The 116872-nt window shown below is 35.2% G+C and overlaps 1 pseudogene; it reads left to right on the forward strand.

Moving 5' to 3' along the window:
* Positions 1-32212: 32212 nt before the first annotated feature.
* On the forward strand, positions 32213-76971 carry LOC131926131 (histone deacetylase 1-like; annotated as a pseudogene).
* Positions 76972-116872: the final 39901 nt, after the last annotated feature.

Genomic DNA, 116872 nt, shown 5'->3' on the forward strand with positions numbered 1-116872 from the left:
GCCTCTCTGGATCTGTGGATTATAACATGATTATCTTTTACTTTATGGCTAATATGCATTTATAACTTCTTAAATACCATGTTTGTCTATCTAGGTTTTCTCTCTCAGGTTATTTTTTTCTAGTTCTATCCATTTGCCTGCAAATTTCATAATGTTATTTTTCTTAAGTGCTGAGTAATAATCTGTTCTGTAAATGTATCACATTTTTTTTATCCATTCTTCTGTTGAGGAACATCTAGGGTGTTTCCAGTTTCTGGTTATTAGGAATAAAACTTCAATGCACATGGATGAGCAAATGTCCTTGTGGTAGGATGGAGCATCATTTGGGTATATGCCCAAGAATGGTTTATCTGGGTCTTGAGGTAGATCAATTTCCAATTTTCTGAGAAACCATTATATTGATTTCCAAAGTGACTGTCCAAGTTTGCAATCCCACCAGCAGTAGAAGAGTGTTCTCTTTGCTCCACATCCTCACCAGCATGAAAAGTCACTAGTACTTTTGATCTTAGCCATTTTGACAGGTACAAAATGGAATCTCAGGGTCCTTTTGATATGCATTTCCCTGAAGGCTTAGAATATTGAACATTTCTTCAAGTGCTTCTCAGCCTATTGAGATTCCTGTTGTTGAGAATTCTGTTTAGATTGTTAGTCCTTTTTGTTTGTTTGTTTGTTTGTTTTGTTTTGAGACAGGGTTTCTCTGTGCACATTTGGTGCCTGTCCTTGATCTCTTTCTGTAGACCAGGCTGGCCTAGAACTCACAGAGATCCTTCTGGCTCTGCTTCCCAAGTGCTGGGATTAAAGGCTTGCACCACTGCCACCTGGCGTTAGCCCATTTTTTTAAAACTGGATTGTTTGGGTTTTTTTTTTTTTTTTGACATCTCGTTTCTTGACTTCTTTATATATTTTGGAAATTAGTCTTCTGTCAAATGTAAAGTTGGTGAAGATTTTTATCCATCCCACAGGCTTCTATTTCATCCTGTTGATGGTACCTTTTAACTTACAAAAGCTTTTCACTTTTATAAGGTCCTATTTATTAATTATTGATCTTAGTGCCTATGCTATTGGTGCTCTGCTCAAGCAGTTATTTTCCTGAAGGACTTTCACTTAATTGGTTAGGCTTACCATACAATATTTTATAATATTTCTGGCTATTGTGAAGGATGTTTTTTCCCTGATTTCTTTCTCAGGCCTCTTGTCTTTTGTACACAGGAAGCCTACTGACTTTTTAAGTTAATTTTGTAGGCAGCCACTTCACTAAAGGTGTTTATCATCTGTAGGAATTTCCTGGTAGAAATTTGGTGTCTGTCACATGTGTATACTATCATATCATCTACAAATAAAAATACGCTGACGTCTTCCTTTCCAATATGCATCCATTGATCTCCTGCTGCCTTTTGCTTCAGTTAGAGTGTTAAGCACTGTATTGAATAGATATGGAGAGAGAGGACAACCTTGTCTTGTTCCAGTTTTTAGTGGAATCACTTTGAGTTTTTCTCCATTTAATTTGATGTTGGCTATCAACTTGCTATAATTGCTTTTATTATGGGTAGGTATGTCTTTTGTATTCTTGATCTCTGGAAATCCTTTATCATGAAGGAGTATAAAATTTATCTCAAAGGAGTTTTCAGAATACAGTGAGATGATCATGTGTTTTTTTTTTTCTTTCAGTTTGTCTATATGGTAGATTACATTGACAGATTTTCAGATGTTCAACCAGCCCTGTAGCTATGGGTGTGAAGCCCACTTGATCTTGGTGGATGATCTTTTTGATGTGTTCTTGGATTCAGTTTGCAGGTGTTTTATTGTATATTTTTACACCAATGTTCATGACCATATGAAAAGACCTTCAAGTCTTTGAAGAAAGAAATTGGAGAAGATATCAAAATATGCAAGGATCTCTCATTCTTATAGATCTGTAGAATTAACATAGCAAAAATGAACATCTTAAAATTGCAATCTGCAGATTCCTTGAAATCCCTATGAAAATTCCAACAATATTCTTTCCAGTCAATTCCCTTCTGACTGGTCAGCCCAGAGCCAAGTCTGAGCCACCAAATCATACAACTCCCTGATAGGCTGACAGTGTACCACAAAGGAATGTCCAGCCTCTTCTCTCCCATATAACATTGTGATTGGGTAGGACTCAGGAACTGTCTTTTTGTGATTTTCCTCTTTAAAACTGGCTTCTACTAAGCCAGGCAGTGGTGGTGCACATCTTTAATCCCAGCACTTGGGAGGCAGAGCCAGGTGGATCTCTGTGAGTTGGAGGCCAGCCTGGACTACCAAGTGAGTTCCAGGAAAGGCTCAAAGCTACACAGAGAAACCCTGTCTCTAAAACAAACAAACAAACAAACAAACAAACAAACAAACAAACTGGCTTCTGCCTCTCCCTCAGAGACATGGTTTGGAGCCCAAAACCTAATGCCTCCCTTGTATAATATTTTTGTAAATACATTTTTTGGCTTGAGCCCTGTCTTTTGTAGTGGTTATTCCCAGATTCTTGAACCCTAACATACTTATGTTATATATGTATATTATAAACCTACAATGCTATAATGAAGGTAATAAATCTTATAAAACAATGAAAATAAATTTGAAGTTGATAAAAGCTAAGTATGTGAGAAGGATATAGAATAGTATCATTCTTTTTTTTGGATATATGAACACTTATTATAAAATTTGTCATTATGCTCTTAATAGTGTGTGCTGCTCTAAGGAGCTATAATGAGTTATCTTCATTCCTGTAGCATACAGAACATAATTATCTGGTAACACCTTGTTTCTGCCCAAGTGATATGTTACATACATTGTTTTCCTTTGTGAGGAATGCCATTTAGGAGCATTATTTCTCTTATTATACAAGATTTTTCTGCCCACAAGACTTTAAAAAAGACTTGGCTCTTTGATTTGATCAACTCATGCCTTTGTATTAATAGAGATAATTATTTATGAAAATTAGGAATACTCTATAGTGGGTAGGAGAAGTATTAATTGATCTTCATTTGTACTCTCAGTTGAATTAGATCAGATTATCAATTTTAATTGGTAGAAGCATCATCCTTATTTCCTTTCTTTTTTAAATTAATTAAATTTATTCATTTACTTTACATTCTGACCACAGTTTCTCATCCCTCCTCTCCTCCCATTACCTCTCCTAACTCCAGTTCTCCCCCCACCCAGTCTACTCCTCCTCTGTTTCTGTTCAGAAAGGGGGAGGCCTCCTGTGGGTGTCAACACAGCATGGCATATCATGTTGAGATAGGACTAAGCTCCTCCCCTCATATTAAGGCTTGGTAAGGCAACACAGTATGAGGAACAAAGCATTAGGGACAGACTAATGCTCCCAATGCTAGGAGTCCCACAAGTAGACTAACATAGCTATACAACTGTCACACATTTGTAGAGGGTCTGGTCCCACGTGGGTTCCTTAGCTGTCAGTCCAGTGTCTGTGAGTTCCTATGAGTCCAGGATTATTGTCTCTGTGGCTTCCCTTGTGGTGACCTTGACCCCCCTGGCTTGAACAATCCTTCCTCCCTCTCGTCAACAGGGTTCATTGAGCTCGACCCAGTGCTTGGTGTGGTGATATTGTGTTCCCCAAAATATTGTGCACCCTAATAAATTTATCTGGGGTCAGAGAACAGAACAGCCACTAGACGGACATAGAGGCCAGAAAATGGTGACGCTCATACCTTTAATCCTAGCCTTCTAGAGGCAGAGATCCATCCAGATCTCTGTGAGTTTAAAGCCACACTGGAAACAGCCAGGTATGGTGACTCACACCTTTAATCCCATGAAGTGAGCCTTTAATTCCAAGAAGTGATGGCAGAAAGCAGAAAGGTATATAAGGTGCAAGGACGAGGAACTAGAGCTGGTTAAGCTTTCAGGCTTTTTAGAAACAGTTCAGCTGAGATGCATTTGGATGAGGACTCAGAGGCTTCCAGTCTGAGGAAATAGGATCAGCTGAGGAACTGGCAAGGTGAGGTGGCTGTGGCTTGTTCTGTTTCTCTGATCTTCCAGTGTTCACCCCAATAACTGGCACCTGGTTTGATTTTATTAAGACCTTTTAAGATTCTTGCTACATCTGGCGCCCAACATTTGTGGTACAAATTCATGAAAAAGCCACTTGCCTGTGGCCTTGTGGGCCCCAGGTCTGATCTGAGCTACCTTCAGCTGGTTGTGGTAGAGCACGCTGGTAGGATTTACTGAAGGAGACAGAGGCAGGAGGATCCCGAGTTTGAGGCCAGTCTAGGAGGCTTGCTAAGGAGAAGCTTCAGCCAAGCCACAAATGGTGGTAGTGGGACCATGGTGGTATGGGCTGCTGCTCCAAGTTGCTGGCTGCTTCTCATCATGTTGGTTACTGCAGTGATGCTGCTACCTGGGACAAAGGGCTTACTGCTGCTTGTTCAGAGAACACTTGCCAGAACCATCGTGTTACAAGAAAGCATCAGCAAAAATCAGTTTGGAAAAGTTTGGCAAGACAAATGGTGGGGAGAAATTGCTGTGAAGATTTTCTCTTCTAGGGAAGAACATTCATGGTGGTTCCAAGAGACAGGCATTTATCAGACTGTGATTGCTCCAAACCACAGAGGAGGAAAAAAAAATCTGCAGGGAACCATGGCCACGCCTAACAGCAACTTTGAAATCTTCAAAAGGATGAAGGGACCCCACAATGATGATTCAACATGGACTATGGTAAAGCCATTAAGCTGATTAACACCTCAGAAAGATTAACTTTGGACTACAAATTGTTCAGGACAATTTCAAGATGGCTAGCTGAGATGATCCGGATTCATAGACTACTCGAACAAGGACTTGAGACAAGCCCTGCACTTTCCCATTATTCAGAGACTGAACAAATGATACAGGACTTGACAATTAACCCAAAAATTTTCTTTTCAGGATTCCCTAAAGATGCCTTCACCCCCAGAAAGCAAGAAGTAATTTTAAGAAAATGATGCCCACATTCCCAAGAGGTGGGATGGGAGGTTTTTGGTTGTTTAATGAGTTATGGATATTGTCATTGTTTATGGTGATTGGTTACAAGTTATTAATTGTTCATTGTCAGGAAAAAAGCTGAACAAGGAGATTAGATTCAGGGTTTTTGTTTCAAAAAAAGAAATAGAAAAGAAAAGAAAAAAGAGACTATAGATATGAGGTAGATCATTGAATCTACTCTGAGAAAAAAAGATAAAGAAATAATAGGATAAATAGGTAGATCATTGGATCTACTCTAAAAAGAAAAAAAAGATATAAAAATGGCAAAAGGTAAATTATTGAATCTATTATGAAAAGAAAAATAAGATAATATGGATATGATAAGATATAAAAGTCAATTATTGAATCTACTTTTGAAAAGGAACTACTTGTTTTAAATAGGATAAGTAATGAAATTTTTTCTGAGTTTATCAAATGTTACTGGACTGGACATTGTTAATATATATAATGGAGTTTTTTGTCTGAATCTGTCAAATGTTAATGGACTAGACATTGTTAATGTAATTCTTGACTATATATATTATATATACTTATTGGATACAGTTTTTCTTGTATTAGTTATAAGCTTTTTTAATTTTAGACAAAAAAAGGGGAAATGTGGTGATAAAATGTTCCCCAAAATATTGTGCACCCTAATTAACTTATCGGGGGTCAGAGAACAGAACAGCCACAATATTAAACATAGAGGTTAGGCAGTGGTAGCACACACTTTTAATCCTAGCATTCCAGAGGCAGAGATCTGCCTGGATCTCTGTGAGTTTAAAGCCACACTAGAAACATCCAGGCATGGTGACACAAGCCTTAATCCCAGGAAGTGATGGCAGAAAGCAGAAAGGTATATAAGGTGTGAAAAACAGGAACTGGAGCTGGTTAAGCTTTTAGGCTTTTAGTAGCAGTTCACCTGAGGTTCATTCTGCATGAAGACACAGAGGCTTCCAGTCTGAGGAAACAGGATCAGCTGAGGAATTGGCAAGGCGAGGTGGCTGTGTCTTGTTCTGCTTTTCTGATCTTCCAGCATTCACCCCAATACCTGGCTCCAGGTTTATTTTATTAACAAGACCTTCTAACAATTCGTGCTACAGCTTGGCTGTGGATCTCTGCATCTACTTCCATCAGTAACTGGATCAAGGCTCTCTGATGACAATTAGGGTACTCACCAATCTGATTACAAGAGATTGCCAGTTCAGAATACCTCTCCATTACTGATAGAAGTCTTAGCTGGGGTTGTCCTTACAGATTCATGGGAGTTTCCCTTGCACCAGGTTTCTATCTGACCTGGAAATGTTCCCCAATCAAGATATCACTTTCATTACTCTGTCCTGCCAATAGTATCATTCTCCTGTCCATATCATTGATTTTGAAATATGAACATATTCATACAAAACAAGTAATTTTAATAAATCTAAATAAAATTAAGTAACCTAGGTTAATATTATATGCATTAATTATATTTTATATATAATTTATTGCTTTAAATCATAGTATTGAATTACAAATTAGTAATATAATTACATTAAAAAACTTAAAATACATACTGATTGATATGAGTGTCTATGATATGTTAAATACAAGATTTTGAGTTGGAACATTCAGATAAATTAGCTGTGTCATTGATATTATGAAGAGATTTCAGGTGCTTGTAACAGAAAACGTCAAGACAAAGCAGAAAGACAGACACTGAGATTTTACTTCAGAATGCTTACATTTCCTGAAGAGGCCTCTGATCTTTCACAGCTTCCACCTTCCAGCTGTGGAGTGAATGCAAAGATGCTCATCTCAAGGATGTCACAGGTTTGAATGCAATAATGTACGAGGACTGGGTTTGTCAACTTAACATTGCTCTGTATCAGTTTTTGTTTAATGTTATTAAGAAAAGCATATGCTTGAGTGCCAGTAAAAAAATATTATATTATTTTTGTCTTAAAATTTTCACATTCAAAATATTACTTGAGTTACAAAGGCTAGGTAGTAATTCTTCATATTTCTTTGGCAAAACACGGTTTTCTTCTGCCACATGTATTTACATAATGAATAAAAACTGACAGTGTGTTCATTTTCCCATTACATGGAAAATACCTGTGCTTGGCAATGTGTTTCCTTCACTATCATATCCCAGTGACTTGCAAAGAAAACTACAAAACAATCTTTAAAGAGTAAATCAAATATAACTTTATAGAGTCCAAGGTAGACTTAGTGGGAAAGAATGAACTAGTCATTTTGCACTAAAGAGATCCATAATATAGGCTGAATTTACATGCTTACTACATATACTTTGTTTTTGGAATAAAGTTCATTTTGAAAATGTAGAAAAACATTATTTCAAAATATTATAAGTGACAAGATTGTTTTAGGAAACAGAAAAAATACTGCAATTACTTTACCACTTAATGTGTGATTAGATAATCTAAATTTATAAAACCTATAAATTAAAGTGTCCTGATGACATATAATGCTACTCACCTACTTTAAAGTTTATAAATACTATTTTTTACTTGAGCATACTCTTCTTGTTTAACATGTTATTAGTCACCTCTATTGTTTTTTTCATGACACTAGAGACAACTTTCATGTGTTAAGGTGATTTTTTTATGTATGTGATTTTAAATCTAACCAGTTTTTTGCTCTTCAAAGTCATGAAACCAAATGACCAGCTCACATACACAATAAATTCTTATTGAAATTAATTTACCAACAAACAACAGCTTCTTTCATGCTCATTTGAACACCAGATTTCTTCAATAAAGAGTATTCTCCACAGGTGAAGTTACTAGAATTTGATACACAGAAAAATATCTTAGTTTTCATAAAAACATCCTTTTGGAAAAAGATTTACTTGTTGTTTTTGTTTGTTTTTTTTAATTTTGTTTTGTTTAATATGAATGTGTGTGAATCCTCGTGAGAGAATGCCATTTGTGTGTGGGTACAACAGAGACCAAATGGAGTTATCAGTTCCCCTGGAGCTGGAGTCACAAAAGGTCGTGATGCACCTAACTTGGGAGCTGCAAAACCAGTTTGAATCTTCTTTTTAAAACAGCAAGTTCTTCTAACCACTGGGACATTGCTCTACCCCTGATATTACATCTTCTAACTGTACAATCACATAATGAACATTTTGGGAAAAAAAAATCCAACTTTCAAGTAAATATTGCAATGTCAAAGTTAGTTTTGTTTATCAATTCATCCCAGTTTTGTCATGTTGCCGAAAAATATAAGTATATTTTTTTGTCATTCCATATTTTTTTTAAATTTTAGTCTATGTACAAATGATTTTGCTTCATGTATGACTGTACACCAATTGTGTGCCTGATGCCCATGGAGGCCAGGGCAGCATGTCAGATCCTCTGAAACTGTAATTACTGATGGCTGTGAATCACCCTGTGGGTGTTAGAAATGGCATCCTGGACTTCTAGAAGAGCACCAGATGTTCTTAACTACTGAATTTGCAGTTATGAAAATAATATCAAGGGTCTTCTTTTGTGCTCAGTTTTAACAATTATTTAGCATTCTATTTATTCTCCCCATTTTGGTGAATTCTGTCTCTCTTTTTGCATTGACTGTAATGACTAAACATTTCATGAAATTAGCCTTCCAATCACTTTGAATCTAAGGTAAGATTCAAATGTATATAATGATTGTAACTTTCACTTTATGGTCATAATGTATTCTACCATACCAGTTATATAATTCTGAAACCATTCACCAATCATCTTACATCACCAGATTTGTACTTGATGGAAAAGAATCAGGCACAAAGAACAGAACTTGGAAAGATACACACATGTTTAGAAAACCACTGGAAAATATCCTATATGAGTGCACAGTAAGAAGCTTCATTAAAGTGTCATAGCATGGTGACCTTGTGAGGAAAAAAGATTCTGCCACAGCCTGTGAAAGAAAGAATTCATGAAATGCATAGTAAGCTTTACAGAGCACAGTTTTCTGTCACTATATGTAGAAAAATATTCACATAGAAATAGAAGAGTCAAAAGTTCCTACTGAGTTGATGAATAGGAAGTTAGAAGGTAGATAGCATAGAGGAAATGAGGTGTGAACTAGTCATTGCCATTACTAGGGTTCTCCAGTGCAAATCCTTACTATAAGCCCATTTTACAAATCCAACAACATTGTTATTGCCTCTCCTCCAAGCTAAGTAAGAATGCAGTATTACAAAACAAAATCCACTCTTGAACTCCCACGACAAAATAGTTAGAAGGAAAATTAATCACAAGAAAAGAAAATAATTTATTATTAAACAGTTTTAGCATAATTTTATTTGTATTGATTATAGAAGTTAAAATATAACAATGTTAAAAAATTTAAGTGAAGCATTATACAAATTTATGATGCCTTATATGAAGTTATATTATTCATATCTTACGTGTTGCTAAAACCAAGGCATAAGCATATTTATTATATTAACCACTTTTCATTTCTTTGAGATGGATATTAAAAAAACTTCTCTTGATATTTTGATGCATTGATGACAGCCATTTCAAGTATAACAAAGTCACATAACTTTAGTCCTCTACCTTACAGCAATTTTATATTCATTGGCAAATTTTCATCACCACAATTTCCCCCTTCACATCTCTAGCCTCGAATCACGAATCACTGTCATTGTACTTTCACATTGTATGAGATTTTCTTTTTCTTATATATATATATATATATATATATATATATATATATATATATATATCTCATAAACTACATCTCATCTCAACCACAGTTTTTCCTCCCCTATCCTCCCCTTAAGCCACTCCCCCTCCTTTCCCTTCAGAAATGGCCATGGCTCCCAGGGATTTCAAACAAACATTGCATATCAAGTTGCAATAATACTAGGTACATCCCCTCATATTAAGGCTGCACAAGGCAACCCAGTAGGAGGGAAAGGGTCCTAAGAGCATGCAAAGGGGTCAGAGGCAATCTCCACTCCCACTGTTCATAGTCCTACAAGAAGACTAAACTACATAACCATAACATATATGCAGAGCACCTAGGTTAGCCCCAAGCTCTCTGATTGTTGGTTAAGTCTCTGTGAACCTCCATGAGCCCAAGTTTGCTAATTCTGTAGTTTTTCTTGTGTCCTTGATCCCTTTGGCTCCTTCCTCCCCCTCTTCTGCAGGATTCCTCTATCTCTGCTTAGTATTTGGCTGTAGGTCTCTGCATCTGTTTCCATCAGGTTTGGGATAAAGCTTCTCTGATGACGATTATTCAAGGCCCCTGTTTATGAGTAGAGCAGAATACAATTAGGAATCATTTCATTGACTTTTTTGTTCATTTTTGGTTTTGTTTCTGTTTTTGCTGGTCATGTTTGGTTCTATCATAGGTCTCTGGCCTACCCCACTTGTGGGTCCTGGCAGTATCCCTCCAGGCAGTATCAGGGGTGGGCATCCCTGTAGCCTGGGTCTTAAGCCATTCCTACAATTTTTCACCACCTTTTCCCCAGCACATCTTGCAGGCAATACAAATTGTAGATCAAAGGTTTTGTAGCTGTGTTGATGTCCCAAATCCTACAATGGAAGTCTTGCTGGTTACAGGAAATGGGCTCCTTATCCCCTATTGGTAGGAGTTTTAGCTAAGGTAACCCTAATAGATCCCTAGGAGTTTCCATTGCACTGGGTTTCTAGTTCATACCAAAACATCCTCCAATTACAGGTGTCTCTCAAAATACTCTCCCCTTCACCCCCGCACTTGATCCCTCCTGTCCCTAGTCTGCCCATGATATTCTGTTCTATTTCCTCTTCCCAGGGAGATTCATGCCTCCCCCTTAAGCCTTCCTTGTTACTTAGCTTCTCTGGGTCTGTGGATTGCAACATGATGATCCTTTACTTTACAGCTTATACCCACTTATAAATGATGACATACCATGTTTACTTCTCTGAGTCTGGGTTGCCTCAGTCAGGTTGATTTGTTCTAGTTCCATCCATTTGCCAGCAAATTTCATGTTGCTGTTGTTGTAAACATGTAAGTAATAATCCATGGTGTAAATGTACCATATTTTGTTTGTCCATTCTTGTGTTGAGAGACATCTAGGTTATTTCTAGTTTCCGGCTATTACAAATAAAGCTTCTATGAACATACTTAAGCAAGTGTCCTTTTATAGGATGGAGCATCCTTTGGGTATAGTCTCAGGAGTAGTATAGCTGTGTCTTGAGGTAGATCAATTCCAAATTTTCTGGGAAACTACCACATTGATTTCCAAAGTGGCTGTACAAGTTTGCAGTCCCACCAACAGTGGATGAGTGTTTCCCTTGCTCCACATACTTGACAGTATAAAGCTGTCACATGTATTTTTGATCTTCGCCATTTTGACAGGTTTAAGATGGAATCTCAGAGTCATTTTGATTTTCTTTTTCCTGATGGCTAAGGATGTTGAACATTTCTTTAATTGCTTCTCAATAATAAAACCAATGCACAATTATCAGTAAATTAAATTTTAGAAATTGCTAAAAATGAATAAACAACAACAATAACAAAATTGATTATAATGCCCAAGTTTTTTGTCATGACTGAAATTCATAGGCACATGGCAAGGGATTGTTGACCATCTGTCTCAACACATTAGCAAAACGTTTGACCAAAATATTAGCAATGGAAATAAAAGTTATTCATCAAAAAGCTCATGAATCAGAATCAAATTTGAGTTAATTGATGAGCATAGTTTATTTATAGAGAGAAAGTTGGTACTTCATGATCAAATACAATTTAAACTTTTTTCTATTGATATTGACAAGGAGATTCATAGGTTCCTTGACCATACAACTTAATTGAAGATCCTTTACAGTACAACATGATGCAAAGTAAAGCAATTATTTCTAGGTAAACTGAATAATAATAATAATCCATGAGTGAAGATGTTTATGTGTGCTAGAAGATCCAAATGAAATCTGCAGAATATCTAAAGCATATGAAGTCATTCAAATTATGGGTTTTTTGTTATCAACATTATTCATCTACACAATGTGATTGTTTTGAAGTCTTCCATCAAATATTAGAAACTAGCATAAGCTTTGCTATGCCATATGTCTGTCTTTCAAAAATTTGCAAATCATAAGCCTCAGCACAGCAATATCATGATTCAGGATACCTTTTAAAAATCAGATACATGTAGGCAGCATAACAACATACTTCTACACATAAGTACATTGTGGAGAGGTCCACAAAATTCACTGAAAGGAGCAAAGATCACAGTATAAGATCACAGGACCAAAGAGAACTGATTCAGGAATACAAGTAGCCAAATGCATGACAAAATTTCTCCAAAGAAATTTTGATATTTCCAATATTTAGTTTAGAATTCATCGCTCATGTCGAAAATTATAAACCTAAAGATAATCCTGAAGAATGGCTCCAGCTTTGTTTGAAGCAGAATTGGTAAAATGGTTCCATCCAGATCCTTTTATCATAACTGATCTATAAGTTTAATAAAATGCTGTAGTGGGAAAGTTTTGTGCTAAAAGAAAAGAATAACTTCAAAGAAATATAATGGCATCAGTACATCAATATATACATTGGTACTTATCATAATTGCAGGGTATAGGTATCGGACTTGGCTTATATATCAGAATTACCACCCACATACACTTGAGATATTCATAGAAAGTTATTTCTTTGAAAAACTACTCGGTATCTCCCTCAGCAGAGTGCTAGAGAATTCCCCAGAAATCCACAAAGATACCTCCTGGTATGTACTGGTAATGGTCAAGAGAGTGCCTGAGCTGATCTGCTCTGATGATCCGATAGTTGAAACACCCTGGCTGTCATGACAGAACTCTCATCTACTGTCTGTCTGATGGAAGCAGATGCAGAGATCCACCGCCAAGCTCCGAGTGGAGCTCCGGGAGCCTAATTGGCAAGAGAGAGGAGGGATTGTATGAGCGAAAGATATTGAGACCATGATTGGAAAAAGCACAGGGACAAAACCAAACTAGTGGAAACGCATGAACTGTGAACCAATAGCTGAGGAACCCCCATGAAACTGGACTGGGCCCTCTAGATAAGTGGGACAGTTGATTAACTTGAACTGTTTGGGAGACCCTCAGGCAGTGGAGTCAGGACCTGTCCTTGGTGCATGGGCTGGCTTTTTGGAGCCTGGGGCCTATGCTGGGACACTTTGCTCAGCCTTGGTGTAGGGAGGAGGGGACTGGACCTGCCTGGGCTGAGTCTACCAGGCTGGGCTGACACCTCAGTGGAGACCTTGCCTTGGAGGAGGTGGAAATGGGGCATGGATTGGGGGGAGGGCTGGGGTCTGGGGGTGGGAGGAGGGAGGACAGGGGAATCCGTGCCTGATATGTGAAGTTAAGTTAATTATAAAATAAAAATGTATATATAAAATAAGAAAAAGTACTCAGAATGTTTTCTATTTGAAATAAACACATTACATCTTATTTCCAAATATTTGGTAAATTGATAAAATGGAGCTTAGAAAATATTAACAATTTTTTTCAGTGTCTTCACTATTGAAGGAGATTTAATCCTGGTTTATTTATCAAATAAGGGTGGAAAACATTTTTGCCTCTCACTGTACGCTGTAGTACTGAACAACTGAGTTTCATAGAAACTGGTATTAGCAGTCTTCAAAGGTTGAAAGTGAATCACTTTGAACACTTTTACCAATGTTAATATAAGTTATCTACAAATTATTTCAATGGAGTATTGCTGATATCAAATATATATGAATTATTCAAGTACTATTTCAATTATTTTAGATAATCAAAGATAATATTTCAAAAATAATTTTTATTCATTCATCTGTACTAAATATGGTAGAATCTTCACAGTTTCTAAATAAATTGACCAAATTAGAAATTAATGAAAGTGACAGATGTCAAGAAATTTGTATAAAGAAATTCACAAGTAAATTCTAATTAGAAAGATCAGTTTGTAGGTAGCAATAACTACCTACAAGTTAGTAACATACTGAAAATTGGAAGTACTGAGATTTCTTCTCCTACAGTACTGAGAAATTTTACATCTATATGTTGGATATGTATAAACATAGACATAATAAGCTGAAAATTTTGAAGATTGTGCATTTTAGTTTCTTCTCAAAAACAAACTCTTCCTTTACCAATTACAGTCAAGTAAATATTTAGCCTCGTTATGTATATAATGAGCATAGGTTTACAAATAAGTTAATAATTTAGCATAGTGAACCTAATATTTATGATCTTGAATAAGGAAGAACAATATGAAAAAAATAAACAATGATTTTTTTCTGGAGTAATCATGATTTCTGTGGCAAATACCTGACCTTTGTTTTCATTTGTGGATAGATGGACTAGTAAAATATTATATGCATGTTTATGTGGGTTTGTGTGAATGTGTTATTTTCTATTTTATGTTTTGGATTAATTATTAATTATTTGATGCTTGTCTGGAAGACTAAGTGGCTAATTGGCTATAGAAGGAAAATGGAATGTAAACAGAGTTGATGGTCAAAAATGTTCTTAGCTCTCTCTTTATCTGTGTGTGTGTGTGTGTGTGTGTGTGTGTGTGTGTGTGTGTGTATGTGTGTGTCTGTGGGTGTTGGACAAAAAGGATTCTTATATAATTGCCTATTCTTCTACCTATGTAAGAAAAACAGGCCACAGATAACCTGTTGGTAAAGTAATCCTTACTGAAGTAAAATTGTTTTGAATTCATTGCACAGAATTCATAACTTAGTAATTAGTCAATTAATATTTTGGGATTTCCAGATGAGAAAAGCTGATGATGTAGCAATAGATCAGTTCTATAAGACTGAACCTTTTATTGTATGGTCAATGAAGTCGTCATTATGAATAGCCCAGGTTATTTTAAACTGTCAGAAACACACCATCTGGGACAAAAACCAACATGCCTGCCTTACTGTTTTCAATGTGGAGCAGTGGGAAGGTGATCAGAGATCTGGTAATCCATTGTTTCTGCTCTTCCAACCTTGCACACCTCACATTTGTTCTAGGTAGTAGATTTTAGATTGGGAAACAAGGCTCATTAACTGTTAAATGCTTCACGATGTAAAATTTCAGTGTTCATTTCTTATGATAAAACTTAATAAAGGATGGAAATTAACACACCATTAATCAGTTCTGTCCACTATGCCTGAAATTTAAATAGGAACTGGAGAAATTTTCTCACACATCAGAGACTATGGAGTCTAATTTAATATTATTTTCTTTTTAAAATTTCTAATAATAAATATATATAATATAAATATAATATTAAAATTCAAATATATTATTTTTATGAAATGCTATTTATATAAATTTGTTCTTATATTTATTATTACTTTTCTTGTTTTAATTTATTCTATGAATTACTGGAAATGTAATAAGAAATATTGCATATAAACATCATTGATAAACAGTTGAAAATGAAGGAAGAATGAAGAATAGGGTATCAAAATATAGTAAATATTAACATTATTGAAAGTAAGTCATAAACAAAGATGAACTGAAGGATTATGCATAAAAATACTGACATACCCTGGAAGTCTCATAATATGACTTTTGCTTTTTAAGATTCCAATTAGATATTTTAAGCTACCTGAAATTCAAGGTAAAGAGATTTATAGGATTTCTTTCACTTTCTCTTCTAAATACATTAGGTAACTCCTGAAGTGTTAAGCAATTCTATACCCAGAGTATGGATTGGGGATGAGGATAGGTGTGTTGAAACAATAAACAAATATCTACGGAACACTATTCTCAGGAATTTCAAGTAAATTTATACAGTATTATGTTCTACTACTGTAAACACAATCTATATCATCATTACTGGCTCTTACCAATGATTATGCTAAATTGATTTGAAAATAATACTATTTCCTAAATCACCATATGGTAACTATACATTAAATGCTGAAGTAATTATGAACTTGTATTGTTAGAAACAAACTAGTTTTGTATAATGTAATTTATATGAAAATAATTATGTGAAGGTTCTTGAATAATTAACCTTGATCATACACCATAAAATGAAAAAGGTCACTGTAAATATAATTGGTGCGTCAGTATTGCAGTATCTGGACCTGTTTACTAGTACAAAACCTCTCCACATGGTCTGTATTCTGTTTACTAAATAAAATTGAGATGCTTCCTGTCAAAGAGGTTTCAAACAACTTCAAGACTGCCACATGACAGTACATATGCACATTTGGAGGCCTTTTTGGATTTGCAGGCAAAGCAAGACTCATTCAATTTCTTTATATCATTGAAAAAATAGTTTATTTGTATAGGTGGCTTGTCTGCATGTATGTGTTAGTATTGCAAGCCTGATGCCTGCAGAGCTCAGAAGAGAACATCAGATTTCATGGAACTGGAATTGCAGACAACCGTGAGCCATCTCAGTAACAGAACTTTCAGCCTTCTTGCATGAGTGACACATTCAGTGAAATGTCAAAACTGATACTCATAATGTAGGAAGGAAGCTGATAATCTGTAGTTGAGAAAAGCAATTTTTATTAAATATCATCTCACATGATCACATTTAAAATCACTTGATTAAGTAAAAAATTTGACAAGTCAGAATTGCTAAGCATCTTTCTTTTCATTCATTATAACTGAAATTAAGAAGACATTTTTGACTTGCTTGCACATATCTCTGTTATCTATATTTCTACCATATTATGTCTTTTATGCATTATTCACCATACTCAAGCAAACAGTTCAGTACCATAGTGCCACACACACTATATCCTCACTCTGATATTTTATCCTCTTTGGCTGTATTCATGCATTTTCTCTTCTACAAAATTTCCCAAAACGTTATCCTAATAACACATCACTAACAAATAATTCTTTTCTCCCAAATATAAAAGCATTATATGTTATCTATACTAATATATCTACACTATGTTAGTTATTTAATTTTATTTTGTTTTATAACCAATTATATGTCAAAAGTCTTTAACTTTTAACTGATAAACTTGGCACCATCTCATAAATACAGAGTTGGTTTAACATAGATAGGTTAATAAATAAAATAAAGACAAAAATCACATGATGTTTAGAATAGATGCAAAAAGCCTTTGGCAAAATTCAACATGATTTCATGATAAAACTCCTAGAGAGCCTAGGACTGAAATGAACATATGTCAACAAAATAAATGTATATTATGCATAATATATATATTATATATATACATTATATGTATATATATACATATAATGTATAGTATATATTATACATTAGAAACAGCTAACGTTATCTTAAATGCAAAATAACTCAGTGCAATCTCATTTTATTCAGGAATGAGAAAGGCCTAGAGGCACTACCCTGAGCAATACAAGAAGAGAAGGAAATAAAAGGGACACAAAGAGGACAAGAAGAAGTCAAATTATAATTATTTGCGTATGATACAGTATTATATATACAAAATCCAAAAATGCCATGTGAAAGTGTCAAGGAACAATCAACAACTTTAGGAAAGTCTCAGTATACAAAATAACTTACAAAAATCAGCAGTTTTTCTCTAAACCCAATAACAAATACACTAAGAAAGAGTCCATGAATGTCCTCACACTTACTATAGTATTAAAGACAAATAACTTGGGAGACACTTAACCTAGGAGGTGAAAGACCTCTACAACAAAAGCTTTAAATCACTGAAGAAAGATCGAGAAAGACTCTGTGGAAAGACAACTCATGGTCATGGATGCGTAGGGCTAATATTCTGAGAATAATCTTCCTACCATAGATAATTTACAGATTAAATAAAATCACAATGAATTTACCAACAACATTCTTTACAGAAATAGAAAAAAAATCCTAAAATTCATACAGATGGAGAAAAGACACAAAATATCAAAAGCAATTCTGACCAAAAAAAAATTAATCATACTGGAATGTTTGCTATTATAGATAATGTAGTGATATATTAATAAAAACAAAATATATAACAATCTTAACAATGAAAGATGATAACAAAAATATTCTAGCAATTAAAAACATTTAAACTAAATCTTAAAATCCTGTGCTCAGAAAAATATCTATGTATGTGTTCTCATAACAGGAGAACTCCTAAGGTACTCTATTTGTCATAAGATGGGAGCTAAATGGCCATAGAAAATATAATGGTAAAGAAAATTTCATTACAAAAGCAATACACTGTATGATAAACTTTAAGTAAAGATACTTGCATTTATAACTTCAATCTATACTTAATTTTTTAAGTAAAATACCTGCTAGGAAGCTAATGTCAAACCTCCTGTATCTCCAACCATTTTTCCATGTGTAAGTTCAGCAGACATGCAAACAATACCCGTTCTTGCAAAGGCAAGGATTTTTTTGAGACAGGGTTTCTTTGTGTAGCTTTGCCCCTTTCCTGGAACTCACTCTGTGGCCCAGGTTGGCCTCACACTCACAGAGATTCGCCTGGCTCTGCCTCCTGAGTGCTGGGATTAAAGGCATGTGCCACCACTGCCCGGCTAATACCCATTATTTTTTTGAAGCTAGTCTCTTCCAAAGTAGAAGGCGTTGGAAGGCTTATCCAGGTTAACTGGTATTACTCCCACTACACAGATTTACAATTACAAACATATTTGTATAGAAAAACAATTCTGTGTCATGAGTAATAATATTTATACCATTATGATGATAAATTTAAGGTAAAAGCTAAATGAAAATTCAGATATTCTATACCTTGTAGGACAAAGGAAGTGATTTACAACTATCAGCATATGGTTAGAGTTGGGTATATTCAGGTTCAGCGCTTGGACACAGGGGAAGGGAGCGGTTAAGAAAATCCATATTACTCCTGAAGTCTGCTGTGTGGTCATTTTTGCTATGTTAATTCTGCATGATTAAGAATTTTTTGCTCGCCGGGCGGTGGTGGCGCACGCCTTTAATCCCAGCACTCGGGAGGCAGAGCCAGGCGGATCTCTGTGAGTTCGAGGCCAGCCTGGACTACCAAGTGAGTTCCAGTAAAGGCGCAAAGCTACACAGAGAAACCCTGTCTCGAAAAACCAAAAAAAAAAAAAAAAGAATTTTTGCTCACTGTGGATTCATATCATATGTCAAATATCTAACAAGTGTGATTTTGTTCCCCAAAAAACAATAGGGCCAGCTAAATTTCTAAATAAATTTGCATGAGATTATCTTTGAGGAAATTAATAAACTATTAGAATTAATACTTTGTCCATGATGATTAACTTAGTAAATAGTGAATTAGATTAAAATAAAATGCAAAGATATATTTAGATATACACGTATTACTTTTTTTTACCAATATATCTTATATATTGTATATACACACACTATACGCGCGCGCGCGCGCGCGCACACACACACACACACACACACACATAGTGTGTGTGCAGTTTTACTGATAGTTTTAGTTTAAAAATAATTTCAGTTTTTTTCCTAAAGGGGATTTTGAATCTCATTTTTAAATCAGAAAATTTTCTCATATCCTGGTTAGAATATGAAATTTCCCCTCACAGGTGTAAATGTTTGAATACTTGTTATCCAGCTTGTGGTGTGGTTTAAAATGTTGTGGCTCCTTTAAGAGGTAGAGCCTCACTGGAGGAAGTCAGCCATTTAGGGTGGGCCTTGAAACATTACAGATCATTCCTTTTCCTTGTTTCCCTCTCTGCTTCCTGCCTATGGATGCAGTGTGAGAAGCTGGTCTCCTGTGCTTTCCTTATGATTTTCCCAACAACTGCCATGTCTTCTGACATGGTGGACTTTATCTTGTGAAAACATAAGCCAAAATGAATCTTTTTCTCACAACAGCAAAAAAAGAAATCCACATGCTTTATAATAGTATTAATGGAAGTAGATGAAAATATATTTATTAGGTTAAAACAAGGAATTCATTTTATAGATATTAAAAAAGTCTTTATAGTCTGTGCAAAATATGTACACAGACTTATACTGCATATGCATTTTTCTTTAAGTTTTATCTATACAAATCAAAATATTTGATTTTAGCCAGGCAGTGGTGGCTCACGGCTCTAATCCCAGCACTCAGGAAGCAGAGCCAGGCAGATCTCTGTGAGTTCGAGGTCAGCCTGTTCTACAAAGCGAGTTCCAGGAAAGGCTCCAAAGCTACACCGAGAAACCCTGTCTTTAAGAAAAAAGTATTTGATTTTAAAAGTTCAGAATATTTTAAATTTATGTTTTATATTTTTTGAAATTGTAACTACAATGTTTCTCTGTTCCTCTTTTTCCTTCCAAACTGATTATTCAATATACCCCTCCATGTTTTCATGGCCTCTTTTCTTATCAGTTGTTGAAAGAAAGAAAGAAAGGAAGAAAGAAAGGAAGAAAGAAAGAAAGAAAGAAAGAAAGAAAGAAAGAAAGAAAGAAAGAAATGCATCACTTTGATACTGGTGATTAAGTTAAGCTTATTTTCATAAATGCTCATTTTAAAATCTAAAATTACTTTTGCAACAGCCACAAGTTACTCAAATTTATCTCTATTTTTTGCTTCATTTAGACCTGAGCATTAATCGTTCTTCCAAATCATATTGAGCCTTCCAGTACTTTTTTATCATCATTTTCTTTTTTTTCCTTTTTATATTTTTATATCTATTTTTTCTTTATTAAGAAATTTTCTACTGACTCTAAATACCACCCACAGATCCCTCTTCCTCCCTCCTCCCATCTCCCAGCCCTCCCTCCCAAGCCACCCCGCATCTCCCACAGTCCCCAAATCAAGTACTTTTATCCTCTACAAATATCCACTCTTCTTACAGCCTCAATTTTACCATTTTAAATCATCATTAAGTATAAAATATGTAAGCAATATATTCTCGTGGCAAGCAAATTTAATCATAAATATTTTTAAATGAAACTACCATTATGACAGCAGAATTAGCAGCAGACATATAATATAGTAGTAAATAATACCAACCTCAAAATTAAATTTTGTGTATTTTTTTCTGAAAAGCCTGAAGATTATGTAATATATACTTTTCCCATCCAAATTTCACAAGATTTCCAGACTGAAACATCTCTGTTATGACTACAATGGTGGTAGGTCCACAGATAAAAATAACTCTCAATTAATCAGTTAATAGTATGATTAACATATTATACTATTGAGTTAATGAAGCTTTTAGATATTTTAATAAGGGGATTTCTAATTTAATTAATCCTTTTCTGAAAACACAATGCCTCATAAGTTCTGCACAGAAAGACTTTCATCATGAAAGATCTCTTCCTGGACAACTCATAGAATATAAAGTGAGGTAAGGATCACTCTCAATGTCTTTTTAATAAAAGCGTCCTTGAAGAATGTATGAGACTGAGAAGAAAATCATGAAATGTCTTGATTTTCTGATGACAAGAATTGAAAATATAACAATAAGAATTCTCAGAGTGAATATATCTCTTTTGCAAATAAGCAGTGAAAATATAATATGCTTTCTTTTTGATCAATGAGATTTTACCATAAGCTTTCTGATTTTATACTATAATCTCTCTGGATGTTTTCTTATTCTAACACAAAAACCTGTCATTTCTCAAAATGTGCTGTGCATATTTGAGCATATGTGTGGGTCTCTGTGTCACAGTATGGCCATGGAGGTCAGAGGACAATTTTATGGAACTTGCTATCTATGTCCACATTCATTTTGGATATCAGAATTAAATTCAGAGTATATATGCATGTATGTATGTATGTATGTATGTACATATATATATATATATACTTTATATACCAATATGAATAATGTACAAACTATAAATTTGTTATACATGTATCTTTAGACATAACGTAAGAATGATTATATCTATCTATATCTATATATAAACTTCATTTTAAAGTGTTAAGCACTTGTTTCAACAAACAGGATTTATTTGCTGTTGATGTATTCATTTTGGGACAAAGCTAACAAGTTCCTACTGCGTAGACATTAGGTAGACACTTCTTGGAGAGATGACATTTTACTCCCGCGGATGTCCTTTTCTGCAACCTTCATGCTTAGTCATCTGGAATTTTGTGCCTCTACCTGCACTCTCTCTCCAGACCTCTTGCTACTTCCAGGTAATTGCCTTCTGTCACACAGAGCACTCCCAGCCTCCTGACTTTGTGCCACATGGTGTTCTAGGTTGGCTCCCAATGTTTAGCAGCTGAGGAGATGTGCCCCCGAAATGAATTCTTTTAAATATAATTGTGAAGAACAGTTTCTGTGTTTCAGTATGAATGACAGTTGCCCTCCTCCTGCTGATTTTTCTTGAATATGTTTTGCTTCCTTACGTTTACTCAATTTCATTTTGCTGTGGTGGAAGTCGACTGTGACCCTGGGGGTGATTTTGAGCATAGGAAACCTCAAAGCCTTTCCCTACAATGACACACTTCCTTCAACAAGGCCAGACTACCTAATAGTGTGACTCCCTATGAGATTACGGGGGCCAATTACATTCAAATTACTACAGTCACTATTTCAAAATGAATAAAGCAGGGATGGAGAAATGAAGATATTATAATTTAAGTAAATTTAAAAAATAAAGCACAAAGGTAAGATATTTCAATCAGTCTCCGATGTTTCCTGTTTATTTTTGTTTTGGTAAAGGATCTATACATCACTTAAAGCAGGCACTACACTCTGGATGATATAATGTTACTCAGGAAACACAAATATGTGCCCCTCAATGATGTCTCTGGTGAATATGTACAAAGTACAAAACTGTTCAATAATATAGTCATATTCAATTTGATGGGAACATTCAACTGCAAGTGTGAGCATTCTCTTTACTACTTTATTAAGAGACATTTAATAATATTCATTTTAGTAAAAAGCAAACTTCTCAGCTCTAGGGTGAATATGGAGAAGATTGAAAAATTAAATCTCAAGAAGCATAGGGATGATATGGCCAGGAAACAATATCCCAGAGATTGTACAGTTCAAATGTAAAATAATGAAAACAGACAAGAGTCATCAAAAGGCACATCAGAGCTCATAACACAGTTCAGTTTTTGAAAGTTGCATATATACATTTGAACTTTATAAGTGAAATTTGTGTTTTTTAAACAAAGAAGCATGTTTTGCAAACTTTTGTGCAGGGATAGTTGAATGTTTGGGGAACATTAACTGTATCCAATAAAACAAAAACAAACAAAATAAGAAAACAACAGTACATTCTATTTTAAAATATATTGGTATCCTCTCAGAGCTGGGAACCCATTTGTTGCATAACCTGTGCAGCCCCTGTACATGCTGCCAGTCTCTGTGAATTCATGTGTGAATGGGTCCCGCTGGATTTAGAAGATCTTGTTTCCTTAGTTTCCTCCATCTTTCTCTTCCAATCTTTCTGCCTTCCCTTCCAAAGGGTTCCCTGGTGTGTGTGTGTGTGTGTGTGTGTGTGTGTGTGTGTGTGTGTGTGTGTGTCTTGGGGGGAGAATCTAATGGAGACATTACATTTAGGAGTAAATGCTCCAAGGTCTCTCCCTCTAAACATTGTCCAGCTGGGGGAGTCTGTTTTTGCTCCTTTTTACTGCAGGAAGAAGTGGACACATGCCTCATCCCTGAATGCTAGCTAATGAAAAACTAATTCCCTCCAACAGAATCTCACTCTGGATACAAACTACTCTTAAGGCCAGACCCCATGTCCAAAAGTAATTTGCCAAGACAAAACAAACTCAATGGCATCTTTAGAAGTTTTTTTGTTACACAATGTTTGTCAGGGTATTATTTTTAAAACCGTACAGATCCTTTGTGTATACACAGCTTCTGGTTTTGTCATTTTTCTGAGAGTTCTGTATGCATGAATATTAATCAATTAACCCAGTATTCTGAACCAGTGATCTGTTTTAGTAGTACTTTACTGACTCAGTATTCATGACAACTTGGGTTTGCATCACAGCATTGCAAACTAAAATATTACTTCTTTTCCTAAAAGTAAAACATTAAAGATAATCAAAGTGTAAAAGTTGATAAAGTACACATCTTAAAAGACAGTAGCAGCTATGAACTTTGCACTCAGCCAGAAATAATTTTAAAAATAATGACCTGATATCAAAATGATATTTGCATTAAAATAAATTTGAATATTTATGCTTAAGTTAAAATTAGATTTATACACATGCATTATGAACAACTGGAAAAAGGTCTCGTACTAGATGGTGTCGAAAAAGTAAGATATCCAAATTCAATATCCAAGGTATTGAAAATAGACTTTTTTACAATGAAAATTTACAAATAAAAACTCATTAAAGATTTAATTGTGTTACTGGTATTTTCAGAAATGACCACAAAAGAGGGAACAAAGTAAAAGTAAGTGACTATTGCATAATATGGTAAGCAGATAGCAATCATACACTCTGAGGAAGTTATGTATTAGAGAAAGGACCAGAGGTTTTTTTTACAACAAAATGCTAAATCTTTGAAAAACTAAATGTGTTTATCTTGAGTTAAACACAACACTTTTATACTTGTATGGGACTTTATAAAACACTCCCTTTTACTCATAGAATTGTTTGTTGTTGTTAATTCTAAAACACTAGTTTCTTCACAGCTGTTCCCTGTGATCTTTGAAAAGATCCATGATGTTATGCTTTCAGTATTGAATGATTGGACATAATAAGTATGTAGCAAGCAAATGAATAAATAGTAATGGAGATAAGTAACAGACAGAAAGTACAATTCAAAATATTACGTGCTCAAAACATCTAGCATAAATGTGTTGACCAGTCTAATTGAGAGATCAAAAGAAAGTAGTATCATCAAAACAAGGTCCTACAAACAGCTGGAAGAAATTCACTAAGCCCTGTTGAGGCAACCCGCTGAGTTCCAGATCTAGAGTCTTGGACAGAGCAAAATATACTCTTGTGTAAGGTTTCCAAGTAAAAGAACAAATAGCAGACAAATAACACCATCAAACTGGGCACCTGCAAGCAGTCAGCAGAAACTGACTGGGGAAACAGATGCAGTCTGTTGGGGTTTCCAGCAGAGGGATTATTGTATGCAGAGAACTCTCTGTCCTCTCCAGAGTAGATCTTTCAAATTCCTTTTCCACTGCAGGCATTTTTACATCATTAAACAGTAATATCCTCATTGGAAATAGTTTACCACTAGCTATTCTGAGTGACACACTGTGTTTAGTACTACTATCTGCTTGCTATGTTTTGTTCAGAGTTAGGAGACCAGTCATCTTTAGGACATGGACTTGTAGAGGAGACAGAAGATGGCCTCCTTGCTATCAGCATTGGCTTGCAACAAGCATAAACAGCTCATGGAGTTTACCAAAATAATTTACACAATGATGCAAACAGTGAGCAAATCAAAAGTCAACTTGTCAAGGAAGAAAAGACAGTAGATAAACGTGATTCAAAAGTAATATTCAAGGTATGAGAAATTCATTACTTACTGACCAAAGAGAAACAAGGAGTTTTCACATTAAAACAAGATTATATAGGCATTTTGACTATGAAACCTACAAATTACAATGAATAGAAAGATGTTCAACATTTCTAATCATCAATTAGACAAAAATGAAAAGCACAGTAAGATAACACCTCCTCTTTGCCATGTTGGCCATTGAAAAACCAGAGATAATGAGGACTGTCATTGATATGGAGAAAGGGCCTTACATTGAGGTCCTTGATCTTTTTGGAGCTGAATTTTGCATAGTTGAGATATAATATAATTTTATTCATTCTTCTGCATGCAACAATCCTGTTTGTGCAGAATAACTTAAAAATCTATGATATAATGCTTACAGGATTTTTTTTAATTGTTCAAGATTATTTGGCTAACTTGGATGATTTGTATTCCTGTATGAAATTTAAGATTTAAAAAAATATTATTATTATTTTTAATTTCTCTGAAACACTGCATTGGAATTGGATGCTGATTACATTGAATCTGTAGATTGCTTTTGGTATGATGACTGTATCCACAATATTAATTTAACTAATCTGTTGGAATATTGTTAAAGGAATAATGTATGATGAACAATGCCTTGTGTATCTGTATGAGATGATACTGGAAAAAAGGCAGAGGACGTTTTACCCTAGGTGAATTTTGTTCCCTGGATTGTTCTTGGATGTGATTTAGTGCCTTCTGTAGCAAATATTTACATTAAATTTATAAGATATGTTTGTTCTTATTAGACGTCAGAACATAGCTATAGGACCTTATCTGGCGAAAGGATATGCTGAATGCTGTCCACAGTGTACCCTGAATCTAGATATGGCCTTCGGCCTTGCTTTCATTCTTTCCCAGATATAATCTATATTACATGACAGGCTTTGGTGTTTAAATTGGTCTATCCTGATAAAGTTCTGGGAAAAGACAGCTTTCTTAATATTTAGTATTTGCTTACTGGTGTTCATTTGCGTGTTTTTCTTATCACGTTTTCTGGACTCAAACAACCTTCTTGGATCATTGCTTTCTTTGTTACATTTGTGTACACTGAAACTGAAGTAAAGTTGTCTACAGCATTAAACTGTAGTCCACCCTATTCTTTAAGGTGTTCAAATCCCAGTTCTCACAGACAGGTCTGCATAGGTTGGTAACTGTCCATCAGAAGTTTAGGCCTTTCCATTTTATTCATTTTTCCTTTAAAAAAAATGAGTCTTAATGTTTTCATTATAGAAGTCTTCTACATCCTTTGTCATATGTATTCCAAAATATTTTTCTCATACTATTGTAATGGTTTCCATTATTAGTTTTTCAGGATACCTGTTGTTTGTATAAAAGGCTGTTAACTGTTTATGCTAATTCTTTTTCAGCTACTCAGCTGGATATAAAAGTATTTATCAGCTGTATAAATTTCCAGGGGAATCTTTATGATACTTTATGTATAGAATCACAGCATTTACAAACGAGGATACTTTTTTCCTTTCCTAGTCTTATCCCTTGTATAGAGCCTTCCCTTGTCTTCTGGCTCAGTTGTGTGAATTCCTTCCAACTTTGAACCCAGAAAATAATTAGAAAAGCGAAGGAACACAAGAGTAACAATTTTGCTCTTAGGTAAAACAATCACCAACAGAAGTGATTACTGTTTGTCCTATGATGTAAAAATACCTACAGTGGGAATGAGAAGCCGAAAGTTAAGCCCTGAGAATCTCAGATATAGATAGTTTGACAGAGAACTCCAGTTCACTGCTTCATTTTCCTAAGTTCCAACTCCCATTTCCAGATGTGATGCATGCCCAATTTTATGATCCTGTACTTGGAAGCTTCATGGGAAATTGGGATTAGAAACTGCTTTACCTGGGACTCTTTCTTCTAGGGCCTAGGGTGACTTTCTCAATGGGGCTTTCAAGGTGGATTTTGTGGTGAACATAGTATGAGACAGATTTGACAATATCTTTTCTACCTACCATCTGTCCATCGATCTGTTTGCTACTATTTGAATATTATTCTTCAATTTTGCTTTCAATAGATTTAACTTACTCATTCAAAACCAAACTATGACTATCATACATCATTCACTGGATGGTACAGAAAAATTGGTAACTCAGGGTAGTGAAATCTCAATCATACTCCACTACCAGGAACACAAGTAATTTTGTTTCCTGGAGAAGAAGTACCAAGAGTACTTAATTTCAATTAAGGATTGTTGGATGATCAGAGAAGGGAAAACATTGTAATCTACAAATAGCTTTGTTTATCTTCCCTGAATGAGGAAGTTAATTGTAAGTCTAGAAATATCTGTACCCAAAACCAGTTTGCTGAAAGAAATTTATCTTCATTTGTACTGAAAGGAAAGATTCATGCAAAATAAAATTTAATCATAGTTCCATCAAATTAAAACAAAACATTTCAGGAAAAAAAATTGACAGTTGTCACATCTCTGTGTTATGCTTGTAAAACATATTGGTTCTGTCTACAAAATTCTCATAGTTTAATATTCTATCACCCTTTCCACTTATCTGTCAGTACAAAATAAGGAAACTTGATTAAGCCAAAACAGTAAGGTGGACAGCTCAAAAAACTGTTTAATCATATAAATTATTATGTTACTTTAAAAAATCTCTATGTGAATAAAATATTCAAGATCTTTAAAAAGTATTTGTAAATTATTTGTGAAGGTAGAGAAAACAATAAGAATGAGTCTGCTTGATTATAAAACAAAGATCAGGAACAACATATTCTGTCTAGTACAGAGATGCACTGTGAACTACTGAAATGTGGCTAATTTTTACACTGGAGCTTTGGGGTAAAACTTTAGAGCTTAGTAGCACTTTATGTCAGAGTTAATTGGTGGTTTAAGACAGATGCAGTTTTAAAATAATCAAATATATTTCCATCACAAGAATCATAAAGAATGGGGCTTAAAACTAGACTTTCTGGCATAAAAGACAGGGCTAAAGGTTCATTAAAATATAGAACTTAGGAGAATTTTAGATAAAACATTACCAGTACACATTCACTTACAGTGCTCTTTTTTATGCTTTATAATTTATCTACAACAGGAGATAGTGTAATATGTGTTCACTAATGTGAATGAGAGAAGCACTTGATCTTTTTTTTTTCCTCTGTAATTTGATGCTCAAAATGACAAGAGAATTCAAAAACTGGGAACAGATTCCCAGATGTTAGAGCCAAGGATCAAAGAAAGTTGAGTTTCAGGAAAAGTTGAGTTTCATAGTATGGGCTGATCCAGGATGGTATCTAAAAAGAGTAGCCTAGGATGTAAAGAGAAGGAATGATAGAATTATGCATCTGTGGTGCTGCATCCACTTCAGACCTGACCTGAGAGGAGAGGGAAGGAAAACTGTGGGCAGAATGTATTGTATGGGAGACAAATATATTTTCAATAAAAAACCAACAAACAAAGTTACTAACAAACAAACAAACAAAGGGGTAACAGTCCCTTCTTCACCTTTTGTGAATCAAATTAAAATTATTTTTCCTACTTTAAAGCCATCTTAGTTTATAAAACCCCGTAGTTGAAGATTTTCTGTGTCCCACCCTGCCCATGGTAGGGACAAATCAATCTCTCTCACAATTCTCTAGCCACTTATAAAATAATCACTCAGAGACTTATGTTAATTACAAACTGTATGGCCAATGGCTTAAGTTTCTTGCCAGATAGCTCTATCATTTTAAATTAACCCACTTCTATTAATATATGTTTTGCCACATGGCTGTGGCATTACCAGTCTGCTGGCATGTTACTCCTTGAGCGGTGGGTTGGCATCTCTCCTGCCTCTGCCTTTCTTCTTTCTGTCTCTCAGATTTCCTGGCAGACTATAACCTGATTCTCCATAGGCCAAAGCAGGTTCTTTATTAACCAATCATAGCAACACAGATTCACAACATACAGAAAGACCACCCTACACCAAAAGTCCTATTGTTTGGTTAAAACTTGGCATGCAGTAGTTTGTTGGGAAACCTTACAGAGTGATGCTACTGGTGTAAGAGAAATGAGGATCAGGAATACTCAGGGGTGGACAAGCAATTTGGTTGGCCATGGTGCCAAGGCCAACCACATAGTGTGATGGGAGATAGAATGGCCTCTTAAATTGTCACAAACTGAACATAGGCAGCTGGCCATCAAATTCCTACAATCTTAAGTGTTTGATTCCTAGGTGAGAATGTAACTTGTGGATAGGTATATTCCTTATGCCAAAGTAGTTCTAGACGACAACTGAAAGTGCAATGCATCTATCACCAAATTTTCCAAAAGTCAGGCCAACTATTTGCCTCATAAAAGGACTGTGCAAAAAAGTAAAGGTTCTGCTCTAGGAAATGTGCAGGCTAGAACTAGATAATTTTGGAAGCCATTCTCACCCAAAGCATCACATCCCACTTTAACATCAAATAATTTTGTATAAGAAGAATGAAATAAATGGAACTACTATGCACAATTTTAAGTGAAATATTTCTTTAACATTGACAATCCCAAAGCTAGCAATTGCAGATATTTTTTCACATAACTCTCCATGCATCCATATTTTCTTAATTACAAATGTCTGTTTTAAAATTATTTAATCTACCTATTTTACTTGTAATCTGAGGTTGACTAATTTTGCTAAAATATAGGACATATTTTACAAGATTAAAAAACTAAATATCCATAGGGAAGATATCAAGAAACAAATTTTAAATGTGAGAAAGACAGGTGATGCATGCCTGTTACCATGGCAACTGGGTAAGAAGACTTTATTCCTGGGCTCTGCACCACATCAAGAAAAATTTCATTTTAAACCAACCATTCTGTGGCAGCAGCACCCACAGAGCCTATCATTTGAATTTAAGAAATCAGAAAAATGATTTTTTCCCTTCTCGGCCAAATTCCTACTTGATTATCCGAAAAAGAAATAAAGTGGTTCTTATGAATGATTTATTTTGAAAAGTCAGTGCAATATAAATGGGATAATCTTTGGAAAACTGAGAGACCCTGGGCAGTAGTAATCCTTTGAAGCAGAAAGGGAGCGGTAAGTAAACCTTTCTTTCTGGTATCCATTAGGGGCTGAGAAACTAATGACTGGACTAAAGATGGAAACTACATTTTAGACCAGAAGTACTTTGAAGCCAAGTGAAATGAAGCTCCTGATGTTATAGAATTGGATTTAGCCAATTTCAGGAGAATTTTAATTTTACAATAAAATTACATTCCCTCTTCCAGACACTAGAGAAGTTATTACTACTTTTAATACCTTTCCTTTTCATGAAACTAATACATAAATAGAATAATTACTTTTATTATTGTTTAGAACTTATGATAAAATAAGCATATAAATTCCTCTGAGCCACAGACTACATATTGATTATTTTATACCATGCGGAGAATATGGTAGATGTTAAACCCTATTCACTTGAATGCCTTAATTTACAATTTTAGAACACCAAAAATATTGTAGTATTCAGCAACTACATCAATAAATTATCAAGTAAAATGTGTATTATGAACTATGGTTTTTCAAGACAGGGTTTCTCTGTGATGAACTATGACTTTTTTAAAATCTGTATGACATATATAACCCACCAATTCTTTACTGAACACAACTCTGCACCACACAGCCATGTCATCCACTTAAAACATTTCAGTTTGAGGATTTCAAAGTTATGGGGTCTTTTATAATAATGAATATATATATATATATATATATATATATATGCATATACAGACACACATATAATGATGAGAATTCACAAGGCATGATGTTTGTTTTAAGGGAAATTTGGAAATTATAACCACTAAGCAACAAAGTTTGAGTTAAATACTAAGTTGAGTCATATCAAGAATAGATCTTCATTGGGTAGCAGGAAAACCACCTCCTGTGAACTCAATTTTACTGAAGAACACCAAACCCTTTACCTCCCAGATAATGTATTCTTTTCATTTTTGAAAATGCCACCACCATGATACAGCATGCAGTTCTACCTTACTAAGGACAACACATTTTAATGGGTATCACCTCAGGTTTGGAAAGTCATCTGAGACTTTGGTTGAGCCTTCAAAACGAATTCCCATTAAACTTTTAGACACACTGTGGATAGTGAAGGGCCGATATGACTAAAGGGCTTTTATATCACAGTATCACTTCTCTTTCTCCTATGATACAGGACAGGTCTTCCGGATCCACATGACTATAAGCTTAGTAACTAATCTGACATTTCAAAAGCTATGTAAAGTATTTGATCTTAATGCTAATTTAGATACACTTGGATGAGTAAAACACAAAAAACAAAAACAAATCCAAAATTAGAATAGTTTTCTCATCCTTTCAAAACATACTGGTTTTCAGGTTGGAGAAATTAAATATAAACAATAATAAGTAATTCAACATAAATAAATTTATTGATGACTTTAAATTTTTGCAGAACATCAGGAGCATAGTGTTGGTATTGGTAGCCAGTGTGGTAGATAGCTGAAGTACCAGTAGGGATGTTTATAAACAGGTCCATGGATCTGTATTTGTATTTATTCCATAAATTAGTCACCATGGACAACTGTCTCCTTGTCTGTCAATATACCATGATCTATCAGCTTTGAACCTGTTCTGATCACTCATTAGTTTATTCAGCTACATCCTGTCTAGGAGACATGTTCATCTTTTTCTTACTTTCTTCAATGACTTATATCCACTTACAGCTTCTATTAAACACCATCCTAACACAGAATTCCCCAATCTTTCCATCTAAACTCCTGTAGACAATAAATTTACCCCTAAGTTTGGTCAGTTCATTACAGTGAGTCACAGAATAATGGATGATACACACACAACATAAAGTTGTGCTGTTAGAAGAAGAAACTTACAAAATATAAAGCAGAAGGGAAAAACATTGCCTGTTAAGAAATAGACAAATTCTTTAAATACGAAAGAGAAATGGCCAAAAGAATACACGGTAAGTGCTTCTTATCATTGGCTATCAGGTAAATGCAGGCCAAATCAGGGAGAGGGCTGGAGTGAAGGCACAGCAGTTAAGGACACTTGGTGCTATGGAGAGTACTCAGGTTTGATTCCTAACATCTCCAAGGTGTCTCACAACCTTTTACAACTCCAATACCAGAGGCTCTAATGCCCTTTTCTGGCCTTAGCAGATGCTAAATACACATGGTACACAAATATTGATGCAGTCAAAATGCTCAGACTCATAAAAATACAAATAAATGTCTCAAAGACAAACTACAAAGAAATTACATCTCACTCCAGTTACATAAACCTCAGTTTTGGCCAGGATGCCCAGAGAAAGGAATTTTCATCGAGTGTTGATGGGGATGAAAGTAGTGAAGTCATTATGAAGAAGAATACAGATGCTCCTCAGAGTGTGAAAATTATTACCACATGATCTCCCCATCAAATTTTCAAGATCTGTAATCCAAGGAAGTTAAAACAGCATAAAGATACTTAGATGACAGTATATTTTATGGAAATATTCATGGTAGCTAAAGTATAGAATCAAATCAATGTCTATGAATAAATGAGTGGGTAAAGTTTTTTGTTTGTAAAATATAGCTTTTCTTACAAAAATGTCATCCAATTTGCAACAAAATGAATGGAACTCGAAATACTTACGTTAAGTAGAATAAAACAGAAACAGAAGGAAGTGTCATGCACTCCCCATCACTTGTGGTAGTTACATTGATCTAAATGTGAGATAATGGTTTCTAGAGACTGGGAAGATGGTCACAGGAGAAGCATGCATAGTGAGAATAGAGGGAAGTTGGATTTGATCAGTGCATGCTATTTATATGAGTGGAAATATCAAATGGAACCATGTTGATTTATATGCATACATATATACGCATATGTTATATATCCATTTATATACATACACATACCATATATATTATACATTGACATTAAAAAATAAAAGTGGTGAGAGAAGTGAATCTTCAGAGCTGTATCCATAGCATTGCCAAAGTGAACCAGATGACACATTCAGTAAATAACTGGCAATCCCTTATTACTCATTACAAATTTATAACATGTTTTGAAAAAAATGTGACTATAAAATGTAATTCTCTCAATGATTCTGTAAGACATTTCAAGTCATTCATCTCTGAATGAAAAAATATGTCTCAAGAGTTTGATTAAAAGTTATTTTATAACTAGAGAGCAAGGAAACACAGAAAAAGCTCTTTAAAAACTTGAGCTTGCCTCTTTTGATTAAAAATCCATTTTTTCCTTCTACTGAATTCATGGGGCATGGTATTGCAGTCACCAAACTTGTGTTAATTACAACTAGAACAATTGATTGCCAGTCAAGTACAGAATACTTGAAACCAGATGCAATCAGCTCAGAAGTCCTCTGGGATTCACTTTAAGGAAGGGATTTACATTCCTCTCACCAATGTTCTCATACCTTCCAGCACTAAGTTTCCACAGCAGCATAAGTCAATAAATATAAAACACATGATTTTACATAAATCAAATGAGATTTTGTAGTATCCTCAGATAAAAAATGCAACAAAGTTAAATAACTACAATTTTTATTACTCTCTTTTTTAAACAAATATATGTTGGATGAACCTATTGTTTCAAATGTCAGAATCCCTTCTCTAAGTAAGCAATGGAATTTCCATGATAACAGAACAATGAATTCATTTTTTTCAGTGCACCATACATGTTTTAAAGTCATTGAAATTTATCAAAATTATTTAATGTATTATTTGAATGCATTTTTAGTAGCAACAATCCTGGAAAATAAAAAAAAATAAGCATGTATTAATGTCATTAAAGCTTCTTCAAACTAGGAATAATTTTGTCTTATTAATAATTTGATCAAGTTTGTATTAAAGCATGGACATATGTTAAAGAACAAATCTGAAATCACTCCTCTGTAATGGGGATGCTCTTTGCTTGATGGTAGTATCTAGGTGAATGATGTGCAGCTTTCATGTTGCTGAGATGTTAATATATAGTATAATATATAATTATAGCTCTACCTCTCAAACCAAGATATACATTTCACCAATATCTTTAGATGCTTCAATGTTAAAATGTTCTTTTAGAAAAATATATTTGCTGAAGTTGTGCGTCTCAAGCTGTTCAATGTGATGATTTGCTATGCATATACTATTCAGTTATCAACATTATCCAATTCATTACGTACAGCCATTAGCAACCATGTATCATGTTAATGTTCAAAACTCTATTCATATTACAACTGAAGCTTGTACTTTTTGAACAATGACTGCACAGTATTCTCTTTTCTAACTCCTGATAAACAGCGTTACACTTGTTCTTTTTCCCTTCTTTTAAATAACACACCTGAAAGAAGTTACTACTTCAGGGAAGAAAGAATTTTTCTAGTTCTCAGTTTTAGGGAGGCAGTCATCATGGTGTGGAAGGAAGTGATATGGGGCTAAGTGAATGCTGCTCTAAGCTGTAGCAAGAGTTCCTCACATCTTGACAGATAAGAAGCAGAACTTTTGTGCCAGAACCATATGTAGCAATCAATTCCAAAGTCTACTACCAACATCCTGCTTCTTCTGGTGAAGCCATATTCTGCAAACACACTCACTGTGTCAAATAACACCACCATCTGGGGAAAAAAATTTGAAGTACATGAGCCTAAGGAGTACATTCCACAATCTGTCTACTGAATTGGGAGATTCTTCCTTTCTTTTCAATTGCAGCCATGGTCTGTCTGTTTCCTTTGCTCTAGAGGGAGAATAATCCACATCAGGGTTCAGGAAGATCAATCAGAAACATTTTAACTCATTTTTTAACTTAAAGTTAATTTTCATGCAAGATATTATTATATTTATTCTTCTCCCTACCTCCTCCCAGCTCATCATCACTTTCCTACTCACCAAACTTCATGTTCATCTTCTCCCTCTCTCTTGATTTCTCAGTCTCACTAAAAAAAAAAAAAAAGCAAAAAGTGAAAACGAAAATTAAACAATAAGAAAATAAATAACAAAGCACAGTAAAATAAAAAGCTCTCTCTCTCTCTCACACACACACACACACACACACACACACACAAAAGAATTCCATTTTGCTTTGTCCAAATATTCTTCGATACTGGGCTGGCCCTGCATTGTGGTTGATTTACACCAACATTTTACTGAATAAAACTGACTTTTCCTTTACCAGCAGGTATCAATTACAGCTGATTTCTTGGTTAGTGGTGGGATTTTGTGTTCACTTATCATTTGCCATCTTGGTATGTTGTCTGATTTGAAATTGTGCGTGTCATTTGTGTGTTGTCACAATTTCTGTGAGTTCATGTGTTTGCCAGCCCTGTTTTTTCTGGAAGATGCTGTTTTCTTGAGGTCAAATCCCACCACTGAGACTTACAATATCTCTGTCTCCTCTTCCGCATAGATTCTTGAGCCTCAGTGTGAGAGGTTTGATAAATACATACCACTTAGGTTTTGGTGTCTCAAAGTCTGTACCTTGCTGAATATTGTCTAGTTGTGGGTTTCTCTGTTGTTACCATCTATTGCAAGAGAAATGGAGAAACACAAGATCCAGTTATACCACTCCTGGGTATATACTCAAAGAACACTATGCCTTACTGCAGGATTATTTCTTTATTCATGGATAGGCAACTATAACGTACTCTGGAGGAACTGTAGATCTGGGTTATATAGAAATTCTCTTTTCTGTGTTTTAAGGAACCTGTACTCTAATTCCCATAGTGGATATGCTAGTTCACATTCCCACAAGCAGTGTATAAGTGCTCTTCCCCATATTCTCAGCACAATTTATTCTTACTCATTATTTTAATGATAGCATTCTATTCTGGCTGAGATGGAATCATAGTATGGCTTATATTTTCATTTCCTTAATGGCTAAAGATGTTGAAAATGATGTGTATACATTAGCAAGTTATAAATCTTCTTCCAAGAAACATTCTTCATTTCCTTTGTTCATTTATAAGTTGGATTATTTGTCTTGCATCTTGAAGTTTTGAGTTTTGCATATATTCTTGATGTTAATCTTCTGTTAGGTGAATATCTTACAGCATCATCTTTTGCTCTATAGGGTATTTCATCACTGCATGATTGTTCTGTTTGCTAAGAAGAAGAAGCTATTTAAATTTTATTTAATTATTAATCAGCCAATCTCACTCCTCAGACCTTGCTATTACTTCCTGAACTGTTGGAGTACTTTTCAAAATGGTACAGTTTCTGCCTATATTTGAAAATGTTTTTACCTCTTTTCTTGTAGCAGTTTATTTTCCAAAGATTTATTTTTATTAGTGTGTTTGTGTGTGTGTGTGTGTGTGTGTGTGTGTGTGTGTGTGTGTGCACGGTTATGTGCACAAAAGACACAAGTAAAGGTAACTGAAGAGGCCAGAGATATTGGATTCTTGGAGCTGGAATATAAGAAATTGTGAGGTAATTAGAACCCAAATTTCTGTCTTGTAAAGACTGTGAACATTCTTAACTTCTGAGCATTCTCTCCAGACCTTTTCTAGTAGTTTCAAAGTTTCCAATCTTGAATTACATTAGAAGTTTCATTCACTACAATTTGGCAAGAAATACACTTTGGAGTTCTTTTACGTACATACACAATTTACCCACACTAGGCTTAAAGAGTCTATTCCCCAAATTTTAGGCATCTTCATCTATAATGGCATGGTTGTGGTGATGTGCATACATTTACATGGCCTGCATTCTCCCACTGGGCTATGTGTCTGTTTTTCTAAAACTAACATGTTGTTTGTGTTAATACAGCTCACTTAAAACTTGAAAGCATATATCATGTTACCTCTATTAATTTTATTTTTCAGGTAAAGAATATTGCCTTGGTTCTCTTTTTTCTGTGTTAGGATAAAATTCAAGGGGAAATAAAAAGGTCTTCTATGTCTCAGTTATATGTAGATAGCATTAGCTATTCAGATCTTCGAGCTTCTACAAGAATTTTAGGATGTTTTACTAGTTCAGTGTAGAATTCCTTAGAAATTGATACTAGGATTACATTAATTCTATGGATATTTTTTCAATAGTATTTTCACAATATTGTGAATATGAGTGGTGTTTCCATTTTAAGTATTTTCTTCACATTTTGTTTTCAGTATTTACAATTTTCACTGAATCTTTTAATTTTTTAAATGTGTGTGTATGTGGTATATAGTGTGTACATATGCTACACGGTACGGATTAATGCCCCTGTACAAATACTGGAGCCAGTGTTTAAAGATGGTTGTTTTCCTCTGTTATTCCTCACCTTCCTTATTATTGTTATCATGTTTAAAGACAGTGTTTCTTAATGTTTCTCTCTGAAGCTCACCAGTTCAGCAAAGGTTGCTGGCTAAAGTTGTAAGATCCTGTTTCAGTTAACCATTTAAAATTGTTGTGAAGGGGTATTTATGCTATCTTTACTAAATGTATAAATTATTGAAAATCAATTTAGATATTGAATCAATAAGATATTAATAACCTGGAAACTATAAGAATACATGTTATGAAGCTGCATATTCATGTGGTCTTCTCCATGTCCAAAATACAAACTCTCAGGATGATTTGATCTAGCCCTCTGTGTCTGAGCTCTGCATCCACAGAGTGAACCCAATGTGGATCAGAATGTCTTAAGAACCATGCATCTTTAATGAATAGGAACATTTTCTTCTCATTACTCATATCAACATAGTATATTAACCACTTATCTAGCATTTATGTTTCATGGCGTATCATAGATATTTACAGATGACTTAAAATAAGTGGAAAGTTGTACATTACCATATTCAATTGCCTGCTATTTTGTATTGAAAACACAGCATTTTTGATTTAGGTGTGCTAAGGAGGTTCTATAGTGAAACCTTATGAATTACAATAACTTTTTACATTTTCAATGCATTTTAATGGAACAGAATAGTCACAATACTTTTGTTTTATTTATTTTGATGCTGTTAATAAGTAAATTATCAAATGGGATAGACTTCCACATAATTCTATCAATACTTGCTCCAGAAATCAGCACAGATTTGACATTAATGTGAAAAATATATCTTAAAGCCATTTTGTGAGTGAAGTCACAAACTTTTGATTTGGTGCATTTTCATTGGGGTTGATAGCTTTCACCAGTCACAATACTTTTTAAAAAATTTACATTAACAGATTGTGAAAACTAAAAAAATAGAAGCAATGAATTTTAGAGAGAACAAGATTGGATTTATTACACAGAGAAAAAAAGGGAAAATTATGCTATTATATTTTAATTTTTAAAAATGAAATTATTACTTGAAATTATTAGCAAACTTTGGAATCCAAAGATTAACATAAAATATACTCAATGAATATTATAATAACTTAGTCAAATTAATTCTTGGACATCTCTATGTATGCCTATACAAATACATAGTGTCATACATAATCTCTGCAGTAACAACTAATAGTTAGAGAGAGCAAGAGTAACAGTGATTGCCATACTTAATTCCATTGCTAATCAAAAACCTCAGTTAATGTTCAATATTCTGCAGTTAGGCAGCTTTGTTCTGGGAAGTATGCAATCCCCCTTGGTGAGCTTTTCTTTTTTATTAAATAGATACCATTTCATGGCAGCAACCAAATGGGTTGTCGTGTTACACATATTTATTTACCTTATTTCATTTTCTTCTTTTGCATCCCTCCTTTCCATTTTGTTCAAATTTCTATTAAAATATTTGCTCTAAATTTATTATCATTGTTAATACTAAAATAGATGAATAAGTGAACAGTACCTAGCTTATCACTGACATCTGCTCTTCATAAGGTAAATAATTTGGTTGAGTAAACTTATATCTCACCAAATATCATAATATGTGTTTAGCCAAAATCACCTGTTTTAAATTTTGAGAAAAAAATGAACAAGCAAATGTGTGAAGCAGTCTCAGAAGTTCATGTTGACAATTCTTACATAATTGCATTACTAACTCTCTAGTGTCCTTTCATATTTCAGAATCTTTCCATTTCCTAGTTGGTTTTAGATAAATAAAATAGTACATAGCCTTTTCCTTGAGGTTTCACAGAAATTGCTTTGATGCCTCAGAAATTGTGAATGTAAACACAAACACATTTTTATATGTTTGTACAGCTGACCCATAATAGTCATTTAGACTTCAGTTTTTATTTTAAAATAGAATCATATAAGTTTATCCCAGATAGCTAAAGACACTTCTGTGTCTCCCTACATTTTTTATTTTTCTAAGTATGTCCTAGAATTCAAGTTTAGGTTTCATGATACTAGCATAATATCCAGAAGTACATTTTAGACAAGCTAGTCAACTAAATGAGAACACATCTATCAATATTGAATGTTCTACATGCATGGAATTTGGTATCTGTGTTCAGCAGAAGGGTTCTAGTTCAACTCTCACTGTTAGTAATAATTTCTGGTTGATTTATATCCTGAGAAATCTCCGTTGAAGTTTTTTTTGTTCATAGAATTGCATTTAAATTCAAAGATTGCATTTAAATTCAAAGATTATATCCTTTTTGATTTCTCAAGACACACACCCACCCCCTCCACATCTACATACATTTTATAATCTTTAGGTATCCCTATCATTTTTTAGAAAGTACGCACTATTCCTCATTTTCAACTTGCTTGGGAGTTTCTGTGCAATCCTTCAAGTTCCATTTTAGTGAACAGTAACACACTATTTTTGTGTCTGTGTTTTTAGTGTCCATAGATCACTAGTGGACTACCTGATGCACATGTGGCTACTCATGTATTTAAAAGAGACTACATCAAGATTAAATTGATCAAATTCATGGAGAGTTTACTTTGTGTCCTTACTTGAAGCATTTCATACATACATACATACATACAATAAAATATTATATCTTTATTCCTCCATCCATTTCCTCTTATATTCCCCCAACAACTCCTCATCCCAACTTCATGTCATTTTTATAGTTCAATATGTCTAGTTGTCTCTGCCTATATGTGGATATGTGTGGGGCATCTACTGAGACACAGAAAACCTACCAAAGGCATAGCCTCATAAAAGAATAATTCTTCCTTTCTCAGGAACTGTCAACACCTCCTCAGTAAGGGTAGGGCCAGAATATGACATAGTTTTATTATTTGATGGCTCCAATACAGTTTTCAAGCTATTTAAGCCAAAGATAATCTATGTATTTATATGCATTTTAAACTTGGGAAACATCCTTTCCTTGGCTATTCTTTGAAGGCTTTAATATCATTACATAATCATCTCATTTTATCATTTGTATTACTTCAAAGGCCTTTTTTTCTCTCTAATAGCTATGAGTTAGTAGAAACCAAAAATTTTGTTATGTTTAATTAAATGCCAGATGGAATCCAGATAGTTCTGGTGAGCTATCTATATTAGGTTTTTTTTTTTTTCTTTTCATTTTTATCATGAGTGCTGCGATTTCCCATAGAAGAGGTATATACTTACCCTGCTGTTACTTTCCTTGCTGGAATGGTTCCTGCCATACCCTCTCCTAATCCTTGTCTGGTGCTGTGAACAGGAATATGATCAGACATTTCACAGAGACAAGTATATTTCCTCAGCAAATAAATTCAAACAAAGCTGGTGTACACCTTTTTGAATTCTTCAACAAAATGAAAGTCTTCCTTTCAATTAAGAAACTCTTCACTAACCCTAGCCTTTGAATGTCAGGGACAAAAACCAGGGTTTCCTGGCATGTTAGCCATGATGCCTCTTCTAGAATGTTTGTCTGGTTACTTCTTTCCATATGTAATCAAGCCCTTGTTCTTTTTTCCAAAACAGATCAGAGATTAATTTCAATTATATTGTTACTGTGTCATTTATAGCAATAATAAATTTCATTAAGATCACAAACACTATCACTCTGGTTCAAGACTATTCTCAGGGCCTAGAGAGGCATCTGAACAGAAGCAAAACATGATGACAGCCTGTGCAAAGTCGGAGGAAAGATTATGGCATTCACAAAATGAAAATATGATGCTAACTCATAGTAGCTCCTGAATACTACATTTGAGAGACCGATGATGCTTGTTTAATAAACACACACACATACACACAAAAACCATATATGTGTGTATGCATATATGTATATATGTATGTATATGTGACACATATTTTATATATTCATTATATAAATATATGCATACTACATACAGGTAATCTGTGCATATATATACACATATGTATATATTAATCATCATTTATGAACTAATGTAATTTTTAACTTATTTAAAGGAACAACATAAATTTTTGCTGAAACAAAAAAATGAAACAGTGTATGACTTCTTTGTGATGTCAACACCTGAGGTTCTTTACATTTATCTCAAAATAATACATGATTTCTTGCTGGTGATAGTTATATTAGACAACATGTTTGAATTGCCTTCTCTCTAGAAAGTTATTTAATATAACATTAAGTCTCAGTTAATTTTACTTTTTACCAGTAATCAATTGCTGTAAATCATAATCTATTATGCAGCAATACTTTGAGTTTGAATTAGTTTTTAGGCAAACTTCTGACTATCATGGTCATTATGTACTCCAACATTTACTGGAGAAGCCATGTCACACCTTTTCAGATTCAAACATGGAACAAACCCAGAAGGTCTTAAACTTAGGAAAAGTAAGTAAGATTTATGGATAGGTTTGTCTTGAGACTTTTCTCTAGGTCTGTGAATACAAAAATTAGAAAAATGTCACATCTAACTATAAGAAATGTTTATTTATCTTATTTCCAAATATACCCTTTAAGAATAGTGGTTTTCTGTTATATCTACTGCACATAACTACATTTTGGGCAAATTAAATGGTGGTTCCTATTTGAATTGAAAAAACAATAAGGTTATTCATCTTTTAATTAGCTAAAATACAATCAGACATGCTGCTTTTCATGCTACATATTGACAACTTATATCTTCTATTAATGATAACTTTGATCAGTTGTTTAATGCTTGTGCACACATATGTTTCTTTCTTTAGGCAGTATACTACAATATAGTTTATAATAAGAGAAAAAGCACAATGTGATGCAAACTTCATCTCTGGCAATTTAGTCCATGTTTTCTAATTTTTTTTTTCTTAAGCAAAATGTGGATAAGGATCTTATTCAACTCAAGTATAACTCTGTGCTTTTAATGAGCTAATATATAGTAGTTAGAGCAACTGTATACTCTAATGACATTTTGAAGCACTACATGGAGATTGACTTTTTTATTAAATTGAAAGATATGTAAAGTATGCATTGGACAATGCACAACATTTTGCATATGTTAATTGTTAAAGTGTCCAACATTATGTACTAAACTGAGTTAAACCTTGTCACTGCTACCACTCACTTCACCCTAAATTTTATGTCACATGCGTGATTATAATACTGGGATGTACTTTGATAAATAAACTCATTCTGTAATTCAAGATTTTATAAATCTCCTATTTGTCAGATAGCACTATTTCAAATACCAGGGGCAAAATTTCAGGTGCAATTGGGCTTCAGCCCTTGCTAAACATACAGGACAGGTTGCTATTGCTGAATGTGAGCAATAACTTCCATCATTTTCTGAAAGTCTTCCAAAGCGCACATCAGATCCCAAACCCTCATCAACTGCTGGTACTCAGTGTTCAACACAGCAAGCAAACACTCCCCATGGTCTCTGTGCACACCTTCATTTTTTTTTGTGTTTCATCTGGGTATACACAGGCTACCTCATAATAATTTCCACTGTGAAAATAAGCCGTGGCTGAAAAGTGGGCTCACGTTACTGTCTGTGCTGTTATTTCGCCCTAAAAGCAGTTTCCTGGGAAGCAGATGATATGATGAAGTGGGATGAAATGCTAAAAATCTTAGGGGGTCAGCTGTGTACCTCATGAGCTTACTTGCTTAAATTTTGATGAAGTAGCTAGATTAGATTGGTTGAATCTACTACAATCCATTTCAGTCTATTGGTTGAAAATGATATATGGTAGTATTTCAGAAAGAAAATATTAAAAAAAAAAACTTCTATGGTGGGATAAAAGCCAAACAATAATAACAGGAAGGCATTAAGCAGTGAAATGTATATTTACTATGAAACAATCATTTTGAGGATGCTTTCAGATATATTTACAAAAGAATGAATTGCCTACCTTGAGTACAATGATATTATGCTAGAGACAGCTCAGTTTGCTTATGTGTAGTTAGCGGCAGCTTGTATTTGGTCGTAATGCATCTATTTATTCCAATAATTTTGTTTCTGGAGTAATTTCAGTGATGTAGTACTTACTAGGATGCTTTTAAAATGTCTTTTTCTGTAAATGGAATCACAAGGCCAGACTTTCATAAGTAGATATTAAGAGGAAAATGAGGCAAGAGGGAGGTGGCAATAACTCAGTACTGCATTAGGAAAAAACTGGCTGGGCTTGAGCAAAGGAGAGATGTTTTTTCTGGTAAATCTGAAGCTCCTGGATGGAATGGAAAGGTAACTCCTAAAATCTGTTCTGTAGATGAAAATGGAACTGATATGGAAGCTATAGTCTGATCATGGTCTCATATAAGTGTGTCCTGTATATACTAGATGCTGATTAGCTGTGCATTAAAATCTTTGCACTTAAATCAGCCCATAATTCTTATCTATGTTTAGCCATGTGGCTTGATACCTTTGCTCGGTTGTACCTTGTCATCTTGCTTCCTTTGTATATGGCTGGCAACTCCTTGCATTAACATTTTTAAAAGAGCATAAAACACAAAAGAATAGACTGTAGTACAACAAAATAAAATAATTAAAGCATACATAATTATATATCCTACATATGTACAAAAGCAGATGCATATACATTAATCTATTCAATTACCTGTTAAAATTTCTGAATAACTGATCTTGTGAAATGTCCCATTTGATATATTTTCTCCTTGTCTCTTCTGCATTTTTCCCTTCAACAAAAGTTTTAAATTATATAGAGCATGTTATATTACAAATTTTGGCCAATTGCTTAAATAAATTAGTAGTTTTTTCTTTTTTGAGATGAGATTGTTTCCACAGTATTTAAAATAAGTTTTTATAACTTTATGTTCTCAAGTATACATTTATTTTCAAGCTTTGTAGCATCCAATCATGTTAGATTTGCATTATATTTGACAGAAGAAAATGGTGTAGGAGTGATTGTCAATGAGATATTCTATTGTAATATATTTTCTTTTACACTAAAATTTTCCAAAGAAAGTTGCCACGATGGGTTCATATGAAGTAATTAAAGCCCCTCAGTTCCCTACCATATTTATATCTCAGCTGTCTTAGTCACATAATGGGCTTTCTTTCTTTAAAAATGATTTCTAACTACAAAGCTTTCCCCAGCTCTTTAGATTGTTCTGGGACTCCAGTATATTATATTCATTGTTGTATCAGTCCAACAGATTTAAAGGAAAGGGTAAAATGGTGTTAGCAGATTTTGGCAAATGTATTATTCAGGAAAGGTTACTGTACTGCTGCTGGAAGAGCCAGAATACCCCATCTTGTTCCACCTTGTAAAAACAAAAGCATACAGAAAGATTTCCCCATTGTACTCCAGAGTGCTGAACCCACACAAGCTGCAGCACTCAGTAAGAATCCTTTCTAATGACTCCTACACAGTCAGACCGGAAACGAAAATCTCTTTAAGAATCCAACCTCATTATTCTCATTTTCTATAATTTAACAACTTCTCATATTATTCTTAATGGAAAAGTCATGCAATATTGAGCAGTAACTGCTGTTAATTTCCTGCAGTATATCATTAGCATTTTGGGGTTGCTGGTGGAGAATAATTAACATGTTCTAATTATCATACTCATTGTCTTTTTTAGCTTATGAGAATATAGTCATACCAACCCTCGTTGATCTTACAATGGTATGTTTTATTGTTGCCAATGATAATATCCTGGGATAAACAAGACAAATTCTTTAAAAAAAAAAAAAAGAGGAAAAGGAAAAAGAGAGAATGTGTGATTCTCCAGTAGTAGATTTTTTAAATGGTTCAATTTAGAACAGAGTAATGTAACTTTTTATATTTCCTATCAAAAAAAACCTGGAGTCTTATTTCTGTAGCAGGACAACGCTATCTGTTTTTGCAAGGCGAATCAAGGTTATATTACACTATTACCACACAAGAAAATGTTTTCTTGCATCCCACCCAGATTGCATTTTTTATTCCTTTATATTTTTAAAGATTCATGCATAAAATGTGCTATCAATATACTTGAAAGTAATAACATCGAAGTTGTGTTTCAAGGATGGTTAGTACATTAGAATCTTTCTACAAAACTGTACTTTACCTATTTAATATATTTAAAATTCCTAAAACAACCAACTAAGTTCATTAAAACAATATGAAGAAGGAAAAATATAAGTGAAACTAATCTATATTTTAAAAATTCTTAATTGCTGGCAAAAGTCACACATTTTGTGATTAAAGAGATTTAGGCAAAGCTAGGTGCCTTATTATTAAGGCCTTTTTTGATGAAGGCTGTGTTATTAATGGTCTATGGAATTCTTTGTAATGGCTGTACCATAGAAAACAGTATTCTTTCATAAAACTTACTTGTAGAGGCATGCAATTCATACTCACAAATAAGTTCCATTTGGCTCCATGAATTAATTTTCAGAAAACCAAGACAGAGATAACAAAAAAGAGGAGGATGATCTAAACATAAAATTATTCTCCAATGTTCCCTGTTTACTTGTGTTAAGTTTTAGAAAACACCTGAAGCTGAAATAGTAATGTAGATTATACGAGAAGATAATGATAATTCCTTAACCAACTACCAGATAATATAAACATCTGTGGGTATAGCAACATAAATCACAATTGCTCAAATGGTCTGATATATCACTAATATTATTATGTTTTAAAGTTCATAGTTCATTTGAATAGCAATGCATTATAAGTTTTACCAATATTTGAGCTTTAACCCTCATTGCAAGTGGAGAAAATAATAGCATTTAATTCAATTCTTCAGCTAAGTTGTCAAACTAGGGCACCAGGTAAAATTGTTGGCATACTTTGAATCAGAGAAGTATGGTTTTACAAATTGGTTGGGAATAAGTTACTATATACCAGAATTGTATGTGTACTTAAGTAACCTTAAGGATGATGGCTGCATCATCCTCATTGAATTTTTTTTCTGCCTATAAGCTTCACTTTGCTAGACTCCCTTAGCTCTTTTGTTTTTTGTTTTATATTTTTTTCTGATGCCAGATCTATGCATAATGCTAAGAATTCCAAAGATAAAACACAAAAGTAACTATAAGCTAGACTGATACTCCTTGAATGACATGATAGTTGACTTAACTATTACCAAGTAAGCAATTCCAACCATTTGTTCACTAGTAGTTGGGAATTACTCCTTGCTGATTGGTAGAGGTGATGTCACAAAAAAAAAAGAAAAAAGAAAGAAAGAAAGGAAGAAAGAAAGAAAGAAAGAAAGAAAGAAAGAAAGAAAGAAAGAAAGAAAGAAAGAAAGGACCTGAGGAGGAATGAGGTCCTCATTGTAAGGTAAAATCTCTGTGAACACAGCACAGCAATGCACACCTTCAATCTCATATACTCAGTCTGTTGAGAAGGATCATAAGAGTTAGGCCTGCTGGGGAACTGATGCCTAACCTCTGTTCTCCAGGGCTCGAGAGTTCCCCAGACATGGATTCTTGGTAGGATTTACTGTACAGGCATTAGTTTCCTCCTGTGGAACAGACCTTAAATCCAATCACAAAGTGGGTGGTTATTCCCAATACATTTATGCCACTATTGGACTCAGGGGCATATCTGCCTGGCCAGTCTTTACTGTAGCTTGCAGGGTTCACAGTTGAGTAAGCCTGTTAATGACTTTTATCTCACAGAAGCCTGCAGAGCACATTCTTAGACTGTGCAAGTTAGCAGACAGGGAGGAAGCTTCCTAATAATTACAAACTTCACCTTGCAATATTCTATCATCAGTGGATCATGTCTTCAGCAGTAGTCTTAGCATCAAATTCTGCTTGGAAACAAAGACCAATATCAATACCTTATTTTTAAGGAAAGATTTCTGGGACTCTTTTAAACAATAAATTGAAGGGAGATAAACCATGTCTGGCACTGGACATTTGCATTAACACCAGTGGCTTCTGGGAATAAGATTTTCTCCCATATAGTGCAGGGTAACTGTATTTATATTCTTTTTATACATGAACACTTTAGAAGCTTATGAATTAGCATTGGCGTACAACTTTTGCAAACTTCCTTAATGTTAGTTATTCTCCTCTTCCTCCTTCTTTTTTACCCTCCTCCTCATCACAGTTTACCCCCATTTTGTCCACTTTCTTCTTGATAACATCTTTAGTTTACCACACACCTAAGTCTAGGACATTAACACAGAAAAAAAAAGGAAGAGGAGGGTAAAATGATAGGAAATATGTCTGAAAAAATGGTGTGAGGAATCATGTAATTATCTACCTACTAAAATTACATATAACAATACAAGTATGTATATACATATATAACTTATTTTTGTCTATCTCAACTGACAATGAGTCATCCAAGACAATACACTTTATTTTTTTGGTTGTTCAAGACAGGATTCCTCCATGTAGTTTTGGTTCCTGTCTTGGATCTTGCTCTGTAGACCAGGCTGGCATTGAACTCACAAAGATCTGCCTGGCTCTGCCTCCTGAGTGCTAGGATTAGAGGCGTGTACTTTTAAACAAAAGCCCCAACACTAGGCATAGGAAGTCTCCTTTTGAGTTTTTGTTGGGGATGTCAAAGAGACTCCTGATACCTTATAGGCAATTGCTGTTTCCTTTGTTTGTCTCCCAGAGGATGAAGGTAAGTCCCTACTGCTGAAAACACCATGTACTTTGGAAATGGGGCCAGTAAGATCACAGAGGACCTGAAAATCTCCCTAAGGATGAACTTTCATGGTAACAGAAGGTGCCATGCATTCTTTCAAAGGAGAAAAACAATCTTAGCTATGAGGCTTATGAACTGAAACAATGGTCAGCGTTATACCATATCCTTAAGAAATTGTACCATATCCTTAAGGGTGAAATAGTGGCATGCATATATTTGTGGTAATCAATAGCTCTTTAATTGGGCTTTAGTTAAGGTCAACAAGAGGGAGAATATGGTTAGTGTTGGAAACCTAGCCAACGATCTAGGGCTCATGAACTCATAGATCTTGGAGGAGTAACTACAACCTCCACTTTGGTGTAACTCCAAGCTACTTTCTTAATATTTATTTGCATTACCACAGGCACGCACAGGTCTCACTTGTCATTAAAACATGCCTTCTTACAACAGGCAGATAACACTACAAAAAAACCACAGCGATCAAAATGTAGAGAACAAACGACCATGTGATGTCCATTCTGAACTGATACATCTACAACACTACTCCTGCATCCAAAACTCAGAGAGGATAGTAAAAAATGGGACTTAAAGTTTGTAAGATCCAGTGGAAATGGATGATTGCCCTAAAATTTATTTTCCTAGAAATGTCAGAGAAGCTATATCCAAGAAGATTCACCTGGGGACAATGAGGACACCAGTAGCTGGTATAACTTTGACAGTGGCAACATGGGGCCTCATACCTAGACAAAGAACTACAGGCAAGTAAGGAATGCCGAGAGAAGCAGTTTTCCACAGGAGTCACAAATTGATTATCCAATGCAAAGTGATCAATGATAATATCATATAAATGCAAGTGAATTTTTGTATTTCTATATTTAATATATGGATTTTACTTTGAATGTGTATTTTATATATAAATATATATATATATGTAATGACAATTAATGAAATAAAGCCTATGATTTTGAGAGTGATCAAAATGGGTAACTTAGAGGAGGGGATAAAAGGGAATTGGGGAAATGATATAATTACGTTTTAATTTCAAAAAATGAAAAAGATTTTGATCGTGTCTACTAGGAGTATAAGAAGCTATCTCCATAATTTTCACCAACATGACTGCCTAAACAGGAACTAAAAAAAGGACAAGAAGAGGCATGCTCTTGCATGCCTCGGGCGGGGGGGTTGGAGAAGGGAGGACAGGGGAATCTGTGGCTGATATGTAAAATTAAATTAAATTATAAAATAATTTTTTAAAAAATGTGAAAAAAAAGAAACAGAGGGAAGAGAAACAGAGAGAAATGCAGGATAGATTCCAGCAGGCCTGGATCCTTATCCACCAGTCCAGAACTTTATTCCATAGGTCTGTTTATAACAATGTCAAGGAGTGGAGCAAAAGACCTCCCCCTTGCTAGTACAGTCAAATGTAGACCCTTGCAAACACCTGGTACCCAGGCCCTTGGTCTAGTCAACCTCTTGTACAGTCCTGCTGGGTACAGTCACTAGGAAACCTTGGGCTACAACACTAGGCTGAGAATCACTGATCCAGGTGATGCTCTTCAGGTTGTATATATCTTGAGTGAGGGGAGAAAGCCGTGGTGAGGATATTCTGCATAGACTCTCAACATCCATTCATGATCCAGAAGGGACGGTTTTCACATATTCCCTATGGGTCTGTCTGAGGCTAGAGTACTGAAATGGTCATGCCCTGTCAACAGGATGCATTCACTTACAAATTCATTCACTCAGAGTTTCCCACATGTCCCACAAAATGAAAAATTTAATTAGTACATGAAGAGATAAAGCAAACATGGTAAATTTAAATATATGTATTATTTATTTATTTGTTTATGTGTTTGTATGTGGATGTGTGTGTTGCAAGCACTTGATTCTTTGGTTGAATCTATGCTCTTGTCTTTGACTACAGAGGTGATAAAAGGAAACTTCTTCATATCTTCCTCTATCTCTTTCTGTCTCATTCCCTTGAGACCTTGAGATAAGATTGTTCACTGAATCAGACTCTCCCAATCCATGGGTATTTGATATTGGAATTTCACATCTTCATTCTTAAACAGAAAGCACTTTCCTAACTAAATCTGTCCTCAGACACTATTTTTTTAATTCAATAAGACAAAATTAGTACTGAATTATGAAATATAGGCATAGTATGTATTTTTCATCAAGTCCATTTTTCTAGCATTTAAATGGTACTGTATCAACTAACTTTCAATAATTTCTTAACAAAGTTAGTTTTTTTAGCCACCATACTGAGACAAGAAGGAGGTTGCTGTCATGCCACAAATAAAAACAGCCCCCTTTACCAGGAAAACTAATTAGGGACACAGTGACTGCCCGATTACTTGGCTTAAACACTACTGTGCTGCCTCAGAGGGACCTGCAGATACAAAACCAATATGCAGCTTCATTTTTCATTAAAGTGTTAAGAACAGACAAAAGGGGTCAAACCACAGAATAATTCACTGCCTTATTCCAGCCATTACTTGACAATGCACCCCCTGTATCTATTACTAATAAGTGCTTCTGAAATACCCTGGAGCAATCATGCATGAGTCATCTAAACCTTTCTTTATTCAACTGTTTTTTTTTTTTTTTAAGTCTGTATGTACTTCTTGGGGATAGGATTTCTCTTAATATGCTTGTCATATATTTCTGTGAGACAGTGCTTTTAAGTAAATCTCATTAAGCAACTGAAAGGCACTTTAAAAATCCAGGATTACAATCTAATCTCCAAGTCAATTCTATGATCTTTTTAAAGCACGTCTGGATTCATCATGGACACAAAGATAGTATGGGGGGATAGGCGCTGTACCTGGTAACAGGTGAAGTTTATGGAAAGCAGTGCAACAAGACAGACCTAGCTTCATCTCTACTTTCCTGTAATCCCCCAAACTAATACTCATATGGTAACAGCTGTGTCAAGCTTCAGTTCTTTTGGATTCAAACACTCAATATCTATTAAGTCATGTTCAATTATTCTTAATTAAATCACACACACACACACACACACACATATATTATGTATATTACCCATAGACACCTCTTAACCAAATTTAAGAATTCATACTTTCAGGCCTGTTTTATTTCTTAATAAGCATACCCTCAGCCCAAGAGTTTGGAAAATAGCAACAGCAAAATAGAATGAAACCTCCAATCAGTTCTTTGATGGCAAGAGGCTTATGGCCAAAGGTACAATATGACAAAACAGATCCTCTTTCCTTGCTCTTCCTGTCAATCTTTTGCTGATAAAAAAATGTTTTTATTTATTTATTTATTTATTTATTTATTTATTTTACTTCCCAAGCACATTTTTCCCTCCTTCCTTTCCTCCCATCCCACACTCCCAATATCCCCTCTAATCTTCTCAATCTACTTCTCCTTTTTTTTCTGTTCAGAAAAGGTCAGGCCTCCCATGGATATCAACAAACCATGGCATATCAAGCTGCTGTAAGACTAAGCACCTCCCCTTGTATTAAGACTGAATAAGGAATCTGAGTGAGAGCAATAGTGTCCCAGAAGCCAGCAGCAGAGTCAGAGATAGTAACTACTCATACTGTTAGGAGTCCCACAAAAGGACCAAGCTATACAACTGCAGTATTTATGCAGAGGGCCTAGGTCAGTCCCATGCAGGCTCCCTGGTTGTCAGTTCAGTCTCTCTAAGAGCTCAGGTTAGTTGATTCTGTGGTTTTTCTTGTGATGTCCTTGAGCCCTCTGGCTCCTACGATCCTGCCTGCCTTTCTTCAGTAGGATTCCACAAACTCAGCCTAATATTTGGCTGTGGGTCTCTGCAGCTGTTTTCATCAGTTGCTGCATTAAACCTCTGTGATGACAATTGAGCTATGCATTAATCTATGAGTAGAATATCATTAGGCATCATTACATGAAAGATTTTTCTTTTCTCCAGTCATGTTTGATTTTATCTTTGGTCTCTAAGACCTTCAACCTCTGGGTCCTGGTACTCCAGGGACTTTCAGGAACTCACTCTTGTCACATAGGTTGGTCTCAGGCTGGACCAGTCATTGGTTGGGCATTGCCACAATCTCTGTGCTGCCCTTACCCCAGCATACTCTACAGGTAGAATAGGCTGTAGGTTGAAAGACATGTATTTGGGTTGGTGTCCTAATCCCTCCACTGGAAGAATTGCTTGGTCACAGGAGATGGCCACACCAGACTACGTATCCCCTATTGATAGGAATCTTACACAAGATCATTCTTGCGGATTCCTGGGAGTATCCCTTGTGCCATGTGTCTAACTAACCCTCAACTGCTTCTCCTTTCTAATCATCTCTTTCAGTACTTTCCCGCTCCACTCCCCCCTACCAACTTGGTCCATCAAGTTCCCACTCCAACCCACCATCAGTTAAACCACAAAATCACTTCTCTTTTTCCTTCCTAGGGAAATCCAAGCATTCCCCCTTGAACAGTCCTTATTACCTAACCTTTCCTAGTCTGTGGATTGTAGAATTGTTACCATTTACTTCACAGCTAATATCCACCTTTTTTTTTTTTTTTTAGGTTTCTCAAGACAGGGTTTCTCCTCGTAGTTTTGGCGCCTTTACTGGAACTCACTCTGTAGCCCAGGCTGGCCCCAAACTCACAGAGATCCACCTGCTTATGCCTCCCAAGTACTGGGATTAAAGGCTTGCATCACCACAGCCTGGCTAATATCTACTTATATATTATTACACACCATGTTTATCCTTCTGTATCTGGGTTACCTCATTCAGGATGATTTTTTTTCTAGTTCCTTCCATTTGCCTTCATATTTTATGATGTCACTTTTTCACATCTAAGTAATACTCCATTTTGTAAATGTATGACATTTTCTTTTTACATTCTTCAGTTGAGGGACATCTAGATGGTTTCCAGTTTCTGGCTATAGCAAAGAAATCTGCTTCAAACATAGTTGAGCAAGTGCCTTATAGCACTATTGAATATGTCTGGGGTATATACCCAAGAGTGGGATAGCTGGGTCTTAAGGTAGACCAAGGCCCAATTTTCTGGGAAATCACAATATTGATTTTCAAAGTGGCTGTACAAGTTTGCATTCCCACTAGCAATGGAGAAGTGTTCCCTTTGCTCTATATCCTCTCCAGCATTAGCTTTCACTTGTGTTTTTGATCTTAGCCATTCTGACATGTGTAAGATAGAATCTCAGAGTCATTTTGATTTGCATTTCCCTAGTGGCTAAAATGTTAAATATTCCTTTAAGTGTTTCTTGGCCATTAGAGATTCTTCTGTTGAGAATTCTTGTTTAGACAAGCACCCCATTTTTTTAATTTGATTATTTGATTTTTGTTCATTTGTTTTATACCTAGTTTCTTGAAATCTGTATATATTTTAGAGATCAGCCCTCTGTCAGATGTGGGGCTGGTGAAGATCTTTTCCCACTCTGCAGGCTGCCATTTCATCCTATTGATGGTGTTCTTTGCTTTACTAAAGCTTTTCAGTTTCATGGGGTCCCATTTATTAATTGTCAGTCTTGGAGTCTTCTATTCAGAAAGGTGTCTTCTGTGCCTGTGCATTCAAAGCTATTTCCCATTTCTCTTTTATCAGATTCAGTATATCTGGATTTATATACAAGTAATGATAAATGACAGAGAAAGAAATCATGGAAACAAAACTCTTCACAATAGCCACAAATAATATAAAATATTGTGCCGTAATTCTGACCAAGCAACTGAAATACTGGTATGAGAAGAACATCAAGACTTTGAAGAAATTAGAGAAGATGAAAAGTTGGAAAGCTATCCCATGCTCATGAATCTGTAGAATTAACTTAGTTAAAATGGCTATCTTTGCAAAAGCAATCTGCAGATTCAACCAGAATCCCTTTAAAATCCCAAAACAATTCTTTTTTAAAAAAAAGATTTATTTATTTATTATGTATACAGAAGCGGGTGCCAGATCTTATTACAGATGGTTGTGAGCCACCATGTGGTTGCTGGGAATTGAACTCAGGACCTCTGGAAGAGCAGTCGGTGCTCTTAACCTCTGAGCCATCTCTCCAGCCCCCAAAACAATTCTTTACAGACCTTAAAAGAATAATACTCAACTTCATATGGAAAAACAAAAAGCCCAGGGTAGCTAAAACAATCCTGTACAATAAATGAGTCTGGAGGTACCAACATTCCCTGATTTCAAGCTCTCCTACAGAACTATAGTAATAAAAACCTGATGGTATTGGCTTAAAGACAGACAGGTGGGTTAATGGAATCAAATCAAAGTATCACATGTAAATCTATACACCTATAGACCCCCAACTTTTTAAAAAAGAAGCCAAAATCATACAATGGAAAAAAGTAAGCATGTTTAGCAAACAGTGCTGGTATAATTGGATGTCACCATGTAGAAGAATATGTACTGAGCTTTGCTGACTTGCTTGTTTGTTTCCTTTTCTTCTTCCTCCTCTTTTTTCTTCCCCCATTCCCCTCCTTGTAGGACTCTTTCAGGAAGGATTTCCCTCAATACTTTTTTTTTTTTAACCAGAGAACTTCCCAGGTATATCATGCATCAAAAAACCTGAAAACTGTAGAGGTGTTTCTCAAAACATCTCTACATTTAAATTATCTCCATGTTTACTTACATTGGAAATATTCTGAAAAATATATGCATGAGAATACAAGATTTATTTTATAAAGACACTGATATTGCCAGAAGCAAAAAGACAACTTAGAGTTACTAAAGAATAAAATTGTTTCTGCAAAAGAGCAATAATCATAAAAGAAAAAAACTATCCTGCACAATTAATTCAAATAAAATACTTCTTTTTAAGGCCGGGTGGTGGGGGCACACACCTTTGATCCCAGCACTCGGGAGGCAAGAGCCAGGCAGGTCTCTGTGAGTTCAAGGCCAGCATGGTCTACAGATCAAGATCCAGGACAGGCACCAAAACTACACAGAGAAACCCAGTCTCAAAAAAACAAAAATAAAAAAAAAAAATATTTCTTTTTATGTCTATGACCAAATTTATGGTATCTAAGAGTATAAATATCTTGAATTTTTTAAAAAGTAAAATGAAGTAACTCTGGAAGTTGAATGAATACAGGTTTTAGTTTTTCCAGTACCTTCAATTGTCCAATAAAATTTATTTATGTAGTGGTGAATGTATAGACTATATTGATTATTTTCATGAAATCTCATTAAGTTGAGGCATTTTTTTTTTCATAATCAGAGTTCAAAAGCAGAAACAGGATAAGTTCTTCCAGAAAAAAAGTACTTTGAAGGAACTTGTGGAACATTGTCTCCATTGTGGCATAAGCTAAGCACAAGCAGTGTGCTGTAAGATGCTCATGGTGTCAACTTTCCTCATTGGGCAGAAACTTGGAGCCTAATTTTCAGAAAAAGAAATGAAAATGTTCTATGTATGAAACTGCATTTGCAATTTTGTTCTACATGAATAGAAAATAAATCAATTACACAGGGAAAATTTGTGAATCATTCTTTACTTGGAACTCAGAATACTCAAGAAATGAATCATGAGCATATCAAATTGAGAAATACCTCCATTTGGATTCAAAAATCACACATAAATATAATTTTATTCTTGTTTGTTACTTACTAGGAAAATATAAATATTGTGCATTTCAGATATTTTCCTTTCTTCCAAAAAGAGAAAACAGCCTTATAATTGCTTTTGTTAACATGCTGTAACCTGGCAGTGAATTCTCATTTTTCATAGATGGTGTGTGTGTGTGTGTGTGTGTGTGTGTGTGTGTGTGTGTGTGTGTGTGTGTTTGTGTGTGTGTATGTGTTATTTTGTCCTAATAGTGGTATCCTATGCAGAAAAGAGTCAAATTGTTTTATTTCCACAAAATTAACTCTAGTAAGTTGTGCAGTTGTTTTTGCACAACAACAAAAACTGTGATTTTTGAATCCCAGTGGAAGTATTTCTCAATTTGATATGCTCAGGGTTTATTTCTCCAGTATTCTGAGTCCCAAGTAGAGAATGATTCACAAAATTTCCCTGTGTAATTGATTTACTTTCTATTCATGTAGATCAAAACTGCAAAAAAAATGTGAGTCACATTTAATATTTGATATTTTTTGGTTAATATCCTAGGTAAACCACCCCCACAAAACAGGGGATTCACCTCAATACCAAGACACAAAAGTGGCTTGTGATGTCATCATCCTTTTAAACTTTATTCTTTGGGGATATCCCAGATACAAACTTCAGCACTATGAGAAACCTCTCTTTCAGTTGCAGACAGTACCTTTCAGTTGTGCCTCTTCATGGCCTTACTTTAGATCATGCATGGAATATAAGTTTTCAAGTCTCAAAAGGGTATTGATTTTATAAAAAAAAAAATACCCTATCCTCATGGTTATATAAATCCCTACCGACCAGTAAAAGACCCATCTAAAAATGTCAAGACTTTGAGGATTAGCCTCCTACAAATAGTGCACATGTTGGAACACATTGCTGGCTGATTAGATGTGGCAGTCTGCCAATGCCTAGCAGCATCCTCTAAGCTCAGCAAAGGGAAACTACCTCACTCCCCAGCAAGGCTTCCTGCTCTCTCCCTGCCCTTATCTGGAGAATGTCCCTGGGCCTGGAAAACTGACCTTACCTAAAAGCTGTCTCTAACCCTGAAGCCTGATTCATCTTTAGCTTGACCCTTGACACAGATCCCTGTCAAGAAGACTTATGCTAGGAGCTCTCCTATAGGACCCTACTATCACATACAAAGCCTTGTGATAGGAGCATGCCACTTAATGCAAACTCCAGACTCTGATTCTGTCTGCAACCTTGATCTTTGACTTCCAGTCTCCACTGTGGTGAGCCAGCTTGCTATTTAAGGTCTTTATTTTGAAGTAATGTGTTAGCCCAGCATTACTTGACTCTTAGGATGCTATAATAACCAAAAAATATATCTTGGTCCTAGGTTAACTGAGGAGAAAAAACAACCAAGCATATTTCATACCCATGTAGACTGCAAGAAATTGCTGAGCATTTACAACTACTCAGAATGAACATACCTTTAAACATTTTATCTATGTCTTCCAAAATTCATTTTTTATGTAATATTATTAAGGATGGCTGGCAATTCCTTATTATTTCTCTTATCACTACCTCATGTTAAGTTGTAGCATGAATCTTAAAGTGTCTTATTAATAAAATCAAACCTGGAGCCAGGTATTGGGGTGAATGCTGGAAGATCAGAGAAGCAGAACAAGCCACAGCTACCTTGCCTTGCCAATCCTTCAGCTGGTCCTGTTTCCTCAGATTGGAAGCTTCTGAGTCCTCATCTGAATGGCTCTTAGCTCAACTGTGCTGCTCAAAAGCCTAAAAGCTTAACCAGCCTAGTTCCTGGTTTTCACATCTTATATACCTTTCTGCTTTATGCCCTCACTTCCTGGGATTAAAGGTGTATGTCACCATGCCTGACCCTTTCCAATGTGGCCTTGAACTCACAGAGATCCAGATGGATTTCTGCCTCTGGAATGCTAGGATTAAAGGTGTGAGTGCCACCATTTTCTAGCGTCTGTATCTAGTGGCTGTTCTGTTCTCTGACCCCAGATAAGTTTATTAGGGTGAACAATATTTGGGGGAATACAATACCACCACATTAAGTGAAGTTCATCAACTGAAATGCTGAATGGAGACTTTCTTTACTATTTCATTCACTACATCTGATGCTGCTCCAGTTATGAAACTAAGCCTGAAAAGTGTCTGGAAACTCATAGTTGGTGCCTTCTGGGGTTCTCTGCTGTGATTTCAGAAGACTGGATCTCTAAGGTAAAGACATGGGAAGACTAAACAGGAAAGTAGCTGACCATAACAAGACAGGAAGACACAATTATTCCATAATTTAAAATGAAACATGTCCAATATAAACACCTTCAATTTTAGAAACACCTTAAATAAATAAGGGGATATAAAAAATCTAATGTACAGGTGCATTGTTGGTCAAATGTTTGTTTTATGTGTTATTACGTTTGTTGTCTGTCACTGAAAAATCTTAATTCTTATTCTACATGTAGGAGAATTTATTTGAGATTGGACAGACTTTAGAACTTGAACATTAAGAATATTATTGAGATAAAATCAAAATTTCTGAAAAACTTAATTTTTAAATAAAAGAACTATATATTCTTACACTGAAATGGACTAATTTTCTTACATTAAAAAATTTCCTTTTTATTTGTTGTAATTACTGCTGAATTAAATTGAAGGTAAATGTTTATTGTTCACGACTATCACTGATAATTATCAAAACTGTGCATATGAACTGGAGTCTTTGGTTACCACAAAAAATATTTTAAAATAAATATTGTAAAAGAGTGAGGGTAATTTCTGATAACACATGATTTTCAAAGATAATTTAAAATATTGCTTAGTCAAAGAGGTCTAGTTTTAAGTATCTTAAATATATAATCATAAAAATAAATGTTTTACCCTTTTTTGAAGTTTTTCCTGTTTCTTCTTCTCCCTAAAGTCTTCTCTAGATTCTCTTGCATCTTTGAAAGGAATATAGTCTGAGAGAGATTTTTTAATGCCCATGTTCTTTTTCTTACTTAAAATACCTTCCATTCATTTGTAAAGAGTGTGTAGTATTATGGTTGAACTTTTGGAAATTTTATAAAGAATACAATGCATTTTGATCATGTTCATGTCCCCACCTGCACTACTTTTTCAAGATGTCCCTATGCCTCTCTACTTCCTGTGCTGTTTTTATGTCCCCTGTGTAACACGAATCTTAAAAGGTCTTATTAATAAAAAATAAAATAAAATAACCTGGAGCCATCTATTGGGGTGAATTCTAAACAATCAGAGAAGCACAACAAGCCACAGCTAACCTCACTTCGCCAGTTCCTCAGCTGATCTTGAATCCTCAAACTGGAAGCCTCTAAGTCCTCATCTGAATGGATGTCAGCTGAACTGCTGCTAAAAGCCTAAAAGCTTAACAGTCTCTAGTTCCTAGTCCTCATGCTTTATATACCTTTCTGTTTCCTACCATCACTTCCTGGGATTAAATGCATGTGTCCAATGCCTGGAGATTTCTAGTGTGGCCTTGAACTAACAGAGATCCAGATGGATCTCTGCCTCTCAAGTGATAGGATTAAAGGCGTGTGTGCCACCAGTTTCTGGATTCTGTGTTTGTCTAGTGGCTGTTCTGTTCTCTGACCCCAGGTAATTTTATTAGTGTGCACAATATACTGGGGGATACAATATCACCACACACCACTGATTTAGACATGGGTATAAAACTATAAGGGTATAAAACTCATGAAACTAACACTAAGCATATTTGAAAAATTTACACACAAGTGCATTATTTTAGAAATTTTATTCATAATATATGTATATGTAGCTAGAATTTTCCTGCCTGACCCACAGTCAGGACAAATCTCTCTCACCTGCCAGTCCCACAGCCGCTCAGACCCGACCAAGTAAACACAGAGACTTATATTGGTTACAAACTGTATGGCCGTGGCAGGCTTCTTGCTAACTGTTCTTACAGCTTAAATTAATCCATTTCCATTAATCTATACCTTGCCACATGGCTCATGGCTTACCGGCATCTTCACATGCTGTTTGTCATCGTAGCGACTGGCAGTGTCTCTCTGACTCAGCCTACCACTTCCCAGCTTTATTCTCCTCCTTGTCCCGCCTACACTTCCTGCCTAGCCAATGGCCAATCAGTATTTTATTTATTGACTAATTAGCAACACATTTGCCATACAGAACATCCCACAGCATGTATATACTCATATATCATTATATATTGCATATAAATATATAAATATTATTATATATTAATTTTATTGTATTACATATTTTCATTTATCTATGTATTTTTATGTATAAAGATATTTTCCCTTTATGTATAAGGTGCATCCAGGGCTCAGAGAGGGCAGAAGAGTTAGCTGAATCTTCTGGAACTGGATTTACAGATGATAGTGAGATGCCAAATTGTTTCTGAAAATGGAACCCTTCTCATCTGTAAGTGTTCTTAACAGCTGAGCCATCTTTCCAGCCCCCCCCCTCTCTCTCCCTGTGTGTGTGTGTGTGTGTGTGTGTTGTGTATATATTCTTATAATGTAGTTTGACTTAAGTTTCCTGGTATCAGAGAAAATGCTGCTATCAGAAACCATAGGCTGACAAATAAAACACCCAGTACCAGGCAGGGTATACCTCTCCTTCAGGTGATGGTAAGGGTTGTGATAGAGATCCACAAAATAACATAGTTTATTGACATTTATAATGGTTACTTACCAAAAATTTATGGTCAGATCCTATTTATGAAGAAACCACACACTTTGACTTCAGGTAACAGAGATATCAAGGTGTTGTTTATCATGAATCTCCCACTCTCCTGGCTATCTCTCATAGTACTAAAAGTTACTACTGGAGAAAGTTCATAAAGTGTCCTACCCAACTGTGAACTCTGTGAGCTACAATAGTTGCTTACATGTCAAGACATGCCTATGGATGCAAGAGTGGTACAGACATTATGGGGAAAGCCTTCTGCTTTCTGATTAGATTTAAGGACAGCTCCACAGGAGCAAATTCATGTCTATTGCTGAAAATCTGGCCAGGAGACTATTGTTGGGGAGCTCATAGACACTAGGGGTGAAATTTCTACTATTATTTGGTTAAACGGAGATAACATCCAACTGCTCTCTAAATGTATACGTGTGTCCATACATTAGTGCAGCTCTGAGATTTAATCAGGGAGATTCTTTGTTCAGTGGACATGGTTAACACAGAAATTCACAATACATGAATGTGCAAATGACACATGTCTGGGCAGTGAGTTTTCCACCAGCAATGAGACATTGATATCACACCTTCTCACCCCAGGGTTCAGGCACAGTCTTGAGGAGAGGGCAGAAGAACTGTAATAGCCTGATATTGGTGAGGAACAGAGTGAAACACGGGCTTTTGGATGTGAAAGGATTGCTTCTCTCATGAACACACAGCCACTGTGGTTGCCTGCACAAGCACCACAGGAAATTAGACCTGCCAACTCTCTAGCAGGGAGTGGATAGGAGCTCACTAGACCCCATCCCTCATTAAGGAGATATTTAGAGTTGATGGCTTCTGAGAGCTAGTCAGTTTTGTTTAATGGCATGTCTCCTACTGGGTCACCATGCTCCAGTAGATTGATCTAGTCACTTCTTAAACTGTTTTCTAAGTTCTGAGACCCAACTATGTTATCTGATTTTCATTATCTGATTTGTTATACTGGAGAACGTTTTCAGAATTGACCTGACAAAAAATTACATGATTTTTTTCCTTTTTAAGCTGATTAATAATAATGGTGATGATGATAATAATAATAGACTTTATTTCCTCTGAGATGTCTGTGTGTGTGTGTGTGTGTGTGTGTTTGTGTGTATGTGTGTGTGAAATAATCTTACACCTCATCTTGCTTTATTGTTTCCAGCTGTCAAGACCTTTTCCTCTTGTAGATGTCTACAGTAATGACTTGGGCAATTTACTATTTGTTTGTGATTTTTCAGTTATTTCCAGAGACTTCTTAATTATTTTTATTATTTATGAAAAATTATCATAAATTTTAGTTTATAGATATTTAAAAACTTACTTTTCCTTCATTCTCAAGGCTAATGAGTCAGAAATAGGGGAACTGAATTTCAGATAGATACTAGGCAGCTACATTCAAGATGTTTATCATTAATTATCACTAACACATGTGTAGATTGGCTTCTCTTGCAGTCACACACACCTTGTTTACAATGTATTTCATTATGTCCATAATAGGTTGTTGCTGTATAGTTGTAAGTTTGAGGCTCATAATGATCTCCTAGAAGCACTGGTGCTTCTCATATTCATTTCAGAGTACGATTATCTATTTTCTTTAAAGGAGGGAGTCTCTCTTCCTGAATATTTCACTCCAGGACCAAACGATGAAGCTCTCCCTTTAAACTAAATTCAGCTAATAAATTCTGTCTTTGGGTGGGATGTCTCATTTGCATGGTTTTCACACAATCAAGGAAAATGTATATTACTGGATATGTGGGGCAGGGAGCGACAATCTGAAGGGCTGTTTCACAATTTGGTCTCACACTGAATGTTTTGAATTACTTCAATTATTTTCTTTTTTAAAATACAATTGTTGTCTATCTCTGAATTAGTAAAACATAAATAAAAAATATAATGAATCTTTATCACAGATACTGCACAACTGTTTTTATATATGATATATTTTTATTATATTACAAATCTTGAGTTTCCATTATATGTTGATCAGTCACACAAAAGTTTATATTTAAAAATGTGTACACATACATATTAGGAGGATTTTTGTCATAGTATATAATTGTGATATTAAAATTTCAAATATAGTTTTCTATTTAGTCATCTGTGGTGGTATTTTGTTCCCCAAAATATTGTGCACCCTAATAAACTTATCTGGGGTCAGAGACAGAACAGCCACTAGATACAAAGGCTAGAAAATGGTGGCACTCACGCCTTTAATCCTAGCACTCCAGAGGTAGAAATCCCTCTGGATCTCTGTGAGTTCAAGGCCACATTGGAAATGGCCAAGCATGGTGACACAGCTTTTAATCCCAGAAAGCAAGCCTTTAATCCCAGGGAGTGGTGGTAGAAAACAGAAAGGTATATAAGGCGTGAGGACCAAAAACTAGAAGTATTTGGCTGGTTAAGCTTTCAGGCTTTCGAGCAGCAGTTCAGTTGAGAGCCATTCAGATATGAGGACACAGAGGCTTCCAGTCTGAGGAAAGATTATCACCTGAGGAATTGGCCATGTGAGGAAGCTGTGGCTTGTTCTGTCTCTCTGATCTTCCAGTGTACACCCCAATAATCATCTTTTGAGAAAATAGTTACTTGCAACAAGATACCTTGCATTTTCAATTACATTTTAATACACATATTTTATGTCATTATTTAGTGAGGTTTATCCTCCTATTTAGCATCAAACAAACTGTGACTTTATACTATATGTGGAACATTCAAAGAGCAAAAGGACCCAAGATTTGTTCCCAGAAATATACATACATGTGAATGAAGAACATAATTAGTTTGTGTCTTTATATATATTCTCTCTGAATGATTAGGAAAATGACTGATAAATGTAAAACAACTGATGCACACATTTGCTTTCTTGTTCTCTATGGTATAAATTATCACAGCAGATTAACAGCATGCTATGTATTAAACTCCATGTTCTTTTTATTTTTTTTTTCTTTCACCACAATATATAAAAAAATAGCCTAAGGAGCATATTATAGTCAGGTGTATTTTTGTACTTTCTTGCCCAGTATTATTGTATTCTTTCCTTAAAAATAATACATTTGGAATTATATTTATCTAATTAAAATTATATTTTATAAAATTTGTTATATCAAATAAAATTTGAATTATCATATTAATATATGTAATAAATAATATTTAATTATTTTTACTGTACTTATAAGTAGAAAATTATGTGGATTCTTTGATAGCCTCTGCAATGACAGTAATATTTATGATGTACAAAAGGGTGGATTAAGAATATATTTAGGCTGGGCAGTGGTGGTGCACGCCTTTAATCCCAGCACTCGGGAGGCAGAGGCAGACGGATCTCTTGTGAGTTCAAGGCCAGCTTGGGCTACGAAGTGAGTCCCAGGAAAGGCACAAAGCTACACAGAGAAACCCTGTCTTGAAAAACAAACAAACAAAAAAAGAATATATTTAGATATTTAGGGTATTTTGCCTACTTACCTATTCCATTAAGAAAATGCTTCAGTAAGTATCGCTATGATTTTATTCCAATACAAGATTTAGAGTTGATGAACTTGGCTAGTATCCAAGGCAAACTTAAGAACAGATACTCTGTATCTTTTATTATTCAATTGTGTATTCCAGTCACTCACTGCAGATTGACATAAACTACATTTTTAATACACGGGCAAATCACTATGTGAATAAGAAATGAGAAATTCTGGAATAATAATCACTGAAATTGCTTTGAACATACTCTCTTAAATGCCAACAACAAAATACAATTAAAAAAAAAACAGAATTAGTAAGACAAATGAGTGAAATCATTAAAGTTGGGCACTAATGCAAACCTTTCTTAAAAGAAAAATAGTAAAAGTTATGGCTTATCATGACCTTTTCTAAAGACACCACCCCAGGCATTCAAACCCTTTTGCCACCACAAGAAGATTTATAACAATGGCCATCTTCAAGTTTCATCCATAGCAATTAATTACCTTTACATTGAAGGGGTCAATAATTCTAAGTTATGTTTTATTTCAATTTGTCTCTTATTTGAATATTTTATGTGGAATTATGCCAATTACTAGAATTACCTGGAAATACACAAATATGTCATTTTAATTCAATGATAAAAATTCGCAAAAATGAAAAATGGAAATATTGCCCCACTAGTACATCTTTTTCCTGCCAGTTGCTGAGATCTGACATAAGGGTTTAATTGTGGACAACCCAGCCACAACCTGAGTTGTTCCTACTTTGTGATGTTATAGTTTTGTATCACATATAATTTACAATCCTATTTTAGCTGTTACATAATGCCTTTTATATTACTTCAATGTACTACTTGCTTTAATGTCAATAGCAGTATATTTGGATTAGAGTCTAAGTAAGACTGATAATGATTCAGGTTTTGAATTGTTTCTTTTCTATTTATTTATAAAATAATTGGTGAGATGGTTGTGTATAACATTGTAGAGCAAACTATTTATATGCAACCCAGATGTAACATTGATACTTTTCATTTTTATTTATTCTTCAAGGTATTTTATTCAATTTCTATTTAGGAATTATGTATGATAAGCTTAAAATGTTACAGTTTTATTTTAAACAGCATTAGCTTCTTCTCAATTTTCCATTGAATGTTAAGGAAAAGTTATTATTACCTTAATATGCTGCAGTCTTCATAATTCTTATTATACTTTCTGCTAATTTTATTGCCTTTCATATATTTACTTTGATACAATTTCCAAAGCATTATAGAAACCAGGTATATTACAGTAATTCAATTTATAGTTTTATTATCCACACCATTTTTAACTGTTATAGTTTATTTTATTAACCACTATCACAAGGTTTATTATTGTTGGTTTCTCTTATTTTTAACTTTATTTTAATTAATTTTATTTATTTATTTTCTGGGTTTTTTTTTGGTGGGGGCAAGGTTTCTCTGTGTATCCCTGATTATCCTGAAATCCCTCTGTAAACCTGGCTATCCTCAAACTCCAGAGATCTGTGTGTCTCAGTATGCTGCATTCTAGGAGTAAAGGCAAATGCCACTGCTGCCCAGCTACTTTGTGTCTTAAATAGAGGAACTTTTTTTTACTCCTTCAATGAAGGCAATAGGATTTAATGTAATGTATTTATTTCCCAAATTTCCTACTATATTCAATAAATTTTAAATGTAGATTTATTTTCAGAATATCTTTCACTGAATTTTGATGTCTTTTTTTATATTTATGATTGGATATTACTGTATTTGTGACTATAAAGGATAAACAAGATGATTTTAAAGTTTAAAAATATAGTTCATCAAAATATAATTTTCCCTTATGATTATTTGAAATCTCTTTATTTATTATATAAATTTTAATTGAAATAAGTGGATGCTTGAATGTTTGTATGTAATTCTAGATGTGAATAAGTTTGTCCATATTGTGAAGATGTGTGAAATCCTATGCTTAAAAATTTACAGCAGACAGAGTATGAAAACAGCATGATACAAGAGGAACTCCAAGGGAATGACAAATAGTGGACCACAATTAAATTTTAAATGTACAATTAAAAATTCTTACATTTATACAAATTAACAATGCTGTTATAAACCATTTTTTATTTATTGTTGCTATTCTTGGATCTTACAAACCCCCAAATTCATGAGTTGGAGCCTGGCTCTACAGAGGGCTGCTGTTTGAAGATGATGGTGCCTTTAAGAGGTGGAGCTTAGTTGGAGGCTATTACATCATTGAGGGCATAGAACTGAGGGGTAATGAATCTCAGTGTCTTATTCATTCTCTCTTTTGTTTCATGGTTACAAAATGAAGAGTTTGCTCAAATTACTCTCCTGACATATTGAACTACCTCACATGTCCTAAAACAACAGAGACAACTGCTCACCAACTGAAGCCTCCAAAACAGTGAGAGCAAACCTGCTTTTATGTTTATCATTTGGCTCTGGTATTTGGGAGACCATAAGCCAATTCTTACATTCATAAACTTTTAACTTTCAGAATAAGTCTTTGAAAAACTATGGATCAAGAACTCTCTTTTCCTGATATACAGGCTGAGAAACAAAGATATTTGAGGCTCCTTCAGAACTAGGACTTCATTCAGTTTGATCTTGGCTGTGACACATTAAAAATTATATGATTATATCCCCATTCATAGAAGGATAGTATGACTGCTGAGAACAACAACGTGCAGGGAAATGATGGGGAGATTCATACCTACCTTTTATGTTGACTGAAAATGAGCCTCTTTCTCAGAATGCAGAGCTGTAATTTCAGAAGTCTCAGTCACCTGAGGTTGAAGTACAATCCTAATTAGTCTTATTAAATAAAAACTCGGAGTCAGATATAGGGGGTGAATGCTGAAAGTTCAGAGAAGCAGAGCAGCCAGCCACCAGAAACGTCTTACCTCTTCGGTATCTCAGACCAAGTTGGCATGTATCATGTCTCTAGGAAACCTCATACTGAATGGGCAAATCCTGTCTTGAGGAATCCTCAGACTGAATGTGTGGCAAGATCCTGTCACCACCCACCTTATATTCCAGTCTGCAACTTCCCAGTCTTGGGATTAAATGTATGTGAGCCACCACTGCATGATTATTTGTAATGCTTGTTGTAATGAAGTATCAACAAGCCTGAGCATTAATTAGGTGATTAGAAAGGTATTTGTTATGTATTTAGTTGTTATTCTATAACTGTATTATATTATATTCATTGGTTATTTTTTCTATAGATTAAAAAAGTCAATGATTATGACAGCGCTTTTCAGATGTTAACTGGACACTAATTATGCAATTTGGTTATGTAAGCAAAACCTAATCATTATTAAATATTACAATATTTTGCATCATTCTAATTTCAAACTTCTTAGATTTTTCAGTCACATATGGGCACATATTCAGGTTTTTTTTAAATCTATCATACTACTTTTATTTATTTACTCATTTATTTTTACATCTGTGCAATGACATTCTTTGAATTCAAATGTCATGGAACTTCCCTGTGTTTACTTCCACTCCACTGTAGAACTTTACTGCAACAGACATTCAGTCCTTGACAGCATATTGCAGTCTCTGTTTCACCGTGTGGATTCTTCATTCTGATCAGTTCATTTTTTAGGCATTTAAGCCTAAGTAAAAAAAAAATATAGAACATTAATCTCTCAAAATATGAGCTTAAATCTAAATTTTACATCTGCAAACTAACAGAATATTTATGTGTAAATATACTATTTAACTCAAAGTTAAACAGTGAAGTCTATCTTCAATAAAGATTTGTAAAAATTTTAGTAAGTTATTTTTGTTAGAAAATTGATATTAGTCCAAGTTTCTAAGAATATATGAAACTCTTGCAATATTTTTTGAAGACTTTTTTAAATCCACATTCAGGACAGACCAAAAACAGGAACAAATTTTGGACAGATCTTAACAACCCATTGAGGTAGAGGTCCTGCCTTCTGTCTAAGTATCTCTTCAGTTATTGATATGGAAGCCAAGATTCAAGGTCCCTGGAGCTTGCCTCAAATGTCTGCCTTCCTTAAGAGCCAATGATGCCATCACTTCAGCTTTTGTTGCCAGAGCCTTTTGTTCCAAGAAGGCTGCAGGTCAAAGCCAAGAATAAATCTTGCCAAATGAATTCTTCATATTTTGGCTTAAAGGAACAAGAATGCTTCTTCAGTATCATTGCCAAGATGAAAAATCAGCTCCCAGTTGTCTCATGGTTTATCTTATTAGGCACAAAAGACATTCAGCTAGGATCTGGCCTGGTATGCTCTCCAAATAGGAAGTGAGGCACAGATCTGTTATTGTTTTAAGATGTATTCTTACAGTTTGCATTGGAAATTATGTGTTTTGACAGATAGGACCCACAAACCCACCCTGAATTTAAACATCAATTTTAGAATATCTATCTCTTTCTATTTTATTTATCATTTCAAATGTAGACAGGGTAGGAAATGACTGAAGAACAATTAGGTTGGGACCCATGTTGAGACTGTTATCTAAAATGTGTACCTGGGCTGCTTTGCATGTATGAGTGCAGATAAATATTCTGACCTAAGCATTAGTCCTTCAAGGTGTGAAATACAAATTTGTTCTATTGGGAAATGTAGAAGTTTGCTTAAACTCTAGATCTTCCTCCTGGTAGAAAATATCTTTATCATGAATTAACAATACAAAGCTGTTAACACTGAAACAGCATTAAGTCATGTTCCATGTTATTGAAAACTTACAGAACCCTCATAAATATATTTTTCTATTATTTTCAATTTACTAATGTAGTGACAATCACTGTCCAAACAATGTTTTACATGTATTGATGCTAAGTGGGTGGGTTTTTTTTCTATTTGATAAAATGTAGTGATGAGTGTCACCATCTCCATATATTTGGTTACACATGATTTAATGTGATAGAAATATCTCTAAAAGAATGTGTTTATGCGTGTATGTGTGTGTGTTTGTGTATGTGACTATGTGTGTGTATTTTTGAGAAAGGTGGGATTTAGCAATGCATTGAAAGGATTTATCTATAGAACAGAGAGCTGAATGATGCAGAAGATGGAGTGTACAGTCTCTTCTCTACATCTGGGATTTGCTTTCAGAACTAGTACAACATGGGTCTTAAAATGCTCTTTGTCCTTAGGAAAGCCATCACCAATACCAATCATATAAGCTAAGAACACAATTATGTCAATGTAGAAAGAGTTTTTATTTTATTATAAAAAGTACACCACAAAATGGTTTTGTTCCACTTTAATATACTGATCACTCTTGAATGTCAGAGAATGAGTAATCCATTAGGAAGCAGAATCAAATAAGCAACTCTCTGTCCTTGTACCTATTTCTCTTCAGAGAACAAAAAACATTCTGCTAATGATAGCTAATTAGTAAAGATGATATGTATAAGAGGTCAAAATTAATATTAAAGAGTAACCTTATTGTCCACATAAAAATACCACTTACTTGACTTCTATATAATTAAATTTTTGGCATACATTTTCACCTTCCTTAGATACAGACCACAAGATAATTCATTCTGAAGCCTGTGTTTTTTAGGATGTTACAGGGTCATGTGTAGATGTAATTCTAAACGGTCTAATTAAATAAAAAAACACAGAGCCAAATAAAGAGTTAAAAGCCATATGACTACCACTTTCTTCACACGTTTAAAAAATCTCTCATTGAAATTGGTTGTAATATATATTCCACATTGGCTCAGGGTGTCTATTATCTGCTGGCCTCTCATGATGAAATGATACGCCATTGTATGACAGTCATCGGGAGATGTTGTGACCTGTATGGTCTTGCCCTTCTGCTTATTAGGTCCCTTGTCCCATTTACTGAGAGTTTCTTCCAGATCTTGCAAACAAGCACTGAGGGTCTGTCCCAGTGAGTTAACTTTCTCTGTTGCAAGGGATTCCAGATTTCTCATGGAATCATGCAACCTTTTTTGTTCTTCTGAAACACATGATTTCATAGACCTTATTTTATTAGTTAATAACATTCTTTCTTCCTTATAAAGTGTCTGAGTAGCAACAACTTCACCCTGGAGAGTTTTTGTTCTATTCATTAAGTATTCATATTTATTATCAATAAAATCAAATCAGGCTATATATTTATTATTAATGAACTGAAGTTCTTGTAATAAGTTACCCAGTTCCAAACTAAGGAGCCTGTTATGTAAGTCTTTATTACTACCTTGTAAATCCTAGTTAGCAGATTCCAGAGAAAGAATCTTTTTATGTAAGTCTTCACTGCTATCTTGTAATGTCTGTGTCAGTCCCAATAATGACTCATCTTTGTTATTATTATTAAGCCAGTTTTTGAATGCTGTGTGAATTATTCTGGTAAATGCCAAAATGGTGCATGCCAGATACACCCCAGGAAAGTCATATATTTCCAATAAAATGTCATTCATCATACATGCAAAAAAAAGTTTTTATATTTTTGTGAAGTAATATTTTCTGCCATATTATGAGAAATATTCAAAAATTTTTAATCACTTTCAAGGTGTAAAATTATCAAGTACTCTTACTGAAATGAAACACTAGCTTGCTTATATTACCATCCTTGTGATGGTTTTTGGGGTGTAGGTAGTGTTTTTCGTCTAGCAGGTGTCACCAGTGTAGTGCCAAAGTAGGTCCCATTGAAGACTTTGGCTGGCGGCATCTGCAGGCAGGAGCAGAGTGTCCCAAGGACAGGTGTGGAGGAGAGGTGGCAGTGGTGCATCAGATCCTCCCGCATTTCCCTGGAGCTTCAGGGCCTCTTTCGACCCTCAGTGCCCTTCCATCAAACAAGAGGCCAGTGTGTGGGGTTGAGTACCCTGAGCTCATGGGGTGGAGAGCTCCAGGTGGCAAGGACAACAGCTGGCCACAGTGAACAAGAGCCCCTTTCAGTGCCTATGAGCACCTGTGGGGGCAGCGCCCTCGGGGAGCCAGCTGGGCGGTGGTAGACCTCACCTCCTTGTCCATTCTAACTGGGCTGCCTCTGAGGACTTCGTAGAGATATAGTGGAAACTGGAGGCTCAGGCAGGAGCTAGCGCAGGATAAGCAGCTACACCTCAGGCAGCTCTCACAGGTTTGGGGGCTAAGCTTGCCACAGGACTGGACTCAGCTGCTCCCTTGCATCAAGAATGGAACCAGACAGGCAGAGGTGATCCTTGGCACCTATGCAGCAAGGAGTCCAATATACAGAATCCAGCAAGGTGGGTGCTTGTGCCCTACGAGCTGGAGAGGAGGAAGCAAGGGAAGGAGCAGTACCCAGTGGTTATGGGCTGAACCAGTAAGCACTAGGTCCCCAGGAGGGGTGGGAATTTTAAGAGACAGGGAAGAAAAGAGACAGGGAAGTGTGGAAAGTGTGCCGTAGCAGCAACAGAGGAGGCTGAGGGTGGAGACTGCCCAGGCGTTTGCCCCATGGGGACGACAGATAAAGCAGGGAATTAACAAGGCAACTCCATGTAGTTTATCTGGTAGTTAAAAGGAGGTTTATTTCAGGGTAACTTACAGCTAGTAAAGGGGTCAGTTACAGGATCTGGGAGAGGTAAGGTGCAGGCCAGCATGGTTCTCTGGAGAACTCTGACTTGGTCTGCAATCCGGCATCCAGGATCACAAGCAGCCAAGAGGGCCAGAATGCACAGATCTCTGGTCTTAAGGGCTCCTGTCTAAGCCACACCCCAGGGGCAGGTCATAGGAAGGTGTGGCAGTTACCAACTTCCTCACTAGGAGCAGTGCTTCAAGGTCAAAGCTGGAACAGCTACTCACTGCATTAAGATATCAATTTAATTCTGTCTTTTCCTTATTTGATTTAAAATAACACTGTTCACATTTATGATAATATTTGTTTAGTTTAAGTTATACGCATAATTAAGTCTATGATTCTCTTATAAGGCCTAATAAAACAAAAAATTCTAGTTCAAATTGTTTTAAATGATTTAAAAATTCCTCTCCTGGTGGAGTGAGAAATAATATTTTCAGCTAACAAAAGTTGGCAGTAAGGGAAACTGTTGGTTTGTGTTGGGTTTAAACTTCTCCCTCAGTGACATTGTAGGTTTAGGGTGTATATTCCTCAAGGGAATTCTTCCAAAGACACAGCTTTGAGATCAGGAAACATGAAGTCTGCCAAGCTTTGAGAATCCCATAGTTATTTCAACCCTGGGCTCTCATGCTCAGGAGCTGAGCTGAAGAGTACCAGATTCCCAATTTCTAAGATGATTGATTGAAACTTCAAGGCAAAATCACAGCACCATTTAAAAACTTATTAACTACCATAGTGTAAGCCAGACCCTAGGCAGAAAAAATATTGTCACCTTCAACATGCCATTTCCCTCAGGAGAGCACCATGTATATCTAAAACTGCAATAAATTGTGAAGACCATCTGCCCCCAATTGTTCCCTTGAAGGAAAAGCTCCCCCGCATTCTGTACATCTGCAGCACTGTAGGGAAAATGGCAGAGTAAGAACAAATCCTCCAGACACCAAATCTTAGTATGCCTCCTACATTGGTTGTACACATGGTGTCCACATAAGACACACTAGAAAAAAGTCTTAAACTAGGGTCATGACATGGACACCTGAGCAAGAGAACAGTCTGCTCTCAGGTGGATGCTAGATAAGAGGAGCAGAGGTCCTGGCTACAACACTGTTAGAGACCCTACCCAACCCACTGTGCAGAATATCTGCATGGGGGTAGTGTTTACCCATGAGATGTGCCAGGTAAGTGAAGCCCTCACATCACCTATGATAGACCTAATACTTTCTACATTAGCTGTAAGCCTGGAATCAGACTCCTTAATTATTTTTAATGGATGCTTTAAAAATCTTCCTATTGCTGCTTTTCTCCTTAATTTGGAAATTAAGCATGATTTGAAACTTTCTTAATTGATCTCCACAGTCTCCTAACTCCTGGCCCCAGCACATCTAAAACCTTGTTTGCCCTGTGGTTAGAGCCTTAAGGATCCTTTCCTGTTGTAAACAATCCTGCTCTGGTGATTCCCATCACAATCAAGTGCAGTCCCCTAAAAAATATGCCTGTCTGTCTCATCTCCTTTCAAATTTAATACTTAATTCTAACTTTTCTGTAGCCATACATTGAGGTGTACTAAACAGGATTCTAAGTGAACTCATCTGCAACAAACTTATTCTCCCTGAGAATATTTTCTTCCAAATTCCTTGTGATAGATACATGTAATTTTTCAAGGTCTATTAAGCTAAAAACTCCAGAAGCAACATTGGTTAATATGGTGCACACTGCTCACAACCATTTATCACCTAGATTTATTGAATGTGATTATCAAATATCCTTGATTCTACATTTCAACAGATATTTTATTTTTTCTCCCATATTTCCAAACTTTATTTTTTCATTTTGTTTTTGTTTTTAGAAAGATTATGTACATATATTACATACTTGTATATCTAGAACATATATATGTATACATACATATATATGTGTGTATGTACATATATACATATGCACGTGTGTGTGTGTGTGTATGTATGTATGTATGTATGTATGTGTCTGCTTATGGCATATGAGGTTGGCTTCAGAGGCAAGAAACAGTTTTTAAATACCATGTAGCTGGAGTTACAAGTGTTTGTAAGCTGCCCTATGTGGGATCTGGGAACAAACTTGTGCCCAAGCAGCAAATATTTCTAACAGCTTGAGGCAGCTCTCCATATCTAACTGTACAAAGCATATTTTATTTAGGACCATTTCTTCTTTTAAAAAGAATCTATATCTCTTTTTAGAACAGTTGTAAACTTTATTAACTTTTCTAAAATGTGATTTGCATTAAATTAATATCAGAATTTTTATAATTGATAGGTTATCTATCCATGTTATGCTTCTTTATTTTCACTGAAAGGAAAACTCTTCACTTTCTTTATTTTTATTCACTAATGAGTTCTTCTTTACCATCACATCTTAGTTGAATATTAATTATTATTTACCCCCTTTTCAAGAAGTAGTCTGCAAATTTTACCTAGCTAACAGTGATCAATTTTTAATTACACTTTTACAAACTATTTTCCTAGATGAATTTGAGTTATACAAAGCTTGGAATTTTTCATTCATCTATATGTCCTTCATTTGTGGATCCATGTCTGCTACATCTTGAGGATTAAGTAAGTTCTCATCAAAGAATGATAATTTCAGAATATCATGGGATTGAAAACATTAATTCATTCAGAAAAATATAAAATACATCAAAACAGGTCAGTAATAATTCTCTTATATAAATATGTATTCATTTAGCTTTTTGTAGATGAAGCTGTCATTTATTAATATAAACAAAGCATTATTTAAGTGTGTGTAGTTCTCTGTGCAGATACTACAGCTTTTCTAAAATGGACTTAATGTTTCCTGTCATTAAGAAAATTAAAATTTCAGGCACGTGTTTAACCCCAAATTAAGATAATTTTCCAAGATATTTCATGATGTAACTTAGAAAAAATGTTTTAAGAAACTTAAATATTATGTAAGTGATTTTAATATGTCATATTTAATATTCCCCAAGCATAATTCATTTATAAAATGAAGCATGAAAAATTATGAGTTTACTGTTTCTAAAAATATAATTTTCACTTTTCTTCATTTTTATTTTTAGAAATCCAATTTTAAAAAAAGAATCTAGATAAAATAAATCCAAATATAAAAAATGTGTTGTAAAACTGAACAATTAAAATTTTAGAGCACTAAAATAATTTTATTTAAAATAACATACAAATAAAATGAAATAAAAAATTTAAATCCTTGGACACTTGGACATCTGAGTCAGACAGTTCCCTAGAACCCAAACTATGGACAAGCTGACTTTAATATGTATATTAGTGTCAACATTTTCATTGATTCATAATCCCTTACAGTGTAATAAAATAATTCGTTAAAAATGAATAGTTTATGTGAATCATCATTTCTACCCACTTAACCTAAATCCCACAAACAATTTAGAATACTTAGAGAGCTCAGAATCCTTAAGAATTACTAACTTTAATTACTTCTAAATTGAAGGTTAAATCCAATTGACTTCCTAACCAGGAGGTTTGAAATATTGGAAAGTACACAGTGTTTGAAATATGAATGCATGGGTTCAAGGTCATGCTTTGCCACTTAGTAATATTTTCACCTGTGGAGAAGTGTTTAACCTCTTTGACCTTAGTCTTATGAATTAAATATATGAATACTAATGTATTATATATTCAGATATTGCAATACTGTTTAGGTAACAGCAGAATGCAAAATGAGCTGAAATAAAGTATCTGGATATTTTAAATACAAAATAATGAATGTATATATTTAATATATTAAAGCAGAGACTGTAGAATGATAAATTTCAATAGGCAACATATAAATTGATGCTGTTTATAGGTCTGTTTTCAATTCTTGTGTTCCATTTGCCTAGGTAACATATCTGAGTACAGCAAACAGATGCTGGGATTCAATGTTTGTGAGGATTGCCAGTATTTGATGGCTTGTTTGAGTTAAGTCAAGTGTCTACTGGTGTCGTTATGGCAAGTGCTGTGAAACTTAAGACACAAATGGACATTGCTGTGGACTGGACTGGGGGCCTGCCTCATGGAAAGAAGTCTGAAGCATCTGGCTTCTACTACATCAATGATGTCTTCTTAGTCATCCTGGAACTGCTAAAATGTCACCAGAGGGTGCTCTATATTGATACTGATATTCACCATGTCAATGGTTTGGAAGAGGCCTTCTATACCACTGACTGGGTTATGACTGTGTCCGTTTATAAGTAAGGAGAGTACTTCCCAGGAATTGGGGACCGACATGATATTGGGGCTGGAAAAGGCAAGTAACATGCTGTTAACTAACTGCTCTGAGGTAGAATCTATGATGAGTCCTGTGAAGCCATTTTCAAGCCCATCTTTTCTGAAGTAATGGAGAATTTCCAGCCTAGTTCAGTGGTCATTAAGTTTGGCTCCAAGTTCCTGTCTGGGGATTGCTTTGTTTCCTCCAACCTGACCATCAAGGGACATGCCAAGTGTGTGGCGTTTATCAAGAGTTGCAACTTGCCAATAGCATAGGAGGAGATGGATATACCACCTGTAATGTCTTTCGGTGCTGGACTTATGAAACATCTGTTGCCCTGAACACAGAGATCCCTAATGAGCTACTTTACAATGACCACTTTGAATACTTTGGACCAGATTTCAAGCTTCGCATAAATCCTTCCACTATGACTAACCAGAACACTAACAAATATCTAGAAAAGTTCAAGCAGTGGCTCTTTAAGAAGTTCAGAATGCTATCCCATGCACATGCGGTCCAAATGCCATTCCAGAGAAGAGTAATGATGAGAACAAAGAAGACCCTGTTAAAAGCATCTCTGTCTGCTCCTCTGACAAACAAATTCCAAGTGAGAAAGAAGTCTCCAATCCGATTCAGATGAGGAAGGAGGAGGTGGTCTCAAGAACTCTACTAATTTCTAAAAAGCCAAAAGAGTCAAAACAGAGGATAAAAATGACACAGATCTAGAAGAGGAAAAAGAAGCCCCAGAAGAGTAGAAAATCAAGGAGAAGCCAGAAGTTAAAGGGTTCAAAAAAAGAGGTCCAATTGACCCAATCAAGATCTGTGGCTCTGGCCTCTCCCCAAGTTCCTCACTTCTCCCCAAACTTTCATATTTTATATTCTCTATTCCTCTCTGTATTTACATAAAATATACTAAATATAATGTCCCCAGGGGATGGAAAGAAACCAGAGAACAAAGCCCAGAGCAGTGGTGCTGGGGGACCTGTTCCCAAAGCTGCTTTGTCTACGGAGTCTCAGGTGTTAGTTTTGAACCCTGTAGGGCCTGCAAGGAAAGAAAACCACCATAATACAAACTCCCAAACTGCCAAGTGCCTGCTTATGAACTCTGTTAAGATGCCCTTATTAGGCATTCTACAAGGGAAGCCTGGGCCTTCCAAGACCCCTTAGTTTCAGGATTAGTAACAGTCATTTTCAGATTGGTTCTGTTTATAGCTTCTAACTGGTCTCAGGCAAGCAGAAAAACTCACATTGTCCTGTCTTCTCACAATTCTGCAGGTGGAGGTTGTTAGACTAGCTTCCTTTTTGAGATATTTTCATATTGTGAGACTCCTTGTAATAAAACATATTTCTACTAAAAAAAAGAGTATAATACAATACATATGGAGATCATGATCACCCCTAATGATATTCCTTCATGTATACACACACACACACACACACACACACACACACTCACACACACACAACTATATGTATGCATATAGTTGTATATATTGTGTATCATTTCAGGTAAATATAAAATATTATGACTCCATGTTGCTTTATCAAACAACCTTGATGTTATTTGTCCCCTATCCCCCTACCCTCTCCCAGATGCAGACCCTCTTTCTCCTTTTATTCTGTTTTCTGTTTCATTTCACCCTTACTGTGCTGTTCCCCATCAAGTGCTTCCTCCCCGGTCCTTTTATATTTTTCTGGTTCTGTGGTTACTTCATGTTGTATGTTCACATCTAAGGGTTTGAGAAAGGAACCACAGATAGGAAAAGACACTCAGTGCTTGTTTTTTCTCTGTCTGGGTTACCTTTTATTATTCTATGTCCATAAATATATTGGAACACATTTATTCATTTCATTTTTTTTGTAGTTGAATAGTATGCCACTTTATATATGTACCACATTTTCATGATCCATTTATCTGTTGAGGGACACTTAGGTTGTTTTGATTTCTTAGCTATTGTGAGTATGGTAGATAGGAAGACAGCTGTGCAAGTATTTGTAGAGTAGAATGTGAAGTCCTCTGTGCATATGCCAAAGAGTGTTATAGATAGGTCATATGGTAGTTTCATTTTTAGATTTAGGGAGGATATTTATAATGATTTCCAGAGTGGCTGCACCAAATTGCATTACTGCTGACAGTGAATCTTCCATTTCTTACAACCTTGCTACATTTGCTCTCAGGTCCATTTGTTTTGGTCAGTTTGTTTCAATGTTTAATTTTATCTTAGCTTTCTTATTGAGTTAAGAGGAAATCATAAAGCTGGTTCAATTTGCATTGCTGAAATAGCTAAGGATGCTGACCATTTTTGAGTGTTTCCTTAGCCACTTTATTTCTTATATTGAGAGTTCTCTATTTAGATATCTCTGGCCCATTTCTTTTCATGGGATCATTTCTTTCCTTGACATATTGATTCTTGGTTTTGGTTTGTTTTTAATTTCTTTTTGTTCCTTTTTTAAAGTGTTCTTTCTATAACTGGACATTAATCCTCATTCAGTTATATTCCTGACAAAGGTTCATTTCCATTCTATTTTTTTATCAATTGACTGTTTCCTTAACTTTACAAAAGTTTTTAGTTTAGAATCGTATCCTCATACTGACAGATAAGTATAGCTGTCATCTCCCATCAAAGATGCCTCTCCTCACCGCAAATGGAGACCACAACAGAAAACCACATCTTGACACATTGATGAAATCAAGAGATTCTGGGAGCTCAGCAAAAATTGAAAGTATCTACATCACAGTTTGTGCATCTGTGACTCACACAATATTGAGATAGAGGGGTAGAAAGATAAGATTATAAGATTTCACAGGACATCTGCTGTGAAACCGTCTCTCATGTAAATGGCTGAGTAAGATCTGGACAATGGCAATATAAAAAGGCATGCTAATTCAGAAAGAGGAAAACCTCATGGGATCATAACCTTTGGCAAGGATCTAAAAGCAACTGATGACTGCTTTAAAGGAGAGTGAGACTAGTCCCAAGTGGTCAACTCCAAAATATATGGACAAATACTAAATACATAGAGCCAGTTGATCCTATCATTCATATATATAAATTGGGAAGAATATGTATAAAATTGGGAAGAAGAGTGATCAGGACATGAAAGGAGTTGTAGGAAAGGGACTTGAAAGTGGCTGGAGAGGACAAAAGAGGGGAAAGTGATATAATTGTATTTTAAATAAATAAAAATGTATGCAAACTAGATACATGTGTTATGGAAGCAGAATGACAGACTCTGCAGGCAGAAGAGCAAAGAGACAAACGATGAGAAACAAAGTGGCCATGGGAAGATAGTGCAGGAAAGACAAAAGAAGAAAGTATAGAGATGTGTATGTGTTTAAATGTCCTAATAAAACTCATATATGTGTCTTAGATTTTTATTACTTTGATAAAAACATAATGACCAAAAGCAACTCAAACAGAAGGAGTTTACTTCAATTACACATCCCAGGCACAGTCCATCAGTGATTAAAACCTGGGCAGGAGCTTAAGGCAATAACACTGAGGCAGGAATTGATGCAGTGGCCATGGGCGAGTACTGCTTATAGGCTTGTTCACTATGGCTTATCTTGTTTTCTTATACAATCCAGAACTACCTGTTCTGGGTACCATTGCTCACAGTGAATTGGGCCCTCCCACGTAAATCATCAAACAAGAAAATGCATTATTGGTTAGTTCATAGACTAGCCTGGTAAGGGCATTTTCTCAATTTAGGTTACCTCTTCCAAAATGACTCTAGTTTGTGTCAGGATGACATAAAATTAGACAAAACAAAATTTAAAATGAGGATTTATAAACATTCTAGGTAATGATCAAATATGAAGAAAAAAAGATGCCTGTAATATGGCACTATCTCCTAAGTGCTAGAGACAGTGTTGCTAGTGTTACCTCTGTGTTTTATACATCATCCATGGCATATAATCAAGAAATAAAGCTTTAGAACTCTTAATTTCAAAGGCACTGCTGCTTCATAGTTCCACGTCATCTCACTTTCATCATGACAATGACATGAATGAAAAGTCTAATGACAGATCAACCATGTTATTGATGAGCAAAATGTGGGCCTGTTTAAATGTTAAAATATGTTTATGCAAGATAGGAAGTCACTGACAAGTATTGCCTGTGTGTGGATGATCGCTTGTTTGCTTTAACTATCACACGAATTTCATTACCCTGGAATAATGTCAGAAGCAGCTCATTTTTGGAATTGAGTCATTGCAATTTAATACATGCTGTGAAAATTTTCAATTTATCTTCACATGATTTAGAGTGTGCAAAATTTGGTTCTTCCATAAATGATGTATTGCATAAGTTCAAATCTTTTTAGAAAAAATATTAAACAATGACTTTAATTCAAATTTCATTATAGTGTCTCTGATCTTTTATCTTAGGTTAATTTTACTTAAGCTTCATTGAAAGACAAATTTGGAAGTGTGCTGTTTAATATGGTGAACAGAGATTTTTACTGCTCATTTTTGTTTTCATTTAGTCATGATTTGGTTGTCCTGCAACTAGTTGACCTAAAATATGTAGTTTACAATCTGTTTTTATGAGTAGAGTACAGATCAAATCCCTCTGCCCTGTGGAACTGTTCCCAGAGCAGAGTCTCATGTGAAGCCTGGAAATGATCCATCTCTACAAGGCGATCAAGGCCTTTTCAGATAAAGCCTGTCCTTGCTGTTCCATAATGCTGTCCTTTATGAACTCACTGCCGAGCTTTACAATAACACACTCTGATTTTCTCTTTCAAAGAATTGCCACAAAGGATCAAAGAGAAACAGTAAGTTTCTAAAGAAAGGGAAACTTGAAATCAAAACAGTTTGAGGTAATTTTAGGTGAACTTTCTTAAAATATTAGTATAGAATGAACTATAAAATGGGAAAAAATCTATATTTAAAAAAACTATATTTTAGTAAGCTACAAAAGGGAAATACCGTATTATTAGTCAAGCATTCAGATCTATGACATTGAGAAATTAGAATATATATTGTTAATAATTATATATTTTCCTTTCTAGGTTAGAATGTTAAATTACCCTCAATTCATATAGTTCATAGAAATTATATCTTTCATGTAATCTCACTTTTAGCTATTATTTTCTTCAACTAAAGTTTTCAAACTATGTATTGTGGGACTTAACCCCATGGTTATATATATCTCCCCATGCAGCCTAGGCCATAGTGTTGTATCTTGTCCATGAAGATAAGGCAGTACCATGAAAAGTTTTACCAATTTCTATGTGGATATAGGATAAAGGATATTTCTGATTCATGAAAAGATAAAAATGATGAAAAAATCAAACTCTTACCTGATGTTTCACAGCTATGAATTGGAAGCAATTAAAGAGTGTCTTTAAATTATTTGCATAATTGATATGCATGTATGTGCATAATTTATATCCCAGAATTTCATGCTTTTTTTTACTACTTTGCACAACAACATATTTCTAAATTCCATTCTTACATGAGGAAAACAGTAATGCATATTGACAATATAAAAGCAATTGATATTTTGCATATTTGTCTTACTCCAATTCAAAGATTTTTATTTTGTTTCGTTATATATGTATTATCTTATTATGTTACCATTTTTTAATGTCTAATGTCTTATTTTATGAGTGTTCTAATGGTTTGCAAATCTATATAGTAAATCTTATAAACTGTTGTCATTTTTGAGGTTTCATTTACAGTTGTTTCTTATTTTGATTTGGTTTTGGATTTTATCTTTCTGCTTACAGGCATTTCTTGAATATTTACCATTCTCTTTCTCCCTTAGATGGGACCATTAACAAAGACTCAATGGAGGAGAGCTTTGCTCTTAGAATTCAGAGCACTGTGCTCCTGAAGAGTAAGCACTTACTTTTTTACTTGAGCCAACTGGATCCTATAGTCTAGGAAGAAAATTATTTTTTGTTGGAAGCCAGCTACATTAGCTTCATTTGAAAAAAGCACTAAAGATATCCTATGTTTGCTTTGTCTCTAATTATTTCATGAAATATATTTTGTTCATGCTTCCCCTCCCCAAATTCTTCCAGATCCTTCTGACCTGCCTACGCACACATCTTTATATGCTTTCTTTACAAAAACAAAAGGAATGGAAAATAAAAATCAACAACAACACAAATGAAAAAACCTAACAAAAACAAACAAAGAAACAAATAAAGAAATGGAAACCAAAAGCCCATTCCAAAAACCAAACAAACATGGAGTTCATTTGAGTTGTTAGGTCTGCCCTAGAGTATGATTGATATACTCAATGACACACTACTGAAGAAACCTATAATGTTCACTGTGCGACCAAGTACCAATTTAAAATAGCTTCTTGGTAGTGGTTGTTCTCTACTTGCAATCTCAGTCCTGAGATCCCATTTCTCTTGAACCTGCGGAGGTGTGGCGCCTGTTTCATAGTCTCTGCATTTATAAGTGACTCTTCTTTTCTTTCTTAACCACTTTCTGAACCCTAGGATTCCCAAAAGAGGAAATATATAAGAGTGAAATGCAATATTATTCTTTTAACACTTCTTCTAAAAGATAAAATAAAATTGACAAATACATTTGTACATATTTATGCTTAAAAATCTGATATTTGATGCATGTATGCATTATGAGATTACCACAACCAAACAAAATAACTTATCTAACTTTTTACATAATTATTTCTATTTTTGTGTATAGTAAATTATTTATGGTCTACTCTAAGCAATTTTTAAGTACATAGTAGATTATTATTAACTATTTTACAAGGCTCTTTGTAGATGTTCAAAATTACCAATCATATATAACTGAAACATTGCTGTGACTTACTCTTTCCAGATATAATTAGGAAAATAAAACCATCTCTTCCCAGGGGTGCTTGAAAATAAGTTCTAGGCTTTTGAGATAACATGTACTATAAATTGGCTTAATTCCTTGCCAATTTATTTCTGGTCATTTTCTTGTGAATTTAATGTATTTTTATCACCACAAAGACGTTAATGTCTAGTCCATCAGAGTTAGACTCAAAACTTTTAGAAAAAAATGTAAGATTTGTTATGTATTACTTAAACTCAGTTCTCCATGATTATAAAAATGATTCTCTAATTACTTTTCTTTCGGTTACTTTGTTTTGTAATTGTTTTATTATAATGATTTTCTCATAAATTTAAACATTCATTAATTAACATAACATGACTTGGGGATTTATTTGCATGTTTTGTGTTTCAGTATTTACATTCTTGCCCAGTTATGTATTTATTAAATTAGGAGATAACAATAAAGCATTATAAGGTTAATTTTATATAGTAGCTGTTAATGACCAAAGTAAAAAATATGGTTTAAAAGTGAGATTTCCTCCAGAGGCTCCTGTGTTTGAAGACATGAACCTTTGGTGTGACTTGGAGATGTTAAAGAATCTTTATGGCATAATGGCATAGCTGGAAGAAATCAGTCAGTGATGTGTGGGTCTTATGAATTCTAAAAAATGTTTCTCTCTCTCTCTCTCTCTCTCTCTCTCTCTCTCTCTCTCTCTCTCTCTCTCTCTCTGCTTTGTAGGCTAAGATACTGGTCTTGGTGGACTGTATGTTTAAACCAAGTTAATTGAATTAATGTTTCTCTTTCCCAGTGATGAGGGAAAAAAAAGTTCTTTCCTAAAAGTGAGGTCATTATTGTGATAAACCTGAGCAAGTGTTTTTTGTTTGTTTGTTTCTTTTCTTTTCTTTTATTCTTACTTTTGCATTGTTTCATTTGATGTATTTGAACATGTTTGGAGCTTCAGAGTCAAAGAGTGTTGAAAGCAAAGTTTAATGCATGAATCTAGTGAGAATGTGGAAGACCAGAATGTCAAAAAAAAAAATAGTGCCACAAGTAGAAACTGAGCTCACAGGATGCAAAAATATCAAAGACAGTCTTGAAAATTTCATTAGATGTTGTTCATGTTACACTTTGACAAAGCATCTTTTTATGTTCTGCCCATGTCCTAAAAAAAAAAAAATGATTGAAATTGACTTCAAAATTTGTCCATTCATTCATTTGTCGTGGGAAACTTGAAAACAGTTCAGGTCTTGTAGGTATGCACAACTTTTTGACATTACAAAAAAAATCTATCCTCTATCAAGTTCATGCTTGAGAACTACACTCAAACACGAAAAAATATTTCCATAAATTTCATGTTTTCTTTAAGTGTATACTAGACTAAAATAAAATCTTCTCACAACTGCATGTAGCCACATACAGGTCTTAGGCAGTGGATTCAACTTGCATGATAGCTTTTTAGGTGGTTGTGGCTTAATGCCTTTGTCTCTGCTTACAGTATTGAAAATACAGATATACCCACACAACTCCCACTTATTCAAAATAAACTGTCCCTTAGCGACAGCAACGCACCCAATAAAGGCTCCAATGTAAAACTAACAGTGCTTTCTTTGAGAGGAGAGCACCTGAGAGCACCTTTGCTGGTCTTCCACCTAGGGAAATATTTTCCTTGTTCAGCTATTTATGACACGTGGAAACCAGAGTTGGCTGCTTTGGATATGGCATCTGTTGTGGCATATGTTGATCTCACTCTGACACACCCGAGACTGTCAAAGTTTACTTTGAATCAGAGGGTAGAGCTAGCTACTATCTGACTAAAATTAGCAATAGAGGTTTTGGAAGAGTGAGGATATATAGAAAAACACAGGAAGTAGCAGTGATGGTTTTAGGAACATTCTTAGCCTTTTTGGATTGAGGAAAAAGAGAGAGAAGAGGTCACTGGTCCTTCTCTGCTGCTTCTCTGATCATTCAGGTTTTCACCCCACTATCTGACTCCTGAGTTTTTATTGATAAAGAATAATTAGACAAGCATTTCAGGCATGAGAACCTACTTTACTATTTTCATTCATGAAGTCCTTGCTTGGGGAAGTGGATGGCATTGGATGGAGCCAGTGTGAGAGAGAGGCCACATGACTAGAGTCCACACAGATGTAAGGGAAGGGCTGCCAAAATCAGCTGTGTGTAGATGATGTCACTATGAACTTGAAAATGCCCAAGTAAGAGTAATAGGGCTGTTGTTCATCATGGTAGGTTTCAGTTTTGTTTAATTTGTTGTTTCCTTGTGTTTTTCCATTGCCTTCCTTTGGGAATTGGTTTACTCTATGTCATTGTATGCTGCAAACATTTCCCTTTCTCACAGTTAATCTGAAAAACTCACTGTTAAGTTATTATCTTGATTATCAGTAGAGTATGGATTTTGGAAATTAGAACAGTACTGGAGCTGTAAGACAATGAGGATTATGAAGTAGGGTTGAATAAATTTTATATGACTGAATGGACATGAGTCAAAGTGATCCCAGAATAGACCATTATAATGTGAATGTGAAATGCCACTCACGTGTACTTGATCCATGACTAATACCATTAGGGGTAGATTGTTTATGCTAAGTAAGGGAGGTCTAGAAAATGGAAGTAAGTCTCTAGCAGTCAAGTCTTATGTCTTGCAGAGTCCAAGCTCTAAGTTTACTGCCTTTTCCATGCATTTGTATATAAGCCACACTGGAGGTTCCTGGAATCATGCCTTTCTTGCCATGATTGCATATATCTTTTCCACCATGAACCAGCATCTTTCCTTTTTTAAGAGCCTTTGGTTAGATATTCTGCCAAAGTGATGAAAACTTAGTTTTTCATAGAACACATGTGGCTTATTCATTATAATACCATGTTTTTATATAAAAAAGTATTATATTTGGATTTATTAAGAATATCTCTGAGCTGGAAAGATGATTCAGCAGTTAAGAGCACATGCTACTCTTGCATAGAATTCAAACTTGGTTTCCAGCACTGATATTTGGCAGATGACAACCACCTCTAATTCTAGCTCCAAGGGATCTAATGCCATCTTTTGGTCTCCACAGGCATTGGGGCTCACATATACAAGCCCAGACATGTGTACAAATGCTTAAATGTACTTAAAAATACAACAAAATTAGTATTTTAAAATAATATTTTTAAAAAGTTGTAGTTTTTCCCTTCTTGAATTTATTATTTTATGTCTTCTCAGTTGAAAATTTTACCTTGATTGCCAACACATCATTGTATTCCAACTGTGTCTTCTTTTGAATATATTAAATGGGTTTCCCAGTAACAATTTCCTCTTGCCTAGAATTTACTTGAGAATTTTGAAGTTCCAGACACCTACCAAGTTCTATAATTAGAATTTTGGCAGTTCTTACTTGGCAGAGAGTATTATATAAGAGAGCTTCACTATTTTTGACATCATTTTCCACTACATTGAAAGATTTTAGTTTTTTGAAAATCTAAACAATTTTAAAATATTTGAAATATTTTGTGAACAAGTGAATGTCAACACTACTGGTCATATCCTCCACATATGTATTATCTTAATATACAAGAAAGAATAGATTTACGAAAGTGGTTGTTATGTATGAAAACAGTCATTTCCATGAATATGAAAATATTCAATCATATTTTTAAGATACTCTAAAATTTTTAAATGTACAACAATTACAGGTATTTCTTAAATTTTAGCTTACACCAAAATCATCAATACATGTACTTCTTCCAAGTTAATTTCATGGTTATATTTAAATATGCATTTTAAATATTTTGCAGTCCAAATTTATTCAAAATCCATGAATTGTATTGTGGGCCATTCTTCTAGCAGTTTTAGCAGTCACCTTATGTTCTTCTCTACTTTTCTTATGTTTGTTATCTCTAATCTTTTTCATTAAGAAATATTGCATTCCATTTAGTAAGAAATTTTGTTTATGTTCTCAGTTCTTCCTTTTTTATATCGTTTTGTTTACTGTGTGACCCAGTAAATGTATAGGTCAATAGGCTGAGCAAAGGAAGTCCGAATGTGCAATTTAAGAAATTTATGGTGAATTATGGTGCATTAAATGAAAATGTTGGCAATTAAGAGGAATCCATTAAGGAACTTGAAATGACTTCTAGGTGTAGGAACATGAGCAGGGATAGAAAGACATCAGTGTAAGATGGCAGTTCAGTAGTGCTTATAGCAATGATGGAAGACTACTTTCATAAAAAGAATTGATCAGTTATAGATGGAGATGCAGGTACAATACAACAGAATGACTACGCGAGAATTTAAAATGAACAAAACCAAAATGATGATGATTTTCTAGTAAAAAATGGCATAACTTTATTTTTGGAAAATGTAAGACATATTCCCCTTCTAAAAGGAAAATGGGAAAACATTGAAATAGTTTGCCTGTATCAATAACACATTGTGAATATAATTTTAATATAAAATATGAGTTCTGGCCAGACTAACTTGTGAACTGTGTTAGTCAGTTACTGTGAGGAGATGTCATGACCACAGAAACTCTTATAAAGGGGAACAATTAATTGGAGCAGGCTTACAGGTTCAGAGATTTAGTACATTATCCTCATGGTGGGGAGCATGGTTGTATACGGGCAGACATGATGCCTAAAATTGGTCTATCTTGGTCTTGACGTAGCTTGATACTCAATTTTCTGAGAAAGCACCATTTTGATTTCCAAAGTGACTATATAAGTGCACAGTCTCACCAGCAATGTAGGAGTGTTCCCCTTGCTCTACATCCTCTCCAGTATGAGTTATAAGCTTTGTTTGATCTTAGCCATTCTGACATGTGTAAGATGCAATCTCGGAGTCGTTTTTATTTGAATTTTTCTGATGGCTAAGGATGCTGAACACTTATTTAAGTGTTTCTCATCCATTTGAGATTCTTCTGTTGAGAATTCTCTATTTATATTTGTTAGAGACAGAGACATATATGGTCAAAATATTAGGAGAAAAGATTAGAAATGAAAGAAGTTATCTGAATAGTTAACATGCTTACATATGAAATAAACATACTGTAAAGTCTAAAATTAGGAGTGTATCAATTTCTTGTTTTGATAAGGTTAGCTATAGTGATAATCCCACTGACTTGGGTTAGGAGTGGAAATTAGTATAACAATTTAATTCATTGTTGAATGTTAATATTTGGAGGTTAATCTAGAACAAGTCTATTATATCACATTATATGACGGATATATTTTTCATTTAGATTGGCACAGCTATGTATTTATTAAGATGTACATATACATTATATTTACAAAAGCATCATTGCTATTATATATGATCTTTGAAATTGTAGTAATCAAGGCCAGCATATTTTAATGCATCTGCACGAAGGAGTACTACATAAGACTGTATCAGAATTCATTTCTATGACAGAAATGTAACTATAGCAAACTTGCATGACCATTATATACCTAATATTGAACACAAGTGAACAAATAGTAAATTAATATATTATGTGAATCAATTTATGTGAAAAATTAGCTTAATCCATGTATGATACTTGGAATTAGTGGCTAACTTCTTTTAGGTTTAAGGACATACTGGCAGTAGGATCAGAATTCATACCTTGTGCATGAGTAGGATTTTTGGAGCCCACTTCCATGATGGGACACCTCGCGCACAGCCTTGACGCAGGGGGAGGGGCTTAGACCTGCCTCTACTAAATGTACCACCCCATAGGAGGCCTTACCTTTTTGTAGGAGCAAGTGGGAGGTGGGTTGGCGGGGGGAGGCTGGAGGGGCAGGAGGAGGAAAGAGAGGGATCTTTGGTATGTAAAATGAACAAAAAAAATTTTCTTAATTTAAAAAAAAGGACATACTGGCACACTTTAAAAAAATAATCTCAAAAAAGTCTAAAGAATGAGAAACTAGTGAGGAGTTGCTATGTTTTGTTTTTCTTTGGATGGTTGTTTAGTTATTTTGAATAATTTGCTAACTTATGAAGTATAAATTTGCTCATTTACATATTTTACTTTAATAACTTTAAATCACCATTTTTATTAATGTTCCTAATATACAAAAAAGTTGTTGAAAAATTCTACCTACATCCTAAAAAGCATTATTCACAGTTGTACAGTTTTTATTTCTTTATACCATTGACAATATAATGTTCCCTTTTCTTCTCTTTGTTTAATTAACATGATGTGAAAAAATATCCTATTACTATGGCAGTTGGAATATACTGATTAAATCCAAGTAATCCTGGTGGATTTTAGTTATAAACAATTAATCTTGTTTAAAATATTTATATCACAAGTGATAAACTTTATATTGAGGTGTTCTAAATTTCACATTTTAGCATCTCTCTGTGTGCTTCTGTCTGTTTCTTATGCTCTCTTTCTGTCTCATTTTCAATTTACTGTTCATAACTTAAGTTGTTACTATTCTAAAAAAATGAATATCAAATAAAATATGCAGGCAAGATGGTCATCAAAATAACTACAAACCATACAAATTATTGCATTTGCAGCCTGTCCTCATTAGTTAGTGTAATAGTCTTTCCAATTTGAAGATTTAAAATAAAAAAAATATTTTCATAGTAACAAAACAGAACAGAATATTATATATGCAGAAACATCCAGCAAACTTTTATGATTTCAGATGGTATAAGTCATTGAAGAAAAATAAAAATTTGAATAACAGATATAAACATGCAATTATAAGCATTAATTTTTATCCTCCATACTACTTTACAAATTAAACTTAAAATTGAATTATTCCAAAATTATTGGAAGAAAATTGACAATGCTAATGTGAAGAATGACTCTTACATAATATGATTCTGCACAATATATTTCATGATTCTCAATACAATTAGCTCATGTATTTCATATTGAGCTTCAGTATTGGAAGTCATTTTCCAGAGAAATTCACTTATGCTGGAGTTAATGATTTAGTATGATCAGGGGCTATTAGCATTGGTCATCAGATAACTGTAAGGAAAGTATTACAACAGGAGCAAGTGTTTGAACTTAAATGATTGAGCCTGTGATTTTCTAGACTGTGGCTTGGTACAGGAACTTGTGTCACTTAGCTGTCTGTAATTAGTACAATTATTTAAAGCCCAATATTATAAAAGTACCTTTAGATGGTGACTAACAAGGGAAAAAAGTGAAATGACGTTCTCTAACAGGGAAACTGGGCATTGAAGTTATTCTTGCAGATGGGATGAGAACAACACCAGGTATCAAATGGGGACAAATTTGTAAATTATTCTATTGGGACAGCAGAGATCCAGATTCTCAGTCACAGACAGCATCAGATTCTTGAGGAAGGGGTAAAGCCTCAATTCCCGAGTATGTAACAGACACCCTGAATAAAAGACTGTGTGATTTCAAACATATTTAGAACTTATGATTGACAAATCTGATACTAGAAACTGAAAATTCAAAAAAATATCTTTCTATGAAGAAAGAGAACATAGTCAAAGGCAGAGAAATAATTTCAATAAAATCATGAAAAATAAAACCTTCCCTAAGTAAGGAAAGAGATGCCTATCAAGGCCCAAGGCAGATATATATTTCCAAATACACAGGACAAGAAAACAAGTTCCTCATATCAAATAACTGTCAAAACAATAAATATATAAAATAAAGAAAGGATATTGGCAACTGCATGAGAGATAGATCAAGTCACGTATAAATCACTTCTGATCAGAATAAAAGCTGACTTTTTCACTATGAAAGCCAGAATGGTGTGTATCGTTGTTCTACAAGTTATTAAAGACAATAGAATATAGACAAAACTACTATATCCAACAAAACTATCACTTGTAAATGAAGGAGAAAGGAAAGCCTTTTATGATTAAAAACAGATATAAGGAAGGCAAATCCAGTAAGCCAACTCTTCAGAGGATACTAGAAGGAATACTTATATCTAAAGAGAAGTTTAAACATGCCCAAGAAAGCAAAGAGAAATAAATATATATTTTTCAGAAAATGTACTCAAAATATATTTAAGAAATATCACAGAAGCAACAAAATAACAGAAACTATATGTATTGTTCAATAATTATTAATATTAGTTATATCAAATCAGAACAAAGAGATACAGATAAGCATTTTGTATTTGAAAACAGCATATATCTTCTTGCTACTTACAAGAAACTTAACTCATGATCAACAATGGGTACTGCCTCAGAATACAGGGAAGGAGTAAGATATTTCAAGCAAAAGAAATTAAGGAAAAAAAACAGACATACCTATTCTAATATCTGAACTTATCACAAGAGATAAATAAATATACTAATTTTTTAGTCATTAAAAAATCAAATAAGATATAGTTATTGTAAACATATATGTACTAAACATAGAAGTAACCAATTGTACAAAGTGAAGACCACTAGGTTTACAACCATAAAATTACCCCCAAAGAGTGAAGGCAAGTAATTTTAAAGCCACACTCTCACCAGGAAACAAATTTCCTGGAAAAAATAACCATTAAAGTGAAACTCTGGAGTAAATTACATCACAAATTAAATGGATTTAACATATCTAGAGAATCTTTCACCCAAACACTAAAGAATAAGCCTCCTCAGCAGGCAATGAACCTTTCCTCATAACATAGTCCATGTTAGGACATAAAGCAAGTTTCCACAAATGCATGAAAAGTGAAATTACATTCTGCCTTCAATATGACTATAATGGAGTAAAGCTCGTTATCAATAGAAATAGAAATGAAACAAACTCATGGTAACTAAACAACGTGTTATTGAATAACATTTTGATTAAAAAAAACAAAGAACAAAGAAATATAAAATTTCCCAGAATTGAATGAAAAGGAAAATACAGCATGATAATCAAAAGATATGAAAAACAATTGTTATGACATTTCTATTGCTGTAGTAAAACATAACCAAAAACAACTTAACCAGGAAAGGGTTATTTCAACTTATAGCTTGCAGTCCATCATTCTGGGAAGTATGGACAAGAAAATGGGAATCTGGATGCTGGAACTAATGATTCCTGGCTTGTTTCTTAGCACTTAATCAGTATGTTTCATTTTACATCTTCCCAGGGATGGCATCACCCACAATAGGCTGCTCCCCCATGTCAATCACTAATCAAGAAAATGTACCACAGTTCAATTTTATAGGGACATTTTTTTTCTTAATTTAGATTGCCATTTCCCAAATAACTAGGTGGTCTCAAGTTGACATAAACCAGTATTTCTTATTAGACGTAACAGGGGACAGACAAAAATTGACTATAGCAAGGAGATCTACCACCACATACCATGTGGATAAAAGTAACCATATTGTATTTGCCTCCACAGCCATTAGGTCTTGAGAAAAATCAGCCTTAATTTATTGTTTTTGATCAAGGTTAAGAAAAAAAAAAAAACTCTATTTTCCTACTCATCTTTGATTCTGTTGATCTCTATTTGGGCACCATTTCTGTTTTATGACATTTTCTGGAATATAAACACCTGTTTATCTCAAATAGTATAAAGATAACAAACGAAGAAATTATTTCACACATCTACATTAGAGAACAAAAGAATTTAATATGGTTAGTATCAGCAACATCGATTACTGGAAGGAAGGTACTTCACCAACAAGACTACCAAAAACTTGGTAAAATTCATAAAAGGGTGTGTCCTTGGTGCTCTATCCCTAAATGTGGAGGAAGCTTCTACTGAAGGATTTTGAGTTTACTGCTTTTAGGTTCTTTACTTTCTGAGTCAGTTAAGCTACATTACCTTCTTAGTTCTTATGAGCTTCCCTACTTTCTCCTAGGAGGAATGTTTCAACTCAGTAATACCTATACAAATGGTTGTGACAACTCATTTTTTTGTCATTTTGACAGAAAGTGACTATTACAGATGACCTTAAGTATGGAGAGTATCTGTACAGCTTAAAAATTTTACAACCCTGGTAGTCAATACTAACAGTCCCCACATTTTGTCCAATTTGTTCTGCATTGATTAATTAGGTTTAAAACTTCTTTACAAGTTTAATATTGGTTTAATGATATTCTTAAACTGGTCCTTGTTATGTCTACTTTCATAACCAGTTCAGACAATACACACACACAAACACACACACACACACACACACACACACACACACACGTATTGTATTTTAATCTATAATACCAGTATGTTTGACGTACTCTAAAATAAACATATTCCTTCATAGAACTGTAGCTTTCCTAAATTATATAAGCTACTTATTGATTCTTCTACTTTAGAATCTGTCTTAAGACCCAAATCCTTTTAGATTTTAAATAATAATTTCAATTAGATTAGTTAAAGATGCAAGATAATTTATGTAGCAATAAGCTAACATCCCCTTTATTCTCCACAATTCCTTGCATGTGCTTCTATTTAAGTCTCAGAGAATGCTACTGCTTTCTATATTAACCCTCTGAACCTCATTCATTCACCTTTTCACCTCCATCCATCACTACATTCTTAAGTCTTAGATTTACATTCATATGCTTTTAAAGATTTTGTCATGGCTGTTTTGTTTTGTCAACTCATCACAAACAAGAATTATCAGTCCCCACAGTGAACTATAGTTGAGAAAATGCCTCCATAAAATTTGCCTGTAGGTCATATTCTCAAGTGCTGGTGGGTATGGGATGACTTAGCCCATTGTGGATGGTGCCACTCCTCACAAATGCATCTGAGGTGTGTTAGGAAAGCAGGCTTATCAAGCCACGAGCGCAGTCCTGTAAACAGTATTTCTCCATGGCCTCTGCATCAATTCCTGCCTCCAATGATGGACTGTGATATGAAACTATAACATGAAATAAACTATTTTCTGAATTCCTTTTGGTCATGGTATATTATCACAACAATAACAACCCTAATTAATACAGAAATTGGTACCAGGATGCAGGGTAATGTTATTACAGGTCTATTCAGGTTTTGTTGAAAAAAAATTATGGAAGGACTTTTCAAACTTTTGGTTAGAAAAGCCATTGAGTACAAAGAGTTTAATGAAATATTATGGGTACTTATAAGATAATGCTGAGAGTAGTGAAAATGTTGGAAGCCTGACTTTAGAAACTTTGCAGGAAAAAATGAAAGTTCTTTAAAGACTCTATCAGGGTCATTGGACATTGTGAATTAAGATCCAGGAAAGTGAAGCCTTTGCTTTGCCATAGCAATTAATATTGGTCACCTAGGGCCAAATGAATAGGATTGATAAAACCAAATGTTTTGGGTCAGCATGTTCATGGAAGCTGCAGTCCCAAGGAGGCCAAAGTCATGCCATACTAGTAACTGAAATTAATAATGTATAAGAGTCTCCCACATGGTACTAGTTTTGAAGACTGTAAGGTGTCATGAACAGCCAATAAGACCAGAACCTGTGAAAGGGCAGGAGAGGCTGTTGTTGAAGGTGCCATCTCAATTGTAGCTGAAACTCCAGTACTTAAGGATTCATGGAAAGAAACTGAGACTTGGCACCATATAGCAGGGTGAAAATCACTGAAGAAAAAACAAAACAAAACAAAAACAACAACAACAAAAAAAACCAAACAGGACAGGTTATTGATAAAAGTGCACCCAGTTAAAGAAGATTTACCAGAATATTTGAGATGACAGCACCATGGGACTTCTAACAAAGACAGAAGGAATTGTGGAATAGAGCTGAATTGAGCTTAATATACAGACTTCTAACAAAGACAGAAGGAATTGTGGAATAGAGCTGAATTGAGCTTAATATACAATCTGTCTGTGCTGTGGATGGTAAAGCTGGAGAAATTATTCTTTAACGATAGTAGTGACATGGAAGTGTAAGATAAAGAAATGCCCTTGTCCCCAAATAGCTTTTGGTCATGTTTGTTTGTTTGTTTTTTTTTTAACACAGAGCAACTTCTCCCCTTAATTAAGAAAGAAAATGACCCAGGCAGTGGTGGCACACGCCTTTAATGGCAGCACTCGGGAGGCAGAGCCAGGCGGATCTCTGTGAGTTCGAGGCCAGCCTGGTCTACAGAGCGAGATCCAGGACAGGTACCAAAACTACACAGAGATACCCTGTATCGAAAAAACCAAACCAAAACGAAACAAAAACAAAAACAAAAACAAAAAAGAGACTCTTCTTCACACACACACACACACACACACACACACACACACACACACACATATGTTAAGACTATAGCGTTCTTAATAATGAGTCAATTTTTGATTATGAACTCTTTATTTAATAGCATGCATATATTAATGACTGGTGATACAAACACACCAGGATATCTCACTTAAGGAAAGATGAAACATTTTCATAACAGTTTTGAACACAGAAATAAGTTGTAATTCATGTAAATAAGTAATGCCTTATGTACTGGCTACTGTTTTAGCAACTTGAAATAAGCTAGAGTCATCTGAGAGGAGGGAACCTCAGTTGAAAAGAATGCCTCCATGAGACTGCCACAGTTGAGACTGTGGGAAATTTTCTTGATTACTATACAGGGGCCTACCCCATGTCTTTTTTGTGCTACTTCTGGTTAAATGGTCCTGGGGTACATAAGAAATGAAACCAATCAATCCTGGAAGAGCAAGGTAATAAAGAGCATATTTCCATATCTCTACTTTAAGTTCATACCCCCAGGTTCCTGCCTTGAGTTCATGTTCTAGCATCTTCTGATAGTCTGTGATCTAGATATGTAAGTTTAAATAGACCCTTTCCTTTACAAGCTGGCCATGGTGTTTTATCATAGCAATAGAATCACTAAGACAAATTAACACTCTATTATACAGAAAGGCACAAAATATATTAGTATTTTATGTGCATACATAAATGTGTTGATATACACACAGCATGATATGTTCACATACTGTTAACTTGAAATTTTAAATATTAATATTTGCAATTTATTCAATTACTTTCTGCACCATTTTAAGTGTAAAATAAAATGAGCCTTAGTATAGTCATAGCAATGACCACTAACTAATCTCAGAATATTTTCATCACCTCATAAAGAAGCCTAAATCCGTTTACATTCACTATCTAATCATTCTTCATCCTCAGCCATGGTAAACTTTTCTGTCCCTACAGTTCTACCAATTTTAAACATTTAAGCAATGTTTTCATGCAATTCCTGCTTTAGAGTGTGGCTTTTTTCACCATGTTTTCAAGGTTCATTCTTATAGCTTATACCAATACTTCATTTGCCTTCAAGAATAAGTAGTATTCCCTGTTACGGTTATAACACAATTTGCTTATCCATCCACTGATGTGCATAGGAATTAGTACAGTTTCTACTTTTTGGCTATTTTGAATAATTAAATAATAAGCATTCATGTACAAGTTTGTGTGTGAGAATATTTTTTTCATTCTCTTGGAAATATTCCTAGGAAGGAACTTGCTGGATCGCATGATAACTCATTTAAAATTTAAAGGAAATGAGGCCTGTGAAGATAACTCAGTCAGTAAAGTATTTATCTTGCAGACATCAGGAACTTAGTTTGATCCCCAGAACCACATAAAAGGCCACCTGTGGCACCCTGTGCCTGTGATCTCTGAGCTGCTGAGACAGGAAAGAATTCCCAGAACTCCAGGCAAGTGGGAGAACCCCTTCTAAAAACATGGTGCATAGTACCTTAGAGACAACCCTTAAGGTTTACTTCTGTCCTCTACATGCGTGAGCTCACATACATGCACACACACAAATACACAAAATACACACATAGGTGAAAATGAAAATAATTTTCACGAATTGAAAAACTGTTTCATAAAACATCTACAACTTTTTCATTGTTAAAAGCAAAGAATGAGGACTTCAATTCTTCTCATTGTTGTCTGTGTTCATTATTATCTGTTTTTGAAATGCAGTCTCAGTAAATGGGAAAAAGTATTCCACTGTGGTTTTGATTTCTGAAACTCTGATGACCAGTGTAATCAAGAATCTTTTTAAAGCTGGGCGGTGGTGGCGCACGCCTTTAATCCCAGCACTTGGGAGGCAGAGCCAGGCGGATCTCTGTGAGTTCAAGGCCAGCCTGGGCTACCAAGTGAGTGCCAGGAGAAGCGCAAAGCTACACAGAGAAACCCTGTCTCGAAAAACCAAAAAAAAAAAAAAGAATCTTTTTAAATAAAAAAAATTACAGACATGACTACTTACTACATTTACAACATTATGATCAAGAGTCTTTTCATGTGAATGTTGGTGATCCATGTTCTCATTGGGGGATGTCTATTTAAATTCTATGACTATTTAAAATCAGTTATTTGCCCCTTTTTTATTTCTTGTTTTTACATCCTAACCAAAGCTTCCCCTTCCTTTCATCTTCTAAGCCCCATCACCTGCCCCTCCCCCACCCCATCCATTCCTACTCCACTGTTTCTCTTCAAATACAGGCGGGCATCCTATGGAAATCTGCCAACCATGGTATATCAAGCTACAGGAAGATCAGGCATCCCATCCTCCACCAAGGTTGGATGAGGCAATCCAGTAGGAGGAATGGGTGTAAAATCAGGCAACAGAGTCAGAGACAACCCTCCCCCCCACCTACACACACTGCTAGGAGTCCCACACCAAGACCAAGTTGCACAACTGTTACTTATATGCACATGGCCTAGATTGGTCCTATGCAGGCTACCTGCCTTTTGATTTGGTTTCTGTGCACCCTTATGGACCTAGATTATTTGGTTCTCTGGGTTTTCTTGCGGTAGCCTAGAGTCCTTCCTTCCCCTCTTCTGCAGGATTCCCCAAACTCCAACTAATGTTTGGATGTGGGTCTGCATCTGTTTCCATCCGTTGCTGGGTGAAGCCTCTCTGATGACAGCTGGGGCCGGTACCAATCCATGAGTATAACAGAATATCATTAAGAATCTTTTCACCTAACTTTTCCCCCTTCTTATTCATGTTTGATTCTATCCTAGGTCTCTGGGATATCCCACTTCTGGGTCCTGGCCCTCAATGGGGAGCTCCCTCTCAGGATTTGGGTCTCTATCTGTGTCAGTCAGCAGTTGGTCACTCCCACAATTTCTGTTCCATCTTTACCTGAGCACATCTTGTTGACAGGACAAATTGTAAGTCAAGGGTTTGTGGCTGGCTTTGTATCCTAGACCCTCCACTGGAACTCTTGCCTGGTTGAAGGTGATGGCTAGTACAGCCTTCATATCCACTATTACTAGGAGTCTAAGCTAGAGTGACTCTCATATTCCTGGGAGTTTCTGTTCTAGGTTTCTAGCTCATCCCAGAGATGCTCCCAGATCCTCTCAGTACTCTCTCCCTCCATCCTCCCCTTACCTTATCTCTCCTGTTCCCATTCCCATTCCTTGCTTCAAGTCTCTTTCCCTCCACTGGCAGTGTCCATTCTACAACCTTTACAATGAGCTTCATGCATCCCCCTCTCCCTTTAAGCCCTCCTTACTTAGCTTCTCTGGGTATGTGGGTTGTAGCATAGTTATCCATTATGGCTAATGTTCACTTATGAGTGAGTATATACCATGTTTGTCTTTCTGGGTCTGGGTTACCTCACCAGCAAATTTCATGATGTCATTGTTTTTAAGAGCTGAAAAATGTTCCATTGTATAAATGTACCACATTTTGTTTATCTATTCTTAGGTTCAGGTACATCAAACTTGTTTCCAGTTTCTGGCTATTAAGAGTAAAACTACAGCTGGGCGGTGGTAGCACATGCCTTTAATCCCAGCCCTTGGGAGGTAGAGCCAGGAGGATCTCTATGAGTTCAAGGACAGCCTGGTCTATAGAGTGAGATTCAGGACAGATCAGATGGATTCAATACATGTGTGTGAATACGTGTATGTGTATGAGTATGTTTAACTCTGCATATATGTGTATAACTATTTGTAGTGTGTTTATATGTATGTATGTGTATTTGTTTTTTTTTTGTTTGTGTGTGTGTGTCTGTTGGTCTGTTTGTAGGGTCTCACTCTTTTGCTCAGTTTGGCTGAGAGTTCTTTGCTTCAGTGATCCTCTTATCTCGCCTATAAATATCTAAGATAACAGAAATATGTAATATCATTTGACTTTATAAAAGAACTTGCTATACAAATATGCAGAGTTTTCAAACAACAACAAAATTTTAAACAAATTTGCTTTCAATTTCATGCATATATCTTTTCACTAGAATATAAACACTGTAGTGATAGTTTATTTAATCTGTATGTAGCATAATATTGTCCTTAGTTTACAAGTTGGGAACACTCAGAAGTCATAGCAAGCAAGTAATTAGGAAAAACATCAACAGTAAAGATTATGAGAACATTTTAAAACTATCAGTCTTTATTGTTCATACAACATATGTTGCTCATATCCACCCACCACTGCCTCCCTCTGCCTCATCTCAGTGCTTCTGCAATGAGTCCCTCCTACCTTGCCTTTTTTGTTGTTGTTCTTGTAGCTGTTGTTAATAACCTCCACAATCCTATTAGTTTCTGCCAATTGTGCATACATATTTAGTTATATATTGGAACACTGGTGGCCTATCAAGAGAACCATTTTTAATGTATGGTCAAAGAAAGGTATACTTTATTCTGTTTGAGTTCAGTTTGTGGGAAATCTTCAATGTCAATAAATCTTAAATGCCCAGGTAATAGAAGCTACAAAGAACCTCCTTCAGGAAGTTCTTTGTATATGAATAGGTGCAAGATATTTATACACACTTCCATTAGGTCACTTTGGATATTTTCTGACACTGAAACAGATTGCAGGTTCTAGATAACACTATAATATTCTGTTATATAATTCAATATATACATATAAATATGCATACAAATTTCTCATTTATATGTTACATACACACATGAAAAATATATTTCTTTAGTTAGTGATCATATATCCATGCATTAAAAATTAATGGAGGCTGTACCTTGAGTTTTCCTGCCTGGTCCACAGTCAGGACAAATCTCTCTCACCTGCCAGTCCCACAGCCCCTCAGACCCAACCAAGTAAACACAGAGACTTATATTGGTTACAAACTGTATGGCCATGGCAGGCTTCTTGCTAACTGTTCTTACAGCTTCAATTAATCCATTTCTATTAATCTATACCTTGCCACATGGCTCATGGCTTACCGGCATCTTCACATGCTGTTTCTCATCGTGGCAGCTGGCAGTGTCTCTCTGACTCAGCCTTCCACTTCCCAGCTTTATTCTCCTCCTTGTCCCGCCTACACTTCCTACCTAGCCAATGGCCAATCAGTGTTTTATTTATTGACTAATTAGCAACACATTTGCCATACAGAACATCCCACAGCAGGAGGCCATGAATATGAAAGAGAGCAGGCATAAATGGGAGATTTTGAAAGGAAGAAAGGGAAGGGATGAATGTTGTAATTATATTATAATCTCAAACATTTTTCAAAGGGAAAATAGGAGAGATCAAGGTTTGATTTCCCAAGTCTATATAGAACCTTCCAGAATAATTTGTTTTAAAAGAAGGTTAAGTAGAGTTCAACTTAATATGGTCAATAAATAGGGAATCATATCTAATATCAATGCTTTGACCAACAACTGATCATAACCATGATATTATAAAACTACTGAATGAAAGAAATGAAAAAAATGTTTTTTGAAACAGGGTTTCTCTGTACACCCCTGCTGGCATTTCTCAAACGTGCTCTGTAGAGCAGGCTGCCTTCAAACTCACAGTAATCTGACTGTCTCTGCCTCTTGAGTTCTGGGATTAAAGGCATGCAACATGACTACCTGGCAGAGATGAAAATTTTTACTGTCTTGTGCTATAGTACCCACCATATATCATGCCATGCCATATCGTACCATAGCAATTGCATTACTATTTTGATATTTAATGCTATTATAATCTATTGTAAATCCAGTTGAATAACAGAGGAGCACATAAAATTGTTTGTGGTATATAATAATTTGTGATAATGATAAAAATCTATATTACTGGCTAATGCATTTACTATCATTCATTGCTATTGTAGTACATTTCTTCCCTTAAGAATTTTACTATAAATCGTTGTAATCTTTTAGGATAATAGTCTCATATAACTGAGGTTCTCCATGTCTTTGATTACATTGAAAGTCAAGTGTCTGTCATGACCACCTAAGTCTATGAAAATAAATTATATTCTGTTTATCTAATGACACAGTCACAACATTATATTTTCAAAATACTACCTTAGCATTAAGCAATTCAACTTATAGTTTATACAATAATGTACATAAGTTATAAGATAGAAAACAGAAATATTGCAAAAACTTAGGTTTAAGATAAACAAACTTTACTCTGGGTGTTTTGATATTGTATAGATACTTAGTAATTAACTCAAATCAATTCCCATAATCATACAAATTATCTTCTGGGGGATAACAATAAGCTACGTAGAGAAAATACAAGAAAGAAGCCAACTGAGTTGTCCTAATTTTTTTCATTCACTATTTCTTCCAACTCATAAAATACTTCCACAGGACACACTGAAATTCCTGCTAAAACTTGCATTCAAATTTATTTTAATCCTGAGGCAAATTTGCTTCTTTTTTTTTTAAACTAACATTTAAGTGTAGTTAAGGAGGAAAAAAAGAGGCATGAGACGAATTTCACAAAAGCTATATGGAGGTACTGCTATCTACTTAAAACCTCAGATTCCTTTGATTTCTTTGAATTTTTTTATAGAAGGAATTTACTATTTAATTTTGTCTCTTCTTCCCTTCCTCTAGACACAGTATTATCTCATTAGGGCTCATTAAGCGATTAAAGAATTTAGTTCCAATTTCATAAATATGAAACAGATTTTAGCAATAAAGGCAATTTAATATGGAATTGTGACAAACAACTTTAATGAACTACAGATGGAATGGGGACAGATAGGAAGGGGATGTCACAGCCGTTGGTCTACAGCAAAGCTGCCTATAAAACTGAAGGGTTGATATTGGAGGACAGTAGGGACAGTGAAAATCTTTTACCTGATTGACTGTCCAGAGCCAGCAGGTTTCTAGGGAGTGCATGCTGGAAATGGCAGTATTTGCAGCCTTCTACATTCAGCCATTCAGTTTGACCAGCCCCATTTGTTGAGGATGCTGTCTTTTTTCAGTGAGTATATCTGGCTTCTTTATACAAAAATCACATATACCTAGGTGTGTGAACTTATGCCTGGGTCTTCAATTCCACTAATCAACATGTCTTTTTATGTCAATATTATAATGTTTTTATTACTTATAACTCTGTAATACGATTTGAGGTTGGGGATGATGATACCATCCATTGATTCTTTTATTATTCAGGGCTGCTTCAACTGTTCCAAGTGTGTGTATATGGGGTGTGTGTGTGTGTGTGTGTTTCAATATGAAGATGAAAATTGTCATTGATTTCTGCAAATTGTATTGAGATTTTAAGAAGAATTGTGCTGAATCTGTAGATTACCTTTGATAGTATGAACAATTTTACTTTATTAATCCTGCTGTTTCATGAGCTTGGGAGATGGTTCCATTTTCAATTTCTCTCTTCAATTACTTCATGTTTTATTATAGACACCTTTTATTTTCAAGTCTGTGTTTGAAATAACCTATGAATAAAACACAAAATAAAGTATTTAAAAATAATTAATTGGAATATTTTATGGACAATGGTTTTGTGGTTGAGTTGGTGTCCAGGTTTTTCCTTCCACAGCCTGCAGAATACCTTCTCGTGCTAAAGAGACTAGAATGTAGGGGTGAAGGCTCCAGGTAGGCACTAGTTTGACCTTTCTTTATTCATTCAGTTGTGTGCATGTTGTCCTCTGCAATAGGGCCACAGCTGTCTATTTTCAGAAAGCAATCTTCTGCCTAGCATCAGTCTGGGTTGTTTAAACTGGGACCCCTTTGCCCAACAAATCAACTGAAGGTACCCTTGTCCCACCACTGGAAAACATGCCCAGCTACAAAATTGGCCACTTCAGACTCCACAGCCTCCATTACTAGGAGTCCTCATGAGGATCACCCTCATAGATTCTAGGAAGTTTCCACTCCATTAGGTTTCCATACTACCACCCCAGTGCTCCCCAATTCCAGCTGTACCTCCCCAAACTCTTTCCCTCTATCACTCCCCTCACCTTAATCTTTTCACCCCCATCCCAATCTGCCCCTAGTCTACCCACAAAATTTATTATATTTTCCCTTACCAGGAATACCCATGCTTCCTACTCTTCCTACTTCAAGACACCTCCTCTTGACCTAACTTCTGTGGATCTGTGTATTGTAGCTTGATTATCATTTGCTTAACACCTAAATTCCATTTATAAGTGAATACATACACTATTCGCCTTTCTAAATCTGGGTTACCTCACTCAGGATGATTTCTTTTTCTAATTGCATTCATTTTCCTGCAAATTTCATGTTGTCATCTTTTTAACAGCTGGGTAATTCTTCATTATTTAAATGTAAAATTCCTTGGTCCATTCTTCAGTTGAGGGACATATATGTTGTTTTCAGTTTCTTGCTATTATGAATAAAGTTTCAATGAACCTAGTCCACCAAGTGTGCAGTCCTCAAGATCTAGTGAGACAATGATGGCACAGAACTTGTGGGAGTGGCCAACCAACATTTGTTTTAACTTGAGGCCCATGCCATGTGAGGGAGTCCATGCCCTGCACTGCCTGAATGACCAGGAATCAGACACTGGATAGCCCAGAGACCTAAGGTAGAACCAAGCACAACAGGCAAAAAAAAAAAAAAAAAATCAGTGATAACTTGAGGCCCATGCCATGATAGCAAGCCCATGCCCTACACTGCAAAGTGACCAGAAAACAGATACTGGATAGCCCAGAGACCTAGGGTAGAACCAAACACAACAGGCAAAAAAAGACAATGATATTATTCCTAATGGTATTGTACTATACTCAGATTGGTGCCATTTCCAGTTGTCATGAGAGAGGCTTCCTCCAGCAGCAGATCATAGTAGGTGTAGAGACCCAAAGTAAGACATTATTCAGAGATTCTAAATTGGAGGTCTCTATCAGATCCCTACCCTCAGAGACCAGGGATTGGGGAACCCTGAAGAACAAGGTGAGGAAAGATTGAAGGAGTCAGGACATGGGGGACACCAAGAAAACATGGCCCACTGAATCAAGTAAACAGGACTCACATGGGCTTACAGAGACTGAAGTGGCAAGATTGGGGTCTCCTTTGTGTATGTTACAGAGGTTTTCTTGGTGTTTTAATAGGACTCCTAACAGGGGGAGTGATGTATCTGACTCTTTTGTCTGATTTTGGAACTCTTCCTTCTATTGGCTTGCTATTGGGTTGTTTGTCTTACTGCATCTTTGTTTGTCCTGGTTGGTGTCATCTCTTAGAAGCTTGCTCTTTTCTGAAGGGAAGCAGAGAAGGAGAGTAGAAAGGTGGGGGTAGTTGGGAAGAGTGGGGGAAGGGAAAATTATTTTGAGGATGTACTGTATCAGAGAAGAATCATTTTTTGAATAAAATGAAAGAATATTTCAAGGAAGGAAAATTTGACACTGATATAACTGTAATCATATTATATAACACTCAACATTATATGAATGGATAATTTTGTATGTACAAGAAAGACTATGAAAATTAATTTTTAAAGATTAGTTTATATTCCACATTCTAATATTCATGGAACTGATTTTTAAAGGAATTTTGGTTGTTGTTGCTATTGTTACTTCCTGAAGTATAAGGTGGACATTGGGTTTGACTGTGAAGCACATGTTCCATCCTTTGTTTTCCATTCCAGTCACTCTGTCTCATCATTTCAGTCTATATGTACTCTCTAGAATTACTTTGGCTGCCATTAAGGTACTATAGTCTGTCTTTCCAAATCCAGGAAAGCTTTTTAGATTGCTTTCTTGAATCTGACTTATTCACTCACTTACCTTCTTAAATATTTTTATGAATTGTGAAAAGATCCATTAAAAACTGAGGGTTCACATTGGCCAGAGAGTCAGGCAGAAGATGAGGCAGACAGACTGTAAAAGCCAATGGGGATGGATGACACCAAGAAAAATAGCATTTTTAAGACACAACAGGACTGGTCACCCTGCGAAAAACTCAACTGCAAATGGATCAAGGACCTCAACAAAAGGCCAGATACCCTGGATCTGAGGATAGAGGATAAAGTGGGAAATAATCATTGGCACAAGAAAAGACTTTCTTAACTGGGCAACAGTAGAAAGAGAACTAATACCAATAATTAACAAATGGAACTTCATGAAATTGAATAGCTTCTGCATGACAAAGTAAACCATTACTTTGCTAAAGCAGAAGGCAGGCTAAGGAATTGGAAAAGAATTTTACCAATTGCGTATCTATTACAGGGTTAATATCTAAAACATACAAATAATCAAACAAAACTAGACATCAAGAAAACAAATAACCCAAATAAAAAGGGAAGCAGAACTATGCAGAGATTTCTCATAAAACAAAACAGAAATGACTTTGAAACATGTAAAGAAATGTTGAGCACTCTTAGTCATCAGAAAAACAAACTAAAATTGTTATTTTATCTTTCACCAACTAGAATGGCTAAGATCAATAAAATAAATGATAAATCATTCTGGCAAGGGTGTATGGAAAGAGGAACACTTATTTATTGCTGGTTGGAGTGAAAACTTGTATAGCCACTATGGAAATTAATGTACAGGTTCATCAGGAAGCTTCAAATAGCTCTACGTCAAGATCTAGGTAGAGCACTAATCTTAGTGTTACTGTTACAATGATGACACATCATGACCAAAAGAACTCTGAGGAAAAAAGAGTTTTATTTCATGCATAGTCTCAATAAAATTTCAGCATCAAAAGCAATGAAGGAAGGAACTCAAATATAATGGGAACCTGGAGGTAGGAGCAAATGCCATAGAAGCCATAGAGAAATGTTGCTTATTGGCTTGCTTTCCATGGCTGTTCTACACATAATATCCAGTAATTGAAAACAGCATTTATGTTATCAGTGGATGAAAAATAACAGAAATATGGTACATTTATCCAATGGAACATTATTCTGGTGTTAAAAAAGAAATTATGAACATTTCAGGTAAATGGATAGAACTAGAAGAAAAACCATAATACTGAATGAGGTAATTCATACCTCAAAAGACAAATATTATTTGTTTTCTATTATACGTGGGTGTTAACTTTTAAGCCCTTGGGAGGTGTGATTTAATCCATATAACCACAAAGGTTAGGTATCAAGTAAGGGACTAGGGGGAAGTGGGAACTCTCCCAAAGAAGGCAAACTAGAACACATACATATGGTGTGGTGAGACTGGAGCAAACAGGTTAAATTGAACGGACAGAAGATTGGGTAAGGGAGGGAGTATAAGGAAGGACAACTAGTCCTAAGGGCCATTTGTGGTGCTATATGGAAACCTGTTATTGTAAAAGCGTCCTAAAATATATACATATATGAAAAGAATCTAAATTGAATCATCAAATAATTGGTAAGACAATGCCACAACTAGACATATTTATCCACCAAATGAGACCATCAGTGCCAAGAAGCAGTTAATTCCAGTTGAGTCACTGGCCAAAGGAAACCTATAGAAGTCCTCAAACATCTCAGGTATTGCCAAGGCTATTTGCTGCTCTCCACAAAATTATGTTAAGGCCCTATTGCTAAAGACAACACATGTATTTCATTGAACAAAGAGAATTTGAGCTGAGGCCTAACAAGGGCCTTTACCCCTAGTGACTAGAGTTTATGGTACTGGATGCTACCAGAGGAGAAAGGCACCATCAACCCAGCTACAGACCTTGAAATCTACAATGCTGAGCTACTACCTGCAAGTTACCCTGGTGCAACAATGGCTCAAAGTTGAGAAGCAACCTGCAGCTCTCTGATTGGTAATAAGGCATAGTCCGTGATTTGGAACCAATGCATGACAGTGCTCAGGCTGCCATGAATTTGAGACTGGATAGGTCATGGGACCACAGGAATACCAAATACTATTGTTCTGCTAGAGGAATAGAACAATAAAATGACTCTTTATGACACTCTGCTATACCTATAGATGATCATCATCTTGCTCATCAATCATCAGAGTACTTTTTTCTTGCAATAGATTGTAACTAACACAGAGACCCACACTGGATGATCTGCAGAGACTGGAAGATTTTGAAGCAACCAGTCCTCAATTTAGTGTCTTCCTCACACCTTTCTTCTTGGTGTTCAGGGAGCAATGAGAAAGAGGTTGAAAGTTTCTAAGAAACAGTGGATGGATGACCCCAAGGAAATGGACTTAGAGACTTAGAGACTATAGCAGCATGTAAAGGGCCTGTACATATTTAAGTCAGATAGATTCACAGCACTGTATATGGGAAGTGGTGCTGGGATCCCATCTCCAAACAAGAAGGAATTTGTAACAGACATCCATTTGCACAATGAGAGAGGGAGAGAGAGAGAGAAAGGAGAGAGAGAGAGAGAGAGAGAGAGAGAGAGAGAGAGAGAGAGAGAGAGAGAGAGAGAGAAAGGAGGAGGAGGAAGAGGAGGAGGAGGAGGAAGAGAAGGAGGAGGAAGAGGAGGAGGAGGAGATAGAGTTGGAGAGGTAGCGTGAAGGAGAGAATCTTGGATGAGTTGGGAGAGAAAATAATTTTCAGAATATACTATATGAAAATTTTGTCTATAAAAATCATATTCAAGCCGGGCGGTGGTGGCGCACGCCTTTAATCCCAGCACTCGGGAGGCAGAGCCAGGCGGATCTCTGTGAGTTCGAGGCCAGCCTGGTCTACAAAGTGAGTTCCAGGAAAGGCGCAAAACTACACAGAGAAACCCTGTCTCGAAAAACAAAAACAAAAACAAACAAAAAATCATATTCAGTTTAAACTATTCCTCTTCTTTGAGCCTAATCTGCCCTACTTGCCTTGAATTCATCAACTCTATAACAGCCTTTATTTTATTTATTTACACTGAATTGATCTGAGGCCTCAATATTTCTACAACTATTTATCATGGAGAACTGATATCTGTATTGAAACCCAAAAGACAGTTCACGTATGTTATGAAACATAATTCAGCAAACCAAATTGTAATATTGAAATATCCTCCATGCTAAATGCTATATACTATTCAATCTGTTTGTACAGATACTAAAACCTATGTGAAATTAAGTTAATTATAAAATAAAAAAATAAATAAAAATGTTGGAATAATGATTATGACATTTTTCAACCAAGCTGAAAATTCCATTCTAGAGATTGGTTTGTAGAGGGAATTCCATTCTAATGAAATATCATGAAGGAAATAAGAGGCAAAAGTCCTTCAGTAGAAGGGACACACTGAGGAAATGCAAGACAATGAGGAATTATTTAAAGTCATGTATGACCCTCATGCAGATGTTAAGAACAGATGATCTCTATATTATAGGCATAGAATAAATAGAGAAACATGACTGTTAAATGATGAAATCAGAGAGCCTTTCTCACCTTTAGAGTCAATTACTGTGAGTATGCTACATGATTACCTGTATCACATAACTCTGAAGGTTGTAGTATGACATGAAAAACAATACATCTGTTCAAATTACATGTTCACTAATACAAGTTGGTTTTCTAGATTACTTTGCATTTAAAAGTATGGCATTTGAACAAAATATTATCCAAGCTTATTTCTAGTTCTTTAGTTATGTCCTAATGTTACTCATTATTTCCTAAAGATCTATAACAGCCAAGAAGCATTATTAAACCACTACAGTGAAAGATTAAGTTTATAGTTTGTCCCTTAGCAACTAACAATTATCTATAAATAATATATATATGGAAACAGATAATTCCTTCAGTTGCTGCTCATAATAAGAAAAGAATATGAAATCTCTCAAAAGAACCGATGTTAAGTGACAAATAACGTTTATGGTGATTTTAAAAATAGGCGAATTTGTATAGCAAATGTTTTCCACTAATGGTATCATCTGGTATATCTTTTTACATTGATAAGGTATTTAAGTTCTCACTGTTTAGAGTCATCATTGGAAGGAAAGAGAAAAAAAAGATTATTTACACTAAATCTATATAAAAAAGTGAGACTCAGAACAACTCTATGGTAGTTTAAACAAAATACATTGTAACATAGAAAGAATATTAATACAGACTTGAATACTAAAATGAAATGAATCACTAAAATTAGATCAATTCCAGGTACATTTTTATTCTCTTCTTTCTGAGATCACATAAATAATACTATATAAAATAATAATAACTTCTTTCTGTTTAATAACTGTTTCCTTATCACCAATTTGTACAAGATGTTTGAAATTTTATTTGCTAGAATTCAATATACAACCTAGGCAGAAAAATTATCTCTTGTTCAGAGTGTACTGCATAAACAGTATAAACAAAAGACATAAAAATTGTATCATATCAGTCAAATGAGTATTGACAGAATACACAGGTGGACTTTGTTAAAATCAGAGAAAAGAACGAACACAAAATAAGACAATAGCAAACAGATTTTCTTACTCTACTTCATCTGGTAGATAAAAGTCAAAATACAACCAGAGAAAATAAAGGAGTGCCTTCTATGTGCATTTTGGACTGACTTTTATGAAAGAGGTTATGCATTTTCATCTGCTTCCATCAGAGGAAACAGAGAAGATCCTCATGAGTAAACTGGGCATGAGAGAGGGCAATTAGAGGGGGGAGAAGGACGAAGGGCAGATAAGAACACGAGAGAACAGGATGGTTAAGCTGGGGGGAGGGATGGAGTGGGAGAGCAATGAAATAGATGTCTTTATAGAGGGAGACATTATGGGTTAAGGAAGAAACCTGGAGCTAGGGAAATTCCCAGGAATCCATAATGATGACCCCAGACTAGACTACCAACAATAGTGGTGAGGGTGCATGAACTGGCCTACTTTGGTTAATCAGATTGGTTACTACCCTAACTGTCATCATAGAGCCTTCATCCAGTAACTGATGGAAGCAGATGCAGAGATCCACAGCCAAGCACCAGGCCAAGCTCCAGGAGTCCAGTTGAGGAGATGGAAGAGGGATTATATGAAGAAGGTAGGTCAAGATCATGATGGAGAAATACAGAGACAACTGAACCAAGCTCAAAGGAACTCACAAAATTTAGACTGACTACTGTGGAAACCTGCATGGGACTGGACTGGACCCTCTGTGTACAGGAGACAGTTGTGTAGTTGGGTCTGTTTGAGGGGCCCTTGGCAGTGTGATCAGGATCTATTCCTGGTGCCTGAGCTGGCTTTCTGGATTCTATTACCTACGGTCTGACACTTTGCTCACACTGATGCAGTGGGGAGGGGCTTGGTCCTGCTTCAACTGAATGTACCAGGCTTAGCTGTACCCCCATGTGAGAACTTACCCTGCTGGAGGAGAAGAGGGAGGCGAGTTGGAGGGAAAGGCAAGAGGGAGGAGCAGGAGGAGGGATGAGAAGGGGATTTGTTGTTGGTATGTAAAATGAATAAAAAAATTAAAAATAAAATACACTCATTGTTCAACCTTTTGGAACTGTCCTTCTCACAATACTCTTCAGCCTCTAATAGTCATCATTCTACTTGCAATTCATGTAAGATTAACATTTTAAGATTCTGTAGATGAGCAAGCTAACATAGTTCTTGGATTACTGTACCTGGCTTTTTAAATTCATAATCTCCAGTTCTGTTGTGAGCATAGGACAGACAGGATTCCATTCTGTCATGAGATGGAATTGTTATTTCATATTTCATAAGTGTACCACATTTTCTACATCAATCTTTCAGTTCATATACAACACTGAAACTTCTTGTAATTGAGAATAATAATACAGAAAATATTAGACTATTCTCATTTGTAAAGAAATATAAACTGTGATATTACAGTACATTCTTTCTGTCCTATATGGTTAGGTTGTGTTTATTTTTTTCCTTTAGGAAAAGATGTTGAATACTATTGGAAGTTATATCTACATCTATTGAGATGAATATTTTATGCTACATTTTTGGATGTTATATTGTGTTAAGCATTAGATGTTTAATTTTGCTTCAGATGGTAAAGAGGTAAAGTATTTTGATATTAGGTGCACATAGTCATTATTGTTTAAATACTGCTGTATGAATTCATATTATCACTAACAACAATTTAATTATTTTATATTGACTATGTTTATCTCTGTATTGCTTACATTGTCCTTTTGTTTATACATTCAGCTACTTGCGCTTTCATTTGCATTCTATTTCATGGAATGTGATTATACAATTACTTTGAGTCTATGTTTTCCTTAGAAATGAAGTGAGCTTCTTGTAAGAAATATATATAACTGTTAACCTTTCCTTCATTCCTTGCTGCTTATTTGGAATATCACTCCATGTGTATTCGAAACAACTATTTGAATGTAATGTCTTGGTACAGATATTATGTAGCTGATTTTTTCTACCTTATTTTTAGTGTTTGACAGTTTCATAGATATATGTAATTATTTTTTTATTGTTTTCATACCATAATATCATTAATTAACCCAATCAGTTTACAGTTGGAAAACTTCCTCTGACAAGCTGGCCTTTACATTCATGTTTTCTTTTTGTGTGTAAGCAAATTCATTTAATGAAGTGTCACTAGCCTGAACATGGATGGAAGGGTATTATTGGGTTAATGGCAACTAAACAAATTGACATCCTCTCCCCCAACATCCATTAATTTTCAAAAGTGCCTCTGAGAGTAATGGGGGCTCATTTTCACTCAAGTCTAGGAATATTTTTACTTCTTTTCAAATTACCCATTCATCATGCAATAGTGTATTTAATTATCATGAAATTGTCAATTTTCTATAATTTTTCTTGATGCTGATTTGTAGTCTTATTACATCTGGATCAGGTAGAACACATAAAATGCATATAATTAGTTCAATCTTGTATTTGTTTTGAATTGTGATCTCTTAGAGATCTCCATGAACTGGAGAAGAATGTGTAATCTATAGTGTCTGGATGGAATTCTTTCTAGATGTTTGCTAGGTCACTTTACTCTATGGTGCCATTTCTCTGCTTGATTACTTATTATCTGAAGTTGAAAAAGCAAGGACAGAATCTCTAACCTTCAAAAGCTAATCAACATTTAATGTGCCCTCTAACCTCTAAATGTGTAATAAAGGTGGAGGTCAATGTGGGGGCGTGATCTCCAAACTCAAGATTGTTTATAATTTTATGGTATTCTTTCTTTGTCTATTTGTCTCTGTGTCTGCCTCTACCTTTCTATCTACTCTCTCTCACTCAGTATATTTGGTTCAGTGCCTATAGACCTTTACTTTTAGTTAACTGTGCATCTTAAATAATTTAACTTTTGACTAGGATAAGTTGCTTTGAAATGACAGAAAATTTATAAGCCCATGAAGAAAGTTAAATAATCTAAAATATATGAAAGAAATTATGCTTATTAAAAAAATCTGAGGCCAGATCTATTTCTTTTTCTGTGGTCTAGGCTGACGACTCTCCATGACCTTCCCTTCCTTGACTTTTCCCCAACAGTGACCCACCTTGGAAGTTAATCATATGCTTGAATTAGTGACACACATACCTTGGTAGTAACCAACAGCTTTCTAATTGGACTTAATACCAACTCAACAAGAGGAAAATAATGCCCGATACTGGAAACTTAGCCAATTGCCCAGGGATAGTACAGTCATGCAGCTTGGAGAAGCATCCAAAACTACCACTTTACTAAACCAACACAAGCCCTAAAATCAATATATATATTTGACTTTATGTCCATATACAAGTGAGGTCTTGGTGCTTCATTTAGGAACCTTCTCTCAGCAACAGACAGTGATCATTGCAGAAATCCATAAGTAATCAAAATGCATCACAATAGATGATACTGTGAAACAAACCCTGTACCTGAGGCTCTGGAGTCATTTTGGAATAGGAGGCAGAATGATTGTAAGAGCCGGAGGATCAGAAAAATTTCTGTGACACTGTATCTTCTAGACATGTCAGAAGCTACCAAAAATTCTCATCAGCAAAGGAGAATAGATATGCCTAAGCAGATGGAGACAACACAGAAAGGACTCAATCCTTTGTAAAGAACTACAGACACTTAAGGAATGGAAGAAACAGGCTTCTCCATGGAAAAGCACACCAATCAATTATATAATGCTTAATGATCACTGCTGAAAACATACATATTTGTTGTAATATTGTACAGAACTAGTGAGTGTAGATGAATTTCTAAATGGTCTTATTAAATAAAAAATATGAAACCAGATATATGGGTGAAAGCCTTAGAGAGATCAGGGAAATAGGGAAAGCCACATGTAGCCTTACCTCACCAACTAGGCAGCTTCCAAACGTGTTACTTACTATCTACCCACGCCTATATGACTTGCTGTTCTGCCATCTGATTTGCTCTCTCTGCCCAGCTACATCACTTCCATTCCCTACACAGCTCTTTCACTTCCTGTGGGTGTGTACAGATCTCCATGGTTAACTAGTTTTGGAATTTCAGGCGTGTGCCACCACACCTGGCTCTGTTTCCAGTGTGGCATTGAACACACAGAGATTCTGCCTGCCAAGTGATAGGATTAAAAGGAGTGTGCTAGCATTGCCTGACTTCTTTGTTTACTTATAATGGCTGGCTATTTCCTCTGATCTCCAGGCAAGCTTTATTTATTAAAGCACAAATAAAATATCACCACAAGCAGTTTCAATTTAGAATATATATGCATATACATACATGGAAGCAGCAGCAATTAATGGAAAGAGCTCATGAATTTGAAAGAGAGTAAGAATGGTTGTTTGGGAGAGTTTGGAGAAAGGAAATGGAAAGGAGAAATGATCTAATTATCCTCAAATTTCAGAGAAAAAATGAGTATTCCTCCGTCTTCACTTCCTATAGCTCACCATATTATATACAGATTATGTATATTACCCCCTTTGATGCCTATATTTCTGAATGATATTTACCTTGACATATTTAATAGGAATCATAATACAGTATTTAGAAAAAGCATTAATTGTAAACACTTCTGACATTTTATTGGTACAGTCCTCAAGTTAGTGCTAAAACTAACACACAGCGCCGGCTATGTATACAACATTATCATGACCTCATAAACATGTATAAATGATCAATGCACATTGAACGTGCTAAAGGTTAATAATGAAATTTTATATAGTGGATGACTTTTTTTCTATTAAATGTGTCGCTTTTGCCTTTCCATTTTTTCTGGCAATGTAAAATTTAACATTTCTCTGTGTTCTTTAAGTGCTATAAGGGGGTATTATAGTTGTTGATTTCAACAACTTTGGCATTTCTTTTTAAATGAAGAGGAAGGAGTGTAAATAAACAATTTCTTTAAATTGGAAAATAAAGATGGTCTGAAATCCTGTTTTATTATCATTAACATTTTCTCTTGTAGCCTATTAACATAGTTACTATTTCAATTATTTTGACTTTAGGTTGCATACCAAAGACAAGATTGGTTAATACAAAGCCAGTATTTATAATATTAGAGTATTCTGCAGTTTTCATTGTGTTCTGTGTGTGTGTGTATGTGCACTTGTATGTGCCCACATATCTATGCAGATGTACTCATCTGTGCATTAACATACAGAGGCCACAGGTTAACATCTGATCTTTTTGTCTTATCACTCTCCATGTTATTTTTAGAGTCAGGGACTCTCAGGAAACCTGAATATTCTCATTTTGCTGGGCCAGGTGGTCAGGGTGCCCTCTGGATCTGACTATTTCTGCTCCATCTTTGTAAAGCACTGAAGACGCAGATACAGACCATCCTGCACCGTGTTTATATAGTTTCTGTGAACCCACCTCATTCTTGAGAGCTCTTTCCCCAGCCCACAGAGTTTTACTATATACTTTCAGTCACTGAAATAAATACACAAAATGATCAAATTATAAAGATAACAGGCTTATCATGGCCTAGAATTTTAGAGATTCTAGCCCATCATTTTTTTTTCTCTATTTTTGTTGGCTCCTAGATGGGCAGCACATTCTTTGGGGTAATCTAGAGAGGAGTAAACCCATTTCTCTTCACGAGAGAAAAGCAAAAGAACAAACAAAAGAAGAAGGTCCCAAAGTCCTCTTCACAGGCAAACCCCCAGTAGTCAGAATTGCCAGAATCCCCTACTTTAAGCCCCATTCTGTGCAGGGTTTTTAGCATTTCTCAGTAGCATTGAGCTGGGCAGCACAGTATAAAATTACTCATTCAAAATGGAGTCACACAGGGCCAAGAATGAGATATATGACCTAGTCAATACCAGAACCCAATTAGCAAAACAAAATCCTGTCTTCATGCCTAGCCTAGCCTCATGTCAAAATGCGATTGATGTGAGCTCCTAAGATCTTGGGTAATCCAATCCTTCCAGTTAGGTTAGCAGTCAGCCACAAGCCACAATTCTTTTTTTTTTTTTTTTTTTTTTTTTTTTTTTTGAGAATTTCCCATTCTCCCTCAGGTTCTTTCAGCAGGCATTGCTGTATTTCTGCCATTTCTTCAATGCTGGGGTCTCATAGACAGCTCAGTATAGCTTCAGGCACAATTTCCTAAGCAGTTCTGTGAAAGAAGAGTGTACCCTGGGGCTCTTTTCTCATTCTCCACCCTGGAAAGTTTGTGAAACAAATTTTCATGCTACCTTTTTGAGATTCTGACAACCACAGTTTTGCTTATTTCTGATAATCCCTCCATGTTACACTTTATTGTCCTGATGCAAAGTAGTGGGCTTCTTTTTCTTCCTGATAATATTCATAGCCCAGCACTCTCCTTATTCTTCTTATAAACTTGTCCTATTTTATCAACATGTGAAAGTCTCAAATGTTTCCAAAGTGTTATTTACTGTTGAGTGTTTGGAATCTGCCTGAGGCCACCAGCTACAGTCTAGTGTGGCTGCTTGGAAGTTGAATCCTATTTACATTTCATTCAGAGAAACTAACACATAATCTTTAGACAGTCTCCCCCAAAGTTTCAAGACATGGACACAATGCCTTAGTCTTTTATTTTTGTCATGATCTAACATGAGTAGTTGCCAGTCTAAACCTCATTTTTGTTTGTTAAAGACACAGTAACACCCTCTCTCCCTATTTCAAATTCCACACTTTATCAATCATCCCATTACAGTATCAAATACTGGGATAATCAAACTATGAAAAGGACCGATATATTTTGGCTCACAGTTTTGGAAGGTGTGGCATCATTTGACACCATTGCTTTTGTTTTTGTGGGGGGACAGTGGTGGTGCTTGTGTCAGGGCAGCTTGCCAAGGAATCCAGAGAGGACAAAAGGCTCATGATATGGAAGCAAAATTTTGAGGAAGGGATACTCCTTCCAGGATACAGTCCAGCATAAAGAAAATGAAGAAACAGCCCCATTAAACTCAACCTTTTAAAGAGTCTGCTATCTCTGAATATGGAAAAGCTAGAAAATAACCCTGTTGTGTATGGTCTGAGAAATAGTGAAGTTTGAAACTAGGGCAAGTTCCTCTATCAGTGAAGTTTATTAACATATTTTACTCTTCCAAATTACCAGTTGACTCTTCTCTTAGTTTCTCTCCTGTTAGTGTTCCCTGTGGAAGAACGTTGGTGAAGATATATTCTCTCAGCTTTTGTACTATTGTGAATACTTTTATCTCTCCACCAAATTGGGTAATTTTTCATGTAGAATATCCTCAGTCAACTGTTTGGGTTTTGTTCTTTTCTTTTGGTACTGTAAAAATACCATTTTACTCTCAGTGAGCCTGTAAGTTTATGCAGAAAACTCTTGTAAGTGTCATATTGAGACTCCCACGTTACTTTTTAATATTTTGTTCTCAGCCTTGAGAGTTTTGTCTTTCACATTTGAAAGATTTGTTTAGGATTTTTCTCATATTTCTTTACTTATCTGAGAGCTTTTTGCCATGTGTTTTAATCATATCCATCCCCTTCCCCACCTCCTTGAGAATATCCCTGTTTTTTTGCGAATATCCCTGTTTTTTACTCCCCAACTTTGATTCTTTGTGTTCATTTTTGTTTTTGTTTTCTTTTCCTCAAACCCACAAACTCTAATTTGTGTTATCCATATACTATGGGGAGTGTGGCCATTCACTGGAATGTGATCAACTAACCAGGGGCCAAATCTCGAAACCAACAATTGTCCATGTTCTCAGTTATGGGGTAGGACATCATTCTTATCTCTCCTCTCCGTTCTGGAATTATATTTCGCGTAAGCTTATGGAAGTCTTGTGCGAGCTGTCACAACGTCTGTGACTTTCTAAGGTTTAGCCTGCTGAGCTTTCTTAGTCTCCGCACCTCGTCCAGTTGTGGGTCCTGTGTTAGTTACCATGCACTGCTGCTTGGTGAGGGTCAAGAGATGTGCTAATCTGAAGGTACTTCTATAACTCATTAGGGGTCCATTTAACAGCATGTGCGTTCAATAGAATACTGGTAGGAGATTCTCCTCTAGAGTCGAGTACAACCTCATGAGCCACTAGTCTTTGGCCCTAGTAACGGTGTGGGTTTTACCTTGTGAATTGGGTCTTAAATACCATCAGAAAACAATCAGTTACTCCCATGGTGTCGCTGCCACTCTTGGATGGTAGGCATATCTTGCTAGGTCAGTCATTGTTGTAGCTCACAGAGTTCACCACAGGGTAAGAATGATAATTACTTCTTTCCTCAATTAGCAGGTACAGCATTGTCAAACTTAACCAGCAGTAAT

This window comes from Peromyscus eremicus, chromosome 16_21 (assembly GCF_949786415.1).
Source record: "Peromyscus eremicus chromosome 16_21, PerEre_H2_v1, whole genome shotgun sequence".
Taxonomy (NCBI): domain Eukaryota; kingdom Metazoa; phylum Chordata; class Mammalia; order Rodentia; family Cricetidae; genus Peromyscus; species Peromyscus eremicus.